The following is a 144,179-nucleotide window of genomic DNA, read 5'->3' as shown; positions in this document are numbered from 1 at the left end:
TTCATGGAAGTTTAACAAGTGCGCTGCCTCTCCAATCCAAGCGGCTATTCCTTACGCACCAAGAACCTAACGCTTCAACATAGCCTAATTATGTATCATTTACCTTTTAAAATGTATTACCTTTTATATGTGGCATAAGCACAACCAGTCACAATGTTTTTTCATCTGATTAGGCTACTTCAAAATTCTCCTGTAGGATTGCGCACATTCATCCAAAACATAATTCCAGTATCCTCAAAATGGTTTGACATTAACCAGGTTTCCATCCTTTTTATGCAGTAAAGTAGCCTACATGTCTGGTAAAAAAAAATGTCATAACATCATGGGAAAGCATGCAGTTTATTAAACTACAGATGAAATAAATGATGATGAACTTCACAGGGTGATGAAAGTGCACAGTGATGAGGTTGGTGTGCCTTTCAATAAATATGGAAGGTCTTATTCTTGTTACATGATGATCGATGCTTGGCTGCCATTTGACAAATCAAAATAATCTGTCATTTTTGTCCATAATAATCTCATCATGCAGCTATACCTGCACTGTATCTGCAAGCTGATGACTAGAGCGCATGTGCCATAACCAACTTTTAAAAAAATGATTTGATACATGGAAATGTTACCTCAAAAGTTATTTTTATTTTCACTGTGGATTTACCCACATACTTTCATCTGCAACAAGTCAATTTGATGGCAACTACTCTGATGTGAAATGCGACAGTGTTTCTTTTAGCCTGTAATTGCAGTTTTTGAAAAGCCAATATATAAAATTGTAGTGGGACAAATTGTCCTGGAGAGCCTGTCTATCATAGCCTAGTCCCTGAAATTTGGCTTCAGCACCATTCTCTCACACCTTGCGCGCATGTGAGCTGAGGAGAGAGGACCTTAGAGAGGAGCCTTGGTCTAAGCTACTGAGCTAAAAGGAAAAAGAGCATGCCTATAGTGAAACGCCTACAAGGAGAACTTCATTTAAGTTTTAATATTGTATTGGACTAAGACGAGAAAAAAGTAGGCACGACCAAATGCAGGCTACCGTGTAACTCCCTAATCAGGTAGGATGCAATTTTGAAACTTACAGATCTTTATAATAATTTGTTTTGTCATTATTAATGTATAATATTGTTATTAGTGTAAGCCTATTTATTATACAAAAACATTTTTTTATACAAAACCTGTTTTGTTTAATTCAGTTGAGACATTTTTATTTTCTAAATTAAAATTTGTGTCATGTTCGTGTGTAGAGACGGACCAAGGCGCAGCGTGATATAAGTGAAACTATCAAACAAAAACAAGAAACAAACAACGAACCGTGACTACAGAGGTGCTACATGTACTAACTCAAAATACAATATCCCACAAAACACAGGTGGAAAAAAAGGCTACCTAAATATGATCCCCAATTAGAGACAACGATTACCAGCTGCCTCTAATTGGGAATCATAGTAATATCATAGTAACCCCACATAGTAATAATAAACTAGACTACCCCCAGTCACGCCCTTACCTACTACACCATAGAGAAACAATGGCTCTCTATGGTCAGGGCGTGACAGTACCCCCACCCCCCAAAGGTGCGGACTCCGCCGCAAAAACCTGAAAAAAATGGGGAGGGTAGGGTAGGTGATTAGTGTCGGTGGCGGCTCCAGGTGCGGGGCGAAGTACCCACTCAGCTCGCAGATCGCCATCACCGGTGGCGGCTCTGGTGCGGGCCGAAGAACCCGCTCATTCCAGCCATGGACCCGGGCTGAACACTGTGCCTGGACTGGACACCGGCGCAGAGGAAGGCTCCTGCCATGGAACGGAACTGGACGACGTGTCTAGAAGCTCCGAACCATCACTGGAGGTTCCGGATCGTGACCGTCGCTGGAGGTTCCGGAATGCAAACCGTCGCTGGAGGTTCCGGACTGCAAACCGTCGCTGGAGGTTCCGGAATGAAGACCGTCTCTGGAAGCTCTAGACTGAAGACCGTAGCTGGAGGCTCTGGACTGGGAACCGTTGCTGGAGGTTCCGGGCTGCAGACCGTCGCTGAAGGCTCTGGACTGTGAACCCTCGCTGGAGGCTCTGGACTGTGAACCCTCGCTGGAGGCTCTGGACTGTGAACCCTCGCTGGAGGCTCTGGACTGTGAACCCTCGCTGGAGGCTCTGGACTGGGAACCGTCGCTGGAGGCTCTGGACTGTGAACCATCGCTGGAGGCTCTGGACTGTGGACCGTCGCAGGAGGTTCCGGACTGTGAATACGCACTGGAGGCCTTGTGCGTGGAGCCGGTACAGGTGGTACCGGATTGGTGACACGCACTTCAGGGTGAGTGCGTGGAGCTAGCACAGGACGTACCGGACTGGAGAGGTGCACTGGAGGCCTGATGCGTGGAGCCGGCACAGGTGGTATCGGACAGGTGAGGCGCACTGGAGGCCTGATGCGTGGGGCCGGTACAGGTGGCACCAGACTGGTGACACACACCTCAGGGCGGGTGCGAGGAGCTGGCACAGGACGTACCTGACTGGGAAGGCGCACTGGAGGCCTAGTGCATGAAGCTAGCACAGGGTGTACTGGGCTGTGGAGGCATACTGGAGACCTGGTGCGTATAGCCGGCATCAATTGTACTGGTTCGATGACCCACTTCGCACGGCAAGTACGAGGAGCTGGCACAGGACGTACAGGGCACAAATGGTACCGGACAAATGAAACGCTCAAGGTGAGTTTGGAGAGCTGGCACAGGACGTACAGGGCTGGGAAGGCGTACTGGAGACCTGATGTGTGGAGCCGGCACAGATTTTACCAGACTGATAGCACGCTCCTCAGGACGAGTACGGAGAGCTGACTCAGGTGGCATTATAACACGCTCCTTAGGGCAAACCCCGGCGTCATCGCTGTCCTCCCTTCTCTCCTCACATCTGCCACCACGGAAGGCGATCCTGTCCTGCCAGGATTTCCTCCCAAGTCCAGGATCCCTTCCCATCCAATATCTCCTCCCAAGTCCAGGATACACTCTCTTCCTGGGCACGCTACTTGGTCCTTTGTTGGTGGGATATTCTATCACGTTTGTGTGTAGAGACGGACCAAGGCCCAGCGTGATTAAAGTTCCACATAATTTAATCAAGTGAAACTATCATACAAAAACAAGAAACAAACCACGAACCGTGACTACAGAGGTGCTACATGCACTAACTCAAAACACAATATCCCACAAAACACAGGTGGAAAAAATATCTACTTAAATATGATCCCCAATTAGAGACAACGAATACCAGCTGCCTCTAATTGGGAATCAAACAAAACATCAACATAGAAAACATAAAACTAGTTCCCCACATAGAAATAAAAAACTAGACTACCCCCCCAGTCACGCCCTCACCTACTACACCATAGAGAAACAATGGCTCTCTATGGTCAGGGCGTGACAATTTGATCTGACCTTTTAACTGTGTGCTCCATATTTATATTAAGATAGGTGAAAAGTAGGTCTGTTGTCAACAAATAATATTAGCCTATTTCTGTTATTTGTTGGGTATGGTAAGAACTTGCCTTTGTTGGTAATTGCTGCAAAAAAAGCCTGTTCAAAACTTTTTGGACGGTTTAAACTATATTTCATTCAGTTGAGCCACTTTCTTTGGCCAAATTAAGTTCCAACTGTAATCCTGTGTTGGCTGCAATATAAAGGCCTGCTCATATATTCCCTATAAACAATGGCTTGACTTACTTTTGATATTGCCATAATAAAGTTTAGAAACTTTTGTAAAGGTTTGGTGTGGTATGGTTATTATTAAGCTTTAGCTACTGCAAGCCTCTGATAGGAAGGCAGTGTACATCGGTGCAGCAACTGACTCCAACAGTTGAACTTGAGGTGCGGAAGAATGTTTCAGGCCTACCAGAGTTACTCGTATAACCTAACAAAGTAATCCTTACCTTTATACAAAATATTCCAGAATGCTGCCGGCATATCTCTATCCCTCTGGGGTTAGGCCTAAGCATCTCTTCCTTTATATATGCTATGTAATTTTAAAATATTAGTATCATATAGTGGACACCGAAGCCTAAAGGTCTATGCATGCAATGCCCTGATACATTTTGTGGTCAAATCTCCAACAGTGGAAACTTGAAGTGGATAACTATTGTTTTAGGAAAGTAGCCAAAAAATCGAAACAAAAATAGGCTATAAAGTTTTGCATATGCTACACATTGAAACACAAAGAATAGTGTTTTTGCAATTTGGTATATGCTGTCTTTAAGGACATGTGACTCATTTGGCCAGTAACCCTTGTTAATTGATGGCTAAATTTTCCTAAAGGAAACCCTGAAATGCTCATACTGTTTGTATTTAAATCTTTGCATGAAAATCTGGGATGGATGGAAAAATAGTTCTAGACACCTTAAAGAATGTGGCAAGTGCGCAAGTCCAGTGTCACTTTGATTATGCCAGCACGGAGAAAGGCTCATTAACAGGGATGTAACAAATTTGTGCTAAAACATTTTTTTGCATATTGAACACTTCTGGGATATTTTATTTCAGTTCACACTTGACATGTTGCATTTACATTTTTGTTCAGTGTATACTCTCTCTCTCTCTCTCTCTCTCTTTCTTCTCTATCACATTTTGTCTTCCAGCTCTCATGCAAATCTATTCTCAAGATCTCTTGTTCACTTGTGTGTGTGGTGTATCTTACTTCTTTGTTATATCTTATTTAATGCCTTATTGTATATAATATATTCATGCAGAAGTGAGATCAAGAGTGTGTTCAAACTCTTCCTTTCCCCTCCCAAATCGAATAAAATAAAATGTGTCACGTGCCAAATACAACAGGTATTTCACCTTACTGTGAAATTCTTACTTACAAACTTACTTTCTTACTTACAAACCCTTATTAACCAACAATGCAGTTCAAGATAGAGTTAATATAACATTATATATTTGCCTTTTTTGCCCGCAGTGCTGCGTTGTGCCCGTCTCCCTGAGTGTGCTGCCAATTTGAAGCGTCTCTCACTCACATGGCTCTACGTCACATGATCACGTCTTTCTCACAGGCGACAGTCGTGGCCAAACGTTTTGAGAATGACACAAACATTAATTTCCACAAAGTTTGCTAATTCAGTGTCTTTAGATATTATTATCAGATGTTACTATGGAATACTGAAGTATAATTACAAGCATTTCATAAGTGTCAAAGGCTTTTATTGACAATTACATGAAGTTGATGCAAAGAGTCAATATTTGCAGTGTTGACCCTTCTTTTTCAAGACCTCTGCAATCCGCCCTGGAATGCTGTCAATTAACTTATGGGCCACATCCTGAGTGATGGCAGCCCATTCTTGCATAATCAATGCTTGGAGTTTGTCAGAATTTGTGGGTTTTTGTTTGTCCACCCACCTCTTGAGGATTGACCACAAATTCTCAATGGGATTAAGGTCTGTGGACTTTCCTGGCCATGGACCCAAAATATCGATGTTTTGTTCCTCGAGCCACTTAGTTATCACTTTTGCCTTATGGCAAGGTGCTCCATCATGCTGGAAAAGGCATTTTTCGTCACCAAACTGTTCCTGGATGGTTGGGAGAAGTTGCTCTCGGAGGATGTGTTGGTACCATTCTTTATTCATGGCTGTGATCTTAGACAAAATTGTGAGTGAGCCCACTCCCTTGACTGAGAAGCAACCCCACACATGAATGGTCTCAGGATGCTTTACTGTTGGCATGACACAGGACTGATGGTAGGGCTCACCTTGTCTTCTCCGGACAAGCTTTTTATCCAGATGCCCCAAACTATCGGAAAGGGGATTCATCAGAGAAAATGACTTTACCCCAGTCCTCACCAGTCCAATCCCTGTACCTTTTGCAGAATATCAGTCTGTCCCTGATGTTTTTCCTGGAGAGAAGTGGCTTCTTTGCTGCCCTTCTTGACACCAGGCCATCCTCCAAAAGTATTCTCCTCACTGTGTGTGCAGATGCACTCACACCTGCCTGCTGACATTCCTGAGCAAGCTCTGTACTGGTGGTGCCCCGATCCCGCAGCTGAATCAACTTTAGGAGACGGTCCTGGCGCTTGCTGGACTTTCTTGGGTGCCCTGAAGCCTTCTTCACAAATATTGAACCGCTCTCCTTGAAGTTCTTGATGATGCGATAAATGGTTGAATTAAGTGTAATCTTACTGACAGCAATATCCTTGCCTGTGAAGCCCTTTTTGTGCAAAGCAATGATGACGGCACGTGTTTCCTTGCAGGTAACCATGTTTGACAGAGGAAGAACAATGATTCCAAGCACCACCCTCCTTTTGAAGCTTCCAGTCTGTTATTCGATCTCAATCAGCATGACAGAGTGATCTGCAGCCTTGTCCTCGTCAACACTCACACCTGTGTTAACGAGAGAATCACTGACATGATGCCAGCTGGTCCTTTTGTGGCAGGGCTGAAATGCAGTGGAAATGTTTTTGGGGATTCAGTTCATTTGCATGGCAAAGAGGGACTTTGCAATTAATTTAAATTCATCTGATCACTCTTCATAACATTCTGGAGTATATGCAAATTGTCATCATACAAACTGAGGCAGCTGAGGCAGTACAAGGGAAGACAGACACCAACTGCATGCGTCCTAATCCAATTCTGAGGTGCATATTGAGGATATTGGAAGAATTGTCCAAAATAACCTTTTTTCAGCCAGCAAGATGAGTAGGCCTAATGAAAAGCAAAACCACTAGCCTATATCAGTCTACTATCCCCCACAGTACAAAAGTCGACCTATTCTAATCTGTGCGAGAAATAAATATCCCAAACATAGTCTGGTACAGTTGTGGGATACTATCGATCTCAAATTAATGCAACCGCTCGCATAAAAATAAAGATTTATGTAATGTGGCTGCCGCAACAGATCAGAACGTTTATCTTAAAATGTTGATTACTATTAGGCTATTTCTTCACTTTATAAGCGCAGCAATGGTACTAGGCTATAAGCACAAATGTTCCATTAACAGAAAACACCATGATCAAAAGTGACCGCAATTGTAATTATGCATGTAATGCTTTTATTGTAAAGGTGCATTTGTATGGTGAAAATGATCTTCCCCAAACTTGAAAATCACACATGCATATATAAAATCACACATGCATATATAAAATCACACATGCATATATAAAATCACACATGCATATATAAAATCACACATGCATATATAAAATCACACATGCATATATATGCCAGTTAGGCTCAACACCCCTTGTAAAGTGGATTAATGCACTTTATTTCAAGATGTTATTTGGCAACTTTAGATGTGATAAAAAATCCTATTTAAGCATTTAGTCCTATGTTCTAGGCTACATGAGGTGTGCGACTATGTTTTGAAAACGTTGCAAAAAAAATCTATTGTTTCTCTGTCACTACTCCTACCGAAGGGAGCTCCCCTTCCTGTTCGGGTGGTGCTCGGCGGTCGTCGTCACTGGCCTACTAGCTGCCACTGATCCCTTTCCCCCCTTTCTGTTTATTGGTTTCACCTGTGTTCATTTTAGGCTGATTGGTTGGGCTTTATTATCCAGCAGGGCCACCTACTGGTTGTGCGGGATTGTTTGGTGTACGTGTGTACACGTCTGTGTGTCACGGTTTTCCCATTTTCTTGGGTTTTGCTGGACTGTTTAAGTCCCCTGTGTTTGGGGCATTTGTTTTGGTGTGCGCCCTGTGTTCCGTGGGGTTGGTGTATGTTCACCGGTTTTGTGCATTAAAAGTATAGCACTACCCTGAACTCTCTGACTTCTCACCCACTACAACCCGGTCGTTACATTCTCATAATGGGCATCATTCACAAGTGAAAATATTTAATTCACAAGTGACAGGCTAATATTGTCAACCATCAAACTTTACTTAATTTATTTATATATATAATTTTTTTCACATTTCATTTTTTTCATTATTATATAATTATTTTAGGGGGTGGATCAGCTTTTCTTGATTTAATATTGTCTTTACATATACTAAATAATATATGTGTGACATTTGTTTTGATTTAGACCATTATTATGCACCTGTATTGAAACAGTGGCAGCGGGAGAAATGCATGTCATCTCTGCACTTACATAGGGAATGGAGGACACCTATCCCCGTGGTTTATTTTCATGCCAACCAGGTAGGCGATACCCCTGTTGTAAATATAGGGAATGTGATTAATATTAGGAAAGTTAAGAAATAAATATAGGAGGCCTATAAAAAGCTGATGGGATCCTCATCTTTTTATTAACCGCCATCACTCTATTTTCACCCGCAATTGCATAGCCTATAAAAATGCTGCGGAACATGAGCTCATGGGCTCTCATGAAGTGTTTGATTAAATTTTTGAATTAGTTAGCAAGTTTGGTTGGCTACTAATGACCAGCAGCAGCATCAGAGATTGGAGAAGCCTAATTACCGTGACTAAACAGGTAATGTGGAATTTGACTGCCTTCATTACTCATGACCGCCAGTGTGGTGGTAATACAGTCACCGCAACAGCCCTAGGAGAGACCTGAAAATAGCTCTGCAGCGATGCTCCCCGTCCATCCTGACAGAGCTTGAGAGGATCTGCAGAGAAGAATGGGAGAAACTCCCCAAATACAGGTGTGCCAAGCGTGTAGCGTCCTGCTCAAGAAGACGAAGACTCGAGGCTGTAATCGCTGCCAAAGGTGCTTCCACAAAGTACTAAGTAAAGGGTCTGAATACTTACGTCAATGTAATATTTGTGTTTTTATTTTATATATAATTTGCACAAAATTAAAAAAAACTGTTTTTGCTTTGTCATGGGATATTGTGTGCAGATTGACGAGGGGGGAAAACGATTGAATAAATTTTAGAATAAGGCTGTAAGGCTGTAACGGAACAAAATGTGTAAAAAGTGAAGGGGTCTGAATACTTTCCGAATGCAATGTATTTTCATGAAATGTATATGAACAACTAAACTGTATACACTGGCCGTAGTGAGTCCTTCTGTTATTGATTGAACATGTTTTTTACCCTTTAATGTCTCAACATACAGCCATACTAACCATTTCCATCTGCAACATGGTATTGTGTCTAGCCAACAGCTGCAACCCAAAAGGAATCAGTTGTAGCCGGCCGAAGACACCAGAGAGTCACAAACCACTATTAGGGAAACATTGGACTTTGATTTGCTAAACCTCTCTGTTTCACTTCTTATTTCTCTCACCTCTCCTCCTCTCAAATACAGTGCCTTGCGAAAGTATTCGGCCCCCTTGAACTTTGCGACCTTTTGCCACATTTCAAGCTTCAAACATAAAGATATAAAACTGTATTTTTTTGTGAAGAATCAACAACAAGTGGGACACAATCATGAAGTGGAACGACATTTATTGGATATTTGAAACTTTTTTAACAAATCAAAAACTGAAAAATTGGGCTTGCAAAATTATTCAGCCCCTTTACTTTCAGTGCAGCAAACTCTCTCCAGAAGTTCAGTGAGGATCTCTGAATGATCCAATGTTGACCTAAATGACTAATGATGATAGGGTTACACCTGTGTGTAATCAAGTCTACGTATAAATGCACCTGCACTGTGATAGACTCAGAGGTCCGTTAAAAGCGCAGAGAGCATCATGAAGAACAAGGAACACACCAGGCAGGTCCGAGATACTGTTGTGAAGAAGTTTAAAGCCGGATTTGGATACAAAAAGATTTCCCAACCTTTAAACATCCCAAGGAGCACTGTGCAAGCGATAATATTGAAATGGAAGGAGTATCAGACCACTGCAAATCTACCAAGACCTGGCCGTCCCTCTAAACTTTCAGCTCATACAAGGAGAAGACTGATCAGAGATGCAGCCATGAGGCCCATGATCACTCTGGATGAACTGCAGAGATCTACAGCTGAGGTGGGAGACTCTGTCCATAGGACAACAATCAGTCGTATATTGCACAAATCTGGCCTTTATGGAAGAGTGGCAAGAAGAAAGACATTTCTTAAAGATATCCATAAAAAGTGTTGTTTAAAGTTTGCCACAAGCCACCTGGGAGACACACCAAACATGTGGAAGAAGGTGCTCTGGTCAGATGAAACCAAAATTGAACTTTTTGGCAACAATGCAAAACGTTATGTTTGGCGTAAAAGCAACACAGCTGAACACACCATCCCCACTGTCAAACATGGTGGTGGCAGCATCATGGTTTGGACCTGCTTTTCTTCAGCAGGGACAGGGAAGATGGTTAAAATTGATGGGAAGATGGATGGAGCCAAATACAGGACCATTCTGGAAGAAAACCTGATGGAGTCTGCAAAAGACTGGGACGGAGATTTGTCTTCCAACAAGACAATGATCCAAAACATAAAGCAAAATCTACAATGGAATGGTTCAAAAATAAACATATCCAGGTGTTAGAATGGCCAAGTCATAGTCCAGACCTGAATCCAATCGAGAATCTGTGGAAAGAACTGAAAACTGCTGTTCACAAATGCTCTCCATCCAACCTCACTGAGCTCGAGCTGTTTTGCAAGGAGGAATGGGAAAAAATGTCAGTCTCTCGATGTGCAAAACTGATAGAGACATACCCCAAGCGACTTAAATCAAATCAAATCAAATCAAATTTTATTTGTCACATACACATGGTTAGCAGATGTTAATGCGAGTGTAGCGAAATGCTTGTGCTTCTAGTTCCGACAATGCAGTAATAACAAGTAATCTAACTAACAATTCCAAAACTACTGTCTTGTACACAGTGTAAGGGGATAAAGAATATGTACATAAGGATATATGAATGAGTGATGGTACAGAGCAGCATAGGCAAGATACAGTAGATGGTATCGAGTACAGTATGTACAAATGAGATGAGTATGTAAACAAAGTGGCATAGTTTAAAGTGGCTAGTGATACATGTATTACATAAGGATACAGTCGATGATATAGAGTACAGTATATACGTATGCATATGAGATGAATAATGTAGGGTAAGTAACATTATATAAGGTAGCATTGTTTAAAGTGGCTAGTGATATATTTACATCATTTCCCATCAATTCCCATTATTAAAGTGGCTGGAGTTGAGTCAGTGTCAGTGTGTTGGCAGCAGCCACTCAGTGTTAGTGGTGGCTGTTTAACAGTCTGATGGCCTTGAGATAGAAGCTGTTTTTCAGTCTCTCGGTCCCAGCTTTGATGCACCTGTACTGACCTCGCCTTCTGGATGATAGCGGGGTGAACAGGCAGTGGCTCGGGTGGTTGATGTCCTTGACGATCTTTATGGCCTTCCTGTGACATCGGTGGTGTAGGTGTCCTGGAGGGCAGGTAGTTTGCCCCCGGTGATGCGTTGTGCAGACCTCACTACCCTCTGGAGAGCCTTACGGTTGAGGGCGGTGCAGTTGCCATACCAGGCGGTGATACAGCCCGCCAGGATGCTCTCGATTGTGCATCTGTAGAAGTTTGTGAGTGCTTTTGGTGACAAGCCGAATTTCTTCAGCCTCCTGAGGTTGAAGAGGCGCTGCTGCGCCTTCTTCACGATGCTGTCTGTGTGAGTGGACCAATTCAGTTTGTCTGTGATGTGCATGCCGAGGAACTTAAAACTTGCTACCCTCTCCACTACTGTTCCATCGATGTGGATAGGGGGGTGTTCCCTCTGCTGTTTCCTGAAGTCCACAATCATCTCCTTAGTTTTGTTGACGTTGAGTGTGAGGTTATTTTCCTGACACCACACTCCGAGGGCCCTCACCTCCTCCCTGTAGGCTGTCTCGTCGTTGTTGGTAATCAAGCCTACCACTGTTGTGTCGTCCGCAAACTTGATGATTGAGTTGGAGGCGTGCGTGGCCACGCAGTCGTGGGTGAACAGGGAGTTACTTACAGCTGTAATCGCAGCAAAAGGTGGCGTTACAAAGTATTAACTTAAGGAGGCTGAATAATTTTGCACGCCCAATTTTTCAGTTTTTGATTGGTTAAAAAAGTTTGAAATATCCAATAAATGTCGTTCCACTTCATGATTGTGCCCCACTTGTTGTTGATTATTCACAAAAAAATACAGTTTTATATCTTTATGTTTGAAGCCTGAAATGTGGCAAAAGGTCGCAAAGTTCAAGGGGGCCGAATACTTTCGCAAGGCACTGTACCTGTTTTTCTACCTCTCTCTCACTTGTTCATTTACTTTTTCTAATTATCACAACCTAAAATGAAGTGAAAGAGCCTACTTATTGTGAAGAAGAAAGTAGTGTTTTCATGTCAGTGTTGGACAGCAGGGTGTGAGAGCTGACCACTGCCCTGACACAACAGATGAGGTGTTATATTCTCAGGCACAAACATCTCTTCTTCACACTCAAAAGTAGCCTCACATACTGTGTTTGACATCTTTACTAACTCCATCACACATGACACATGAAGCCATCCTGGTGGTTTGTATAATGAATAAGTGAGACTTCGATTGGGCTCATCCTCTTTCCTCTGAGTCAGAACCTTTGAATACGGTCAAAGTTTCACTTCTTCTTTTGCTTGTCACAAACTGGTTGAGGTCTTCTGAGTGGCAGGAACAGATCTCTCATACTTTCCTTGCATTGGTTTTGTTTGTGCCGTAACACAAATTCAGCTCTGAATAGAAAATAGAGGACTTTGTTGAAGTACCGAAGTTAATTTGATAAACTGAGACCCTGCATTGTAAAGAGACATGGAGGCTGTTTTAGGACTGTTGGTGATCTCAGCAGGAGTGTCTCATGGTAAGAAACATCTTTATATGTGTTGCTTTCCTTCTTCTTTTATGCAGAACATAATATCAGGAGTCTTGTATATCATGTAGCAGAAATGACGGATGGTGATAGACAATATTCAGAACACGGTAGAAGACAATTGTCTCTTTACTCATTGTCCCATGATAATGATCACTGACTTAATGATCCCTATCACGTTGATGCTGTTGGTTTGGTTGTACTGTTAGTCGCTTGTATCATCATCTGAAAAATGATACATGAATTGACATGGGTTAGAACAGTGATAGTCACTACAGTGTCTGTTTTTCTTCTTGATCTTCAGGCTTGGTGACTTCCTGTGATGCTATACAGAATGGATCTCAGTGTTATGGAGCTCTGGGAGGAACTGTCTATCTCCAGCTGACTAATATCACGGAATATAATTACTACTCATTTCTGAAAGGCTCAACCGGTGCTAAAACAGAGATAATGAAAACGAAGAAGGGCAAATGGTTAATAAAAGACACCCCCATTAAAGACAGAGTACACTTCTTTATAAACAATGGGACATTTAGGTTAAATAACACAAGAAGGAATGATTCTGGTGAATACCTGCTCGAAAAATATGATTCAGAAGGGATATCATCAGGGACCAGAGGACTACAACTGTTCATCGAAGGTAAATAACTTACTTGCCATTTTTTTTTTTTTTTACAAATGATAACTTTCACAAGCTCTACATATTGCTCGGGCTAAACTACACATTGGTGACTGCTTAATAATCAAAATAATGAGAAATGCATTTTATGTGTAGTCATTCAACAGGAGTCATTTTTAATTTCATAGTCTACTGTAGTTGGTACATAGAGTCATAACCACATCCATCAACATTAAATCATCTGTTGGTTATTTGAAATACAGTCATTATGTGTCATGAATCTGCTGCTCCTGTCGACTACAGTAGTTTCTGTGGCTTTCAAGAAGAATGGCTGGTGTTGTGGTCTAATGTGTTTTTCCCTCTTACTACAGTTACATATCCTTCTTCCCCCACAGCTCCAGTGTCCAGTCCTCAGCTGTCCTCTGAGTGTCAGTCTCATGGAGAGATGAGGGTGTCCTGCTCCTCTGAGGGGGATGGTCCCCAGTACAGCTGGACTCTGAATGGACAGACGCTGAACGACACTGATGCCCCTCCTTATAATATGACAAACACCATCACTCTGAAAAAAGGCCTGTCAGGAGATCTCACCTTTACTGTCAGAAACAACATCAATAGTGATACTGTCAGCAGGAGAATCTCACACTGTCCAGGTAATCTACTGTTTAATTTACTTTGTTAAAAAAACATAATGATCAACAATATCAATGATTAATGATAATAATAATGATGATTATAATGATCAATGATCAATTCTTATCAATAAGAATTGACCTGTTTCAAAACAACACTATCCATTTGCCAGTATTTACATGTAATTCAGATAAGAATGTGATTACTGTTGTTTGGATTGCATACAGGGATGATATATGTTAACTGCACCTTATCCAACGGGACAAAGATATCAGAGTGGGTGAATACCCTATGTGTTGAGTCTACAACAGTGGCGACTGTGACTGAGGCCCCCACCAGTAAAACCTCCACTGGTAAGGGATAATGTTGATATTGATGATGATGATGATGATTATTATTACGATGGTCATCTTAATCATGACCTCTAGGGTCGTTCCACAAAATTAGTCCCTAATTGATATTTTCTTCAATCTAGACCACATGGAGAATAAAATATCTCAGATTTGTTATATTTATAAAGAGTTGCTAAAGTGCCAAAATGCAGCATTTTGACGTGTCCCTCTGTCACCCTCTGTGACCTCTAGGAACATTTTCACCCACTTAATCCCAAAATGTCTCCAAGTGTTCACCATTATTGTAAAGCCTTATTTTGTTGCTTTGCCAAAGTAATTTCTGGTGATTTGTCTTTATTTCATGTGATGGTAAAAAAAAATATGTTTTTTTAACATTTATTTAATTAGGCAAGTCAGTTAAGAACAAATTCTTATTTACAATGACGGCCTACCAAAAGGCAAAAAGGCCTCCTGCGGGGACGGGGGCCTGGGGTTAAAATTAATACAAATATACAATATAAATAAAGGACAAAACACATCACAACAAGAGAGACAACCCAACACTACATGAAGAGAGACCAACAATATTGCAAGTGTTGTGTCTTTGGTTATGCCGGATTAATTGCTATGACATGCTATTCTATAAAATAATTTCTCCGTAATTAATATCACCTGATTGAGCTAATCATGTAAATGTAATTAACTAGAGAGTTGGGCACAACAAAATAATGTTTCTAGAGCTGTTATCTTCCGAATAAACTCTTAAAGATTTAGTAATATTTTACATCAATAGCAGTCAACATTAATCGTCATCTTACTTCAGTCTCATAATCTGTAAATTCTTGGTTATCTTCAAGAACCCTGGCTAACAAATTGAATCAGCAATACAAAATTGGGTTTAATTATTTATTTACTAAATACCTAACTAATCACACAGAATTCACATACACAAAGAATGAATTATACCTGGATAATTCTTTATGTCATAGAAAAACATCCTTAGCGGGCGGAACAGATATGACAGCTTGTTACACCAAAGAAAATGGGCTGGGTTGAGTGAAGAGCGGGAGACTGGAACAAAGGCGAAGCTGTGCTATCGTAAATACAGTATCTTATGCATTCTAAATTACCGCCCATTTGGAAAAGGAAAATGCAATAAATATTTACTCAGAGCTGCGCTTCAGCAGGTTGGTGGTAGATGGAAGACTGTGTTGCCAAACCGAGTCCTCTGTCCTTTGAAGAATGTCTCTGGTGGTCACTTGGATAAGTTGTAGCAACGTCGTTGTGTGGTAGATGGGATACTCTGTCTGTTCCTTCCTAACCTGCGTTTGCAGCTGCGGTCGCTAACTCAACGGCTAGGAGGTATCACTTCTGTCCTGAATAAGAGTTCAAAGTTCATACCATTCGCAACCAAAGCTCATGCTGATGTTGGCTTCGTTCTGTAGTTTTATCTGAACCATTCTGACATAGGATCGTCATCCTACCTCATCGGAACAGATAGTTATGTTGTAGTCAAGAGCTTATATAGGACGGAAGAGGGGTGTGTGTGAAAAGTTTACAACCTCTGTCTCTTCACGTGGGCGGGCCACTGAGTGAGCAGCCCTAACTTATGAAAACCCTGATGTAGAGACTTTCCACTGTGGAGTTTATGTCATCTTATCATTGATGAGAATGTCTCAGATGACAACCGAGCTGACATCATATTCATTAAGTACCACTGCATATGTTCAATTGTTTGTTTTACCAGATTATAGTTCATTTCCCCCCACGTACTGATGTTCCCAGAATCTCTATGTTAACCAAGGGGTTTTTAAATGTAACCTCAGTATGTTTGAGAAGGGGAAAAGGGGGAAGAAGTATTTATGACAGTCATGAACCTATCCCCCAGGCCAACTTCATGACACATTACAACACAGCATGGTAGCAACACAACATAACAACAACATGGTAGCAACACAAGATGGTAGCAGCACAAAACATGGTACAAACATTGGGCACAGACAACAGCACAAGGGCAAAAAGGTAGAGACAACAATACATCACACAAAGCAGCCACAACTGTCAGTAAGAGTGTCCAAGATTAAGTCTTTGAATGAAGAGATTGAGATAAAACTGTCCAGTTTGAGTGTTTGTTGCAGATCGTTCCAGTCGCTAGCTGCAGTGAACTGAAAAGAGGAGCAACCCAGGGATGTGTGTGCTTTGAGGACTTTTTAAAGAATGTGACAGGCAGAACCGATGTTGTATCTGGAGGATGTGGGCTGCTGTAGATATCTCAGATAAACAGGAGTGAGGCCTAAGAGGGTTTTAAAAATAAGCATCAACCAGTGGGTCTTGAGAGATGACCAGTTTACAGAGGTGACCAGTTTACAGAGGAGTATAGAGTGCAGTGATGTGTCCTATAAGGAGCATTGGTGGCAAATCTGATGGCCAAATGGTAAAGAACATCTAGCCACTCGAGAGATTAGTGATTAATTTTCAGGTTACACTACCCAAAAGGGACTAATTTCACAGAACGACCCTCTTGAAGTAGCAGCATCATAGCATTTGGCACATCTCAACTCAGATATGTGATTCCTTTAAATGTTTTATTGCCACCAGGGTTTATATACTGTATGTTAACTGTATTAATTGTTATTTATTAGGGATCCCCATTAGCTGTTGCCAGGATAGCAGCTAGTTTTCTTGGAGTCCAAACACATTAAGGAACAAAAGATAAACAGCAAGTCATATAACATTATTACACCACTACATATCTACAATACAAAATGTAGAATAAGACCATACAACAATATTACAATGTACGTGTGTGTAGAGTGCATGTGCTAGCGTTTGTGTGCGTATGTGTTTGTCTGTACCTGTGTCTCTTACAGTAGCCACAGTTCCATAAGGTGTATTTTTTCTTTATCTGATTCAACTGCTTGCTTCAGTTACCTGATGATGTGGAATAGAGTTCCATGTAGTCATGGCTCTACTTAGTACTGTGCGCCTAACATAGTCTGTTCTGGACTTGGGAAGAGACCTCTGGAGGCATGTCTTGTGGGGTATGCATGGGTGTCCGAGCTGTGTGCTATTAGTTTAATAACCTGTCTAGGACTGAACCCCGTTCCGCTAGCGGAACCCCCCCGCAACAGCCAGGGAAAGTGCAGGGCGCCAAATTCAAATCAACAAAAATCTCATAATTAAAATTCCTCAAGCATACAAGTATTTTACACCATTTTAAAGATACAATTCTCGTTAATCTAGCCACAGTGTCTGATTTCAAAAAGGATTTACAGCGAAAGCACCACAAACGATTATATTAGGTCACCACCAAGTCACAGAAAAACAGCCATTTTTCCAACCAAAGAGAGGAGTCACAAAAAGCAGAAATAGAGATAAAATGAATCACTTACCTTTGATGATCTTCGTCAGATGACACTCATAGGACTTCATGTTGCACAATACATGTATGTGTTGTTTGACAAAGTTCATTTTATATAAAAAAATCTGAGTTTACATTGGCTCGTTACGTTCAGTAGTTCTAAAACATGCGGTGATTGTGCAGAGACCCACATATATTTACAGAAATACTCATAATAAACATTGATAAAGATACAACTATTATACATGGAACTTTAGATAAACTTCATCTTAACTTCTTGAGAATACTTGACACGCAGACGTCCCAAGTATGCCCCTGGAAATGCAAATGCGCTACGCTAAATGCTAAATGTACTCGTTACAACTCAATCTTTGATCAAAATTCACAAGCAGGGTATTGAATTAAAGCTACACTCGTTGTGAACCTAGCCAGCAAGTCAGATTTTTAAAATGCTTTTCGGCGAAAGCATGAGAAGCTATTATCTGATAGCATGCACCCCCCAAAATGCCAGCTCGACACGTAAACAACAGATTTTGCGGTAGCCGGCGCTACCCAAAACGCAGAAATAAAATATAAAACATTCATTACCTTTGACGAGCTTCTTTCTTGGCACTCCTATATGCCCCATAAACATCACTATTGGGTCTTTTTTTCGTTTAAATCGGTCCATATATACCCAAAATAGCTTTGTATGGGATCTGTGTCATTCAGAAAAAATCATCGTTTTTAAACGCTGCGTAATTTTTTTAAATTAAAAAAGTAGACGATAAACTTTCACAAAACACTTCGAAATCCTTTTGTAATCCAACTTTAGGTATTAGTAAACGTTTATAATCTATCAAAATGATTACAGGGCGATGTCTCTTCAATAGGTCTTCACTTCAAAAACAATGGCATCTGATATCTCCCTCAACTGCATCCGGGTGAAGACTGGGAAAATGGAGGTCAGATAGAAGGATTTTCCAACAATTAATTCAATTGAAAATTAGGACAATGGCGCCATCGTGCGGAATTTGTATGAATTGCAGGCAGATCGCCATTAAATTCTGTTATCTTTTAATAACTGGTGGAAGTGACTTATGGAAATTATTTTTAGCTTTCAGAGAGCAGTTTTTCTTGCGTTTTTCAATGAAACACACGATCTGTTATAGTCACAGCCGTGATTTAACCAGTTTTATAAACTTCAGAGTGTTTTCTATCCACACATACTAATCATATGCATATACTATATTCCTGGCATGAGTAGCAGGACGCTGAAAAGTTGCGCGATTTTTAACAGAATTTTCGAAAAAGGAAGGGGTAGAAGTAAGAGGTTTTAATGCAACCGCTGTGTCAGATTTCAAAAAAACTTTACGTAGAAAGCAAACCATGCAATAATCTGAGTACAGCCTTTAGACAACAAAGCAGCCAAAAAGATAACAGACATATTGGGTAGTCAATACTTCTCAGAAATAACATTTTAAATATTCACTTACCTTTGATTATCTTCATCAGAATACACTCCCAGGAATCCCAGTTCCACCATAAATGCTTGATTTGTTTGATAATGTCCATCAGTTAGGTGCAAATATTTTCTTTTGTTAGGGCGTTTCATAAACAAATCCAAAAGCGCGTTCAGGTCGCGCCGAACGTCGGACGAAAAGTTAAAAAAGTTCCGTTACAGCCCATAGAAACATGCCAAACCAAGTATGGAATCAATCTTTAGGATGATTTTAACATAAAACTTCATTAATTTTCCAACCGGACAATTCCTTTGTCTGTACAAATGAAGTGAAACGTAGCTACCTTTCACGTGAGCACGCCAGACCGAGGCTGTGGCACTCTGCCAGACCACTACCTCAAAGAGCCTTATGAGCCCCTCCTTTAGAGTATAATCCTCAAAACAGGTTCTAAATACTGTTGACATCTAGTGGAAGCCTTGGGAAGTGAAACATAACTAATATCACACGGTATCTTCAATAGGGGCTGAGGTGATAAACTACAAACCTCAGATTTCCCACTTCCTGCTTGGATTTTTTTCTCAGGTTTTTGCCTGCCGTATGAGTTCTGTTATACTCACAGACATCATTCAAACAGTTTTAGAAACTTCAGAGTGTTTTCTATCCAGATTTTCTAATGATATGCATATTCTAGCTTTTACGGCTGAGTAGCAGGCAGCTTAATTTGGGCACGTTTTTCATCCAAGCTACCCAATACTGCCCCCTACCCCAAAGAAATTAAACAGCTTGTCAACACTTCTTACAAAAACCGGTAGTGATGAAGTAAATCTCTCCTCCACTTTGAGCCATAAAAGATTGACATGCATATTATTAATGTTAGTTTTACATTTACATTTAAAGGCCAGGCAATCCAGTGTTACTTCAAGCAGTTTAGTCGCCTCAATTTACTCAATTTGCACACTATTCATTACAATATTTAGTTGGTTTAGTGAATTATTTGTCCCAAATACAATGCTTTTAGCTTTTGAAATATTTAGGACAAACTTATTCCTTGCCACCCATTCTGAAACTAACTGCAGCTTTTTGTTAAGTGTTGCAGTCATTTCAATCGATGTAGTAGCTGACGTGGATAGTGTTGAGTCATCCGCATACATAGGCACATTGGCTATTTGAGCAAGTAAAGGTTGCTCATTTTTTCACCTCTTCCACACTCACTTTACGAAATTCAAAATTACAATGCTTGTCTTTCATAATTTGTTCAGTTATGCTTGGATGTGTAGTGTTGGCATTTGTTGCTGGTATGTCATGCATAAGTTTTCTAATCTTGCCAATTAAGAAATCATTAAAGTAGTTGGCAGTATTAGTGGGTTTTGTGATGAATGAGCCATCTGATTCAATGAATGTTGGAGCTGAGTTCGCCTTTTTTTCCCAACATTTCATTTAAGGTGTTCCAAAGGTTATTACTATCCATGTTTATGTCATATATCTTTGTTTCATGGTATAGATTCTTCATATTTTTATTCAGTTTAGTCACATGATTTCTCAATTTGCAGTACGTTTGCCAACCGGTTGTGCTGCCAGACTTATTTGCCATTCCTTTTGCCGTCTCAGCCATACCATTTTTCAATTTCTCGCCAATCCAAGGGGATTTAACATTCTTCAGTCATTTTCTTAATGGGTGCATGCTTATTCGTAACTGGAATAAGCAATTTCATAAATGTGTCAAGTGCAGAGTCTGGTTGCTCCTCATTGCACCACAGACCAGCAAATCGTTTTTACATCATCAACATAAGAATCACTACAATACTTATCGTATGACCTCTTATACCCTATATTAGGCCCACCATTTGGAACTTTGGTTTTCCGATATGTGGCTACTATATTGTGATCACTACATCCAATGGATTTGGAAACTGCTTAGAAGCAAATTTATGCTAAATTAATAAAGATGTGATACATGATGATGATTGAATTCCTGTGCTGTTTATAGATATTCCTTAATGCAACCGCTGTGTCTGATTTCAAAAACGCTTTACGAAATAAGCAAACCATTTATTTTTTTATTTTTATTTTACCTTTATTTAACCAGGCAAGTCAGTTAAGAACAAATTTTTATTTTTAATCAACTTCAGCGTCATACCGTCATACCGATGATTTTCTTCATCTGATGAGGAAAGATCGGACCAAAACGCAGCGTAGTAAGTGTCCATTTTAATGAAAGATAATTGAATACTGAATACAAAATAACCAAAGTGAAACAATGAAAATCGAAACAGTCCTATCAGGTGACAAATCACAAAACAGGAAACAACTACTCACAAATACCAGGTGGGAACAGGTTACCTAAGTATGGTTCTCAATCAGAGACAACGAATGACAGCTGCCTCTGATTGGGAACCATACCAGGCTAAACACATAAATACAAAACATAGAACAAAACATAGAATGCCCACCCAAACTCACGCCCTGACCAAACCAACATAGAGACATAAAAAAGGAACTAAAGTCAGTACGTGACAGTATCCCCCCCCCCCACCCCCCCAAAGGTGCGGCCTACGGACGCAAAACCTGAACCTATAGGGGAGGGTCTGGTTGGGCATTTCACTGCGGTTGCGGCTCTGGTGCGGGAAGTAGACCCCACTCCACCTTAGTCTTGGCCCACTTATGTGGCACCTCTGGAACGGCGACCCTCCCCGGACTGGGGACCCTTACAGCAGGCGCCGGACAGGCGGGAGACTCTGGTTGCTCCGGACTGACGGGCGGCTCTGGCGGCTCCGGACAGGAGGGAGACTCTGGCGACACTGGACAGGCGGGAGACTCTGGCGACGCTGGACAGGCGGGAGACTCTGGCGGTGCCGGTCAGGCGGGCTAGTAGCTAAGCTACGGTAAACAACTTCAGGCTTTTTGGTCTGGCAGGATCCCGGGACAGATTGTAGCTGTCACAGCAGCTGAGGCTAACCGCGATGCAGGATCCAAAGTAAAAAAGTATGTAAATAAAACTTTGCAAGGAAACACTGTCGCAACTTTCAAAAACAATAAACTGAGGAGACAAAGTTTTCAGGGATTGAGGCTAATAATACCCTACAACAGTTGCCCCCACAACTGTGATAGAGGCAACCACTGGTAAGAGGCATGAAACCTTAGTAATTGCTGAACACAATAAATTATTTTACTGCAGTCTCCCTTCATCAGAACATTCAGCAGAAATCTCCTCATGGGCTAGTAGGTTTTATGTTGATTGCAGATCTTACTGGAGTAAATTTTTATGGATTTGATTAATTAGCTGATTAGTTAATTTAGGTCTTATATCGTCTCCCTTCTGTCCCCCAGGACCAGTGTTCAATGTGTTTGTTTATTTCCAACTTGCTGAAGTCTTCATTCTGCTGACAATCTGTCTGGGATCATATTGTTTCTACAAGAAGAAAACTTGTCCTCAAGAACAAGGTCAGTAATGCATCACTGTACCCTTGTTTAACGTATTTTGTCTGATAAGTAACATTGTATTATTTTTCTTAATTCGCTCTCTCCACCCTCTCTCTCTCTCTCGCTCACTCTCTTTTTCTCTCTCTCCAGATGATGGTGAGTTAGCAGTGTTTGCAGTCTCTCAGGTTGATCACGGTGGGACTCTAAGAGGGGTGTTGATGTAGTGAAAGTTGCCATGGAGACCACGACTAATGATGATGTTATACTGCTTATTGCTGTTTTACTCTTAATCAAGCTCAAACTCAAAGCACAGTCACGTATTTAGTTATTTTGACGTACGTCTTCATAGTTTCATAATGTTCCTTCAGACCTGCCCTTAACAAAGTTATAATGAATGATCTATGCGATGGTATTTATTTAATGGATTTTAACACTTGAATTGTAGTGTTTTAGCGGTTTTTCATTTGTACATACAGTTTTTTATAAACTAATGAAAATGCTATTGTGTTTTTGAAAAATACATTTTCTTTTGTATTCGAATGTGACCCAAGGCCTTCACAAACAGATTTTTATTTTGCGATAGCAAATATGTAGAGTTCAAAAGGTACCTGCACTCAAAACTATGAAAAGGAATGCAAAAATAATGCACTTAATGTAATCAATGCTCAAAAGAATACAAAAAGGTTCTAGGAAACAAAAACAGAGGATGCATTTTGACCACATGTTTTTATTAGTGCTGGGGAACTGTAACAGACACTTCTATTCTTACTGTAACTTCATCATGTTTTGATTTGATGTGGTATTTGTGCGATTTTGAATGCATTGAAATAAAACCAAGCTACTTTTGAAACATTCTGGACCTTCAGAATGGCACCAAAGGAGATGACTGTCGTTTTACGATCCCATAACCAATTGTGCTACTATGTATGTTTTTTCGCGTTATTTTGAACATAATGTCTCTGCCATTGTGTCTTATGACCGAAAAAAGCTTCTAGATGTCAGAACAGCGATTTCTCACCCCAAGCTGGAGGAATACTTTTTCTTCAACGAGAAGGACGGGATGGATTTATTTCAGACGCCTGACAAGACCCTCATCCCCGTCATTCACAGGAGAAAGAGACAGGGGTATTGGGGACGAAGGTCTGGGTGCCTTGTAAGGAGGGTAGGCTACCTTTACCATCGGTCCTGTTAGCCAACATACAATCAATCCATGATAAAATAGACAAACTACGATCATGTAAATCCACCAACCGGACTGTCATGATGTATAATGATAGGAGACAGGCGCAGGAATACGAAATAGGGTTTTTCTATTTCTCCAGACAAAATAGCGTACGTCATGAACATAAAGCCCAAAACAAACAAGTACGTATATAACACAGGGCTGTAACCCAAACAAAGAGTGAGGTGTAACCCTCTAATAAATACACTGGACGAGACCCGTAATAACAATACACTGGAAGAGACCTGTAATAACAATACACTGGACGAGACCTGTAATAACAATACACTGGAAGAGACCTGTAATAACAATACACTGGAAGAGACCTGTAATAACAATACAGGGGAAGAGACCTGTAATAACAATACACTGGACGAGACCCGTAATAACAATACACTGGACGAGACCTGTAATAACAATACACTGGAAGAGACCTGTAATAACAATACACTGGAAGAGACCTGTAATAACAATACACTGGAAGAGACCTGTAATAACAATACACGGGAAGAGACCTGTAATAACAATACAGGGGAAGAGACCTGTAATAACAATACACGGGAAGAGACCTGTAATAACAAGTGCACACTAACACGGTAACACGCAAGCCGATACAAGAGAGCACAGGTACTCACACGACCAACAGACATGGAACAATAATCAGAAAGGACAATGGGGAACAGAGGGCACATATATACACACATACTAATCAGGGAGAAGGGGAACCACGTGCGTAATGAGACAGGACAGTCCTGGGTTTCGGGTAATCATCCAGTTCAGTGACGCCTAGAAGGCGGGTGAAGTAGACCTCCGGAGCTAGTAAACGGAATGAGCAGCAGTACCGGGGGAATCCGTGACAGGGACATTAAAAAATGTAATATCTTATGTTTCATCCGAGTCGTGGGTGAACGACGACATGAATAACATACAGCTTTCAAGCTTTTTCGATAGGATAGAACAGCGACCTCTGGTAAGACAAGGGGTGGCGGTCTATGCATATTTGTAAACAACAGCTGGTGCACGTAATCTAAGGAAATCTGGAGGTCTTGCTCTCCTGAGGTAGAGTTTCTCATCATAAGCTGTAGACGACACTATTTACCGAGAGAGTTTTCATCTGTATTTTTCGTAGCTGTCTATATACCATCACAAACCGAAGCTGGCACTAAAACCGCACTCAATGAGCTGTATACGGCCATAAGCAAACAGGAAAATGCTCATCCAGAGGCGGTGCTCCTAGTGGCCGGGGACATTAATGCAGGGAAACTCAAATCCGTTTGGTCTCATTTCTACCAGCATGTTAAATGTGCAACCAGATGGAAAAAAAAAACTCTACACCACATTTACTCCAAACACAGGGACACGTACAAAGCTCTCCCTCGCCCTCCATTTGGCAAATCTGACCTTAATTCTATCCTCCTGATTCCTGCTTACAAGCAAAAACAAAAGCAGGAAGCATCAGTGACTCGGTCAATTAGAAAGTGTTCAGATTAAGCAGATTCTAAGCTACAGGACTGTTTTGTTAGCACAGACTGGAATATGTTCCGGGATTCTTCCGATGACATTGAGGAGTACACCACATCAGTCACTGGCTTCATCAATAAGTGCATCGATGACGTCGTCCCCACAGTGACTGTACGTACATACCCCAACCAGAAGCCATGGATTACAGGCAACATCCACACTGAGCTAAAGGGTAGAACTGCCGCTTTCAAGGAGCGGGACTCTAACCCGGAAGCTTTTAAAAAAATCTTGCTATGCCCTCCGACAAACCATCAAAATGGCAAAGCGTAAATACATAACTAAGATTGGATCGTACTGCACTGGCTCTGATGCTCGCAGGATGTGGCAGGGCTTGCAAACTAATACAGACTACAAAGGGAAGCACAGCCGTGAGCTGCCCAGTGACACGAGCCTACCAGACGATCTATAATATTTATATGCTTGCTTCGAGGAAAGTAACATTGAAGAATGCATGAGAGCATCAGCTGTTCCGTAGGACTGGCTGAAACGCATTAAGAAAGAAAGAAACTCCACAAATGAACTTTTAACAAGGCACATTTGTTAATTGGGAAAGGCGTACCGCTAGTGCCCGGCCTCGACAACATCCGGTAAAATTGCAGAGCGCGAAAGTCAAAATACAAAAGTAGTAATATTAAAAATGAATGAAAACACTGGAGTTTTAAACACCATTCTTTAGCTTCGAATCCCGGTAATCGAACCACTTTGTCCGATTTACAAAAGGCTTTACGGCAAAAGCATAGCATTTGATTGTCTGAGGACAGCGCCTCACTCAGTTCCTGCATTAACATAAATTCATAACCTGCACAGGTGTCACAAAACTCAAAAACAGCGATAAAATAAATCACTTACCTTTGAAGATATTCATCTTTTTGCAATCCAAAGGGTCCCATTTACACAATAATGGTCTCTTTGTTCAATAAAGTCCTTCTTTATTTCCATTTATTTGGCGCGTTTGATTCAGAAATACACCTGTTCCAACTCGCCCAACATGCCTACAAAGGAATCTAAAAAGTTACCGGTAAACTTTGTCCAAACAATTCAAACAATGTTTCTAATCCAACTTCAGGTACCCTAATATGTAAATAATCAATCGAAATTCACCCAATTTATTGTGGGACGCTTATGGAATGCTACCCAAAACGTTTGACCCAAGTTAAACCATTTAAAGGCAATGCTACCAAATACTAATTGAGTGTATGTAAACTTCTGACCCACTGAGAATGTGATGAAAGAAATAAAAGCTGAAATAAATCATTCTCTCTACTATTATTCTGACATTTCACATTCTTAAAATGAAGTCGTGATCCTAACTGACCTAAAACAGGGATTTTTTACTAGGATTAAATGTCAAGAATTGTGAAAAACTGAGTTTAAATGTATTTGGCTAAGGTATGGGTATCTACAAGGCCATGAATAGGCAGCGCTGTGGATTGGCATTTCCCTGATAACTGTATTGAAGACACATTTTAAATGAAGAAGTTAGACATAACATTTGTGTCATTGCTAATTATTTTCTCACAGGGAGTAGTTATTTTAGATTAGCTGAATGTTTACTGAGGTTTGTACTTAAATAGGACAACCCATATGTATGAGAGCTGTTTTGGTATCTTCCCTGTATAAAGACTGGCTCAACTCTTAGTTTCGCATGCATTGCTGGATCAATAGGTAAGAACAGTCTTCATCTGTATCAGGGTTCATTTGATACTGTCACACCCTGACCATAGAGAGCCCTCGTGGTTCTCCATAGTGTTTTAGGTCAGGTCGTGACTAGGGGGGTTTCTAGGCATTATACTTCTATGTTGGTGTACGTGTATGGTTCCCAATTGGAGGCAGCTGATAATCGTTACCTCTAATTGGGGATCATACTTAGTGTGTCCTTTTTCCCACCTGCTATGTGGGATATTGTTTTGTGTGAGTGCCTATGTGCCATACGTGTTTCACGATCATGCTATCTTTGTTTTTGTTTTTAAGTTTCACTATCATTAAAATGTGGAACTCTACTCACGCTGTGCCTTCGTCCAATTATTTATACGACGGTCATGACAGAATATCCCACCACTACAGGACCAAGCAGCGTGCCCTGGAGGTGAAGGAGAGTTGGACATTGGAAGAGTTACTTGTTGGATGCGAGACCCTTCCTTGGCGGGAGTCGCCGAGGAGTAAAGGAGGACGGCGACGACGCTGGGGTCCGCGGCCACAAACAGCCCAAGGGCAACCCCAAGATTATTTTTGGGGTGGGCACAAGGGGCGGTCGGCCGAGGAGAGAGCCAGAGACCGTCTGGGAGTCGATGGAGCAGTTTGAGGAGGGATATCGGAGGGAGATGTTGGTTAGGAGTATTCTGCAGAGCAGGGTTCCTGCAGAGCGTGTCATCAGTCCGGTGAAACCTGTGCCGGCTCCGCGCACCAGGCTTTCAGTGCGCGTTCCCAGCTTGGTACATCCTGTGTCGGCTCCCTGCACTCGCCCTGAGAAATGTGTCATCAGTCCGGTGAAACCTGTGCCGGCACCACACGCCAGGCCTCCAGTTCGCCTTCCCAGCACGGTACGTCCTGTGCCGGCTCCCCGCACTCGCCCCGAAGAGCGTGTCACCACTCCATTGCAACCTGTGCCGGCTCCCCACACCAGGCCTCCAGTGCGCCTCCACAGCCCGGTACGTCCAGTGCCGGCTCCCCGCACTCGTACAGTCCGGAGTCTCCAGCGACGGTCTACGGTCCGGAGCCTCCAGAGACGGTCCACGGTCCGGAGACTCCAGTGACGGTCTACAGCCCGGAACCTCCAGCAACGGTTCACAGTCCAGAGCTTCCAGCGACTGTTCACAGTCCAGAGCATCCAGCGACGGTTCACGGTCCACAGCTTCCAGTGACGGTCCACGGTCCACTGCTTCCAGTGACGGTCCACGGCACAGAGCTTCCTGCGTCGGTGCCATGGCCGGAGTCTTCCACTGCGCCGGTGCCCAGTCCGGCCACAGCGTCCAGTTCCACTCCATGGCCGGAGCCTTCCTCTGCACCGTTGTCCAGTCCGGGCACGGCGTCCAGTCCCGCTCCATGGCCGGAGCCTTCCTCTGCGCCGGTGCTCAGTTCGGGGACAGCGTCCAGTCCCGCTCCATGGCCGGAGCCTTCCTCTGCGCCGGTGCTCAGTTCGGGCACGGCGTCCAGTCCCGCTCCATGGCCGGAGCCTTCCTCTGAGCCGGTGCTCAGTTCGGGCACGGATACTGAAGTATCAAAAGTATGAATAATTTCCTATTCCTTATATTAAGCAAACCAGACAGCACCATTTTCTTTGTGTCCAACAATCAGACATCATTTCCAAATGAAGGATTTGTGTTTAGTGAGTCTGCCAGATCAGAGGCAGTAGGGATGACTAGGGATGTTATCTTGTTAAACCTTGTTAAGGCGAGGGGTTCCCCTACAGGAACTCCACCCCCCCCCCCCCGTTCAGCTGAAAAGGTGGCGCAGGGAATGCAAAAATATTATTTAGAAATATTTAGCCTCCACACATTAACAAGTCCAATACTTCCAATGAAAGATAAACAGCTTGTTCATCTACACAGCATCTCAGATTTCTTAAATGTTTTACGGCGAAAACACAACATATATTTATGTTAGACCACCACCAAACCAAAGAAAAAACGTAGCCATTTTTTCCAGCAAAAGATAAAAATCACAAAAGCAGGATAAAAAAAATAAAAAATCACTAACCTCTTGAAAATCTTCATCAGATGACAGTCACATGACATGTTACACAGTACATTTATGTTTTGTTCGATAATATGCATTTTATATCCATAAATCTCGGTTTACATTGACGCCATGTTCAGAAAATCCTCCAAAATATCCGGAGGATTTATAGAAAGCTACCCCAGATAACAGAAATACTCATCATAAACTTTGACTAAAGATACATGTTCTACATATAATTAAAGATACACTGCTTCTTAATGCAACCACTGTGTCACATTTTTTTTTAACGTTACGGAAAAAGCCTAACATTGCAATAATCTGAGATGTGCTCAGACGTAACAATATTTCTCCGCCATGTTGGAGTCAACAGAAATACAAAATGACAACATAAATATTCCCTTACCTTTGATGATCTTTCATCAGAATGTAGTGCAAGGAGTCCTAGTTCAACAATCAATCGTTTTGTTTCATAATGTTCAATTCTAGTGTCCAAGTAGCAGCATTTGCTATCACTTTCAGCTCACATGGCCAAAAAATTACTTCTGGTCCAGAATAACTTTGCATGAAAACTTCCAAAACTTCCAAAAGACATGTTACAGGTTGAAGAAACTGGTCAAACTAAGTGCAGAATCAATCTTCAGGATGATATAATCATATATATCCAATAGCATTCCAACCGGATCATTCATTTTCATCTGGGGCTGATTGGAACAGCCGTAGCAATCTAAGACAAACGCGCCACAACAAAACACAACATTATTTTGCGACACCGACTACTTTCCTTCCCATTAGGTCAAAGTTCACAGCAAATGCTCCATTACACTTTCAACTGAATGAGGACATCTAGTGGAAGACGTCTCACCCAACGTAGCTTTTTTCCTAAAGTATTTATATTTACTTCGGATCTGGAACCCCTCAACTGAAGCTAGCCAACTAGCCAACTAACTACCAGCTTCAGCAAAACATTGCTAGCGGTCTTCAGCTAACCGGTCAGCTAACCGGTCATCAGCTAACCTTTAGCTCGGAAAGCTCTCGCCAGTTCGAACAACGCGACTCTAACCAGAGCATAACGGACCTATCTATTATTTTATTTTATTTTATTTTTCACCCCCGGATTCCCATCGCAAACGGAACATTTTGAGCTCCTGGGCTACAATATCCAGACCCACGACCGGTCCATTGATGTCACCGCATGAAGAGGAATAAACAGACTCCCCCCATCGCGACGTCCCCAAAGGCTAACTCTCTAGCCCTTGCTATCTCCTTGCTTGCAAATTCGGCCTGCTAACTGCTAGCTTGTTTAGCCCGGTCCGCTAACTGCTACCGTGTTTAGCACCGTCTACTAACTGTTAGCTTGTTAGCACAGGCCTGCTAACCATCTGAATCGCCGTGTCCCAAACACTCACTGAACCCATATTTACTTTCTATCCCTTTTCGATTTTTAATTTGTTTATACCTTCCGGTAACCTGCCTCACCCAATGTGATACGGAACCGCTATTATCTTTACATTTTTAGAACACACTCAAGAACCTTCAGAAGCTAACCAGCTAACTGGCTACAAGCTATTTAGTCATTGTTAGTTTTCTAACCTGGATAACACTCGCCAGTCCAGCTTCCCTGCCCCATCCACCGCTGCCCCTTGGACACTGATCACTTGGCTACATAGCTGATGCAGGCTGGACTGTCCATTAATTCACGGTAATCCATTCTGCTTGTTTATGTTTTATCTGTCGGCCCCAGCCGCACTTAGGCTCTGTGTGTAGTTAATCCGACCCTCTCTGCCTAATCTATCGCCATTCTACCTGCTGTTGTTGTGCTAGCTGATTAGCTGTTGTTGTCTCACCTACTGTTTTAGCTAGCTCTCCCAATTCAACACCTGTGATTACTGTATGCCTTGCTGTATGTCTCTCTCAAATGTCAATATGCCTTGTATACTGTTGTGCAGGTTAGTTATCATTGTTTTAGTTTACAATGGAGCCCCTAGTTCCACTCTTTATACCCCTGATACCTCCTTTGTCCCACCCCCCACACATGCGGTGACCTCACCCATTACAACCAGCATGTCCAGAGATACAACCTCTCTCATCATCACCCAGTGCCTGGGCTTACCTCCGCTGTACCCGCACCCCACCATACCCCTGTTTGCGCATTATGCCCTGAATATATTCTACCATGCCCAGAAACCTGCTCCTCTTATTCTCTGTCCCCAACGCCCTAGGCGACCAGTTTTGATAGCCTTCAGCCGCACCCTCATACTACTCCTTCTCTGTTCCGCGGGTGATGTGGAGGTAAACCCAGGCCCTGCATGTCCCCAGGCACCCTCATTTGTTGACTTCTGTGATCGAAAAAGCCTTGGTTTCATGCACGTCAACATCAGAAGCCTCCTCCCTAAGTGTGTCTTACTCACTGCTCTAGCACACTCTGCTAACCCTGATGTCCTTGCCGTGTCTGAATCCTGGCTCAGGAAGGCCACCAAAAATTCTGAGATTTCCATACCCAACTATAACATCTTCCGTCAAGATAGAACTGCCAAAGGGGGAGGAGTTGCAGTCTACTGCAGAGATAGCCTGCAAAGTAATGTCATACTCTCCAGGTCCATACCCAAACAGTTCGAACTACTAATTTTGAAAATTACTCTCTCCAGAAATAAGTCTCTCACTGTTGCCGCCTGCTACCGACCCCCCTCAGCTCCCAGCTGTGCCCTGGACACCATTTGTGAATTGATCGCCCCCCATCTAGCTTCAGAGTTTGTTCTGTTAGGTGACCTAAACTGGGATATGCTTAACACCCCGGCAGTCCTACAATCTAAGCTAGATGCCCTCAATCTCACTCAAATCATCAAGGAACCCACCAGGTACAACCCTAACTCTGTAAACAAGGGCACCCTCATTGACGTCATCCTGACCAACTGGCCCTCCAAATACACCTCCGCTGTCTACAACCAGGATCTCAGCGATCACTGCCTCATTGCCTGTATCCGCTACGGAGCCGCAGTCAAACGACCACCCCTCATCACTGTCAAACGCTCCCTAAAACACTTCTGTGAGCAGGCCTTTCTAATCGACCTGGCCCGGGTATCCTGGAAGGACATTGACCTCATCCCGTCAGTTGAGGATGCCTGGTCTTTCTTTAAAAGTAACTTCCTCACCATTTTAGATAAGCATGCTCCGTTCAAAAAATGCAGAACTAAGAACAGATATAGCCCCTGGTTCACTCCAGACCTGACTGCCCTCGACCAGCACAAAAACATCCTGTGGCGGACTGCGCTAACATCGAATAGTCCCCGCGATATGCAACTGTTCAGGGAAGTCAGGAACCAATACACACAGTCAGTCAGGAAAGCTAAAGCCAACTTCTTCAGGCAGAAGTTTGCATCCTGTAGCTCCAACTCCAAAAAGTTCTGGGACACTGTGAAGTCCATGGAGAACAAGAGCACCTCCTCCCAGCTGCCCACTGCACTGAGACTAGGTAACATGGTCACCACCGATAAATCCATGATTATCGAAAACTTCAACAAGCATTTCTCAACGGCTGGCCATGCCTTCCGCCTGGCTACTCCAACCTCGGACAACAGCCCCCCCCCCCCCCCGCAGCTACTCGCCCAAGCCTCTCCAGGTTCTCCTTTACCCAAATCCAGATAGCAGATGTCCTGAAAGAGCTGCAAAACCTGGACCCGTACAAATCAGCTGGGCTGGACAATCTGGACCCTCTATTCCTGAAACTATCCGCCGCCATTGTCGCAACCCCTATTACCAGCCTGTTCAACCTCTCTTTCATATCGTCTGAGATCCCCAAGGATTGGAAAGCTGCCGCAGTCATCCCCCTCTTCAAAGGGGGCGACACCCTGGACCCAAACTGTTACAGACCTATATCCATCCTGCCCTGCCTATCTAAGGTCTTCGAAAGCCAAGTCAACAAACAGGTCACTGACCATCTTGAATCCCACCGTACCTTCTCCGCTGTGCAATCTGGTTTCCGAGCCGGTCACGGGTGTACCTCAGCCACGCTCAAGGTACTAAACGATATCATAACCGCCATCGATAAAAGACAGTACTGTGCAGCCGTCTTCATAGACCTTGCCAAGGCTTTCGACTCTGTCAATCACCGTATTCTTATCGGCAGACTCAGTAGCCTCGGTTTTTCGGATGACTGCCTTGCCTGGTTCACCAATTACTTTGCAGACAGAGTTCAGTGTGTCAAATCGGAGGGCATGCTGTCCGGTCCTCTGGCAGTCTCTATGGGGGTGCCACAGGGTTCAATTCTCGGGCCGACTCTTTTCTCTGTATATATCAATGATGTTTCTCATGCTGCGGGCGATTCCCTGATCCACCTCTACGCAGACGACACCATTCTATATACTTCCGGCCCGTCCTTGGACACTGTGCTATCTAACCTCCAAACGAGCTTCAATGCCATACAGCACTCCTTCCGTGGCCTCCAACTGCTCTTAAACGCTAGTAAAACCAAATGCATGCTTTTCAACCGTTCGCTGCCTGCACCCGCACGCCTGACCAGCATCACCACCCTGGATGGTTCCGACCTTGAATATGTGGACATCTATAAGTACCTAGGTGTCTGGCTAGACTCTAAACTCTCCTTCCAGACCCATATCAAACATCTCCAATCGAAAATCAAATCAAGAGTCGGCTTTCTATTCCGCAACAAAGCCTCCTTCACTCACGCCGCCAAACTTACCCTAGTAAAACTGACTATCCTACCGATCCTCGACTTCGGCGACGTCATCTACAAAATTGCTTCCAACACTCTACTCAGCAAACTGGATGCAGTTTATCACAGTGCCATCCGTTTTGTCACTAAAGCACCTTATACCACCCACCACTGCGACTTGTATGCTCTAGTCGGCTGGCCCTCGCTACATATTCGTCGCCAGACCCACTGGCTCCAGGTCATCTACAAGTCCATGCTAGGTAAAGCTCCGCCTTATCTCAGTTCACTGGTTACGATGGCAACACCCATCCGTAGCACGCACTCCAGCAGGTGTATCTCACTGATCATCCCTAAAGCCAACACCTCATTTGGCCGCCTTTCGTTCCAGTTCTCTGCTGCCTGTGACTGGAACGAATTGCAAAAATCGCTGAAGTTGGAGACTTTTATCTCCCTCACCAACTTCAAACATCTGCTATCCGAGCAGCTAACCGATCGCTGCAGCTGTACATAGTCTATTGGTAAATAGCCCACCCATTTTCACCTACCTCATCCCCATACTGTTTTTATTTATTTATTTTTATTTTTCTGCTCTTTTGCACACCAATCTCTACCTGTACATAACCATCTGATCATTTATCACTCCAGTGTTAATCTGCATAATTGTAATTATTTGCCTACCTTCTCATGCCTTTTGCACACAATGTATATATAGACTCCCCTTTTTTCTACTGTGTTATTGACTTGTTAATTGTTTACTCCATGTGTAACTCTGTGTTGTCTGTTCACACTGCTATGCCTTATCTTGGCCAGGTCGCAGTTGCAAATGAGAACTTGTTCTCAACTAGCCTACCTGGTTAAATAAAGGTGAAATAAAAAAAAAAATAAAAAAATTTCCTTGTTGTCAAAAATATAAATAGTAAAGTACAGATACCCCAAAACATTACACCACTGTGTTGACTGTGAGCATTCTAATTTTATATAACTAGGCAAGTCAGTTAAGAACAAATTCTTATTTACAATGACATAGGAACAGTGGGTTAACTGCCTTGTTCAGGGGCAGAATGATTCGAGGAATCAATCTAGCAACCTTTCGGTTACTGACCCAATGCTCTAACCACCAGTAGCCATCTGCAGCCCTGATGTGGAAATACATTTATTCCATTAAAAATCAAGTTGTGTTTTAATAGACCTTTTGTTTGTGAACGGAATTAACGTTGAGGGCCACAGAAAATGTTACGGCAGGTCAGATATGTTCCCCTGGATGCTATTGTTAATGAAGGGATGATGCCTCTATATGCTAGCCTGGTTCCATTCTGTATATGCTCTGTAGCCACCTCTTCTGTCATTGTACTGCTATCATTGTGGGGCCACCGCCCTTTCAGTTACTGGGCCAACGCTCTGACCTCAAGGCTACCTGGTGTCAGAGAAGGCTACTTTGTTGTTTTTTTGTTTATGCAACATATGATGTAATGCATAATAACTGATTCCAATAATGTATAGATGTCATGAATTATAGATGACGCCAATAGAAAATGTGTTTGACTGTGATTTTTGTTTTTGATTGGTTCACTGTGGAGTGATACTTTAATAACTGTTTCTAACTAACTTTAACTCTAAATTAGATATTTGGAATGGCAAAGGACAAACACAGAGAGGAGTTGACTACACACCACAAACAGACTGGACCATCTTTATGCCACTACAGGGCAATACCATAATGACTATCATAAATACTATGTCATAAAGAGAATGTATACCACCAGAAAAACAAGATAGTACTGTCAGCTGCATTTGTGTTCTGAACATGTATTAATTTAGGTGAAAAAGCAAATATTTTTTATAAAAAGCTATTAAAACCTGTTAAGACTAGGCATAATACTGCCCCCTTTGGATGAATTGCGTGCCCATAGTAAACTGAAAAGAATTCTGTCCAAAATTGCTAATATATGCATATAATAATTATTATTGGATAGAAAACACTCTAAAGCTTCTAAAACCGTTTGAATTATGTCTGTAAGTATAGCAGAACTCACAGGGCAGGCAATCTCCCAAACTAGTTTTGGAATACTGAAAGTTGGGGCAACTTTGACGTCATCGCCCCCACCCTTCCCAACCAGCTATGGATCTGGAGACACTTTCTATGTCTTCCACTTGATGTCCTCATTCAGTAGAGCGTAATTGTGCAAATCCCGCGAGCTTTGACCCTTTGGGAGGCGAAAGAGTGGGTGTCGCGAGAAAATACATCTGCGTTAGGGCGCGCTTTGGGCACAGAGCTTCCTTTGTTCCAGCTCGCCTGAGAAGAAGTATGGTTGTCCGGTTGAATTGAGAATTGTTTTGTACGTTTATAACATCCTAAAGCTTGATTTTGCACTTAGTTTGACCTGTTTAGTCGACATATAATATGTAATTTTGAAGTTTTGATGCGCAACTTTTCGGGACCAGAAGTCATTTTGGATGCATTTCAGCTGAAAGTGGTAGCATATGCTAATACAAAGACACACGACTTGAAACCAAACAATGTATTGGGTAAGTATGACTCCTTCCACTACATTCTGATCGAAGACCATCAAAAGTAAGGGAATATTTATGTTGTAATTTTGTATTTCTGTTGACTCCAACATAGCGGAGAAATATTGTTACGTCTGAGCGCTGCCTCAGATTATTGCCTAGTGAGCGATTTCTGTAACGTAAAAAAAAAAAAATGTAACACAGCGGTTGCATTAAGAAGCAGTGTATCTTTCTAACTATATGTAGAACATGTATATTTAGTCAAAGTTTAATATGTGCAGCGGCCCACTGAAAGACATGTTATAACACTGTATATTGGGAAGGCTTTTTAAATGGGGAACTGTGGCACATTGTTTCTTTCTGTAGCTTCGTGTTTTAATTGGATGTATTTGTGTGATTTTGAATGCATAGAAATAAAAGCAAGCTGCTTTTAGAAAACATGTTGAACCTCATTATCTACTACTTTTGAAACATTTTGGACATCCTTCCTCATTAACTTCTGTATACTTCTGGCCCTTCCTTGGACACTGTGCTATCTAACCTCCAAACGAGCTTCAATGCCATACAACACTCCTTCCGTGGCCTCCAACTGCTCTTAAACGCTAGTAAAACCAAATGCATGCTTTTCAACCGTTCGCTGCCTGCACCCGCACGCCCGACTAGCATCACCACCCTTGATGTTTCTAACCTAGAATATGTGGACATCCATAAGTACCTAGGTGTCTGGCTAGACTGTTAACTCTCCTTCCAGACTCATATCAAACATCTCCAATCTAAATTCAAATCTAGAGTCGGCTTTCTATTCCGCAACAAAGCCTCCTTCACTCACGCCGCCAAACTTACCCTAGTAAAACTGACTATCCTACCGATCCTCGACTTCGGCGATGTCATCTACAAAATTGCTTCCAATACTCTACTCAGCAAACTGGATGCAGTTTATCACAGTGCCATCCATTTTGTTACTAAAGCACCTTATACCACCCACCACTGCGACCTGTAGGCTCTAGTCGGCTGGTCCTCGCTACATATTTGCCGCCAGACCCACTGGCTCCAGGTCATCTACAAGTCCATGCTAGGTAAAGCTCCGCCTTATCTCAGTTCACTGGTCACGATGGCAACACCCACCCGTAGCACGCGCTCCAGCAGGTGAATCTCACTGATCATCCCTAAAGCCAACACCTCATTTGGCTGCCTTTCCTTCCAGTTCTCTGCTGCCTGTGACTGGAACGAATTGCAAAAATCGCGGAAGTTGGAGACTTTTATCTCCCTCACTAACTTTAAACATCTGCTATCTGAGCAGCTAACCGATTGCTGCAGCTGTACATAGTCTATCGGTAAATAGCCCACCCAATTTACCTACCTCATCCCCATACTGTTTTTATTTATTTACTTTTCTGCTCATTTGCACACCAGTATATCTTCCTGCACATGACCATCTGACCATTTATCACTCCAGTGTTAATCTGCTAAATTGTAATTATTCACCTACCTCCTCATGCCTTTTGCACACAATGTATATAGACTCTTTTTTTTCTTCTTTTTTTTCTACTGTGTTATTGACTTGTTTATTGTTTACTTCATGTGTAACTCTGTGTTGTCTGTTCACACTGCTATGCTTTATCTTGGCCAGGTCACAGTTGTAAATGAGAACTTGTTCTCAACTAGCCTACCTGGTTAAATAAAGGTGAAATAAAAATAAAACATAAAAAAAAACTACTACTATTGAAACATGTTTTACCTTATTTCTCATTAACTACTACTTTTTTGAAACATTCTGGACCTAATTTCTCGTGATCTACAACTGTTTGTTTAAAGCACAATAAACTAAGGGAATATGTGCAGGGATTCTGACTTTTCTATGGGTCCACTGAAAGAAATGTTATCACACAGACTGTAGCACTTCCCTTCATGAAGAGCCAATGCTGAGGTGTCGTCAGTCAAACATCACAATGCCATAGACCACATCTCAAGTCATCAATTCTGAGGTCTCCTACTTCCTACAATGATGGGCTAAAGTGATCTTGAGACGTGTAGACAACCCGGGTTTAATATGTTATATATAATATATTTCAGTACACCCTGTCTCTATTGTATCTTTCTGAATGTTCTATAGGGACACGTTACAGACGCTACAATACAAAGCAGCATTAGTGACAGTTTGACTAATATTCTGAGTCCATTTTTTTTGTCATTCAAAGTGAGGACCCCCATTGTGAGTCAATGGTTGCAGGAAATACTAAGACATAGGCCTTTGTTGTGACAGATTAATCAACATGCATGCTGTGTACGGTCTTCTAATGATGGTAGTGGGATTGTCTTGTTGTAAGCAAAATCATTCATACAGTATCTTACAGATATTAGAATTGTATCTCCATTTTATGACTAAAATCAGTGATAAGCAATCATTCATTCCAAAACATGTTTGTTAATGATTTTACTTGTAAAATGATCATATTGGTCACAAGGTCCATAAGTGAAATTATGAAAAAGGTTCAGTTGAGAACGTTATAATTTTCACTCTATCCTCAATGGCAGAATGGTTCAAAATGTTTTTTAAAGTACATATTTTTTGCATCCAATAACAAATGCAATTCATCAAGGTTTGAGCCCCCACAAAGTGATATATGAACCCAGTCCATTATAAAGTCATGTTATTACCCAAAATGAATCAGTTGCAGCCTGTCAAAAACACCAGTCACTAACCACGTTTAGGGAAACACTGCTGGTCCTCTCTGTTTCACTTCTTATTTCTCTCACATCTCCTCCTCTCAAATTCCTGTCTTTCTATCTCTCTCTCTTACTTGTTAATTTCTTTTTCAAATGATCACATTCTAAAATGGAGTGAAAGAGCCCACTAATTGCGTAGAAGGTAGTGTCTTCATGTCAGTGTTGGACAGCAGTGTGTGAGAGCTGACCACTGCCCTGACACAACAAATGAGGTGTTATATTCTCAGGTGCCAACATATCTTCATCACACTTAAAAGTAGCCTCACTTAACACGTTTTGCTTCTTCACTGATATAATCACACAAAAGACATGTAGCCAGCCTGGCTGTTTAAAATACGAAGTGAAACTCTGAGGCTCTTCCTCTTTCCTCTGAGTCATAACCTATGAATAGGTTTATGTCAAAATTACACTCGTAGAAAATAGAGGACTGATAAAAAATGTAGGATTCTGTATAAGTACAGTAGGTTCATTTTCTAAGTTGCGCGCTGCGTTGTGAAGATATGTGAGGCTGTGTTTGGTCAATTTTTGTGACGTTAGCAGAAGTGTCTCATGGTCATTTTATTCTTTGTTTTGGGTTCCTATGTAGTTGTCATTTTATTGCATTGAAAAGGCTAAGTCAATGTTTAATGTTTTGTGTCCCCCAATCATGGCAGATATATTATTGGTGTACGGAAGACATATTTATGACAAAAGAGATTCATACTAATACCATACCAGAGAAGATCATGTTAATGTCCATTTCTCGTTTCTACTTGATGTATCTCTTTATACATTTAGAGCATTATAATGTTTTACTTTTATATTATTAGCAAGTTCACTCATTATTAGCCACAGAATGCGATAATTAGATTATAAAGAATTATACCAGTTGTGTCAGAATTGTGTCACTCTATCCTCAGGTATGGAGACCCACTGTGATCTTGGTAGAGAGTATGGATCTCAGTGTTATGAAGCTCTGGGAGGAATTGTCTCTCACCAGATGATGACTGATGCCATGGGATCTGAACTCGTATTAAGAAAGACCCCACTGGCATATCTACAGAGATACTCAAAATGAAAAACCCTATAGTGATAATCTATGATTCCATTAAAGCCAGAGCATCCTTCCTAATCAACTATGGGAATCTTATGATTACTAACACACCAATGAATGATTCTCCTGAATACCTTTTAGAAATATTTGTTTAATTGGATATGGGAGCCAAAACAGTACAACTGTTTATTAAGTGTGACTGTTCATTCATAATGTGTTTTATATCAAAAATATTTCCATTTCATCTAAAGTCATTATTAACCTAATCAATTACATTTACAACAATTTAAGTACTTAATTTTGTACTGTAACTACTCTCATTCCTCCACAGCGCCAGTCCTGTCCTCAGCTGTCCTCTGAGTGTCTGTCCCACGTAGAGATGAGGGTGTCCTGCTCCTCTGAGGGTGACAGTCCCCAGTACAGCTGGACTCTGGACAGACAGACACTGAATGGAACGATGGCTTTTCTCAGGGAGAAGACAGACACCGTCATACTGAAGTAGGAAATCATGGGGACTCTCGACTGTCGACTGTAGAAAAACCAGGTTGGCTCACCCTACTTGTAAAGAAACTTCAACTATGTTTTTAGCTTTTGTTGTCCTAGGCTACATGGATAAAATGCTTGCTCACTAGCCTAACTTCCTTTCATGAGCAATAATGTGCCAGGCCATTAGCCTTCTACATCTAGCTACATATTGAACTTCCATCCACTCAGGCCATAGGCAAAATGTATGAATTAATGGTTGGATCAGAATTACATTTATAATCAATGGCCAGAGCAGAGAATTAAGTCAAATGTCAAGTCTAAATCCCTATCTCCATCCATGGCTAATTTATGAATGGGATGACTTTAGCTAGCTAGCCAGCCAACGGAGGACAACGCAAAACGAGATGCAACATTTCAAATATCTTCAGTAAATTATGTTCTGCTTTTAATGCGATGGTATTGTGTGAAGCCAATTTTTTTTTTTTTGTGGGCCAGGTTTCACGACTTCCGCCGAAGTTGGTGCCTCTCCTTGTTTGGGCGACGTTCGGCGGCCGACGTCACCGGCTTTCTAGCCTCCACCGAACTACATTTATTTTTCCATTTGTTTTGTCTTGATTGTACACACCTGGTTCCCATTACGTTTGAATTATTTCCCTATTTAACCTTCTGGAGCTATCAAGGTTTTGTGCGTGATTGTTGTTGTCAGTTGTCTTGTTTATGTGATTCTGGATTTTCGTTCTCCTTGTTGGAAGATTATTTTTGAGTCAAGTTACTATTATTACTCATCTCTGTGTCCTACGCCTGACTCCGCCTTACCCACATCACCTAGACTCTGACACCAGGACCATTCAGAGTTGAGCTCAGTTAGTTTAGCTCAACGCTGATTGGCTATTATTTCATAATTTGTTTTATCAAGGGAGGCCAGACGCTTGCTGGCTTCTCTTGTATTCAATGCTACGATGTCATACAAAAACAATTCTGCCAGCATCAGATAGATGGGCTACACATACTGAGAAAGAGGGCCGCTGTTTCAGTGGGCCAGATGCTTTCTCCGAAGAGATACATTCAGCCTCTTGTGAATTGAAGGAAAATTATGAAACATAGAGAGACGAAAGATACATAATATTATATGTTGTCTTTTTTTTCTTGGTAAATTTTTGGAGAAGCCTGGCTTCCCTTGGCATCCATGAATAAACACCACTGGACGTGAATCCAGCATATCAATTCTTAATTTGTCGACAAATGATTGTTAAATTAAAAGCCAGACTAAGTCAGTAGCACAGATGGAACTTTCCAAGCAGAGGATACATATCCTTCAAAAGTTGATATTTGCTTGCGTTGACAACCAAACACAATTATCCTCTACGGGATCGGTGTCCCCGCCGTGGGACGGTTGAGCTAACGTAGGCTAATGTGATTAGCATGAGGTTGTAAGTAACAAGAACATTTCCCAGGACATAGACTTATCTGATATGGGCAGAAAGTTAAATTTGTGTTATTCTAACTGCACTTTCCAATTTACAGTAACTATAACAGTGAAATAATGCCATGCCATTGTTTGAGGAGAGTGCATAGATTTGAACTTGAAAATGTATTAAATATCACTAAATATATTTACATTTGAAATCATCCAGAGCTATTGTATTGTCTATTTTTTGTTGAATTCTGTGTTGAATTGAAATGATAGCTGTTGGTGATTTGTAAATGTTACATAGACATAAATAGCCTCGTTGATGATATATGATTGATAAAGTATGGTGACATTTCATTTTCTCTGTTGAACCTACCCTTTGGAATGACTTCAACAGTTAATATATTTCATTTTTAAGTGTAGATTGCTCAACAATAATTCTGACGATAGCACATTGGTGATAGTCAGTGACAAATACCATAGCCAAGCAGGGCTAGGCTTGGATAAAACCCTGGATCGGAGACCAAAGAATAGCTGTAGATAGATCAATTATTTTCTGATAGTAGATATAACATAAAAAACCTGCCGTTATTTGTCCTCTAGAACAGTGGTTCCCAAACTTTTTATAGTCCCATTCCCCTTCAAACATGCAAAACTCCAGCTGCATGCCCCCTCTAGCACCAGGGTCAGCACACTCTCAAATGTTGTTTTTTGCCATCATTGTAAGCCTGCCACACTAACACTATATGATACATTTAATAAACATAAGAATGAGTGGGAGTTTTTGTCACATCCCGGCTTGTGGGAAGTGACAAAGAGCTCTTATAGGACCAGGGCACAAATAATAATAATCAATAATTTTGCTCTTCATTTCACTACCTCGCATATAAAACCTTATTTGTTCATCAACAATTGCGAATAACTCACCACAGGTTAATGAGAATGGTGTGCTTGAAAGGATGCACATAACTCTGCAATGTTGGGTTGTATTGGAGAGAGTCTCAGTCTTAAATAATTTTACACACACAGACTGCTTAGTGAGGGCCTAGAATCCACTCTCAAATAGGTACGTGATTGGAAAGGGCTCTGAGCGCAGCCCATCCAGAAATCTGGCAGTGGCTTCTGATTAATTTCAATTTTCACAGAACCGCTTGTTCCAATTTCTATGAGGCTCTCTTGTTCTGATATTGGTAAGTGGACTGGAGGCAGGGCATGAAAGGGATAGCGAATCCAATTGTTTGTGTCATCCATTTCGAGAAACTACCTGCGTAATTGCGCACCCAACTCACTCAGGTGCTTCAATATATCACATTTGACATTGTCCGTAATCTTGTGTTCATTTGCACACAAAAAATCATACAATGATGGAAAGACCTGTGTGTTGTCCCTGTTAATGCCGACAGAGAAGTGCAACTTCTTAATAATAGCCTCGATTTTGTCCCGCACATTGAATATAGTTGCGGAGAGTCCCTGCAATCCTAGATTCAGATCATTCAGGTGAGAAAAAACATCACCCAGATGGGTCAGATGTGTGAGAAACTCACATCATGCAAGCGGTCAGACAAGTGAAAAGTATGGTGAGTAAAGAAAACTTTAAGAAAGTCTCTCAATTAAAGAAAAACGTGTCAACACTTTGCCCCTTGATAACCAGCGCACTTCTGTATGTTGTGAAAGCGTTACCCATATCATTGCATAGTGCAGAAAATTCAAGATTTCAGGGGCCTTGCTTTAACTAAGTTAACCATTTTCATTGTAGTGTCCAAAACGTCTTTCAAGGTGTCAGGCATTCCCTTGGCAGCAAGAGCCTCTCGGTGGATGTTGCAGTGTACCCAAGTGGTGTTGGGAGCAACTGCTTGCATGTGCATTAACCACTACACTATGTCTCCCTGTCATGGCTTTTGTGCCATCAGTACAGATACCAACACATCTTGACCACCAAAGTCCATTTGATGTCACAACGCTGTCCAGTACTTTAAAAATATCCTTTCCTGTTGACCTGGTTTCCCATGGTTTGCAGAAGAGGATGTCTTCCTTAATTGAACCCCCATAAACGTAGCGGACATATACTCATCCAGCTGTAACACATATAATTCACTGACTTGTATGCGAATCAGTAATTGTTTCAAAACATCTCCTGTCATGTCACTGATGCGTCGTGAAACAGTGTTGCTTGAAGAAGGCATTATCTGTATAGTTTTTTTGGCCTTTTCCCCCAGCGTTGTCCCAGCCATATCCGCGGCAGCAGGAAGAATTAAGTCCTCCACAATAGTATGGGGCTTGCCTGTCCTAGCCACTCGGTAGCTCACCATATAAGACGCTTCTAGACCCTTCTTATTAATGGTATCTGTTGCTTTTAAACATGTCTTACTTCTCGAAAGTCATCTTAATTCTCGCTCAATAAACTCCTGTGGCTTATTTTCCAAATTGGCATATTTTGTTTCTAAATGTCTGCACAAGAGTGAAGGTTTCATTGTGAGGTAGTACTTTTGCATATATAACATGCAACTGTGGCTGAGAAAAGGCACTACTCCTAATATAAGGGAACCCCAAGTTCTCCTCATATTTGCGCCTCTTCAATGGTCCAATGTCCCTGTCTGTTGTTCGGTGCCCTCCCGGGTAAGGGGGCAGTATCTCGTCGGCTGCATCAGATTCACAACTGTCAGTGGCCATGCTAGCTGGGCTAACAACAAATGTAGAATTACTAATGCTAGCATTGTATTTGTATTAATTAAGGATCCCCATCAGCTGCTGCCTCTTCCTGGGGTCCAGCAAAATTAAGGCAGTTTAAACAATTTTAAAATCATTACAATACATTCACAGACTGTGTGCCCTCAGGCCCCATGTATCCATTGGATGTGCTCGTGGAAGCAGAACAACTTGTGTCGTCGACAGGTGCAGGTGTAGTACTGCTGGTAGTAGCAGAACTACCAGTAGAGCTGGTATGTGTCTCTATGGACGCGGGCCTTACTTTCTTAACCATTTATCCATTTTCGAGCAAACGGAATGAGCAGCACCTACGTTTCGCTACATGCAGACTGTTTGTGGAATTCCCGCGAGAGTGTAACAGTTAATGTGATTGGATGTTAATTATTTGACTCGGCTACCTGTATTTGACATTGTGTTGTTATTTCGCTGAACACTAAATGGTTTAATTACATTTTTTTGCAGTGAAACGTGGCTACTCAGGCGAGAGAAAAACCTCACCCAAAGGTTGGAAAATAGAAATGGACTGTTTGAAAATGTAAAACAAAAACATTATATGTTATATTTAAATGTAAATCACGTTTTTATTTGGCCCACCCCCGACGGCATTACCCCAGTTTGGGAATACCTGCTCTAAAACAAGGTCAGTAATGCACCATTGTTCCAATATAGTCTCTCTCTCTCTCTCGCTCTAGCTTTTGAGATGCTTGGCTCCCCAGGTCCAGTGGACTCAGAGGAGGCCAAGCTGTGAAATAATACAGATAGCTTAATGTTTGTAATTCTTACTAAATACCACTTATCTTTATAGTTGTTAAAGTGTGTACTACAGAAGGCATATTCTGTTTTTTAATGCTAAAATAGAAAGATTTCTGATGGGAATCCACTTTAACTAATTGTAATAAAATTTAATAAATCTTTGTGTGAATTCTTTCAATCCAGAACAGTTTGAAAACAAACAAGCAATTCCTTTTTAATTGCTTTTTATAATAATAATTGCTTTATCACCGAAATAAATACATTTTCAGATCACAAATGCAACTGACTGTATTATCTTGTTTCTGGTGGTATACATACTCTTTATGACACAGTATTTATGATAGTCATTATGGTATTGCTCTGAAGTGGCAAACAGATGGTCCAGTCTGTTTGTGGTGTGTTGTCAACACCTCTCTGTGTTTGTCCATGGCCATGCCACATTAATGTAAAGTAAGAGTTAGACAAATGTATTAAAGTGTCACTCCACAATGATACAATAATTTGCAATACAAAAAAAATAACACATTGTGGACCAAATATAGTTTTTAGATACTGCAAAACAATCCTAATCAAACATGGTACAATATTTTCATTGGCGTCATCTATGATTCATGACATCATCGATGCATGATTGGAATCAGTTATAAAACATTACATCATATGTATGCATTAAAACAAAGTAGCCTTCTCTGACACCAGGTAGCCTTGAGGTCAGAGCATTGGCCCGGTAACTGAAAGGTCGCTGGCCCCACAATGATAGCAGTGCAATGACAGAAGAGGTGTCTACATGGCATATAAAGAATGGAACCAGGCAAACATTTGGGGCATCATCCCTTCATTAACAATAGCATCCAGGGGAACATATCTGACCTGCAGTAACATTTTCTGTGGCCCTCAACGTTAATTCACTTCACAAACAAAAGGTCTATTAATACACACTCTCACCTTGATTTTCTATGGTAAAAAAATCTCCCACACAAGGCCACCATTAGGAGGTTCACATTGAACACATGACCTGTGTGGTGTAACATTGTTTCTCAACCTTTCTTGCAACAGTTAAACTAGCACTTGAGATCGAGTTAGTGTCAGAGAAACACTAACAGACACAGCTGTATAAAGGGCATAGTGTTTAAATAAATAACTTACAGTATAGAGTTCACATGGACCTACCACAAGGCTCGGTCTATGGTACAGAAATACAAAGTTCTCACAGACTAAATTTAGTGTGGAAATGTCTTCTGTATCACATTTCCTCTTTTAGCCCTCATGGAAATCTAGTCATAAGATCTCTTGTTCACTTGTGTGTGTGGTGTATCTTACTTCTTGTTGTATCTTATTTAATGCCTTATTGTATATAACATTTTCATGCATTTGTCTGTGAAATAAAGAAGTGAGATCAAGACTGTGTTCAAACACTTCCTTTTTCATTCCTGAAATACACAATCAATCTATAGCGCGTTTTTCTTAAACATCCGAGTCACACGATGTGGCAGGTCGATTTAGTTTGGAATCTGAGTTTTGGAATTGTACTGTATAGTGAATCTACAGTTGCCAACACATATCAGTGGTTGGCCATTTTGAAGACAACATGCTTGAAGTGTTTGGGCTCCTGGTGATGTTAACTGGACTCTCTAATGGTAAGAGGCTACAGTTGTTTGTCTATGGAGGTCATGCATGTTCTAATAATAAGGCAGTGTTAAAAAGGGTAAATTAATAATTACAGCAGAGTACAATACCACGTTATAATGAGGAGAAAAGAAACAGACACAAAGCAAGGTTAAATTATTTACTTGCCAAATTATATATTTTTTTACCCCTTATTTTACCAGGTAAATTGACTGAGAACACATGCTCATTTACAGCAATAGCCTGGGGAATAGTTACAGGGAAGAGGAGGGGGGATAAATTGGCCAATTGGAAGCTGTGGATGATTAGGTGGCCATGATGGTATAAGGGCCAGATTGGGAATTTACTCAGGATACCGGGGTTAACACCCCTACTCTTACGATAAGGGCCATGGGATCTTCAGTGATCACAAAGAGTCAGGACACTCGTTTAATGTCCCATCCGAAAGACAGCACCCTACACAGGGCAATGTCCCCAATCACTGCCCTGGTGCACATAAAGAATTAGACCAGAGGAAAAGATGCCTCCTACTCGCCCTCCAACACCATTTCCAGCAGCATCTAGACTCCCATCCAAGACCAACCCTGCTTAGCTTCAGAGACAAGCCAGCAGTGGGTTGCAGGGTGATATGCTGCTGGGACATTCATAATGTCACAAAATGAAAATATATTAGAGTTTCAGATGAAGAATAACAGTAATCACTATCAACAAAAGTGTGATGCTAGACAGAACATAGCATGTCCCGGAGCTCTGGGAGAAACTGTCTATCTTCAGCTGATGAATAATGCCACAGCGTCTGAACTCAAATTCAAAAAAGATCCCACTGGTGCAAGTTAGGACATATTAAAAATGAAAAACAACACAGTGAGATTCCATGACTCAATTAAAGCTAGATCAGTGTTCTTTATCAACAACGGGACATTTAGGACATCTAACACAGAAAAGAGTGATTCTGGTGAATATCTCTTAGAAATCTATGACTCAGACGGAACACTTTTGAGCACCGGAGGAGTACAACTGATAATTGGAGCTGAAGAGCTAAAAAGTTAATATCTCTTTGCCAAGTAAGAATCTTCCAAAGAAGCTAAAGGCATCTTGAATGTTGACATGCACTTGTGATCAAATGTTTTTTGGGGTGCAAAATGCTCCTTTGACTGCTTACATACATTAAACTTAGGTATAGGCATCCCACTGGCGGGACATATTCCGGTGAAACTGGAGGGCGCGCAATTAAAATAAATAATCATTAATATTATGGATATTAAACATGTAGGTACATATAAGTGTCTTAAATGGGCTGAATGCTTAAATTCTTGTTCATCTAACCGCACTGTCCGATTTACAGTAGCTATTACAGCGAAAACTTTCCATGCAATTGTTTGAGGACATCAAAATATTTTTCCACCGGCACAGGTTTCATACATTCACAAATAAAGATTTGTGTTCACTTACTTTTTGAAAATCTTACTCTGATTTGTCATCCAAAGGGTCCCAGCTATAACATGTAGTGTTGTTTTTGTTAGATAAAATCCTTCTTTATATCCCAAAAAGTCAGAGCCCTCGGAGCCCTCGATTTGAGTAATCCACTCGTTCAACATGCTGAGAAAGAATCTGAAAATCTACCCCTAAACTTTGTTTCAACAAGTCAAAATAAGTTTCTATATACTCCTCAGATACCCTAAAATGTAATCAAACTATAACATTTCTTACGGAAAGAAGTATGTTCAATAGGAATCCGATTTTAGCAGGTGCGTCCTGTCTTCATGGCGCGCGCAAACATGAATTTTCAAGACTGTGTCCCTGTACTAAAACTGAAATTTCTTATTCGTTTTTGACGTTACAAGCTTGAAACCTTGTACATAGACTGCTGCCACCGTGTGGAAGCCATAGGAATTGCATCCAGGGAGCTAATTTTCAATATGACCTTACTATTGCATTTCTAAGAGGATGGTCTCTCTCAAAAAAATAAAGTTCTGGTTGTTTTTTCTTTGGATTTTCTCCTACTATATTTATTGTGTTATTCTCCTACATTATTTTAACATTTCAACAAACATCAAAGTAGTAACAGTTGTCATTCACTGCAGAAGTCTGTGATGGAGAAGATGTCCCTGTGGTGTACAATTCTGTGAAACACAATCCTTACTGTAATAGTCAATGGCAGAATGGGTCAAACAGTTTTATAAAGCAAATATTTTTGTTGCATCCAATAACAAACCCAATTCAGCAAGGTTTGAGCCCACAGAAAGTGGTATATTAACCCAGTCCATTATGAAGTCATGTTATTGTGTCGAGCCAACAGCTTTAACCCAAAGGAATCAGTTGCAGCCGGTTGAAGACACCAGAGAGTCACAAACCACTATTAGGGAAACATTGGACTTTGATCTGCTGGTCTTCTCTGTTTCACTTCTTATTTCTCTCACCTCTGTCTATGCCCACACATTTTGTAAAAAAAGTAAAATAAACAGCAGAAAGAGGGGATTGAGCTGCAGCCTCTACAAGAAACGGTAAGTCTCTAGCACAAACATGGGGTCTATTCAAGATTCAAAATGGCACATTTGACTCTGTACAGTAGTGTCAATGAACTTTAGTTTCGGGTCATTTGGACCCCACACAAAAATATCTACTTCTACCTACAGTAAATTGATACATTTTTATTATGTCTCCAGAGAAACCTACATACAAGTTATCCATACCACCAGAGGGTGGAGGGGGACCTGCATCAGTTATCTTGACCAGATAGAGAGATCACCTGCAGCGAACAGTCCCGTAAGCTCCCCATGTACTCTCCTATGATTGTACTTTTCTGTACCACATATCGTATAACTGTACAATACTAAAACTGCCACCGCCATTCTTCATTTTAGGGATGGTGTCATGTGTCCTCCAGATGTGACGCCTGGCCTTCTGGCCAAATGGTTAATTCCTGGTTTCATCAGACCAGAGAAATGTCTGAGAGTCTTTAGATGGCTTTTGGCAAACTCCAAGCGGGCTGTCATGTGCCTTTTACTGAAGAGTGGCTTCCGTCTGGACACTCTATCATAAAGGTCTCCACAGAGGAACTCTAGAGCTGTCACAGTGACCATCGGGTTTCTTGGTCACCTCTCTGACCAGGCCCTTCTCCCCCGATTGCTCAGTTTGGCCGGGTGGCCAGCTCTAGGAAGAGTCTTGGTTCCAAGCTTCTTCCATTTAAGAATGATGGAGGCCACTGTGTTCTTGGGGACCTTAAATGCTAAATTATTTTTCTGGTACCCTTCCCCAGATCTGTGCCTCGACATAATCCTGTCTCGGAGTTCTATGGACAGTTCCTTCAACCTCATGGCTTGGTTTTTTCTCTGACATGCACTGTCAACTGTGGGACCTTATATAGAGAGGTGTGTGCCTTTCCAAATCATGTCCAATTAATTGAATTTAACACAGGAAGACTCCAATCAGGTATACAAACATCTCAAGGATGATATATGGAAACAGGATGCACCTGAGCTCAATTTGGAGTCTCATAGCAAAGGGTCTGAATACTTATGTAAATAAGGTATTTCAGTTTTTCATGTTTAATAAATCTTTAAACAATTCTAACAATCTGTTTTCGCTTTCTCATTATGGGAATTGTTTGTAGATTAGTGAGCCGTTTTTGTTATTTAATCCATTTTAGAATAAGGCTGCAACAAAATGTGGAAGAAGTAAAGTGTTCTGAATACTTTCCGAAGGCACTGTATATGTTAGTTGCAGTCAAAACAGCTCATAAAAGTCTGTGCATTTTTTTGAAGACCTTGTAGATCTGTAATCCAGAAACCAGCTACCCTCTGATTGTACAGATTGCTGTGTTGGTATATTTTCTGATTCTTTGAAATTATACCATGGGAAGTGTTCTATGAGTGAAACTTTTAAGGGTTGCTATAACATTTGGTTTGAAGTGCCTTTGAGGGTTTGTTCATGCTTTATGAAGGGTTGCGCTTCTCAGGCTCTGCAAACTCCTGGATTGCATCCTACCTGGCAGGTTGCTCCTACCAGGTGATGTGGAGAGGATCTGTGTCTGCACCACATGCTCTCACTGCTGGTGTTCCCCAGAGCTCGGTTCTAGGCCCACTCCTCTTTTCTATATACACCAAGTCACTCAGATCTGTCATCACTGCTATGCGGATAACCCTCAACTACTCTTCTCCACCTCCCCTTCTGACACCGAGGTGGCGACACTTATCTCTGCGTGCCTGGAAGACATCTCAGCTTGTATGTCGGCCCACCATCTTAAGCTCAACCTCGTCAAAACAGAGCTGCTCTTCCCACTCCAAGACCTCTCCATCACGGTTGACAACTCCACGGTGTCCCCCTCCCAGAGTGCAATGAACCTTTCAGGATCAATGGATGAAGTCAAGGGGTGTGAATACTTTCTGAATGCACTGTATGTTAACTGCACCTTATCCAACAGGACATAGATATCAGAGTGGGTGAATGAGGCTATTCACACCCTGTGTGTTCAGTAGCGGTGCATGGGTAAAATCACTGAGGAAGCCAAGCCAGTACAACAGCCATATTACAACCTACAGTATGTTGTGATAATTGCGTTGTTTGCTCTATAACCCATTCGCACATACTCCACTGTCATACATAAAAAGGCTGTGACTGTCACGTTCTGACCTTAGTTCCTTTGTTATGTCTTTGTTTTAGTTTGGTCAGGGCGTGAGTTGTCTATGTTCCTTTTTCTATGTTGTGTTTGGCCTGGTATGGTTCTCAATCAGAGGCAGGTGTCGTTCGTTGTCTCTGACTGAGAATCATACTTAGGTAGCCTTCTCCCACCTGTGTTTCATGGGTGATTATTTCCTGTTTAGTGTTTTTTCATTTCACCTTACGGGACTGTTCGTTTGTCGTTTGTTGTTTTGTTCAGTGTTCAGTTATTTTATAAAAAATATAAACACTTACCACGCTGCGCTTTGGTCCTCACCTTATTCCACAACAGACGATCGTTACAGTGACAACTAAAAGACAACAGCCACAGAAATTCAACTACACATACATTTGCTTCATCACAAAACCGGAGAGCAACATCTGTCCACAAAGCAAATATTGCATTTCCCAAACAGTTATATGACCTGCAACATGGTCTAGCAAGGACATTTTTTTAACAGTTTACTAAACAACCACAGATTTAGAACCACAGAGTTACCGCAAATCAGCACAAAGATAACAGGAGCACTGCCTCCGTTATTCTAGCACCATTTCAATTTAAACATTTAAACATTGTCACTATGTGCCGTTTTAGGGTGAGGATCATAGCCCTCTCTCTCTCTCTCTCTCTCTCTCTCTCTCTCTCTCTCTCTCTCTATCCCACCACAGGTTTGTGACGGTCATAAATACCTAAAACTCTTTACCCCACTCTGAGAAAATGAAGGTTAAGAATCCCTTTATAACGCCAAAAGGTTGAATAATGTAGCAATATTTCTCTATTCCAACCAGTTGGAGTGGTCCATGGACACTTAAGGAACAGTCATATCGAGATTGCTTCATTTGGTCATCTCATGAAGGACAGGAAACACACATTACTGTGTCTTTGGTTGCATAACTTCTCAATTATGGGGTTTGCATCTGAATGTTGTATAAAATATATGGCTAAATAGGAAACTATTTGTGTGAAGATGTAATGTAATGTTAGCCTTCTAAACGAGATAATTGATAATTGTTTTCATATGAAGTCTGAACCAAGTCAGTGGCTATTCCCCCGTGAGCACAGAAATTACACAGCGTCATGGAACGCCCCCTTTTCTACTTCAGTATAAAACCCACTTTCGACAAAATGTACATTAGACCAAAACGTGCCGGGTGATGTTGGTGTGTGAAGTGGTTCAAACTACAACTCTACCAAAGGACAAGACCAGGAAACGTAGAAGCTGTCGCTACATGTTGAAATGGTTGGCAACTCTACCAAAGGACAAGCCCAGAGAATGTGGAGATCATTCCCATGTTGAAATGGCTAAGAAATCTACAAACTAAAGAACAATTATTCAGGCTGCAGCTGTTTAAGTACTTTGTCTAGTAAACGCATCTCATCTAAGAACATTTCCGAATGGTACTCTGAGGTATCCATTATAACAACCTGATCTCTGGTGGACGCAACCTGAGACTTTCTGTCGACAATCTATCCAACAGATTGAACGGTGGTCGCAGACAGGGACAACAAAGGCATACACTCGTAAATGTGTAAATTGCAATTTTTTTTCGAATGAGCAGTTGTTCATTTTCAAAGTATAAGCATTTCCATGAGTGTAGTGTATGTACAGGCGATTCACTCTGAGATTCCCGCTCTTGAGCTGGCCCCACCCTATTCCTTTGTCGTCATATTGGCTTAGCCCACTAGAGACTTTTCAGTGTATCCTGTTGGTAACCAATGTGAAACTTTTGTGTGTTTGTTTATGGAATTCTGTGATTGATTAGTTAGTTATTAAATAAATAATTAAGACAATTTGTATATGACTGATTCATGATTTATGATGCTAGGGTTCGTGCAGATATTCAAGGGTTTGCGACATTCAGGACTGAGATTGATGAGTTAATAATACATTAATAGAAGACTGTAATCGATAGATTATGAAAATATCTTAAAAGTTAATTTGGGAAATAGAGACTCTATAAACATTTTCCCGTGGTGCCCCGACTTCCTGGTTATTTAAAGTTACATGATTAGTTGAATCAACTAAGGAATAATTACGAATAGAGAATTGATATGATAATATAACAGTCTTCACATTTAATGATAGTCAATGCTACATCAAATCAACAACGCTATATATGCTTAGTGTAATACACTGTAAACAAACTTGAAGATACCAAAAACCATTTAGTCAAATCAATGTTGCAAAATATCAAATCAAATTGTATTTGTCACATGCGCCAAATACAGCAGGTGTAGACCTTACAGTGAAATGCTTACTTACAAGTCCTTAACCAACAATACTTTAAGAAGTTAAGAAAACAAATTAAGTGTGAAGTAAAAAATAAATAAGTAAAAAATAGAAAATAGAAAATAAAAGTACCAAATAATTAAACAGCAACAGTAAAATAATATACAGGCGGTAGCGGGACAGAGTCAATGTGCGGGGACACCGGTTTGTTGAGGTAATTAAGGTAATATGTACAAGTAGGTTGATGCTACCCATCCCGGTAGCGGGATAATTGTCATCAGCAACCGCTGAATAGCATAGAACCACAGTCAAATAATATTACAAAAAAATATTTATATTCATGAAATCAAGTGCAGTATTGCAAAACACAATTTAGCCTTTTGTTAATCCACCTGTCGTCTCAGATTTTGAAATTATGCTTTACAGCGAAAGCAATCCAAGCGTTTGTGTAAGTTTATCGATAGCATAACATAACATTATGTACACTAAGCATTAAGTAGCTAGGTCAGGAAAATCAGCAAAGCAATCAAAAAAATAGTTTACCTTTGATGATCTTCGGATGTTTTTACTCACGAGACTCCCAGTTACACAACAAATGTTCCTTTTTTTCCCATAAAGATTATTTTTATATCCAAAATACCTCAGTTTGTTTGTCGCATTATGTTCAGAAGTCCACAGGAAAGAGCGGTCATGACAACGCAGACGTATATTCCAAATAATATCCATAATGTCCACAGAAACATGTCAAACGTTTTTTATAATCAGTCCTCAGGTTGTTTTTAAAATATAAATTTGATAATATATCAACCGGGTCAGTAGCTTTTTCAATTGGACCGGGAGGAACAATGGCCGCTTTACTTTGTAATGTAAAACTCACTCTGAGAGCCCCCACCTATCCACTTACGCAATGTGATCTTTCACGCTCATTTTTCAAAATAAAAGCCTGAAAATATGTCTAAATACTGTTGACACCTTAGGGAAGCCATAGAAAAAGGAATCTGGTTGATATCCCTTTAAATGGAGGAAAGGCATGCATAGGAACAGAGAGGTTTTAAAGTAAGCACTTCCTGATTGGATTTTCCTCAGGCTTTCGCCTGCAATACCAGTTCTGTTATACTCACAGACAATAGTTTTCTATCCTAATCTAATTATATGCATATTCTAGTTTCTGGGGCTGAGAAATAGGTAGTTTCAAATGGGTACGTTTTTTTGCCAAAACGAAAATACTGCCCCCTAGACGCAAAAGTTTAAAGTGACAATGCATAGATAATTAACAGAGAGTAGCAGCAACGTAAAAGAGGGGTCTGGGTAGCCTTTTGATTAGATGTTCAGGAGTCTTATGGTTTGGGGTAGAAGCTGTTGAGAAGCCTTTTGGATCTCAACTTGGCGCTCCGGTGCCTCTTGCCCTGCGGTAGCAGAGAGATATGTCCACGACTAGGGTGGCTGGAGTCTTTGACAATTTTCAGGGCCTTCCTCTGACACCGCCTGGTATAGAGGCCCTGGAGGGCAGGAAGCTTGGCCCCAGTGATATACTGGGCCATACGTATTACCCTCTGTAGTGCCTTGTGGTAGGAGGCTGATCAGTTGCCATACCAGGCAGTGATGCAACCTGCCAGGATGCTCTTGATGGCGCAGATGTAGAACCTTTTGAGGATCCGAGGACCCATGCCAAATCTTTTCAGTCTCCTGAGGGGGAATAGGTTTTGTCGTGCCCTCTTCACGACTGTCTTGGTGTGTTTGGACCATGACAGTTTGTTGGTGATGTGGACACCAAGGAACTTGAACCTCTCAACCTGTTCCACTACAGCCCCGTCGATGAGATGGTCCTCCTTCTCCTGTAGTCCACAATCATCTCCTTTGTCTTGATCACGTTGAGGGAGAGATTGTTGTCCTGGCATCACCCGACCAGGTCTCTGACTTCCTCCCTATAGGTTGTCTTGTCGTTGTCGGGGATTAGGCCTCCCACTGTTTTGTCAAACTTAATGATGGTGTTATAGTCATGAGTGAACACAAAATAAAGGAGGGGGTGGCTGTCTTGACTGACTTTAGTGTGTGTGTGTGTGTGTGTGTGTGTGTGTGTGTGTGTGTGTGTGTGTGTGCGCGCAAATAAAAATATTTTTTTTATTCACTACTTGTAGACTAGTTGAATGCCAATGCCAACTTCCTCTCTTTCATGTTGGCAAAACCGTTTATGGCTCTGTCATACAGTACAACTTTAGTTTTTTTCGTCATAGGCTACCTAGCTAAAATGCTTGTTAGCCTAACTTCCTCACATGGGAAACAATGAACCAGATAAGTTAGCTAGCTAGTTAACGTGCGCCTACTAGACTCAAAGTAGAGTCGAAATTCAACGGCTCAGATATGAGACGTGTGTGGCAGAGTCTACAGTCAATCACGGATTTCAAAAAGAAAACCAGCCCCATCGTGGACTCCCATGTCTTGCTCCCAGACAAACTTAACAACTTCTTTGCTCGCTTTGAGGACTATACAGTGACACTGACACTACCAAAACCTGTGGGCTCTCCATCACCGCAGCCAACGTGAGTAAAACATTTAAACGTGTTAACCTTCTCAAGGCTGCCGGCCCAGACGGCATCCCTAGCTGCGTCCTCAGAGCATGCGCAGACCAGCTGGCTGGTGTGTTAACGGACATCCCTATCCCAGTCTGCTGTTCCCACATGCTTCAAGAGGGACACCATTGTTCCTGTTCCCAAGAACGCTAAGTTAACTGAGCTAAACGACTATCATCCCTTAGCACTCACTTCAGTCATCATGAAGTGCTTTGAGAGACTAGTCAAGGATCATATCACCTCCACCCTACCTGACACCATAGATCCACTCCAATTTGCTTACCGCCCCAATAGGTCCACAGACGACGCAATCGCAATCACACTGCAAACGGCCCTAACCCATCCGGACAAGAGGAATACCTATGTAAGAATGCTGTTCATAGATTTCAGCTCAGCATTTAACACCATAGTACCCTCCAAACTTGTCATTAAGCTCGAGACCCTGGGTCACGAACCCGCCCTGTGCAACTGGGTACTGGACTTTTTGACGGGCTGCCCCCAGGTGGGGAGGGTAGGAAACAACATCTCCACCCCGCTGATACTCAACACTGGGGCCCCACAAGGATGTGTTCTCAGCCCTCTCCTGTACTCCCTGTTCACCAATGGCTGCGTGGCCATGCACGCCTCCAACTCAATCATCAAGTTTGAAGACGACACTACAGTGGTAGACTTGATTACCAACAACAACGAGACGGCCTTCAGGGAGGAGGTGAGGACCCTTGGAGTGTGGTGTCAGGAAAATAACTTCACACTCAACATCAGCAAAACAAAGGAGATAATCATGGACTTCAGGAAACAGAAGAGGGAGCACTTCCCTATCCACATCAATGGGACAGCAGTGGAGAAGATGGAAAGTTTTAAGTTCCTCTGCGTACACATCAACGACAAACTGAAATCCACCCTACAGACAGCGTGGTGAAGAAGACGCAACAGAAATTTGGGTTGTCACCAAAATCACTTTTACAGATGCACAATCGAGAGCATCCTGTCAGGCTGTATCAATGCCTGGTATGGCAACTGCTACACCCACAACCGTAAGGCTCTCCAGAGGGTAGTGAGTTCTGCACAACGCATCCCCGGTGGAAAACTACATGCCCTCCAGGATACCTACACCACCCGATGTCACAGGAAGGCCAAAAATATCATCAAGGACAACAACCACCCGAACCACTGCCTGTTCACCCCGCTATCATCCAGAAAGCGAGGTCAGTACAGGTGCATCAAAGCTGGGACCGAGAGACTGAAAAGCAGTTTCTATCTCAAGGCAATCAGACTGCCACTATACTGACTCAAATCTCTAGCCACTTTAATAATAAAAAAATGTATATAATAAATGTATCACTAGTCACTTTAAACAATGCCACTTTATATCATGTTTACATACCCTACATTACTCATCTCATATGTCCAGTATATACTGTACTCTATACCATCTACTGCATCTTGACTATGCCGTTCGGCAATCGATCATCCATCCATCCATCGATCATCGATCATACATATTCTTGTTCATTCCTTTACACTTGTGTGTATGAGGTAGTTGTTTTGAAATTGTTCGATTACATGTTAGATATTACTGCACGGTTGGAACTAGAAGCTCAAGCATTTCGTTACACTTGCAGTAACGTCTGCTAACCAAGTGCATGTGACCAATAAGATATGATTTTATTTGATCTAGGCTACATATTAAACTTAATCATCTCAGGCCAGTGGCATAACATATTAATTCATGGTTAGATCAGAACCGCTGTCAAAATCATTGGTCTGTACAGAGAATTAAGTCCAAACCACAAGTCCAAATCCCCCTCTCCGTCCAAGTCTTAGGAAAGGGCTGAACAGACACATTTTTATGAAAATTATGTTTTGTATAGAAAGATATTTGATTGGTCTGAAGCCAAATCCAAACTGGCCTCCCTTGGGGGACGTTTTGCTGGACTTGGACAACCCACAGCTCAGCTCAACGCTGATTGGCTAATTATTTTATAATTGTTTTTATCAAGGGAGGCCAAATGCTTGCTGGCATCAATCTATCAAATGCAACGTCAAAATGTCATAATCTTTTGTTCCAGACAGCATCAGGTACATGGACTAGACATACGGAGACAGAGGGGTGCTATTTCCCTCGCTCGCACTGTGTATGTTGCGTCTACTACAGTCATGGCCAAAAGTTTTGAGAATGACACAAATATTAGTTTTCACAAAGTCTGCTGTCTCAGTTTGTATGATGACAATTTGCATATACTCCAGAATGTTATGAAGAGTGATCAGATGAATTGCAATGAATTCCAAAGTTCCTCTTTGCCATGCAAATGAACTGAATCCCCCCAAAACATTTCCACTGCATTTAATCCCTGCCACAAAAGGACCAGCTGACATCATGTCAGTGATTCTCTCATTAACACAGGTGTGAGTGTTGACGAGGACAAGGCTGGAGATCACTCTGTCATGCTGATTGAGTTTGAATAACAGACTGGAAGCTTCAAAAAGAGGACTCTCCCCAGACCTTAATCCCATTGAGAACTTGTGGTCAATCCTCAAGAAGCGGGTGGACAAACAAAACCCCACAAATTCTGAAAAACTCCAAGCATTGATTATGCAAGAATAGGCTGCCATCAGTCAGGATGTGGCCCAGACGTTAATTGACAGCATTCCAGAGCGGATTGCAGAGGTCTTGAAAGAGAAGCAAATATTGACTCTTTGCATCAACTTCATGTAATTGTCAATAAAAGCCTTTGACACTTATGAAATGCTTGTAATTATACTTCAGTATTCCATGGTAACATCTGACAAAAATATCTAAAGACACTGAAGCAGCAAACTTTGTGGAAATTAATATTTGTGTAATATTTGTGTCATTCTTTTGGCCACGACTGTACAGTGGTCCCCACGACTTTGACAGAGGCCCCAATCAGTAAGAACTTGACTGGCCTGCACGGAGCCCTGACATTAACTCCATCGAACACCTTTGGAAAGAATTGGAACGCTGACTGCGAGTCAGGTCTAATCGCTGAACACCAGTGCCCAACCTCACTAATGGTCTTGTGGCTGAAGAGAAGCAAGTCCCCGCAGCAATGTTCCAACATCTAGTGGAAAGCCTTCCTAGAAGAGTGGAGGCTGTTATAGCACCAAAAGGGGGAACAACTCCATTAAAATGCCCATGATTTCTGAATGAGATTTTGGACGTGCAGGTGTCCACATACTTTTAATCATGTAGTGTAGATGTAATATTTTAGTGGGGGTGATTTGGAACTTCCTGCTCTTACTAAGCAGAGTTTTTTTTCAAACAATATAATGAGAACATTGCAGTAGCTTTTGGGGAACTTAGCATCTCTCTCTCTCTCTTTCGGTCTCGCTCATTTTTAGGCATCAAGTTCTCACAGACTAAATTTAGTGTGACTTTCTTCTGTATCACATTTGATCTTACAGTCCTCATGCAAATCTATTCTCCAGATCTCTTGTTCACTTGTGTGTGTGGTGTATCTTACTCCTGTGTTGTATCTTATTTAATGCTTTATCGTATACATTACAACATTTTCATGTATTGGTCTGTGAAATGAAGACGTGAGATCAAGAGAGTATTCAAACACTTCCTTTCCCCTCCCTGAAATGACACAATCTATTGTGTGTTTTGGTCAAACATTCTAGTCACACGATGTGGCAGGTTGATATAGTTTGTAATCCGAGTTTGGAACTTCAATAATGAATCCACTGATTGTGGTGTTTGGACTTTTGATGTCAGAAGAACTGTCTAATGGTAATATCCAATGTGTGCACTTGTTTGCAAAATTTTTTTAAATACCAGAACCGCTGGGCCTCGGTGATCCCCTTCAAGCCAATGAGCAGTCACTTTGACTGCAACGTTCTCAGTGTAATTAATACATTTAACATACAGTTCATTCGGAAGTATTCAGACATTTTGTTATGTTACAGCCTTATTCTTAAATGGATTCAATCTGTTTAATCCTCATCAATCTACACACAATACCCCATAATGACAAAGTGAAAACAACAGGTTTTTAGAAATGTTAAGACATTTTATAAAATAAATAAATACCTTATTTACAAATGAGACTCGAAATTGAGCTCAAGTGCATCCTGTTTCCATTGATCATCCTTGAGATGTTTCTACAACTTTATTGTAGTCCACCTGGGGTAAATTCATTTGATTGGACATGATTTGGAAAGGCACACAACTGTCTATATAAGGTCCCACAGTTGACAGTGCATGTCAGATAAAAAAACAAAGCCATGAGGTCAAAATAATTGTCTGTAGAGCTCTTACAAAGGATTGTGTCAAGGCACAGATCTGGGGAAGGGTGCAAAAAAATCATTCTTAAATAGAAAAAGTTTGGAAACACCAAGACTCTTCCTAGAGCTGGCCGCCCGGCCAAACTGAGCAATTGGGGGAGAAGGGCCTTGGTCAAGGAGGTGACCAAGAACCCGATGATCACTCTGACAGAGCTCCAGAGTTCCTCTGCGGAGATGGTAGAACCTTCCAGAAGGACTAACATCTCTGCAGCACTCCACCAATCGGGCCTTTATGGTAGAGTGGCCAGAAGGAAGTCACTCCTGAGAAAAAGGCACATGATAGACAGCTTGGAGTTGCCAAAAGGCACCTAAAGGACTCTCACCTAAAGGACTCCTAAAGGACTCTGGGGCCATGAGAAACAAGATTGAACTCTTCGACAAGTCTGGAGGAAACCTGGCACCATCTTACGGTGAAGCATGGTGGTGGCAGAATCACGCTGTGGGGATGTTTTTCAACAACATGGACTGGGAGACTAGTCACGATCGAGGGAAAGATGAATGGAGCAAAGTCTCAGAATGTCTTTGAGTGGCCCAGCCAGAGCCCGGACTTCAACCCTATCGAACATCGCTGGAGAGACTTGAAAATAGCTGTGCAGCAACGCTCCACCTCCAACCTGACAGAGCTTGAGAGGATCTGCAGAGAAGAATGGGAGAAACTACCCAAATACAGGTGTGCAAAGCTTGTAGCATCATACCCAAGAAGACTCGAGGCTGTAATCACTGCCAAAGGTGCTTCAACAAAATACTGAGTAAAGGGCCTGAATAGTACCTATGTAAATGTGATATTTCAGTTTCTTATTTTAAATACATTTGCTAAAATTAAAAAACTGTTTTTGCTTTGTCATTATGGAATTGTGTGTATATATTTTTTAGATTAAGGCTGTAACATAACAAAATGTGGAAAAAGTCAAGGGATCTGAATACTGTAAAAATTTATTTCCTTTTGATGTGGCATGAACACAACCAGTCTTGATGTATTCACCTGATTGCCAAATAACCCAGTTTTGAAGTGATTTATCTTTGCATGTTCGTCCAAAATATTTCCAGCATCTGAACAGTGTACTGTGCAACCGCCAACTTTCCTTCAATTCGCAAGTGGCTGAAACTACTATCGCCCCTGAGATTAATCTGAGATTGATGTGTCTTTCTGTCGGCGGCCGTCTCAGTCAAATAAATATAAAAAATAATTTATTTGGACAGGCAAGGAGATACCGTAGTCAGGGCCAGGCCCCCTAAGGCCCACCAATAACGGCCCCAGTGGCCCTGAGTGAGAGGCTACAGTTTTTTCCATTCTATGAAAAATATATGTTTGTCTGTGTCACACCTTGATCTGTTTCACTTGTCTTTGTGTTTGTCTCCACCACCTCCAGGAGTAGCCCATCTTCACCATTATCCCCAGTGCATTTATACCTGTGTTCTCTGTTTATCTGTTGCCAGTTCGTCTTGTCTTGTCAAGCCTACCAGCGTGTTTTTCATGCTACTGTTTTTCCTAGTCTCTGTTTTCCAGCATTCCCGGTTCCGACATTTTCTGCCTGCCTGCCATGACACTGAGCCCGTCTGCCTGACCATTCAGTCAGCCCTGACCTCGAGCCTGCCTGCCACGTCTGGAGGAAACCAGGCACCGCTCATCATCTGGCCAATACCATCCCTACGGTGAAGTATATGAACAACACAACATCTAAATTCTATACACTGGCCGTAGTGAGTCCTTTGTTTATTAAAGATTTAACATGTTTTTTACCATTTACAGTCTCAACATACAGCCATACTAACCGTTTCCATCTACAACAGGTTATTGTGTCGAGCCAACAGCTGGAACCCAAAAGGAATCAGATGCAGTCAGTCGAAGACACCAGTGTCACAAACCACTATTAGGGAAACATTGAACTTTGATCTGCTGGTCCTCTCTGTTTCACTTCTTATTTCTCACACCTCTCCTCCTCTCAAATTCCTGTCTTTATATATCTCTCTCTCACTTCTTAATTTGTTTTTTTAATCTTTCACTCCTAAAATGGAGTGAAAGAGCCTACTAATTGTGAAGAAGAAGGTAGTATATTCATGTCAGTGTTGGACAGCAGTGTGTGAGAGCTGACCACTGCCCTGACACAACGGATGAGGTGTTATATTCTCAGGCTCCAACATCTCTTCTTCACACTTAAAAGTAGCCTCACTTATCACATACTATATTTGACATCCTGTCTAAATCCATCACACAGGAGACATGTAGCCAGCCTGGCTATTTAAATAATGAAGAAGTGAGACTTTGATGACGTGGCCCTTCCTCTTTCCTCTGAGTCAGAACCTATGATTAGGGTGAAAATTATACTTATTCTGTTACGCTTCACAAACTGGGTGAATTCTTCTGAGCGGCAGGAACAGCTATCTCTCATACTATCCTTGCATTGGTTTTGTTTGTGCCGTAAAACATTACCAGGTTAAGGAAATTCAGCTTTGAATAGAAAATAGAGGACTTTGTTGAAGTACCAAAGTTAATTTGATAAACTGAGACCCTGCATTGTAAAGAGACATGGAGGCTGTTTTAGGACTGTTGGTGATCTCAGCAGGAGTGTCTCATGGTAAGAAACATCTTTATATGTGTTGGTTTCCCTCTTCTTTTATGCAGAATATAATATCAGTAGTCTTCTATACATGTAGCAGAAATGACGGATGGTGATAGACAATATTCAGAACACGGTAGAAGACAGTTGTCCCATGATAATGATCACTGACTTAATGATCCCTATCACGTTGATGCTGTTGGTTTGGTTGTACTGTTAGTCGCTTGTATCATCATCAGTAAAATGATACATGTCTTGACATGGGTTAGAACAGTGATAGTCACTACAGTGTCTTTTCTTCTTGATCTTCAGGCTTGGAAACTTCCTGTGATGCTAGAGAAGATGGATGTCAGTGTTATGCAGCTCTGGGAGGAACTGTCTATCTCCAGCTGACTGAAACCACTGCATATAATCAATACTCATTTTATAAAGGCTCAACTGGTGCTAAAACAGAAATACTGAAAACGAAGAATGACAAATGGTCAATAATATACACCCCAATTAAAGACAGAGTACACTTATTTATAAACAATGGGACATTTAGGTTAAATAACACAAGAAGGAATGATTCTGGTGAATACCTGCTCAAAAAATATAATTCAGAAGGGAGATTATCAGGTATCAGAGGACTACAACTGTTCATCGAAGGTAAATAACTTACTTGCCAGATAATAACTTGCAAAATAATTATTACATATGATAACTTAACTACAAATATGTGACTACCTATGAATACAAATAATGAGAAATGCATTTTGTGTATAACCATGGAGTCATTTTTATTTTCATATGTCACGACCTCCGCCGAAGTTGGTGCCTCTCCTTGTTCGGGCAGTGTTCGGCGCTCGTCGTCACCGGCTTTCTAGCTGCCACCGATCCATGTTTCTGTTTTCGATTTGTTATGTCTTGAGTGTAGACACCTGGTTCCCATTAAGTTATTATTAGGTCCCGATTTATCCCTCTGGTTCCCATTATGTATTGTGCGTGATTGTTCCTGTTATGTGTTAGTTTTGCGTGTTAGGATTTGTTACTCGTACATGGATTTATTGTACTGTTATTTTTCCCGAGTAAAGTACGTTATTTTTACTCAGTTCTGTTTCCTGCGCTTGACTCCTTCCTCACCTATACACCACTGTCGCTGACATCATAGTCTACTGAAAATACATAGTCATAACCACATCCATCAACATTAAATCATCTGTATTTCAAATAATCTACAGTCATTATGTGTTAATGAATCTGCTGCTCCTGTTGACTACAGTAGTTTCTGTGGTTTTAAAGAAGAATGGCTGGTGTTGTGTTGTAATGTGTTTTTCCCTCTTACTACAGTTACATATCCTTCTTCCCCCACAGCTCCAGTGTCCAGTCCTCAGCTGTCCTCTGAGTGTCTGTCTCATGGAGATATGAAGGTGTCCTGCTCCTCTGAGGGGGATGGTCCCCAGTACAGCTGGACTCTGGATGGACAGACGGTGAGAGACACTGATGCCCCTCCTGATAATAAGACAAACACCATCACTCTGAAGAAAGGCCTGTCAGGAAATCTCACCTGTACCATCAGAAACAACATCAACCGTAATACTGTCAGCAGGAGAATCTCACACTGTCCAGGTAATCTACTGTTTAATATACTTTGTTAAAAAAACATTATGATCAACAATATCAATGATTAATGATAATAATAATGATGATTATAATGAGCAATGATCAATTCTTATCAATAAGAATTGACCTGTTTGGAAACAGCACTATCCATTTGCCAGTATTTACATGTAATTCAGATACGAATGTGATTACTGTTGTTTGGATTGCCTATAGGGCTGATATATGTTAACTGCACCTTATCCAACGGGACAAAGATATCAGAGTGGGTGAATGCCACTGGTGCCCTGTGTGTTGAGTCTACAACAGTGGTGACTGTGACTGAGGCCCCCACCAGTAAAACCTCCACAGGTAAGGGATAATGTTGATATTGATGATGATGATGATTATTATGATTGACGTCATCTTAATCATGACCTCTTGGGTCGTTCCACAAATGAGTCCCTAATTGATCTTTTCTTCAATCTAGACCACATGGAGAATTAAATATCTCAGATTTGTAATATTTATAAAGAGTTGCTAAAGTGCCAAAACGCAGCATTTTGACGTGTCCCTCTGTCACCCTCTGTGACCTCTAGGAACATTTTAACCCACTTAATCCCAAAATGTCTCCCAAGTGTTCACCATTATTGTAAAGCCTTATTTTGTTGCTTTGCCAAAGTAATTGCTGGTGATTTGTCTTTATTTCATGTGATTCTTAGAACATTTTTTTTTGTACCTTTATTTAATTAGGCAAGTCAGTTAAGAACAAATTCTTATTTACAATGACGGCCTACCAAAAGGCAAAAAGGCCTCCTGCGGGGACGGGGGCCAGGGGTTAAAATGAATACAAATATACAATATAAATAAAGTACAAAACACATCACAACAAGAGAGACAACACAACACTACATGAAGAGAGACCTAAGTAAACAATTTAGCGAGGCAGCAACACATTACAACACAGCATGGTAGCAACACAACATAACAACAACATGGTAGCAACATAACATGGTAGCAGCACAAATCATGGTACAAACATTATTGGGCACAGACAACAGCACAAAGGGCAAAAAGGTAGAGACAACAATACATCACACAAAGCAGCCACAACTGTCAGTAAGAGTGTCCAAGATTAAGTCTTTGAATGAAGAGATTGAGATAAAACTGTCCAGTTTGAGTGTTTGTTGCAGCTCGTTCCAGTTGCTAGCTGCAGTGAACTGAAAAGAGGAGCAACCCAGGGATGTGTGTGCTTTGGGGACTTTTGAAAGAATGTGACTGGCAGAGCCGGTGTTGTATCTGGAGGATGTGGGCTGCAGTAGATATCTCAGATAAACAGGAGTGAGGCCTAAGAGGGTTTTATAAATTAGCATCAACCAGTGGGTCTTGAGAGATGCCCAGTTTACAGAGGTGACCAGTTTACAGAGGAGTATGGAGTGCAGTGATGTGTCCTATACGGAGCATTGGTGGCAAATCTGATGGCCAAATGGTAAAGAACATCTAGCCACTCGAGAGATTAGTGATTAATTTTCAGGTTACACTACCCAAAAGGGACTAATTTCACAGAACGACCCTCTTGAAGGAGCAGCATCATAGCATTTGGCACATCTCAACTCAGATATGTGATTCCTTTAAATGTTTTATTGCCACCAGGGTTTATATATGTTAACTGTATTAATTGTTATTTATTAGGGATCCCCGTTAGCTGTTGCCAAGGCAGCAGCTAGTTTTCCTGGAGTCCAAACACATTAAGGAACGAAAGATAAACAGCAAGTCATATAACATTATTACACCACTACATATCTGCAATACAACATGTAGAATAAGACCATACAACAATATTACAATGTACGTGTGTGAATAGTGCATGTGCTAGCGTTTGTGTGCGTTTGTCTGTACCTGTGTGTGTGTCTCTTACAGTAGCCACAGTTCCATAACCGCTAGCGGAACCCCCCCGCAACAGCCAGGGAAAGTGCAGGGCGCCAAATTCAAAACAAAACAACAAAAATCTCATAATTAAAATTTCTCAAGCATACAAGCATTTTACACAATTTTAAAGATAAAATTCTCGTTAATCCAGCCTCAGTGTCTGAATATACAAAGGATTTACAGCGAAAGCACCACAAACGATTATGTTAGGTCACCACCAAGTCACAGAAAAACACAGCCATTTTTCCAACCAAAGAGAGGAGTCACAAAAAGCAGAAATAGAGATAAAATGTATCACTTACCTTTGATGATCTACATCAGATGACCCTCATAGGACTTCATGTTATACAATACGTGTATGTGTTGTTTGATAAAGTTCATATATATATCAAAAAATCTGAGTTTACATTGGCGCTTTACTTTCAGTAGTTCTAAAACACGCGGTGATTGTGCAGAGAGCCACATCAATTTTCAGAAATACTCATAATAAACATTGATATAGACTATTATACATGGAACTTTAGATAAACTTCTCCTTAATGCAACCGCTGTTTCAGATTTCAAAAAAACTTTACGGAGAAAGCAAACCATGCAATAATCTGAGTACAGCCTTTAGACAACAAAAAAGCCAAAAAGATACCCGACATATTGGATAGTCAACATTACTCAGAAATAGCATTTGAAATATTCACTTACCTTTGATTATCTTCATCAGAATGCACTCCCAGGAATCCCAGTTCCACCATAAATGCTTGATTTCGATAATGTCCATCAGTTATGTCCAAATATCTTCTTTTGTTAGGGCGTTTGATAAACAAATCCAAAAGCGCGTTCAGGTCACGCCGAACGTCGGACGAAAAGTTCAAAAAGTTCAGTTACAGCCCGTAGAAACATGCCAAACCAAGTATGGAATCAATCTTTAGGATGTTTTTAACATAAAATTTCATTCATTTTCCAACCGGACAATTCCTTTGTCTGTACAAATGAAGTGGAACGTAGCTACCTTTCACGTGAGCGCGCCAGACCGAGGCTGTGGCACTCTGCCAGACCACTACCTCAAAGAGCCCTTATGGGCCACTCCTTTAGAGTATAATCCTCAAAACAGGTTCTAAATACTGTTGACATCTAGTGGAAGCCTTGGGAAGTGAAACATAACTAATATCACACGGTATCTTCAATAGGGGCTAAGGTGATAAACTACAAACCTCAGATTTCCCACTTCCTGCTTGGATTTTTTTCTCAGATTTTTGCCTGCCGTATGAGTTCTGTTATGCTCACCGACATCATTCAAACAGTTTTAGAAACTTCAGAGTGTTTTCTATACAGATTTTCTAATTATATGCATGTTCTAGGTTTTACGGCTGAGTAGCAGGCAGCTTAATTTGGGCACGTTTTTCATCCAAGCTACCCAATACTGCCCCCTACCCCAAAGAAGTTAAACAGCTTGTCAACACTTCTTACAAAAACAGGTAGTGATGAAGTAAATCTCTCCTCCACTTTGAGCCATGAGAGATTGACATGCATATTATTAATGTTAGCTTTACATTTACATTTAAGGGCCAGACAATCCAGTTTTGCCTCAAGCAGTTTAGTCGCCTCAATTTACTCAATTTGCACACTATTCATTACAATATTTAGTTGAAGTTTAGTGAATGATTTGTCCCAAATACAATGCTTTTAGTTTTTGAAATATTTAGGACAAACATATTCCTTGTCACCCATTCTGAAACCAACTGCAGCTTTTTGTTAAGTGTTGCAGTCATTTCAATCGATGTAGTAGCTGACGTGGATAGTGTTGAGTCATCCGCATACATAGGCACATTGGCTATTTGAGCAAGTAAAGTTTTTTTTTACTGGCTCAAATGTATTTATTTATTTTTACTATGGGTAGCGGAATAACTTTTGCTTCGCTCCAGGCCTGAGGGCACACACTTTCTAGTAGGCTTAGATTAACAATATGTCAAAAAGGAGAGGCAATATTGTTCGCTATTATCCTCAGTCATTTTCCATCCAAGTTGTCAGACCCCGGGGTCTTGTCATTGTTGATAGACAACAATAATTTGTTCACCTCTTCCACACTCACTTTACGGAATTCAAAATTACAATGCTTGTCTTTAATAATTTGTTCAGTTATGCTTGGATGTGTAGTGTTGGCATTTGTTGCTGGCATTTAAAGAAATCATTAAAGTAGTTGGCAAAATGAGTGGGTTTTGTGATGAATGAGCCATCTGATTCAATGAATGTTGGAGCTGAGTTCGCCTTTTTTGCCCAACATTTCATTTAAGGTGTTCCAAAGGTAATTACTATCCATGTTTATGTCATATATCTTTGTTTCATGGTATAGATTCTTCATATTTTTATTCAGTTTAGTCACATGATTTCTCAATTTGCAGTACGTTTGCCAACCGGTTGTGCTGCCAGACTTATTTGCCATTCCTTTTGCAACATCCGTCTCAGCTATACCATTTTTCAATTTCTCACCAATCCAAGGAGATTTAACATTTCTTCAGTCATTTTCTTAATGGGTGCATGCTTATTCGTAACTGGAATAAGCAATTTCATAAACATGTCAAGTGCAGCATCTGGTTGCTCCTCATTGCACCACAGACCAGCAAATCTTTTTTACATCATCAACATAAGAATCACTACAATACTTATCGCATGACCTCTTATGCCCTATGTTAGGCCCACCATTTGGAACTTTGGTTTTCCGATATGTGGCTACTATATTGTGATCACTACATCCAATGGATTTGGAAACTGCTTTAAAGCGAATTTCTTCTAATTTAGTAAAGATGTGATACATGATGATGATTTAATTCCTGTGCTGTTTATAGATATTCCTTAATGCAACCGCTGTGTCTGATTTCGAAAAAACTTTACGGAATAAGCAAACCATGCAATAATCTGAGACGGCACTCAGAAAAATAGTCAAAATAGCCGCCATGTTGGTGTCAACATAAACAAGAATTTACATGATAAATATTCCCTTACCTTTGATGATCTTCATCAAAAAGCCTCCCAGGAATCCCAGGTCCACATGAAATGTTTGTTTTGTTCGAGAATGTCCATTATTGATGTCCAAATACCTCCTTTTTTTAGCGTGTTTGGTATACATATCCAAACGCTCATTCTGGTCAGCATTACGTCGGACAAAAACTTCAAAAAGTTATATTACAGGTCGAAGAAATATTTCAAACTAAGTACAGAATCAATCATTAGGATGTTTTTAACATATAGCTTCAATAAAGTTCCAACCGGAGTATTCCTTTGTGTCTTGATGAGCAATGGAACGCAAGTGGATACCATGAGGAATGCGCATGATCAGAAAATAGCTGACTGCCAGTCACCTGATACATTCTGCTCTCATTCAGTCCCACAACACAGTAGAAGTCTCATTCAAATTTCTATAGACGGTTGACATCTAGTGGAAGCCCTCGGAAGTGCAACATCATTCATATCTCAAGGGGATTTCAATGGGAACTGTGGTGAATTCATACCAAGCTCAGATTTCTCACTTCCTGTTTTGATTTCTCCTCAGGATTTTGCCTGCAATATGAGACATCATTCAAACAGTTTTAGAAACTTTAGAGTGTTTTCTATCCAATAATAATAATAATGATATGCATATATTTGCAACTGAGACTGAGCAGCAGGCCGATTACTTTGGGCACCTTATTCATCCAAGCTACTCAATACTGCCCCCCAGCCATAAGAAGTTAACTACCCTGGTAACCTGAACCAGGTTGCAGGCGCTTGTTACAGTTTGAAGATTTTGTGGGGAACTTGTTGAAAGCCAGCCAATATTGAAATCACCCAGAAAATATACCTCTCTGTTGATATCACATACATTATCAAGCCAGATTGCAAGATTGCGCCGACAGACATGGCAGCTCTGCTTCTAGCTCCTAAGCAACTCTGCAGTATTTAGTTTTTTTGTGTACTATTTCTTATTTTATTAGCCTAGAACTTTTTTGTGTCATTTCTTACAGCCGGAAAAAACTTTTGCATATCAGAGAGGCGGTAAATCACCAGCATTACGATCAGGATCCTAAATTGGATCCTTTATTTGTAACCCAGGGTAATTGAACTTATCCCAGAGGCTGCAACAAGAATATGCCGAGGGTGAAGAGGTATTCGGAGTGGACTTCTAGTTCGACTCAGGAGGCTTGCAAACAATTCCCTGCTTCCGAGTATTTTACCTGCTAATGTTCAGTCTCTGAACAATAAAGTAGACGAGCTCAGGGCGAGGATCTCCTTTCAGAGAGACATCAGGGACCATAACATACTCTGTTTCACAGAATCATTGCTCTCTCTGGATATACTGTCCCCGTCCATACAGCCAGCTGGGTTCTCAGTACATTGTGCATACAGGGTAAAATAACTCTCCGGGAAGAAGAAATGCAGTTGTGTATGTTTCATGATTTACTACTCATGGTGTGATTCTGATAATGTAGAAAAAGTCATTTTGTTCACTCGACCTAGTATACCTCACAATAAAATGCAGACCGTATTACCTCCCAAGATAATTATCTTCGGTTATAGTCACAGCCGTGAATATTCCCATTCAAGCCGATACCATGACGGCCCTAAAGGAACTACACAATACTTTTTGCAAACTGGAAACCACATGTCCCGAGGCCGCATTTATTGTAGCTGGGGATTTTACGAATGCAAATTTGAGGAAAACGCAACCGAAGTTCTTTCAACACACTGACTGTAGTACTTTCGCTGCTAAAACGCTCAACCACTGTTATTCTCCCTTATGGGATGCCTACAAGGCCCTCCCCCACCCTCCCTTAACCTCTCTGGGATATGTGGGACGCTAGCGTCCCACCTGGCCAAAAGCCAGTGAAAATGCAGAGCGCCAAATTCAAATCTAACTTTCATGAAATCACACATGCAAGATTAAAGCAAATTAAAGTTTCACTTGATGTGAATCCAGCCAACAACGGCGAAAGCAAACAATGCTATTATCTGAGGATAGCACCCCAGTAAACAAAGAGAGGGAAGCATATTTCAACCCTGCAGGCGCGACACAAAACGCAGAAATAAAAATATAATTCATGCCTACCTTTGACGAGCTTCTTTTGTTGGCACTCCAATATGTCCCATAAACATCACAAATGGTCCTTTTGTTCAATTAATTCCGTCGATATATATCCAAAATGTCAATTTATTTGGCGCGTTTGATCCAGAAAAACACAGGTTCCAACTTGCGCAATGTGACTACAAAATATCTCAAAAGTTACCTGTAAACTTTGCCAAAACCTTTCAAACTACTTTTGTAATACAACTTTAGGTATTATTTTACGTAAATAATCAATAGAATTGAAGACGGGATGATCTGTGTTCAATACAGGAGGAATACAAACTGTAGCTAGCTTTCTGATCACGCGCCTCTAACAGTACACTTCAAGTGACCCTCATTCTGAACAGTGCTACTTCTTCATTACACAAAGGAAAAACCTCAACCAATTTCTAAAGACTGTTGACATCCAGCGGAAGCAATAAGAACTGCAAGAAGGTCCATTGAAAAGAGAGTGACCTCAAAAGAAAAAATTTGAATGATTTGTCCTCATGGGTTTTGCCTGCTAAATAAGTTATGTTATACTCACAGACACGATTCAAACAGTTTTAGAAACTTCAGAGTGTTTTCTAATAATATGCATATCTTATCTTCTGGGGATGAGTAGCAGGCAGTTGAACTTGGGCATGCTTTTCATTCAAAATTTCGAATGCTGCCCCCTATCCTAGAGAAGTTAACAAACTATAGTTTTGGCAAGTTTGTTAGGACATCTACTTTGTGCATGACAAGTCATTTTTCCAACAATAGTTTACATACAGATTATTTCACTCTTTTACAATTCCAATGGGTCAGAAGTTTACATACACTAAGTTGACTGTGCCTTTAAACAGCTTGGAAAATTCCAATGTCATGGCTTTAGAAGCTCCTGATAGGCTAACTGACATCACTTGAGTCAATTGGAGGTGTACCTGTGGATGTATTTCAAGGCCTACCTTCAAACTAAGTGCTTCTTTGCTTCATGAGAAAATCAAAATAAATCAGCCAAGACCTCAGAAAAAGTTTTAGATCTCCACAAGTGTGGTTCATTTTTGGGAGCAATTTCCAAATGCCTGAAGGTACCACGTTGATCTGGTCAGGATGTGACAACCGCTCAGGAAGGAGACGCATTCTGTCTTATAGAGATTAACATACTTTGGTGCGAAAAGTGCAAATCAATCCCAGAACAACAGCAAGGGACCTTGTGAAGATGCTGGAGGAAACTGGTACAAAAGTATCTATATCCAGAGTAAAACGAGTCCTATATCAACATAGCATGAAAGGCCTCTCAGCAAGGAAGAAGCCACTGCTCCAAAACCGCCATAAAAAAGCCGGACTACGGTTTGCAACTGCACATGGGACAAAGATCGTTATTTTTGTTGAAATGCCTTCTGGTCTGAGGAAACAAAAATAGAACTGTTTGGCCATAATGACCATCTTTATGTTTGGAGGCTTGCAAGCTGAAGAACACCATCCCAACCGTGAAGCACGGGGGTGGCAGCATCATGTTGTGGGAGTGCTTTGCTGCAGGAGTGACTGGTGCACTTCACAAAATAGATGGCATCATGAGGGAGTAAAATTATGTGGATATATTGAAGCAACATCTCAAGACATCAGTCTGGAATTTAAAGCTTGGTTGTAAATGGGTATTCAAAATGCACAATAGCCCCAAGCATACTTCCAAAGTTTTGGCAAAATGGCTTAAGAACAACAAAGTCAAGGTATTGGAGTGGCCAACACAAAGCCCTGACCTCAATCCTAAAGAACATTTGTGGGCAGAACTGAAAAAGCGTGTGCGAGCATGGAGGCCGACAAACCTGACTCAGTTACACCAGCTCTGTCAGGAGGAATGGGCCAAAATTCACCCAACAGTTTGTGGGAATCTTGTGGAAGGCTCCCTGAAAGGTTTGACCCAAGAAAAACGATTTAAAAGCAATGCTACCAAATACTAATTGAGTGTATGTCAACTTCTGACCCCCTGGGAATGTGATGAAAGAAAGAAATGCTGAAATAAATAATTCTCTCTACTATTATTCTGACATTTCACATTCTTAAAATAAAGTGGTGATCCTAACTGACCTAAAACAGGGAATTTTTACTGGGATTAAATGTTGGGAATTGTGAAAACCCGAGTTTAATGTATTTGGCTAAGGTGTATGTAAACTTCCGAATTCAACTGTAGACGCGGACACGGTGACTGACCTAATCAAGAAGTGTATAGGTGATTTTGTTCGAACTGTGACTATTAAAACCTACCCAAACCAGAAACCTTGGATAGATGGCAGCATCCGTTCAAAACTGAAAGCGCGAACCACTGCATTTAACCATTTCAAGGTGACTGGGAATATGGTTGGATACCAGCAGTGTAGTTATTCCCTCTGTAAAACAATCAAATTGGCAAAACGTCAGTACAGTGGATGCCGGCCCAGACGGCATCCCTAGCAGGTTCCTCAGAGCATGCGCAGACCAGCTGGCTTGAGTATTTACAGACATATTCAATCTCTCCCTATCCCAGTCTGCTGTCCCCACTTGCTTCAAGATGTCCACCATTGCTCCTGTACACAAGAAAGTAAAGGTAACAGAACTAAATGACCACCACCCCTTAGCACTCACTTCTGTCATCATGAAGTGCTTGGAGAGGCTAGTTAAGGATCAAATGATCTCTACCTTACAGCCTAGACCCACTTCAATTTGCATAGATCGACAGACGATGCAATTGCCATCGCACTGCACACTGCCCTATCCCGTGGACTTCAGGAAACAGCAGTGGGTTGCATTTCTTATTTCCATTATTTTACATTTAGATATGTGTGTATTGTTAGATACTACTGCACTGTTGGCACTAGGAACACAAGCATTTCACTAAACCCGCAATAACATCTGCTAAATATGTGTATGTGACTAATAAAATTTGATTTGATTTCACACATATTATCTAGATAGTGACTGTTAGGACTTGGTGGTCAGTAGCAGCTTCCCACAAGAATGGAATTTAGGTAAGGCAGATTAACTTGTAGCCATATTATTTCCACAGTATTTAATATGAGATTTTTTACAAGCTTTAAAGGTATGTGGTTCTGAATATAGACTGCAACACCACCCCATTGATATTTCTGTCCATTCTGTAGATGTTATAACCATGTATTGCTTCCACTGTATTATCAAAAAATTGTCTAAGTGAGTTTCAGAATATGTATGTATTTTGATTTCATGAACCTTGTTTCTTAGGCTACATATAGTGCATTTGGAAAGTGCTCCAACCCCATTACTTTTTCCACATTATGTTACGTTACAGCCTTATTCTAAAATGGATACGATCGTTTTTTCCCCCCTCATCAATCTACACACAGTACCCCATAATGACAAAGTAACAACAGGTATTTATTATATTGACATTCAGACCCTTTACTCATGACTTTGTTGAAGCACCCTTGGCAGCGATTACAGCCTCAAGTATTCTTGGGTATGACGCTACAAGCTTGGCACACCTGTATTTGGGGAGTTCCTCCCATTCAACTCTGCAGATCCTCTCAAGCTCTGTCAGGTTGTATGGGGAGCATCGCTGCAGAGCTATTTTGAGGTCTCTCCAGAGACATTTGTATGGGTTCAAGTGCGGGCTCTGCCTGAGCCACTCAAAGATTTTTGGAGACTGTCCTGAAGCCACTCCTGCGTTGTCTTGGCTGTGTGCTTAGGGTTGTTGTCCTGTTAGAAGGTGAACCTTCGCCCGAGTCTGAGGACCTGAGCGCTCTGGAGCAGGTTTTCACCAAGGATCGCTCTGTTCTTTGTGTATTCTAGACATGATGCTTGGCATTCAGGCCAAAGAGTAGAATCTTTGTTTCATCAGACCAGAAAATCTTGTTTCTCATGGTCTGAAAGTCTTTAGGTGCCTTTTGGCAAACTCCAAGCAGGCTGTCATGTGCCTTTTACTGAGAGTGGCTGTCATGTGCCTTTTACTGAGGATTGGCTTCCGTCTGGCCACTCTACCATAAAGGCCTTATTGGTGGAGTGGTGCAGAGATGGTTGTCCTTCTGGAAAGTTCTTCCATCTCCACAGAGGAACTTTGGAGCTCTTTCAGTGACTCAGTGACAGTTTGATTTTTGGTCACCTCCATGACCAAGGCTCTACTGCCCCCGATTGATCTGTTTGGCCATGTTGCCAGCTCTAGGAAGACCTTAAATGCTGCAGAAATGTTTTAGTACCCTTCCCCAGATCTGTGCTTCAACACAATCCTGTCTCAGAGCTCTACGGACAATTCCTTCGACCTCATGGTTTGGTTTTTGCTCTGACATTCACTGTCAACTGTGGGACCTTAAATAGAATGGAATGTGCATTTCCAAATCATGCCCAATCAATGTAATTGACCATAGATGGACTCTAATCAAGTTGTGGAAACATCTCAAGGACGATCAATGGAAACAGGATACACACTTCTCATAGGGGTCTGAATACTTATGTATTTTTGGTCTGCAGTCCTCTGAATGCGAACAGTTGCTACATTGAAAGTCTGGGCAGTCAACATTGTCTCAGAATAAAGCTAAATAAACACAGCTCCTGCACCATTGAAAATGTTCAATAATGACCTCCATCTGAGAAATACGGCCAGCTAGGCTTCTGTGTCTCTCTCCTTGCATGATGAACAAATGAACAAAAAGAGTTCACAATAATGGCAAAATCCAAAAATCAGAAATATGTTTCCTCCTTTAAATCCACACGAAAGCAGTGTCTTTGCACATACTGTTGGTCACAGCATCAGTTAATGTTGGTAGCCATACAATGCAGTTCCAGCCAGGTCATGTTGCAGGGAAAAGGCAACAGGCAGCAGGGAATCCAGCCACAATTAGTGTGGGAAACCTCTGAGGTCCCAGACACAAGGGTTGGGAAACCTTGCTAGCTTGATACTGATAGCTACCAGCTAGGCTAGTAGCTAAGCTACGGTAAACAACTTCAGGCTTTTTGGTCTGGCAGGATCCCGGGACAGATTGTAGATGTCACAGCAGCTGAGGCTAACCGCGATGCAGGATCCAAAGTAAAAAAGTATGTAAATAAAACTTTGCAAGGAGACACTGTCGCAAGTGAGGAGACAAAGATTTCAGGGTGGGTTATTGAGGGTAATAATACCCTACAACAGTGGCCTCCACAACTGTGATAGAGGCAACCACTGGTAAGAGGCATGAAACCTTACTCAACACAATAAATTATTTTACTGCAGTCTCCCTTTATCAGAACATTCAGCAGAAATCTCCTCATGGGCTAGTAGGTTTTATGTTGATAGCAGATCTTACTGCAGTTAATTTTTATGGATTTGATTAATTAGCTGATTAGTTAATTTAGGTGTTATGCCTTCTCCCTTCTGTCCCCCAGGATCAGTGTTCAATGTGTTTGTTTATTTCCAACTTGCTGAAGTCTTCATTCTGCTGACAATCTGTCTGGGATCATACTGTTTCTACAAGAAGAAAAGGTGTCCTCAAGAACAAGGTCAGTAATGCATCACTGTACCCTTGTTTAATGTATTTTGTTTGATAAGTAAAATGTTATTATTATTCTTAATTCGCTCTCTCTCTCTAGCTCACTCTCTCTCGCTCACTCTCTTTTTCTCTCTCTCCAGATGATGGTGAGTAAGCAGTGTTTGCAGTCTCTCAGGTGGATCACGGTGGGACTCTAAGAGGGGTGTTGTTGTCATGAAAGTTGCCATGGGGACCATGACTGATGACTAATGATGATGTTATACTGCTTACTGCTGTTTTAATTTTAATCAAGCTCAAACTCAAAGCACAGTAATGTATTTAGATCTTTTGACATATTTTCATAGTTTCATAATGTTCCTTCAGAACTGCCCTTAAAAGTTATTTAGAAAGTTCCTTAGAAGTTCTTTAAAGGTAAATGATTTTATTTGAATGCTTTTCTTGTTTTTGTGAAAATGTTGCCTGCTGAATGCTGGGCTTAATGCTATGCTAGCTATCAATACTCTTTGAAAATCTGAGATGACAGTGTTGTTAACAAAAGGCTAAGCTTGTGAGCTAATATATTTATTTCATTTCATTTGCGATTTTCATGAATTGTTTAACGTTGCGTTATGGTAATGAGCTTGAGGCTATAATTACGCTCCCGGATACGTTTTTTTTTCTTAGCCAAACGTGATGAACAAAACGGAGCGATTTCTCCTACACAAATAATATTTTGGGAAAAAATGAACATTTGCTATCTAACTGAGAGTCTCCTCATTGAAAACATCCGAAGTTCTTCAAAGGTAAATTATTTATTTGAATGCTTTTCTTGTTTTTGTGAAAATGTTGCCTTCTGAATGCTAGGCTTAATGCTATGCTAGCTATCAATACTCTTACACAAACGCTTGTGTAGCTATGGTTGAAAAGCATTTTTTGAAAATCTGAGATGACAGTGTTGTTAACAAAAGGCTAAGTTTGTGAGCCAATATATTTATTTCATTTCATTTGCGATTTTCATGAATCGTTAACGTTGCGTTATGGTAATGAGCTTGAGGCTATAATTACGCTCCCGGATACGGGATTGCTCGTCGCAACAGGTTAATGCAGGGAAACTCAAATTCGTGTCACCTCATTTCTACCAGTATGTTAAATGTGCAACCAGAGGGAAAAAAAAATTCTAGACCACCTTTACTCCACACACAGAGACGCGTGCATAGCTCTCCCTCGCCCTCCATTTGGCAAATCTAATCTTAACTCTATCCTCCTGATTCCTGCTTACAAGCAAAAACTAAAGTAGGAAGCATCAGTGACTCGGTCAATAAAAAAGTGGTCAGATGAAGCAGATTCTAAGGTACAGGACTGTTTTGCTAGCACAGACTGGAATATCTTCCGGAATTCTTCCGATGGCATTGTGTAGTACATCACATCAGTCACTGGCTTCATCAATAAGTGCATCGATGACCTTGTCCCACAGTGACCGTACGCACATACCCCAACCAAAGGCCATGGATTACAGGCAACATCCGCACTGATCTAAAGGGTAGAGGTGCCACTTTCAAGGAGCGGGACTCCAACCCGGAAGGTTATAAAAAATCCTGCTATGCCCTCCGACGAACCATCAAACAGTGTGTCAATACAGGACTAAGATTGGATCGTACTGCACTGGCTCTGATGCTCTCCGGATGTGGCAGGGCTTGCAAACTAATACAGACTACAAAAGGAAGCACAGCGGTGAGCTGCCCATTGACACAAGCCTACCAGACTAGCTAAAATACTTATATGCTTGCTTCGAGGAAAGTAACATTGAAGAATGCATAAGAGTATCAGCTGTTCCGGACGACTGGCTCAAACACATTAAGAAAGAAATAAATATATATATAGAGAGTGTTTCTCTGACACCAACTCAGTCAGTTCTCAAGTACTAGTTTAACTTAATGCACTTCTCAAAGGAGGAACAACCATCCCTGGTGCAAGAAAGGTTGAGAAACACTGTTACACAACACAGGTCATGTGTTCACTCCATGGTGGTAGCAAATTGTCACACTTGAGTAAATGTAAAATACCTTAATAGAGCATGATTCAAATAAAAGTGAATGTCACCCATTAAAATACTACTCGAGTAAAAGTCAAATGATTTGGCTTTAAATGTAGTTACGTGTCAAAGTAAATGTGATTGCTAAAATATACTGAAATATCAAAAGTATACATAATTTCCAAGTCCTTATATCAAGCAAACCAGGCAGCACCATTTTTTAAAGATAGCCAGGTGCACACTCCAACACTCAGATATCATTTCCAAATGAAGCATGTGTGTTTAGTGAGTCTGCCAGATCAGAGGCAGTAGGGATGACCAGGGATGTTATCTTGAACAGGGATGTTAGTGTGAATTGGACCATTTTTCTGTCCAGTTAAGCATTCAAAATGTAAAGAGTACATTTGGGGAAAAGTATGGAGTAAGAAGTATATTATTTTCTTGTCAAAAATATAAGTAATAATGTTACGGGCATTAAAAGAAGAGGGAGTGGACTAAAGCGCAGCGTGGTAAGTGTTCATGATTTACTTACAAAAAAACACTTGAACAAAATAACAAAGAGCAAAACGACAATGAACAGTTCTGTCAGGTGTAGAAAAACAAAACAGAAAATAACTACCCACAAACCCAGGTGGGGAAAAGGCTACCTAAGTATGATTCTCAATCAGAGACAACGATAGACAGCTGCCTCTGATTGAGAACCACACCCGACCAAACACAAAGAAATAGAAAACATAGACATAATGAAACTAGAATGCCCTAGTCACACCCTGGCCTAACCAAAATAGAGAATAAAATAATCTCTATGGCCAGGGCGTGACAAATAAAGTACTGTCGTGATGTTTTATTAGTTAATGTGATGACTGTTGCTCATCGAATTATTAACTGAATCAAGCAATTATTAACTCATTAACCTGGGGCACCATGGGAAAACTAGTTTTTATTGAGTTTCTATTTCCCAAATTAACTCAAAGAATATCAGAATATCCATTTTACAACAGCCGCTAATTAACCAGTTACCTCTACAATCTCGTTCCGAACGTCGTATAGTCTGTGAATCTGCACGGACCCGGGTCTCACCAATGAGTTCATACCACACAAATCTTAGTTGAATATTTATTTACGAGAAAGCTAAAATGATGATAAAAGATACACGTAGATAAAACACATTATAGACTATTGATTAGAACTTAGTATAACGGGCCAACACACTATGGCGCGTGTTACCCAGAATGGGGATTTCAAAGAGAGAGAGGAAAAAGAAAGTACACGAGAGAAATATACATTTGGGTGAATTTGTCAGCTGTGCTTATTCTAACCCTAGCCTTGCCCCAAACTGCCGCTCTTATGGGTCAGAATATAATTATGTAATTACGTGAGGAAGATCTCCGAGGATTCTCTGCGCAGACCGTTCAGGCTGTTCGATGACGCACTACTCCAGCGCACCTCTCTGATCGTCCTCCCGATGTCAGTGTCCCTTTGGCTTAGGAGTCTGTTTCCTCACCCTTGCTCTGTAAGGGGTCTTCTGAGGACAGACAACTCTGTAGCTCAGAGCTCACAGCGTTGGAATGAAACAGTGTAGATGCCACGATTCGATGGGAGATGGAGGCATTTTCCACACAACGTACAATGTATAAACATCAAACATATACTAGGAAAACGCTTCACGTTACAATGTTTTCGTAATAACGTCATCTATTAACCTTTAATAACAAAACAAAAATGACATACAATTTCATATTCCATCTATCGTCATGACCACCATTGTGGCTGACGGAAACCATTGTTTTTTTTATTTTATTTATTTTATTTCACCTTTATTTAACCAGGTAGGCAAGTTGAGAACAAGTTCTCATTTACAATTGCGACCTGTCCAAGATAAAGCAAAGCAGTTCGACACATACAACGACACAGAGTTACACATGGAGTAAAACAAACATACAGTCAATAATACAGTATAAACAAGTCTATATACGATGTGAGCAAATGAGGTGAGATAAGGGAGGTAAAGGCAAAAAAAGGCAAAAAAAGGCAATGGTGGCAAAGTAAATACAATATAGCAAGTAAAACACTGGAATGGTAGATTTGCAATGGAAGAATGTGCAAAGTAGAAATAAAAATAATGGGGTGCAAAGGAGCAAAATAAATAAATTAATTAAATACAGTAGGGAAAGAGGTAGTTGTTTGGGCTAAATTATAGGTGGGCTATGTACAGGTGCAGTAATCTGTGAGCTGCTCTGACAGTTGGTGCTAGTGAGGGAGATAAGTGTTTCCAGTTTCAGAGATTTTTGTAGTTCGTTCCAGTCATTGGCAGCAGAGAACTGGAAGGAGAGGCGGCCAAAGAAATAATTGGTTTTGGGGGTGACTAGAGAGATATACCTGCTGGAGCGTGTGCTACAGGTGGGAGATGCAATGGTGACCAGCGAGCTGAGATAAGGGGGGACTTTACCTAGCAGGGTCTTGTAGATGACATGGAGCCAGTGGGTTTGGCGACGAGTATGAAGCGAGGGCCAGCCAACGAGAGCGTACAGGTCGCAATGGTGGGTAGTATATGGGGCTTTGGTGACAAAACGGATTGCACTGTGATAGACTGCATCCAATTTGTTGAGTAGGGTATTGGAGGCTATTTTGTAAATGACATCGCCAAAGTCGAGGATTGGTAGGATGGTCAGTTTTACAAGGGTATGTTTGGCAGCATGAGTGAAGGATGCTTTGTTGCGAAATAGGAAGCCAATTCTAGATTTAACTTTGGATTGGAGATTTTTGATATGGGTCTGGAAGGAGAGTTTACAGTCTAACCAGACACCTAAGTATTTGTAGTTGTCCACGTATTCTAAGTCAGAGCCGTCCAAAGTAGTAATGTTGGACAGGCGGGTAGGTACAGGTAGCGATCGGTTGAAGAGCATGCATTTAGTTTTACTTGTATTTAAGAGCAATTGGAGGCCACGGAAGGAGAGTTGTATGGCATTGAAGCTTGCCTGGAGGGTTGTTAACACAGTGTCCAAAGAAGGGCCAGAAGTATACAGAATGGTGTCGTCTGCGTAGAGGTGGATCAGAGACTCACCAGCAGCAAAAGCGACCTCATTGATGTATACAGAGAAGAGAGTCGGTCCAAGAATTGAACCCTGTGGCACCCCCATAGAGACTGCCAGAGGTCCGGACAGCAGACCCTCCGATTTGACACACTGAACTCTATCAGAGAAGTAGTTGGTGAACCAGGCGAGGCAATCATTTGAGAAACCAAGGCTGTCGAGTCTGCCGATGAGGATGTGGTGATTGACAGAGTCGAAAGCCTTGGCCAGATCAATGAATACGGCTGCACAGTAATGTTTCTTATCGATGGCGGTTAAGATATCATTTAGGACCTTGAGCGTGGCCGAGATGCACCCATGACCAGCTCTGAAACCAGATTGCATAGCAGAGAAGGTATGGTGAGATTCGAAATGGTCGGTAATCTGTTTGTTGACTTGGCTTTCGAAGACCTTAGAAAGGCATGGTAGGATAGATATAGGTCTGTAGCAGTTTGGGTCAAGAGTGTCACCCCCTTTGAAGAGGGGGATGACCGCAGCTGCTTTCCAATCTTTGGGAATCTCAGACGACACGAAAGAGAGGTTGAACAGGCTAGTAATAGGGGTGGCAACAATTTTGGCAGATAATTTTAGAAAGAAAGGGTCCAGATTGTCTAGCCCGGCTGATTTGTAGGGGTCCAGATTTTGCAGCTCATTCAGAACATCAGCTGAGCAGATTTGGGAGAAGGAGAAATGGGGAAGGCTTGGGCGAGTTGTTGTGGGGGGTGCAGTGCTGTTGACCGGGGTAGGAGTAGCCAGGTGGAAAGCATGGCCAGCCGTAGAAAAATGCTTATTGAAATTCTCAATTATGGTGGATTTATCAGTGGTGACAGTGTTTCCTATCTTCAGTGCAGTGGGCAGCTGGGAGGAGGTGTTCTTATTCTCCATGGACTTTACAGTGTCCCAGAACTTTTTTGAGTTAGTGTTGCAGGAAGCAAATTTCTGCTTGAAAAAGCTAGCCTTGGCTTTTCTAACTGCCTGTGTATAATGATTTCTAGCTTCCCTGAACAGCTGCATATCACAGGGGCTGTTCGATGCTAATGCAGAACGCCATAGGATGTTTTTGTGTTGGTTAAGGGCAGTCAGGTCTGGGGAGAACCAAGGGCTATATCTGTTCCTGGTTCTAAATTTCTTGAATGGGGCATGTTTATTTAAGATGGTTAGGAAGGCATTTAAAAAAAATATCCAGGCATCCTCTACTGACGGGATGAGATCAATATCCTTCCAGGATACCCCGGCCAGGTCGATTAGAAAGGCCTGCTCGCTGAAGTGTTTCAGGGAGCGTTTTACAGTGATGAGTGGAGGTCGTTTGACCGCTGACCCATTACGGATGCAGGCAATGAGGCAGTGATCGCTGAGATCTTGGTTGAAAACAGCAGAGGTGTATTTAGAGGGCAAGTTGGTTAGGATGATATCTATGAGGGTGCCCGTGTTTAAGGCTTTGGGGAGGTACCTGGTAGGTTCATTGATAATTTGTGTGAGGTTGAGGGCATCAAGTTTAGATTGTAGGATGGCTGGGGTGTTAAGCATGTTCCAGTTTAGGTCGACTAGCAGCACAAGCTCTGAAGATAGATGGGGGGCAATCAGTTCACATATGGTGTCCAGAGCACAGCTGGGGGCAGAGGGTGGTCTATAGCAGGCGGCAACGGTGAGAGACTTGTTTTTAGAGAGGTGGATTTTTAAAAGTAGAAGTTCAAATTGTTTGGGTACAGACCTGGATAGTAGGACAGAACTCTGCAGGCTATCTTTGCAGTAGATTGCAACACCGCCCCCTTTGGCAGTTCTATCTTGTCTGAAAATGTTGTAGTTTGGAATTAAAATGTCTGAATTTTTGGTGGTCTTCCTAAGCCAGGATTCAGACACAGCTAGAACATCCGGGTTGGCAGAGTGTGCTAAAGCAGTGAATAGAACAAACTTAGGGAGGAGGCTTCTAATGTTAACATGCATGAAACCAAGGCTATTACGGTTACAGACGTCGTCAAAAGAGAGCGCCTGGGGAATAGGAGTGGAGCTAGGCACTGCAGGGCCTGGATTCACCTCTACATCGCCAGAGGAACAGAGTAGGAGTAGAATAAGGGTGCGGCTAAAAGCAATAAGAATTGGTCGTTTAGAACGTCTGGAACAGAGAGTAAAAGGAGGTTTCTGGGGGCGATAAAATAGCATCAAGGTATAATGTACAGACAAAAGTAAGGTAGGATGTGAATACAGTGGAGGTAAACCTAGGTATTGAGTGATGAAGAGAGAGATATTGTCTCTAGAAACATCATTGAAACCAGGAGATGTCATTGCATGTGTGGGTGGTGGAACTAATAGGTTGGATAAGGTATAGTGAGCAGGACTAGAGGCTCTACAGTGAAATAAGCCAATAAACACTAACCAGAACAGCAATGGACAAGGCATATTGACATTAAGGAGAGGCATGCTCAGTCGAGTGAACAAAAGGGTCCAGTGAGTGGAGAGGTTGGTTGGGGGTCACGGCGATTTAGACAGCTAAATCGGTAGCAAGCTAGCATAGGAGCAAGCTAGCATAGAATGGAGGTCTGTTATTAGCCAACTCTTGCGTTCCGTCAGTAGATTAGTGGGTTTCCGTGTGGTAGAGGGGATTAATCCAAATCACACAACAACAACAAAAATAAAAACAATAGATATAGTTATAGAGGCCCAAGAAGAAAAATAAATAAATAAAAATGAAACAAAATAAAAATTGTCCGATTGTCTATTCAGATAGCAGCCGATAAGATAGCCAACGGCTAGCAGGCCGCAGATGGGCGCCCAGGCAACGTTGCGCCGGAGGAGCCAGCCGGACAATTCCCTCGGGTAGACAACGTCGGCAGTCCAACTGTGAAGGCCCGGTGGGGCTCCGCGTAGGCAGCAAAACGGGTCCGGATAGGTGACTGCAGCCCAGGAGTGATTGATGGAACTCTTCAGCTGGCTAGCTCCGGAACAATTGATGTTAGCTCCGGAATCGACGAAAGCCGATAGTCACACGGATAGCAGCTAGCTAGCTGTGAGATCCACGTATGGATGTCCAGAGCCAGAGGCCGAAATCCGGTATGTTCCGTTCCGAGCCGCGCTGCGCTGCACCGCGCCGTACAAAACTGGCGATAGATTCTCGAGCCAAAGGACAGCCGATGACCACAAACCGTGGTTAGCTGAGTACTAACGATTAGCCAGTAAATAAGCTAACTAGCTTCTGAACCAGCTTCAGAGTAGCTTCTGGACCAGCTTCTGGCTAGCTCCCGGCTATCTTCTGGCTATTTTCTGGCTAGCCTCTCGGAGGATTACAGATCTGAGGTAAATAATACTTTTTTATATAAATATAAATTGGTGAAGCGGATTGCAGGAGAGTGTTCTGAAGATGAGTTTTTGGAAAATTAAAAATGTATGTGAAAGAAAAGTTGTAAATATATCTATATATTTATATACACGACAGGACAAGGACAAAAATACGTCTGAACTGCTATGCCATCTTGGGATCAAGACCAAGTCCAAGTTCCAAGTCCCCTTATTTCATGTTTAATGTTCTGAGGCTGGTTCTCCATAGTAACAGGACAAAGGAATGTGTCTGTGGCCTGAAATTTACCAGGGGCGTGAGGGGTCATAAAACCCCCACATCTTCAGACCCCTAGATCTCTCCTCCTCTGTTGGGGTTGAGAGATAATCTGTAGGGTTGTGGTCTCCTGTAACTTGACCTGATCAGAACAGTCATGACATTACAGATACCCCAAAACATTACACCACTGTGTTGACTCTGAGCATTCTAGTTTTATATAACTAGGCAAGTCATTTAAGAACAAATTCTTATTTACAATGACATAGGAACAGTGGGTTAACTGCCTTGTTCAGGGGCAGAATGATTTGGGGAATCAATCTAGCAACCTTTCGGTTACTGACCCAATGCTCTAACCACCAGTAGCCATCTGCAGCCCTGATGTGGAAATACATTTATTCCATAAAAAATCAAGTTGTGTTTTTATAGACCTTTAGTTTGTGAACTGAATTAACGTTGAGGGCCACAGAAAATGTTACGGCAGGTCAGATATGTTCCCCTGGATGCTATTGTTAATAATGAAGGGATGATGCCTCTATATGTTTGTCTGGTTCCATTCTTTATATGCCATGTAGCCACCTCTTCTGTCATTGTACTGCTATCATTGTGGGGCCAGCGACCTGTTGTGACAGATTAATCAACATGCATGCTGTGTATGGACCTCTAATGATGGTAGTGGGACTGTCTTGTTGTAAGCAAAATCATTTATACAGTATCTTACAGATATTAGAATTGTATCTTCATCTTATGACTAAAATCAGTGATAAACAATCATTCATTCCAAAATAAGTTTGTTAATGATTTTACTTGTAAAATTATCATATTGGTCACAAGGTCCATAAGTGAAATTATGAAAAAGGTTCAGTTGAGAACGTTATAATTTTCACTCTATCCTCAATGGCAGAATGGTTCAAACTGTTTTCTAAAGCACATCTTTTTCTGCATCCAATAAGAAACCCAATTCAACAAGGTTTGAGCCCCCACAAAGTGCTATATCCATTATAGTATATAACATATACTATAGTCCATTATAAAGTCATGTTATTGTGTCTAGCCAACAGCTGTAACCCAAAAGGAATCAGTTGCAGCCTGTCAAAAACACTAGTCACTAACCACGTTTAGGGAAACACTGCTGGTCCTCTCTTTTTCACTTCTTATTTCTCTCACATCTCCTCCTCTCAAATTCCTGTCTTTCTATCTCTCTCTCTTACTTGTTCGTTACTTTTTCAAACGATAACAATCTAAAATGAAATGAAAGAGCCTACTAATTGTGTAGAAGAAGGTAGTGTCTTCATGTCAGTGTTGGACAGCAGTGTGTGAGAGCTGACCACTGCCCTGACACAACAAATGAGGTGTTATATTCTCAGGTGCCAACATATCTTCATCACACTTAAAAGTAGCCTCACTTAACACGTTTTGCTTCTTCACTGATATAATCACACAAAAGACATGTAGCCAGCCTGGCTGTTTGAATTAAGAAGTGAAACTCTGATGAGGCTCTTCCTCTTTCCTCTGAGTCATAACATATGAATAGGTTTATGACAAAATTACACTCGTAGAAATGGAGGACTGATAAAAAAATGTAAGATTTTGTATAAGTACAGTAGGTTCCTTTGCTAAGTTGCTGCTTTGTGAAGAGACATGAGGCTGTGTTTTGACTTTTTGTGATGTTAGCTGGAGTCTCAGGGTCATTCTATTCTTTATTTGGGTTCCTATGTAGTTGTCCTTTTACTGCATTGAAAAGGCTAAGTCAATGTTTAATGTTTTGTGTCCCCCAATCATGGCAGATATATTATTGGTGTATGGAAGACAAATATATGACAAAAGCCTTTCATACTAATGCCATACCAGATAAGATCATGTTAATGTCCATTTCTTGTTTCTACTTTATTTCTCTCTTTATACATTTAGAGCATTATAATGTTATACTTTTATATTATTAGCAAGTTCACTCATTATTAGCCACAGAATGCGATAATTAGATTATAAAGAATTATACGAGTTGTGTCAGAATTGTGATAACATTGTCACTCTATCCTCAGGCATGGAGACCCTGTGATCTTGGTAGAGAGTATGGATCCCAGTGTTATGAAGCTCTTGGAAGGAACTGTCTCTCTCCAGATGATGACTGATGCCATGGGATCTGAACTCATATTAAGAAAAAAAAACACTGGTGTAACACATACTCTGTTTTATATTGCTAAAATATTAACATTTCCGAAAGGGAAACACTTTAACTAATTGTAATTTTATATAGTCTTTATTCATAAAATATTTGTTTTTATAACCAGAATAGGCTACTTTATTGAAAATAGGTTGAAAACAAACAAGTAATTCCTATTTAATTGGTTTTTATAATAATAACTGCTTTTTCACCTAAATTAATACATGTTCAGAACACAAATGCAGCTGACAGTACTATCTTGTTTCTGGTGGTATACATTCTCTACATATGACACAGTATTTATGATAGTCATTATGGTATTGCCCTGTAGTGGCATAAAGATGGTCCAGTCTGTTTGTGGTGTGTAGTCAACTCCTCTCTGTGTTTCTCCTTTGCCATTCCAAATATCTCATTTAGAGTTAAAGTTAGTTAGAAACAGTTATTAAATTGTCACTCCACAGTGAACCAATCAAAAACAAAAATCCTAGTCAAACACATTTTCTATTGTAGTCATCTATAATTCTTGACATCTATACATTATTGGAATCAGTTATTATGCATTACATCATATGTTGCATAAACAAAAAAACAACAAAGTAGCCTTCTCTGACACCAGGTAGCCTTGAGGTCAGAGCGTTGGCCCAGTAACTGAAAGGTCGCTGGCCCCACAATGATAGCAGTACAATGACAGAAGAGGTGGCTACAGAGCATATAAAGAATGGAACCAGGCTAACATATAGAGGCATCAACCCATTTCTTCGACAAAAGCATTTACGGGAACATATCTGACCTGTCCACAACATTTTCTGTGGAACTCAGAGTTAATTCAGTTCACAAACTAAAGGTCTATAAAAACACACTCTCACCTTGATTTTCTATGTTTAAAATGTTTCCCCACACAAGGCCACCATTAGGAGGTTCACATTGAACACATGACCTGTGTGGTGTAACATTGTTTCTCAACCTTTCTTGCGACAGTTAAACTAGCACTTGAGACTAGCAACAGACACAGCTGTATAAAGGGCATAGTATTTACTAAATAACTTACAGTATAGAGTTCACATGGACCTACCACAGGGCTCGGTCTGTGGTGCAGAAATACAAAGTCCTCAAAGACTGTGTGACAATTTCTTCTGTATCACATTTCCTCTTTTAGCCCTCATGCAAATCTTGTCTCAAGATCTCTTGTTCACTTGTGTGTGTGGTGTATCTTACTTCTTGTTGTATCTTATTTAATGCCTTATTGTTTACAACATATGCATGCATTTGTCTGTGAAATAAAGAAGTGAGATCAAGACTGTGTTCAAACACTTCCTTTTTCATCCCTGAAGTGACACAATCTATCGTGTGTTTTGCTCAAACATCCCAGTCACTTGATGTATCAGGTTGATTGAGTTTGGCATCTGAGTTTGGGATTTGTGTCTTGAATCTATAGTTGCCAACATATATAACACATATCAGTGGTTGGCCATTGTGAAGACAACATGCTTGTGGTGTTTGGACTCCTGGTGATGTTAACTGGACTCTCTAATGGTAAGAGGCTACAGTTGTTTGTCTATGGAGGTCATGTATGTTCTAATAATAAGGCAGTGTTATAAAGGGTAACTGAATAATTACAGCAGAGTACAATGCCGTGTTATAATGAGGAGAAAAGAAACAGACATAAATCAGTGTAATAGGCCTATCACAGTGCACATCATGTTTGATGGCTTTAATACCTCGCAAGCAAACTGAAATTATTTACTTGTCAAATTAGATATTTTTTTTACCCCTTATTTTACCAGGTAAGTTGACTGAGAACACATTCTTATTTACAGCAGCAACCTGGGGAACAGTTACAGGGAAGAGCAGGAGGGATGAATGAGCCAATTGGAAGCTGGGGATGATTAGGTGGCCATGATGGTAAGGGCCAGATTGGGAATTTAGTCAGGACACTGAGATTAGCACTGCTACTCTTACGATAAGTGCCATGGGATCTTTAGCGACCACAAAAAGTCAGGACACTTGTTTCGTGTCCCATTCGAAAGACAGCTTCCTACACAGGGCAATGTCCCCAATCACTGCCCTGGTGCACTGGGATATGTATATAAAAAATAGACTAGAGGACAAGGTGCATCCTACTGGCCCTCTAACACCATTTCCAGCAGCATCTGGTCTCCCATCCAGGCACCAACTGTAATGTGGTCTGTGTGTAGCTTGTGTAGAGGAGTCATACATATCAAACATATCAAAATACTTAAACGTACATGCAGAATACCTGCTGTTAACTTTTAAATGATTGGAATGAATTATCCAAAGAGAGTATAAAGATTTTCCTCTGCAGGACAGCAGATAAACGTAATTTACTCAAAATAGACAAATATAATACAAAAAAGTGAGCCCACATAACAGACCGTCTTACATACAAACAATTACTCACAAACAAACATTGGGGAACGGAGGGTTAAATAATGAACAAGTAATTGGGGGATTGAAACCAGGTGTGTAAGACAAAGACAAAACAAATGGAAAATGAAAAGTGAATCGGCGATGGCTAGAAGGCCGGTGACGTCGACCACCAAATGCCGCCCAAACAAGGAGAGGGACCGACTTTGGCGAAAGTCGTGACACCACCCTGCTTAGCTTTCTAGGCAAGCCAGCAGTGAGATGCTGGCAATTCATGTCACAAAATAACATTTTATTAGAGTTTCAGATGAAGAATAACAGTAATCATTATCAACAAAAGTGTCCTTTTCCCCTTCTTTCCTCAGGCACGGAGGAGAAATCCTGTGATGCTAGACAGAACATGTCATGTCACAGAGCTCTTGGAGAAACTGTCTATCTTCAGCTGATGAATAATGCCACAGGGTCTGAACTAATATTCAAAAAAGACCCCACTGGTGCAAGTATACAGATATTCATAATGAAAAACAACACAGTGAGAATCCATGACTCCATTAAAGCTAGATCAGAGTTCTTTATCAACATCGGAACATTTAGGATATCTAACACAGAAAAGAGTGATTCTGGTGAATATCTCTTAGAAATCTATGGTTCAAATGGAACACATTTGAGCACCGGAGGAGTACAACTGATCATTGGAGGTGAGGAGCTAAAAAGCTCATGTCTCTTAGCCAAATAAGAATCTTCCAAAGAAGCTAAAGGCTTCTTGAATGTAGACATGCATTTGTGAGGGTCTGTGTCAAACATGGACTAATTATAAATATATGAACAAATGTTTTTTGGGGTGTAAAATGCTCCTTTGACAGCTTACATACATTAACCCTCATGCTTCTCCCCCATTTCTCTCCACCTTATCATGCAGGAGAATCTTATGGGACTGTCATAGGCTCACTAGTAGCTGTGATCCTGGTCCTAACCGTGGTGGTGGGACCATACTGTATTCACAAGAGGAGGACACCTTCACAGACGCCAGGTCAGTAGTGTGACAGATCTAACAAACAAAGAGTACTATGTACAGTACACCGATTGATAGCACATTCAGTCAGCTCATGTGACTGTTGTTTCAGTGTTATTGCTCACTTTAGAACTTTTTATGTGGGCTTTTCTACTTCACGCAGTGTCGGCCTAGATACGTTTCAATAGGGCTATTTCCAGATCTACAGATAGGCCAAGTGCACTTGGCCTATGTGAATCTATGTAAATCAACATTAATGCTTAATGCCCCAATGCAGCTGTTTTATATCAATATCAAATCATTTCTGGGTAACAATTAAGTACCTTACTCTAATAGATTGCCATTCAAATGGGCAAAAATAGCGTTTTAGCAAAAGTTTTGCTAGGTCTGTCTGGGACTGGTCTAAGTGGGAAGTGGACAACTGAAAAATAGCTGTTATTGGCAGAGAGGATTGGAAGTCTTTTGTTATTGGTCTATTAACTAATTTACCACATGGTGAGGTCACCATGGAAAGCCGAAACTCCTTCCCAAGCAAACCTGCAGAATAGAAGGTCATGTGCAGATTGTATTGTCAACCAACAACTATCAGGAAATTATGTTTTCATACTTTTACAGTGTTATATTCGTCAGCTGTTGTACAATATGATATAAAACACAGCAAAAACATGATTTGGACTGCACTGGGCCATTAAGTAGGCTTTTGACCCTCAAAGTGTAATTGTCTACAAATGATCTGTGCAGTAGTCAACCCCCCCTCCAAACACTCATGTCACATCTCCCCAGTCCCCACAGATGCTGATGAGAGTCCAGAACTGGAATATGCTGACATCAATATTCTAAAGAAGATGGAGAAACACAGGGAGGTTCCAGAGGATGTGGGGTATGGACAGGTTGTAGTATTGAAGGGTTCCAGACCAACCACAGAGAGAGACAGACCTGAGGGGCGGGAGGAGACTGTGTATGCTGGAATACAGCTTGACCATTGAGAGAGATTCTTGTGAAGGGTTGATATTTAGACATAGTATTAAAGCTCTGTTGCTTCTTTTGTTACTGTAACTATTAGTATCTAACGTTCCCATATTTCTGTACATATTTTCATAAAATGTAAATGAACAACTAAACTGTATACACTTGCCGTAGTGTGTCCTTCTGTTATTGATTTAATATGTTTTTACCCTTTAAAGTCTCAACATACACCCATACTAACCATTTCCATCTACAACATGCTATTACACAGTAGTAACAACAGTAACAGTGGTACAAGTAGTAAGAGTAGTAACAGTAGTATCAGTGGTAGCAGTAGTAGCAGTAGTATCAGTGGTAACAGTGGTAACAGTAGTAACAGTAGTATCAGTAGTAATAGTGGTAACAGTAGTAACAGTAGTAACAGTAGTAACAGTGGTAACAGTAGTAACAGTAGTAACAGTAGTAACAGTGGTAACAGTAGTAACAGTAGTAACAGTAGTAACAGTGGTAACAGTAGTAACAGTAGTAACAGTAGTAACAGTAGTAGCAGAGGTAACAGTGGTAACAGTGGCAACAGTGGTTACAGTAGTAGCAGTAGTATCAGTAGTAACAGTGGTAACAGTAGCAACAGTAGTAACAGTAGTAGCAGTGGTAACAGTGGTAACAGTGGTAACAGTTTTAACAGTAGTAAGAGTAGTAACAGTAGTATCAGTGGTAACAGTAGTATCAGTGGTAACAGTAGTATCAGTGGTAACAGTAGTATCAGTGGTAACAGTGGTAACAGTAGTATCAGTGGTAACAGTGGTAACAGTGGTAACAGTGGGAACAGTGGTAACATCGGTAACAGTTGTAACAGTGGTAACGGTAGTAAAAGTGGTAACAGTGGTAACAATGGAAACAGTGGTAATGGTAGTAACAGTAGTATCAGTGGTAACAGTGGTAACAGTGGTAACAGTTGTTACAGTGGTAACGGTAGTAAAAGTGTTAACAGTGTTAACAATGGAAACAGTACTAACAGTAGAAACAGTAGTATCAGTGGTAACAGTGGTATCAGTAGTAACAGTAGTATCGGTGGTAACAGTAGTATCAGTGGTAACAGTAGTATCAGTGCTAACAGTGGTAACAGTGGTAACAGTGGGAACAGTGGTAACAGTGGTAACAGTTGTAACAGTGGTAACGGTAGTAAAAGTGGTAACAGTGGTAACAATTTAAACAGTGGTAATGGTAGTAACAGTAGTATCAGTGGTAACAGTGGTAACAGTGGTAACAGTTGTAACAGTGGTAATGGTAGTAAAAGTGGTAACAGTGTTAACAATGGAAACAGTGGTAACGGTAGTAAAAGTGGTAACAGTGGTAACAATGGAAACAGTAGTAACAGTGTTATTGGTGGTCACAGTGGTAACAGTAGTAACAGTTGTAATTTACTGCAGAAGTTTGTGACGGAGACAAATGTAAATGACATCATAATTTCTTAATGTTTTTAACGACAGATGTAGCCTATTGAATATCATTATAGAATACACATAACTTGCATCCTCCAATTGAAATTTCTGCCAATGCCCACACATATTGTAAAAAAAATATATATATATAAATGTATATTTATATATAAAAACATTTTTTTCAATGTGTGGGCATTGGCATGGTGTTTGAGGGTATAATATATATATATATATTTATCAATAGTATCAGTATATATATATATATATATATATATATATATATTATACCCTCAAACACCAAGTTAGGCATACGTAATTTCAAAATAGACCATGTCATCATCGTATATGACAATTATTTGTTTTACCAGCGGAATGTCCAAACTACGTCTGCATGACAGTCATTTGATACCAGTCAGTTTCATGGGAATACTGTTTGGGGGAGCTAATTAGAGCAATATATGTTAACAAACCATAGACACTATACTGAACACTGGGGAGCCAGGCCCAGCCAATCAGAATGGCTTCTACCCACAAAATGGCTTTATTACAGACAGAAATACTCCTCAGTTTCATCAGATGTCTGGGTGGCTGGTCTCAAATGGTCCCGGCAGGTGTAGAAGCTGTATGTGGAGGTCCTGGGCTGGAATGGTTACACGTGGTCTGCGGTTGTGAGGCCAGTTGGACGTACTGCCAAATCCTCTAAAACGATGTTGAAGGCAGCTAATGTTAGAGAAAACAACTTTCAGTTCTCTGGCAACAGTTCTGGTGGACATTCCTGTTGTCAACATGCCAATTGCACACTCCCTCAAAACTTAATACATCTGTGGCATTGTTGTATGACAAAGCTGCACATTTTGGAGTGTCCTTTTATGGTCCCCAGCACAAGGTGCACCTGTGTAATGATCATGCCATTTAATCAGCTTATTTATATGCCACACCTGTTATGTGGATTGATTATCTTGACAAAGGAGAAATGCTCACTAAGAGGGATGAATACACAGTTATGCACAACATTTGAGAGAAAATAAGCTATTTGTGCATGTGGAACATTTCTGGGATATTTTATTTCAGCTCTTGAAACATGTGACCAACACTTTACATGTTACGTTGATAGTTTTGTTCAGTGTATGTAGCTTCCTGTATTTCTTTCAATCAAATCACATTGCCTAGTGACACACGCTGTTGAGTTCTGGCCACATGAGGGGACACATCGCTAAGGGACGTATCGCTAAGGGTCAGATTGCAATGTACTGCGGTGGAGGGGTGATCCAATATAGGGGAAGGTTGTCACTTGTCAAACCTTTTTTGGGGGGTTGGGGCTTCGAGGAGGGTTGTGTGTTTTTATTGGGCACAGGAGAGGGTTGTTTGTTTTTATTGGGCACAGGGGAGGGTTGTGTGTTTTTATTGGGCACATTCACTATTTTTCAGGTTTTACTATATAATTTCCTCCATCCTAGCCACATTTCTTCATCTACTTGCATGAGCCTCTCCAAATCAAGGTGTTTTCGTACTTCCCTGCACTATTGCTATAACACAGGTCAGGATAGTCTACCAGTCTAATGGTCTATCTTGCCCTCCATACACCATTCATAGTGACAATAGTGGTAAGTGGATCGTTTGTCCAGATCTCCAATAGGCTAACTAACAATCATAACACACATAAAAACATTCACAGCTGCATTAAGCTTCAATATGAATCCACAACAAATATAAATAGCTGATAGGAAGTGGACAGCCCAGGTGCATCATTGGCATGAAAGAACAGTGAAGACATGAAACTCACAGCTCAGGGTCAAAAGCCTAATTAAAGGCTCAGTGCAGTCAAAATATGCTTTTCCTTGTTTAGGGACATTGCAATTATCCTACATAGACTATAGAAGCCTACAACACCACGATGCAATGAATAATAGTGTTACTACAACAGTATACTCCAGGCTACAGTGAATGTGTCATTAGAACAACTGCGCAAAAGCCCTGTGATTTGAATGTTTCATTTGGATCAGTTGTGGGTCTACTCTCAACAGTTCATAAGGTCAAGAAAGGCACAGTAGCAGCCCAGTCTGGCTGTAATTCTATTTCTAATTCTGAACATACTGTCTGTTGCGGATCATCATTCTCCCAAGCCTTCCTATAATAATGTGGCCTGTCAGGCCCAGTTATTCATGGAAGTTTAACAAGTGCGCTGCCTCTCCAATCCAAGCGGCTATTCCTTACGCACCAAGAACCTAACGCTTCAACATAGCCTAATTATGTATCATTTACCTTTTAAAATGTATTACCTTTTATATGTGGCATAAGCACAACCAGTCACAATGTTTTTTCATCTGATTAGGCTACTTCAAAATTCTCCTGTAAGATTGCGCACATTCATCCAAAACATAATTCCAGCATCCTCAAAATGGTTTGACATTAACCAGGTTTCCATCCTTTTTATGCAGTAAAGTAGCCTACATGTCTGGTAAAAAAAAATGTCATGACATCATGGGAAAGCATGCAGTTTATTAAACTACAGATGAAATAAATGATGATGAACTTCACAGGGTGATGAAAGTGCACAGTGATGAGGTTGGTGTGCCTTTCAATAAATATGGAAGGTCTTATTCTTGTTACATGATGATCGATGCTTGGCTGCCATTTGACAAATAAAAATAATCTGTCATTTTTGTCCATAATAATCTCATCATGCAGCTATACCTGCACTGTATCTGCAAGCTGATGACTAGAGCGCATGTGCCATAACCAACTTTTAAAAAAATTATTTGATACATGGAAATGTTACCTCAAAAGTTATTTTCATTTTCACTGTGGATTTACCCACATACTTTCATCTGCAACAAGTCAATTTGATGGCAACTACTCTGATGTGAAATGCGACAGTGTTTCTTTTAGCCTGTAATTGCAGTTTTTGAAAAGCCAATATATAAAATTGTAGTGGGACAAATTGTCCTGGAGAGCCTGTTTATCATAGCCTAGTCCCTGAAATTTGGCTTCAGCACCATTCTCTCACACCTTGCGCGCATGTGAGCTGAGGAGAGAGGACCTTAGAGAGGAGCCTTGGTCTAAGCTACTGAGCTAAAAGGAAAAAGAGCATGCCTATAGTGAAAAGCCTACAAGGAGAACTTAATTTAAGTTTTAATATTGTATTGGACTAAGACGAGAAAAAAGTAGGCACGACCAAATGCAGACCAAATGCAGGCTACCGTGTAACTCCCTAATCAGGTAGGATGCAATTTTGAAACTTACAGATCTTTATAATAATTTGTTTTATCATTATTAATGTATAATATTGTTATTAGTGTAAGCCTATTTATTATACAAAAACATTTTTTTATACAAAACCTGTTTTGTTTAATTCAGTTGAGACATTTTTATTTTCTAAATTAAAATTTGTGTCATGTTCGTGTGTAGAGACGGACCAAGGCGCAGCGTGATATAAGTGAAACTATCAAACAAAAACAAGAAACAAACAACGAACCATGACTACAGAGGTGCTACATGTACTAACTCAAAATACAATATCCCACAAAACACAGGTGGAAAAAAAGGCTACCTAAATATGATCCCCAATTAGAGACAACGATTACCAGCTGCCTCTAATTGGGAATCATAGTAATATCATAGTAACCCCACATAGTAATAATAAACTAGACTACCCCCAGTCACGCCCTTACCTACTACACCATAGAGAAACAATGGCTCTCTATGGTCAGGGCGTGACAGTACCCCCCCCCCCCCCCCCCCCCCCCCAAAGGTGCGGACTCCGCCGCAAAAACCTGAAAAAAAATGGGGAGGGTAGGGTAGGTGATTAGTGTCGGTGGCGGCTCCAGGTGCGGGGCGAAGTACCCACTCAGCTCGCAGATCGCCAGCACCGGTGGCGGCTCTGGTGCGGGCCGAAGAACCCGCTCATTCCAGCCATGGACCTGGGCTGAACACTGTGCCTGGACTGGACTTCGGTGTCAAGGAAGGCTCCTGCCATGGAGCGGGACTGGACGCCGTATCTGGACTGGACACCGGCGCAGAGGAAGGCTCCTGCCATGGAACGGAACTGGACGACGTGTCTAGAAGCTCCGAACCATCACTGGAGGTTCCGGATCGTGACCGTCGCTGGAGGTTCCGGAATGCAAACCGTCGCTGGGGGTTCCGGACTGCAAACCGTCGCTGGAGGTTCCGGAATGAAGACCGTCTCTGGAAGCTCTGGACTGAAGACCGTAGCTGGAGGCTCTGGACTGGGAACCGTTGCTGGAGGTTCCGGGCTGCAGACCGTCGCTGAAGGCTCTGGACTGTGAACCCTCCCTGGAGGCTCTGGACTGTGAACCCTCGCTAGAGGCTCTGGACTGTGAACCCTCGCTGGCATACCTCTATCCCTCTGGGGTTAGGCCTAAGCATCTCTTCCTTTATATATGCTATGTAATTTTAAAATATTAGTATCATATAGTGGACACCGAAGCCTAAAGGTCTATGCATGCAATGCCCTGATACATTTTGTGGTCAAATCTCCAACAGTGGAAACTTGAAGTGGATAACTATTGTTTTAGGAAAGTAGCCAAAAAATCGAAACAAAAATAGGCTATAAAGTTTTGCATATGCTACACATTGAAACACAAAGAATAGTGTTTTTGCAATTTGGTATATGCTGTTTTTAAGGACATGTGGCTCATTTGGCCAGTAACCCTTGTTAATTGATGGCAAAATTTTCCTAAAGGAAACCCTGAAATGCTCATACTGTTTGTATTTAAATCTTTGCATGAAAATCTGTCGGATGGATGGAAAAATAGTTATAGACACCTTAAAGAATGTGGCAAGTGCGCAAGTCCAGTGTCACTTTGATTATGCCAGCGCGGAGAAAGGCTCACTAACAGGGATGTAACAAATTTGTGCTAAAACATTTTTTTGCATATTGAACACTTCTGGGATATTTTATTTCAGTTCACACTTTACATGTTGCATTTACATTTTTGTTCAGTGTATACTCTCTCTCTCTCTCTCTCTCTCTCTCTCTCTCTCTCTCTCTCTCTCTCTCTCTCTCAGATGAAATTTAGAGTGACAGTTTCTTCTCTATCACATTTTGTCTTCCAGCTCTCATGCAAATCTATTCTCAAGATCTCTTGTTCACTTGTGTGTGTGGTGTATCTTACTTCTTTGTTATATCTTATTTAATGCCTTATTGTTTATAACATATTCATGCAGAAGTGAGATCAAGAGTGTGTTCAAACTCTTTCTTTCCCCTACCCAAATCGAAAAAAATAAAATGTGTCACGTGCCAAATACAACAAGTATTTCACCTTACTGTGAAATTCTTACTTACAAACCCTTATTAACCAACAATGCAGTTCTAGATAGAGTTAATATAATATGACATATTTGGCTTTTTTTGCCCGCAGTGCTGCGTTGTGCCCGTCTCCCTGAGTGTATTGCCAATTTGAAGCGTCTCTCACTCACATGGCTCTACGTCACATGATCAGGTCTTTCTCACAGGCGACAGTCGTGGCCAAACGTTTTGAGAATGACACAAATATTAATTTCCACAAAGTTTGCTAATTCAGTGTCTTTAGATATTATTATCAGATGTTACTATGGAATACTGAAGTATAATTACAAGCATTTCAAGTGTCAAAGGCATTTATTGACAATTACATGAAGTTGATGCAAAGAGTCAATATTTGCAGTGTTGACCCTTCTTTTTCAAGACCTCTGCAATCCGCCCTGGAATGCTGTCAATTAACTTATGGGCCACATCCTGAGTGATGGCAGCCCATTCTTGCATAATCAATGCTTGGAGTTTGTCAGAATTTGTGGGCTTTTGTTTGTCCACCCACCTCTTGAGGATTGACCACAAATTCTCAATGGGATTAAGGTCTGTGGACTTTCCTGGCCATGGACCCAAAATATCGATGTTTTGTTCCTCGAGCCACTTAGTTATCACTTTTGCCTTATGGCAAGGTGCTCCATCATGCTGGAAAATGCTTTTTTTTGTCACCAAACTGTTCCTGGATGGTTGGGAGAAGTTGCTCTCGGAGGATGTGTTGGTACCATTCTTTATTCATGGCTGTGATCTTAGACAAAATTGTGAGTGAGCCCACTCTCTTGGTTGAGAAGTAACCCCACACATGAATGGTCTCAGGATGCTTTACTGTTGGCATGACACAGGACTGATGGTAGCGCTCACCTTGTCTTCTCCGGACAAGCTTTTTTTCCGGATGCCCCAACCAATCGGAAAGGGGATTCATCAGAGAAAATGACTTTACCCCAGTCCTCAGCAGTCCAATCCCTTTTTTCCTGGAGAGAAGTGGCTTCTTTGCTGCACTTCTTGACACCAGGCCATCCTCCAAAAGTCTTCTCCTCACTGTGTGTGCAGATGCACTCACACATGCCTGCTGACATACCTGAGCAAGCTCTGTACTGGTGGTGCCCCGATCCCACAGCTGAATCAACTTTAGGAGACGGTTGAATTAAGTGCAATCTTACTGACAGCAATATCCTTGCCTGTGAAGCGCTTTTTGTGCAAAGCAATGATGACGGCACGTGTTTCCTTGCAGGTAACCATGTTTGACAGAGGAAGAACATTGATTCTAAGCACCACCCTCCTTTTGAAGCTTCCAGTCTGTTATTTGATCTCAATCAGCATGACAGAGTGATCTGCAGCCTTGTCCTCGTCAACACTCACACCTGTGTTAACGAGAGAATCACTGACATGATGCCAGCTGGTCCTTTTGTGGCAGGGCTGAAATGCAGTGTAAATGTTTTTGGGGGATTCAGTTCATTTGCATGGCAAAGAGGAACTTTGCAATGAATTTAAATTAATCTGATCACTCTTCATAACATTCTGGAGTGTATGCAAATTAACATCATACAAACTGAGGCAGCAGATTTTGTGAAAATAAAATTTGTGTCATTCTCAAAACTTTTGGACAAGACTGTACAAGGGAAGACAGACACCAACTGCGTGTGTCCTTATCCAATTCCGAGGTGCATATTGAGGATATTGGAAGAACTGTCCAAAATAACTTTTGTTCAGCCAGCAAGATGAGTAGGCCTAACGAAAAGCAAAACCACTAGCCTATATCAGTCTACTATCCCCCACAGTACAAAAGTCGACCTATTCTAATCTGTGCAATAAATAAATATTCCAAACATAGTCTGGTACAGTTGTGGGATACTATCAATCTAAAATTAATACAACCGCTTGCATAAAAATAAAGATTTATGTAATGTGGCTGCCACAACAGATCAGAACGTTTATCTTAAAATGTTGATTACTATTAGGCTATTTCTTCACTTTATAAGCGCAGCAATGGTACTAGGCTATAAGCACAAATGTTCCATTAACAGAAAACACCATGATCAAAAGTGACCGCAATTGTAATTATGCATGTAATGCTTTTATTGTAAAGGTGCATTTTTATGGTGAAAATGATCTTCCCCAAACATGAAACTCACACACTGCCAGTTAGGCTCAACACCCCTTGTAAAGTGGATTAATGCACTTCATTTTAAGATGTTATTTGGCAACTTTAGATGTGATAAAAAAATCAAATTTAAGCATTTAGTCCTATGGGCTAGGCTACATGAGGTGTGCGAAAATTTTGAAAATAAATCAATTGTTTCTCTGTCACGACTCCTACCGAAGGAGCTCCCCTTCCTGTTTGGGTGGCGCTCGGCGATCGTCGTCACCGGCCTACTATCTGCCACTGATCCCTTTTCCCCCTTTCTGTTTATTGGTTTCACCTGTGTTCATTTTAGGCTGATTGGTTGGGCTTTATTATCCAGCAGGCCCACCTACTGGTTGTGCGGGATTGTTTGGTGTACGTGTGTACACGTCTGTGTGTCACGGTTTTCCCATTTTCTTGGGTTTTGCTGGACTGTTTAAGTCCCCCGTGTTTGGGGCATTTATTTTGGAGTGCGTCCTGTGTTCCATGGGGTTGGTGTATGTTCACCGGTTTTGTGCATTAAAAGTATAGCACTACCCTGAACTCTCTGCTTCTTGCGCCTGACTTCTCACCCACTACACCCCGGTCGTTACATTCTCATAATGGGCATCATTCACAAGTGAAAATATTTAATTCACAAGTGACAGGCTAATATTGTCAACCATCAAACTTTACTTAATTTATTTATAGATATATATATATTTTTTTTTCACATTTCATTTTTTTCATTATAATATAAATATTTTAGGGGGTGGATCAGCTTTTCTTGATTTAATATTGTCTTTTCATATACTAAATAATATATGTGTGACATTTGTTTTGATTTAGACCATTATTATGCACCTGTATTGAAACAGTGGCAGCGGGAGAAATGCATGTCATCTCTGCACTTACATAGGGAATGGAGGACACTTATCCCCGTGGTTTATTTTCATGCCAGCCAGGTAGGCGATACCCCTGTTGTAAAAATAGGGAATGTGATTAATATTAGGAAAGTTGAGAAATAAATATAGGAGGCATATAAAAAGCTGATGGGATCCTCATCTTTTTATTAACGGCCATCACTCTGTTTTCACCCGCAATTGCATAGCCTATAAAAATGTTGCGGAACATGAGCTCATGGGCTCTCATGAAGTGTTTGATTCAATTTTTGAATACATTTGCATTGATGTCACAGCGATTAGAGGGAAAATAGAATGCTGAGTACAAGGCAGTTAGCAAGTTTGGTTGGCTACTAATGACCAGCAGCAGCATCAGAGATTGGAGAAGCCTAATTACCGTGACTAAACAGGTCATGTGGAATTTGACTGCCTTCATTACTCATGACCGCCAGTGTGGCGGTAATACAGTCACCGCAACAGCCCTAGGAGAGACCTGAAAATAGCTCTGCAGCGATGCTCCCCGTCCATCCTGACAGAGCTTGAGAGGATCTGCAGAGAAGAATGGGAGAAACTCCCCAAATACAGGTGTGCCAAGCGTGTAGCGTCCTACTCAAGAAGACGAAGACTCGAGGCTGTAATTGCTGCCAAATGTGCTTCCACAAAGTACTAAGTAAAGGGTCTGAATACTTACGTCAATGTAATATTTGTGTTTTTATTTTTTATATAATTTGCACAAAATTTAAAAAAAACTGTTTTTGCTTTGTCATGGGATATTGTGTGCAGATTGATGAGGGGGAAACAACGATAGAATCCATTTTAGAATAAGGCTGTAACGGAACAAAATGTGTAAAAAGTGAAGGGGTCTGAATACTTTCCGAATGCAATGTGTTTCCATGAAATGTACATGAACAACTAAACTGTATACACTGTCCGTAGTGAGTCCTTCTGTTATTGACTGAACATGTTTTTTACCCTTTAAAGTCTCAACATACAGCCATACTAACCATTTCCATCTACAACATGGTATTGTGTCTAGCCAACAGCTGCAACCCAAAAGGAATCAGTTGTAGCCGGTCGAAGACACCAGAGGGTCACAAACCACTATTAGGGAAACATTGAACTTTAATTTGCTGATCCTCTCTGTTTCACTTCTTATTTCTCTCACCTCTCCTCCTCTCAAATACCTGTTGTTCTACCTCTCTCTCACTTGTTCATTTACTTTTTCTAATTATCACAACCTAAAATGAAGTGAAAGAGCCTACTTATTGTAAAGAAAAAAGTAGTGTCTTCATGTCAGTGTTGGACAGCAGTGTGTGAGAGCTGACCACTGCCCTGACACAACAGATGAGGTGTTATATTCTCAGGCGCAAACATCTCTTCTTCACACTCAAAAGTAGCCTCACTTATCACATCCTGTGTTTGACATCTTAAGTAAATCCATCACACATGAGAAATGAAGCTATCCTGTTTTTTGTATAATGAATAAGTGAGACTTCGATGGGGCTCATCCTCTTTCCTCTGAGTCAGAACCTTTGAATACGGTCAAAGTTTCACTTCTTCTTTTGCTTGTCACAAACTGGTTGAGGTCTTCTGAGTGGCAGGAACAGATCTCTCATACTTTCCTTGCATTGGTTTTGTTTGTGCCGTAAAACAAATTCAGCTCTGAATAGAAAATAGAGGACTTTGTTGAAGTACCAAAGTTAATTTGATAAACTGAGACCCTGCGTTGTAAAGAGACATGGAGGCTGTTTTAGGACTGTTGGTGATCTCAGCAGGAGTGTCTCATGGTAAGAAACATCTTTATATGTGTTGGTTTCCCTCTTCTTTTATGCAGAATATAATATCAGGAGTCTTGTATATCATGTAACAGAAATTACGGATGGTGATAGACAATATTAAGAACACGGTAGAAGACAGTTGTCCCATGATAATGATCACTGACTTAATGATCCCTATCATGTTGATGCTGTTGGTTTGGTTGTACTGTTAGTCGCTTGTATCATCATCAGTAAAATGATACATGTCTTGACATGGGTTAGAACAGTGATAGTCACTACAGTGTCTTTTCTTCTTGATCTTCAGGCTTGGAAACTTCCTGTGATGCTAGAGAAGATGGATGTCAGTGTTATGCAGCTCTGGGAGGAACTGTCTATCTCCAGCTGACTGAAACCACTGCATATAATCAATACTCATTTTATAAAGGCTCAACTGGTGCTAGAACAGAGATACTGAAAACGAAGAATGACAAATGGGTAATGAGAGACACCCCCATTAAAGACAGAGTACACTTCTTTATAAACAATGGAACATTTAGGTTAAATAACACAATTAGGAATGATTCTGGTGAATACCTGCTCGAAAAACTTGAATCAGATGGGAGATTATCAGGGATCATAGGACTACAACTGTTCATCGAAGGTAAATAACTTACTTGCCAAATAATTTAACTTTCACAAGCTCTACATATTGCTCTGGCTAAACTACACATATGTGACTGCTTAATAATCAAAATAATGAGAAATGCATTTTATGTGTAGTCATTCAACAGGAGTCATTTTTAATTTCATAGTCTACTGTAGTTGGTACATAGATTTATAACCAAATCCATCAACAATAAATCATCTGTTGGTTATTTGAAATACAGTCATTATGTGTCATGAATCTGCTGCTCCTGTCGACTACAGTAGTTTCTGTGGCTTTCAAGAAGAATGGCTGGTGTTGTGTTGTAATGTGTTTTTCCCTCTTACTACAGTTACATATCCTTCTTCCCCCACAGCTCCAGTGTCCAGTCCTCAGCTGTCCTCTGAGTGTCTGTCCCATGGAGAGATGAAGGTGTCCTGCTCCTCTGAGGGGGATGGTCCCCAGTACAGCTGGACTCTGGATGGACAGACGGTGAGAGACACTGAGACCTCTCCTGGTGAAGAGACAAACACCACCATCACTCTGAAGAAAGGCCTGTCAGGAGATCTCACCTGTACTGTCAGAAACACCATCAATAGTGATACTGTCAGCAGGAGAATCTCACACTGTCCAGGTAATCTACTGTTTAATTTACTTTGTTAAAAAAACATTCTGATCAACAATATCAATGATTAATTATATAATTATCATGATTATAATGATCAATGATCAATTCTTATCAATAAGAATTGACCTGTTTCGAAACAGCACTATCCATTTGCCAGTACTAACATGTAATTCAGATACGAATGTGATTACTGTTGTTTGGATTGCATACAGGGCTGATATATGTTAACTGCATCTTATCCAACGGGACAAAGAAATCAGAGTGGGTGAATGCCACTGGTAATACCCTGTGTGTTGAGTCTACAACAGTGGCGACTGTGACTGAGGCCCCCACCAGTAAAACCTCCACTGGTAAGGGATAATGTTGATATTGATGATGATGATGATTATTATTATTATGATTGACGTCATCTTAATCATGACCTCTAGGGTCGTTCCAGAAAATGAGTCCCTAATTGATCTTTTCTTCAATCTAGACCACATGTAGAATGAAATATCTCAGATTTTTTACATTTATAAAGAGTTGCTAAAGTGCTTAAATGCAGCATTTTGACGTGTCCCTCTGTCACCCTCTGTGACCTCTAAGAACATTTTAACCCGCTTAATCCCAAAATGTCTCCAAGTGTTCACCATTATTGTAAAGCCTTATTTTGTTGCTTTGCCAAAGTCATTTCTGGTGATTTGTCTTTATTTCATGTGATTCTTAGAACATTTTTTTTGTACCTTTATTTAATTAGGCAAGTCAGTTAAGAACAAATTCTTATTTACAATGACGGCCTACCAAAAGGCAAAAAGGCCTCCTGTGGGGACGGGGGCCTGAGGTTAAAATGAATACAAATATACAATATAAATAAAGTACAAAACACATCACAACAAGAGAGACAACACAACACTACATGAAGAGAGACCTAAGACAACAATATAGCAAGTGTTGTGTCTTTGGTTATGCCGGATTAATTGCTATGACATGCTATTCTATAAAATAATTTCTCCGTAATTAATATCACCTGATTGAGCTAATCATGTACATGTAATTAACTAGAGAGTCGGGCACAACAAAATAATATTTCTAGAGCTGTTATCTTCCGAATAAACTCTTAAAGATTTAGTAATATTTTACATCAATAGCAGTCAACATTAATCATCATCTTACTTCAGTCTCATAATCTGAAAGTTGCAAATTCTTGTTGTAAAATCTTCAAGAACCCTGGCTAACAATTTGAATCAGCAATACAAAATTGGGTTTAATTATTTATTTACTAAATACCTAACTAATCACACAGAATTCACTTACACAAAGAATTAATTATACCTAGATAATTCTTTACGTCATAGGAAAACATCCCTAGCGGGCGGAACAGCTTGTTACACAAAAGAAAAGGGTCTGGTTTGAGTGAAAGAGCGGGAGACTGGAAAAAAGGCGAAGCTGTGCTATCGTAAATACAGTATGCATTCTAAATTACCGCCCATTTGGAAAAGGAAAATGCAATGAATATTTACTCTGAGCTGCGCTTCAGTAGGTTGGTGGTAGATGGAAGACCGTGTTGCCAAACCGAGTCCTTTGTCCTTTGAAGAATGTCTCTGGTGGTCACTTGGATAAGTTGTAGTAACGTCGTTGTGTGGTAGATGGGATACTCTGTCTGTTCCTTCCTAACCTGCGTTTGCAGATGCGGTCGCTAACTCAACGGCAAGGAGGTATCACTTCTGTCCTGAATAAGAGTTCAAAGTTCATACCATTCGCAACCAAAGCTCATGCTGATGTTGGCTTAGTTCTGTAGTTTTATCTGAACCATTCTGACATAGGATCGTCATCCTACCTCATCGGAACAGATAGTTATGTTGTAGTCAAGAGCTTATATAGGACGGAAGAGGGGTGTGTGTGAAAAGTGTACAACCTCTGTCTCTTCACGTGGGCGGGCCACTGAGTGAGCAGCCCTAATTTATGAAAACCCACATCTCACATTTTAGAAGCTAAAATCACATTTCATCCCATCACGAATAATTTCATATTCAAACATTTAAATTGAACAATAATTCCATGTGAATCTGATAACTCTGATGTGTAGACTTTCCACTGTGGAGTTTATGTCATGTTATCATTGATGAGAATGTCTCAGATGACAACCGAGCTGACATCATATTCATTAAGTACCACTGCATATGTTCAATTGTTAGTTTTACCAGATTATAGTTCCTTTCCCCACAAATACTGAAGTTCCCAGAATCTCTATGTTAACCAAGGGGTTTTTAAATGTAACCTCAGTATGCTTGAGAAGGGAAAAGGGGGAAGAAGTATTTATGACGGTCATGAACCTATCCCCCAGGCCAACTTCATGACACATTACAACACAGCATGGTAGCAACACAACATAACAACAACATGGTAGCAACACAAGATGGTAGCAGCACAAAACATGGTACAAACATTATTGGGCACAGACAACAGGACAAGGGCAAAAAGGTAGAGACAACAATACATCACACAAAGCAGCCACAACTGTCAGTAAGAGTGTCCAAGATTAAGTCTTTGAATGAAGAGATTGAGATAAAACTGTCCAGTTTGAGTGTTTGTTGCAGCTCGTTCCAGTCGCTAGCTGCAGTGAACTGAAAAGAGGAGCAACCCAGGGACGTGTGTGCTTTGGGGACTTTTTAAAGAATGTGACAGGCAGAACCGATATTGTATCTGGAGGATGTGGGCTGCAGTAGATATCTCAGATAAACAGGAGTGAGGCCTAAGAGGGTTTTATAAATAAGCATCAACCAGTGGGTCCTGAGAGATGACCAGTTTACAGAGGTGACCAGTTTACAGAGGAGTATAGAGTGCAGTGATGTGTCCTATAAGGAGCATTGGTGGCAAATCTGATGGCCAAATGGTAAAGAACATCTAGCCACTCGAGAGATTAGTGATTAATTTTCAGGTTACACTACCCAAAAGGGACTAATTTCACAGAACAACCCTCTTGAAGTAGCAGCATCATAGCATTTGGCACATCTCAACTCAGATATGTGATTCCTTTAAATGTTTTATTGCCACCAGGGTTTATAAACTGTATGTTAACTGTATTAATTGTTATTTAATAGGGATCCCCATTAGCTGTTGCCAGGATAGCAGCTAGTTTTCTTGGAGTCCAAACACATTAAGGAACAAAAGATAAACAGCAAGTCACATAACATTATTACACCACTACATATCTACAATACAAAATGTAGAATAAGACCATACAACAATATTACAATGTACGTGTGTGTAGAGTGCATGTGCTAGCGTTTGTGTGCGTATGTGTTTGTCTGTACCTGTGTCTCTTACAGTAGCCACAGTTCCATAAGGTGTATTTTTTCTTTATCTGATTCCACTGCTTGCTTCAGTTACCTGATGATGTGGAATAGAGTTCCATGTAGTCATGGCTCTACGTAGTACTGTGCACCTAACATAGTCTGTTCTGGACTTGGGAAGAGACCTCTGGAGGCATGTCTTGTGGGGTATGCATGGGTGTCCGAGCTGTGTGCTATTAGTTTAATAACCTGTCTTGGACTGAACCTCGTTCCGCTAGCGGAACCACCCCGCAACAGCCAGGGAAAGTGCAGGGCGCCAAAATCAAATCAACAAAAATCTCATGATTAAAATTCCTCAAGCATACAAGTATTTTACACCATTTTAAAGATACAATTCTCGTTAATCCAGCCACAGTGTCTGATTTCAAAAATGGATTTACAGCGAAAGCACCACATTGATTATATTAGGTCACCACCAAGTCACAGAAAAACACAGCCATTTTTCCAAACAAAGAGAGGAGTCACAAAAGGCAGAAATAGAGATAAAATGAATCACTTACCTTTGATGATCTTCATCAGATGACACTCATAGGACTTCATGTTACACAATACATGTATGTGTTGTTTGATAAAGTTCATTTTATATAAAAAAAATCTGAGTTTACATTGGCTCGTTACGTTCAGTAGTTCTAAAACATGCGGTGATTGTGAAGAGAGCCACATATATTTACAGAAATACTCATAATAAACATTGATAAAGATACGACTATTATAAATGGAACTTTAGATAAACTTCTCCTTAATGCAACCGCTGTGTCAGATTTCAAAAAAACTTTATGGAGAAAGCAAACCAAGCAATAATCTGAGTACAGCCTTTAGAAAACAAAGCAGCCAAAAAGATAACAGACATATTGGGTAGTCAATACTACTCAGAAATAGCATTTTAAATATTCACTTACCTTTGATTATCTTCATCAGAATGCACTCCCAGGAATCCCAGTTCCACCATAAATGCTTGATTTGTTCGATAATGTCCATCAGTTATGTCCAAATATCTTCTTTTGTTAGGGCGTTTGATAAACAAATCCAAAAGCGCGATCAGGTTGCGCCGAACGTCGGACGAAAAGTTCAAAAAGTTCAGTTACAGCCCGTAGAAACATGCCAAACCAAGTATGGAATCAATCTTTAGGATGCTTTAACCTGTTGCGACGACCAAACCCGGATCCGGGATTCTATTTATAGACCTAAGCTCATTACCATAACGCAACGTTAACTATTCATGAAAATCGCAAATTAAATAAAATAAATATGCTAGCTCTCAAGCTTAGCCTTTTGTTAACAACACTGTCATCTCAGATTTTCAAAATATGCTTTTCAACCATAGGAAAACAATCATTTGTGTAACAGTAGCTAGCTAGCGTAGCATTTAGCGTTAGCATTAGCGTTAGCATTAGCGTTAGCATTTAGCAGGCAACTATCACAAAAACAAGTAAAGCCTTCAAATAAAATAACTTACCTTTGAAGAACTTCTGATGTTTTCAATGAGGAGACTCTCAGTTAGATAGCAGATGCTCCGTTTTTCCAAAAAGATTCTTTGTGTATTAGAAATACCTCCGTTTTGTACATCACATTTGGCTACCAAAAAAAAAAAAAAAAAAAAAAAAAACGAAAATTCAGCCCTCAAAACGCGAACTTTTTTCCAAATTAACTCCATAATATCGACTGAAACATGGCAAACGTGGTTTAGAATCAATCCTCAAGGTGTTTTTCCACATATCTCTTCAATGATATATCCTTCGTGGAAGCCTGGTTTCTCCTTGCTCTCAAATGGAAAAATAATTGCACCTGGCTTTACGCTCCAATTTCGACGCAGGGACACCAGGCGGACACTTGGAAAATGTAGTCTCTTATGGTCAATCTTCCAATGATATGCCTACAAATACGTCACAATGCTGCTAACACTTTGGGGGAACGACAGAAAGTGTAGGCTCATTCCTTGCGCAATCACAGCCATATAAGGAGACAATGGAAAACAGAGCTTCAGAAATTCTGCTCATTTCCTGGTTGACGCATCATCTTGGTTTCGCCTGTAGAATGAGTTCTGGGGCACTTACAGACAATATCTTTGCAGATTCTGAAACTTCAGAGTGTTTTCTTTCAAAAACTGTCAAGAATATGCATAGTCGAGTATCTTTTCGTGACAGAATATCGCGCTTAAAACGGGAACGTTTTTTATCCAAAAATGAAATAGCGCCCCTAGAGATCAAAGAGGTTAACATAAAACGTTTTTCCAACCGGACAATTCCTTTGTCTGTACAAATGAAGTGGAATGTAGCTACCTTTCATGTGAGCATGCCAGACCGAGGCTGCGGCACTCTTCCAGACCACTACCTCAAAGAGCCCTTATGAGACCCTCCTTTAGAGTATAATCCTCAAAACAGGTTCTAAATACTGTTGACATCTAGTGGAAGCCTTGGGAAGTGAAACATAACTAATATCACACGGTATCTTCAATGGGGGCTGAGGTGATAAACTACAAACCTCAGATTTCCCTCTTCCTGCTTGGATTTTTTTCTCAGGTTTTTGCCTGCCGTATGAGTTCTGTTATGCTCACAGACATCATTCAAACAGTTTTAGAAACTTCAGAGTGTTTTCTATCCACATTTTCTAATTATATGCATATTCTAGGTTTTACGGCTGAGTAGCAGGCAGCTTAATTTGGGCACGTTTTTCATCCAAGCTACCCAATACTGCCCCCTACCCCAAAGAAGTTAAACAGCTTGTCAACACTTCTTACAAAAACAGGTAGTGATGAAGTAAATCTCTCCTCCACTTTGAGCCATGAGAGATTGACATGCATATTATTAATGTTAGTTTTACATTTACATTTAAGGGCCAGACAATCCAGTGTTACTTCAAGCATTTTAGTCGCCTCAATTTACTCAATTTGCAAACTATTCATTACAAGATTTAGTTGAGGTTTAGTGAATGATTTGTCCCAAATACAATGCTTTTAGTTTTTGAAATATTTAGGACAAACTTATTCCTTGCCAACCATTCTGAAACTAACTGCAGCTTTTTGTTCATTGTTGCAGTCATTTCAATCGATGTAGTAGCTGACGTGGATATAGTGTTGAGTCATCCACATGCATAGACACATTTGCTATTTGAGCCAGTAAAGGTTTTTTTTCACACATTTTTTATTTGTTTTACTATGGGTAGCGGAATAACTTTTGCTTCTCTCCAGGCCTGAATGCACACACTTTCTAGTAGGCTTAGATTAACAATATGTCAAATAGGAGTGGCAATATTGTCCGCTTTTATCCTTAGTCATTTTCCATCCAAGTTGTCAGACCCCGTTGGCTTGTCATTGTTGATTTCATAAATTTCATAAATGTGACAAGGGCAGTATCTGGTTGCTCCTCATTGCACCACAGACCAGCAAATCGTTTTTACATCATCAACATAAGAATCACTACAATACTTATCGTATGACCTCTTATACCCGATATTAGGCCCACCATTTGGAACTTTGGTTTTCCGATATGTAGCTACTATATTGTGATCACTACATCCAATGGATTTGGAAACTGCTTAAAAGCGAATTTCTGCTAATTTAGTAAAGATGTGATACATGATGATGATTTAATTCCTGTGCTGTTTATAGATATACCTTAATGCAACCGCTGTGTCTGATTTCAAAAAAACTTTACGGAATAAGCAAACCATGCAATAATCTGAGACGGCGCTCAGAAAAATAGTCAAAATAGCGGCCATGTTGGTGTCAACATAAACAAGAATTTACATGATAAATAGTCCCTTACCTTTGATGATCTTCATCAGAAAGCCTCCCAGGAATCACAGGTCCACAATAAATGTTTGTTTTGTTCGAGAATGTCCGTTATTGATGTCCAAATACCTCCTTTTTTTGTGTGTTTGGTATACATATCCAAACGCTCATTCTGGTCAGCGTTACGTCGGACAAAAACTTTAAAAAGTAATATTACAGGTCGAAGAAATATTTCAAACTAAGTACAGAATCAATCATTAGGATGTTTTTAACATATAGCTTCAATAAAGTTCCAACTTGAGTATTCCTTTGTGTCTTGATGAGCAATGGAACGCAAGTGGATACCATGAGGAATGCGCGTGATCAGAAAATAGCTGACTGCCAGTCACCAGATACATTCTGCTCTCATTCAGTCCCACAACACAGTAGAAGTCTCATTCAAATGTCTATAGAAGGTTGACATCTAGTGGAAGCTCTCGGAAGTGCAACATCATTAATATCTCAAGGGGATTTCAATGGGAACTGTGGTGAATTCATACCAAGCTCAGATTTCTCACTTCCTATTTTGATCTCTCCTCAGGATTTTGCCTGCCATATGAGTTCTGTTATACTCACAGATATCATTCAAACAATTTTTGAAACTTTAGAGTGTTTTCTATCCAATAATAATAATAATGATATGCATATATTTGCAACTGAGACTGAGCAGCAGGCCGTTTACTTTGGGCACCTTATTCATCCAAGCTACTCAATACTGCCCCCCAGCCATAAGAAGTTAACTACCCTGGTAACCTGAACCAGGTTGCAGGCGCTAGTTACAGTTTGAAGATTTTGTGGGGAACTTGTTGAAAGCCAGCCAATATTGAAATCACCCAGAAAATATACCTCTCTGTTGATATCACACACACATCAAGCAAGATTGCAAGATGGCGCCGACAGACATGGCAGCTCTGCTTCTAGCTCCTAAGCAACTCTGCAGTATTTCATTTTTTTGTGTGCTATTTCTTATTTTATTAGCCTAGAACTTTTTTTGTGTCATTTCATACTGCCGAAAAAAACCTTTGCATATCAGAGAGGCGGTAAATCATCAGCATTACGATCAGGAATTTCCCAAATTTGATCCTTTATTTGTAAACCATTCCCTTCTTCCGAGTATTTTACCTCCTAATGTTCAGTCTCTGAACAATAAAGTAGACGAGCTCAGGGCGAGGATCTCCTTTCAGAGTGACATCAGGGACCATAACATACTCTGTTTCACAGAATCATTGCTCTCTCTGGATATACTGTCCCCGTCCATACAGCCAGCTGGGTTCTCAGTACATTGCGCATACAGGGTAAAATAACTCTCCGGGAAGAAGAAATGCAGTGGTGTATGTTTCATGATTTACTACTCATGGTGTAATTCTGATAATGTAGAAAAAGTAATTTTGTTGACCCGACCTAGTATACCTCACAATAAAATGCAGACCGTATTACCTCCCAAGATAATTATCTTCGGTTATAGTCACAGCCGTGAATATTCCCATTCAAGCCGATACCATGAAAGCCCTAAAGAAACTACACAATACTTTTTTCAAACTGGAAACCACATGTCCTGAGGCCGCATTTATTGTAGCTGGGGATTTTACGAATGCAAATTTGAGGAAAACGCAACCGAAGTTCTTTCAACACACTGACTGTAGTACTTTCGCTGCTAAAACGCTCAACCACTGTTATTCTCCCTTATGGGATGCCTACAAGGCCCTCCGCCAACCTCCCTTAAAATGGACACTTACTACGCTGCATTTTGGTCCGATCTTTCCTCATCGGATGAAGAAAATCGTCACAGCGGTATGACGGCTGTGTGGTCCCATGGTGTTTATACTTGCGTACTATTGTTTGTACAGATGAACGTGGTACCTTCAGCATTTGGAAATTGCTCCCAAAAATGAACCACACTTGTGGAGGTCTAAAACTTTTTCTGAGGTCTTGGCTGATTTATTTAGATTTTCTCATGAAGCAAAGAAGCACTGAGTTTGAAGGTAGGCCTTGAAATACATCCACAGGTACACCTCCAATTGACTCAAATTATGTCAGTTAGCCTATCAGCTTCTAAAGCCATGACATTGGAATTTTCCAAGCTGTTTAAAGGCACAGTCAACTTAGTGTATGTAAACTTCTGACCCATTGGAATTGTAAAAGAGTGAAATTATCTGTATGTAAACTATTGTTGGAAATATGACTTGTCATGCACAAAGTAGATGTCCTAACCGACTAGCCAAAACTATAGTTTGTTAACTTCTCTAGGATAGGGGGCAGCATTCGGAATTTTGAATGAAAAGCATGCCCAAGTTCAACTGCCTGCTACTCATCCCCAGAAGATAAGATATGCATATTATTAGAAAACACTCTGAAGTTTCTAAACTGTTTGAATCATGTCTGTGAGTATAACAGAACTTATTTAGCAGGCGAAACCCATGAGGACAAACCATTCAGATTTTTTATTTTGAGGTCACTCTCTTTTCAATGGGATTTCATTGGGAATCCAGATTTCTAGGGGAGCTTTTTGCAGTTCCTATCGCTTCTGCTGGATGTCAACAGTCTTTAGAAATTGGTTGAGGTTTTTCCTTTGTGTAATGAAGAAGTAGCACTGTTCAGATCGAGGGTCACTTGAAGTGTACTGTTAGAGGCGCGTGATCAGAAAGCTAGCTACAGTTTGTTTTCCTCCTGTATTGAACACAGATCATCCCGTCTTCAATTCTATCAATTATTTGCGTAAAATAATACCTAAAGTTGTATTACAAAAGTAGTTTGAAATGTTTTGGAAAAGTTTACAGGTAACTTTTGAGATATTTTGTAGTCAAGTTGGAACCTGTGTTTTTCTGGATCAAACGCGCCAAATAAATTGACATGTTGGATATATATCGACGGAATTAATTGAACAAAAGGACCATTTGTGATGTTTATGGAACATATTGGAGTGGCAACGAAAGAAGCTCGTCAAAGGTAAGGCATGAATTATATTTTTATTTCTGCGTTTTGTGTCGTGCCTGCAGGGTTGAAATATGCTTCTCTCTCTTTGTTTACTGGGGTGCTATCCTCAGATAATAGCATCGTTTGCTTTCGCCGAGAAGCCTTTTTGAAATTTGACATGTTGGCTGGATTCACATCAAGTGAAGCTTTAATTTGCTATCTTGCATGTGTGATTTCATGAAAGTTAGATTTGAATTTGGCGCTCTGCTTTTTCACTGGCTTTTGGCCAGGTGGGACGCTAGCGTCCCACATATCCCAGAGAGGTTAATGAAAGATAACTGAACACCGAATACAAAATAACCAAAGTGAAACAACGAAAATCGAAACAGTCCTATCAGGTGACAAATCACAAAACAGGAAACAACTACCCACAAATACCAGGTGGGAACAGGTTACCTAAGTATGGTTCTCAATCAGAGACAACGAATGACAGCTGCCTCTGATTGGGAACCATACCACACCAAACACAGAAATACAAAACATAACATAGAACAACCCCAACTCACGCCCTGACCAAATCAACATAGAGACACAAAAAAGGAACTAAAGTCAGGACGTGACAGTACCCCCCAAAGGTGCGGACTCCGGACGCAAAACCTGAACCTATAGGGAGGGTCTGGGTGGGCATTTCACCGCGGTTGTGGCTCTGGTGCGGGAAGTAGACCCCACTCCACCTTAGTCTTGGCCCACTTATGTGGCACCTCTGGAGTGGCGACCCTCGCCGCCGACCCCGGACTGGGGACCCTTACAGCGGGCGCCGGACAGGCGGGAGACTCTGGCTGCGCCGGACAGGCAGGAGACTCTGGCGGCGCCGGACAGGCGGGAGACTCTGGCGGCACCGGACAGGCGGGCGGCTCTGGTTGCTCCAGATTGACGGGCGGCTATGGCGGCTCCGGACAGGAGGGAGACTCTGGCGATGCCGGACAGGCGGGAGACTCTGGCGGCGCCGGACAGGCAGGAGGTTTTTGCGGCTCCGGACTGATGGAAGACTCTGGCGGCACCGGACAGGCAGGAGACTCTGGCGACGCCGGACAGGCGGGAGACTCTGGCGGCTCCTGACTGACGGGCGGCTCTGGCGGCTCCGGACAGGAGGGAGACTCTGGCGATGCCGGACAGGCGGGAGACTCTGGCGGCGCCGTACAGGCAGGAGGCTTTGGCGGCTCCGGACTGACGGGCGGCTCTGGCGGCTCCTGACTGACGGGCGGCTCTGGCGGCTCCGGACAGGAGGGAGACTCTGGCGACGCCTGACAGGCGGGAGACTCTGGCGACGCCGGACAGGCGGGAGACTCTGGCGACGCCGGACAGGCGGGAGACTCTGGCGACGCCGGACAGGCGGGAGACTCTGGCGACGCCAGACAGGCGGGAGACTCTGGCGACGCCGGACAGGCGGGAGACTCTGGCGGTGCCGGACAGGCGGGCGGTTATGGCGGCTCCGGACTGACGGGCGGCTCTGGCGGCTCCTGACTGACGGGCGGCTCTGGCGGCTCCGGACAGGAGGGAGACTCTGGCGACGCCGGACAGGCGGGAGACTCTGGCGACGCCGGACTGACGGGCGGCTTTGGCGGCTCCTGACTGACGGGCGGCTTTGGCGGCTCCTGACTGACGGGCGGCTCTGGCGGCTCCGGTTAGGAGGGAGACTCTGGCGGCTCCGGACAGGAGGGAGACTCTAGAGGTGCTGGACAGGCGGGAGAAACTGGAGGGAGGAGACGGAGAGACAGCCTACAGTGGAGACCTACAGGAGGCCTGGTGCGTGGAGGAGGCACCGGATGGTCCGGGCTGTTGGGGGGCACTGGAGCTCTGGTGCATATCACTCGCACCTCTCCCTTTGGCTCAGTGCCCACATTCACCCGTCACGGGCGGAGCGCAGGCATAGGGCAAACTGCACTCTCCCAGCGCTCCGGAGACACAGCACGCAAAGCCGGCGCAGGATACCCTGGGCCGAAATGGCGTAACGGAGACGAAATACGCTGAGCTGGCATAACACGCCCTGGCTGGATGCCCCCTCTTGCATGGCACTTGTGGGGTGCTGGCCTATAGCGCTCCGGGCTATGAGCTTGCACTGGCGACACCGTGCGCTTCACTGCATAACACGGTGCTTGACCAGAACCGGTAAGCACGGGGAGTTGGCTCAGGTCTATCGCCTGACTCCGCCAATCTCCCCGTGTGCCTCTCGTGCTTGTTGCGCTGCCTTTCCTCATATCGCCGCCGCTCAGGTTTAGCTGCCTCCAGTTCTTCTTTGAGGCGGCGACATTCCCCAGCCTGACTCCAGGGTCCCTTACCGTTTAGTATCTCCTCCCAAGTCCAGGAGTCCAGAACCCTCCGACCTTTGTTACCACGCTGCTTGGTCCGTTGGTGGTGGGTAGTTCTATAACGATCTTATTCATCTGATGAGGAGTAGGAAAGATCGGACCAAAACGCAACGTGGTAAGTGTCCATTTTAATGAAAGATGACTGAACACAAAGTGAAACAACGAAAATCAAAACAGTCCTATCAGGTGACAAAACACAAAACAGGAAACAACTACCCACTAACACCAGGTGGGAACAGGCAACCCAAGTATGGTTCTCAATCAGAGACAACGAATGACAGCTGCCTCTGATTGAGAACCATACCAGACCAAACACAGAAATACAAAACATAAAACAAAACATAGAATGCCCACCCCAACTCACGCCCTGACCAAACCAGAGACATAAAATGGAACTAAGGTCAGGATGTGACAACCGCTCAGGAAGGACATACTTTGGTGCGACTGTTAGGACTTGGTGGTCAGTAGCAGCTTCCCACAATAATGGAATTTAGGTTAGGCAGATTAACCTGTAGCCATATTATTTCCACAGTATTTAATGTGAGATTTTTTATAAGCTTTAAAGGAATGTGGTTCTGAATATAGACTGCAACACCACCCCATTGATATTTCTGTCCATTCTGTAGATGTTATAACCATGTATTGCTTCCACTGTATTATCAAAAAATTATCTAAGTGAGTTTCAGAATATGTATGTCATCTGTTACTAGCAAGTTTTTGATTTCATGAACCTTGTTTCTTAGGCTACATATAGTGCATTCGGAAAGTGCTCCAACCCCATTACTTTTTCCACAAAAGGTTACATTACAGCCTTATTCTAAAATGGATACGATCGTTTTTTCCCCCCTCATCAATCTACACACAGTACCCCATAATGACAAAGTAACAACAGGTATTTATTATATTTACATTCAGACCCTTTACTCATAACTTTGGCAGCGATTACAGCCTCAAGTATTCTTGGGTATGACGCTACAAGCTTGGCACACCTGTATTTGGGGAGTTTCTCCCATTCAACTCTGCAGATCCTCTCAAGCTCTGTCAGGTTGTATGGGGAGCATCGCTGCAGAGCTATTTTGAGGTCTCTCCAGAGACATTTGATCAGGGTTCAAGTCCGGGCTCTGCCTGAGCCACTCAAAGATTTTTGGAGACTGTCCTGAAGCCACTCCTGCGTTGTCTTGGCTGTGTGCTTAGGGTTGTTGTCCTGTTAGAAGGTGAACCTTCGCCCGAGTCTGAGGACCTGAGCGCTCTGGAGCAGGTTTTCACCAAGGATCGCTCTGTACTTTGTGTATTCTAGACATGATGCTTGGCATTCAGGCCAAAGAGTAGAATCTTTGTATCATCAGACCAGAGAATCTTGTTTCTCATGGTCTGAAAGTCTTTAGGTGCCTTTTGGCAAACTCCAAGCAGGCTGTGATGTGCCTTTTACTGAGAGTGGCTATCATGTGCATTTTACTGAGGATTGGCTTCCGTCTGGCCACTCTACCATAAAGGCCTTATTGGTGGAGTGCTGCAAAGATGGTTGTCCTTCTGGAAAGTTCTTCCAACTCCACAGAGGAACTATGGAGCTCTTTCAGTGACAGTTTGGTTCTTGGTCACCTCCCTGACCAAGGCTCTACTCCCCCCGATTGATCTGTTTGGCCAGGTTGCCAGCTCTAGGAAGTCCTTAAATGCTGCAGAAATGTTTTAGTACCCTTCCCCAGATCTGTGCTTCAACACAATCCTGTCTCAGAGCTCTACGGACAATTCCTTGGACCTCATGGTTTGGTTTTTGCTCTGACATTCACTGTCAACTCTGGGACCTTAAATAGAATGGAATGTGCATTTCCAAATCATGCCCAATCAATGTAATTGACCATAGATGGACTCTAATCAAGTTGTGGAAACATCTCAAGGACGATCAATGGAAACAGGATACACACATCTCATAGGGGTCTGAATACTTATGTATTTTTGGTATGCAGTCCTCTGCATGCAAACAGTTGCTACATTGAAAGTCTGGGCAGTCAACATTGTCTCAGAATAAAGCTAAATAAACACAGCTCCTGCACCATTGAAAATGTTCAATAATGACCTCCATCTGAGAAATACGGCCAGCTAGCTTCTGTGTCTCTCTCCTTACAGGATGAACAAATGAACAAAAAGAGTTCACAATAATGGCAAAATCCAAAAAGCAGAAATATGTTTCCTCCTTTAAATCCACACGAAAGCAGTGTCTTTGCACATACTGTTGGTCACAGCATCAGTTAATGTTGGTAGCCATACAATGCAGTTCCAGCCAGGTCATGCTGCAGGGAAAAGGCAACAGGCAGCAGGGAATCCAGCCATAATTAGTGTGGGAAACCTCTGAGGTCCCAGACACAAGGGTTGGGAAACCTTGCTAGCTTGATGCTGATAGCTACCAGCTAGGCTAGTAGCTAAGCTACGGTAAACAACTTCAGGCTTTTTGGTCTGGCAGGATCCCGGGACAGGTTGTAGCTGTCACAGCAGCTGAGGCTAACCGCGATGCAGGATCCAAAGTAAAAAAGTATGTAAATAAAACTTTGCAAGGAGACACTGTCGCAACTTTCAAAAACAGTAAAGTGAGGAGACAAAGTTTTAATACCCTACAACAGTGGCCCCCACATCTGTGATAGAGGCAACCACTGGTAAGAGGCATGAAACCTTAGTAATTGCTCAACACAATAAATTATTTTACTGCAGTCTCACTTCATCAGAACATTCAGCAGAAATCTCCTCATGGGCTAGTGGGTTTTATGTTGATAGCAGATCTTACTGCAGTTCATTTTTATGGATTTGATTAATTAGCTGATTAGTTAATTTAGGTCTTATATCGTCTCCCTTCTGTCCCCCAGGATCAGGGTTCAATGTGTTTGTTTATTTCCAACTTGCTGAAGTCTTCATTCTGCTGACAATCTGTCTGGGATCATACTGTTTCTACAAGAAGAAAACTTGTCCTCAAGAACAAGGTCAGTAATGCATCACTGTACCTTTGTTTAACCTATTTTGTCTGATAAGTAACATGTATTATTATTCTTAATTCGCTCTCTCCCCCCTCTCTCTCTCCCTCTCGCTCTCTCTAACTCTCGCTCACTCTCTTTTTCTCTCTCTCCAGATGATGGTGAGTAAGCAGAGTGTTTGCAGTCTCTCAGGTTGATCACGGTGGGACTCTAAGAGGGGTGTTGATGTAGTGAAAGTTGCCATGGAGACCACGACTAATGATGATGTTATACTGCTTATTGCTGTTTTACTCTTACTCAAGCTCAAACTCAAAGCACAGTCACGTATTTAGTTATTTTGACGTACGTCTTCATAGTTTCATAATGTTCCTTCAGACCTGCCCTTAACAAAGTTATAATGAATGATCTATGCGATGGTATTTATTTAATGGATTTTAACTCTTGAATTGTAGTGTTTTAGCAGTTTTTCATTTGTACATACAGTTTTTTATAAACTAATGAAAATGCTATTGTGTTTTTGAAAAATACATTTTCTTTTGTATTCGAATGTGACCTAAGGCCTTCACAAACAGATTTTTATTTTGCGATAGCAAATATGTAGAGTTCAAAAGGTACCTGCACTCAAAACTATGAAAAGGAATGCAAAAATAATGCACTTAATGTAATCAATGCTCAAAAGAATACAAAAAGGTTCTAGGAAACAAAAACAGAGTATGCATTTTGACCACATGTTTTTATTAGTGCTGGGGAACTGTAACAGACACTTCTATTCTTACTGTAACTTCATCAGGTTTTGATTTGATGTGGTATTTGTGCGATTTTGAATGCATTGAAATAAAACCAAGCTACTTTTGAAACATTCTGGACCTTCAGAATGGCACCAAAGGAGATGACTGTCGTTTTACGATCCCATAACCAATTGTGCTATTATGTATGTTTTTTCGCGTTATTTTGAACCTAATGTTTCTAATGTTTCTGCCATTGTGTCTTATGACCAAAAAAAGCGTCTAGATGTCAGAACAGCGATTTCTCACCCCATCCTGGAGGAATACTTTTTCTTCAACGAGAAGGACGGGGAGGATTTATTTCAGACGCCTGACAAGACCCTCATCCCCGTCATTCACAGGAGAAAGAGACAGGGGTATTGGGGACGAAGGTCTGGGTGCCTTGTAAGGAGGGTAGGCTACCTTTACCATCTGTCCTATTAGCCAACATACAATCAATCCATAATAAAATAGACCAACTACGATCATGTAAATCCACCAACCGGACTGTCATGATGTATAATGATAGGAGACAGGCGCAGGAATACGAAATAGGGTTTTTCTATTTCTCCAGACAAAATAGCGTACGTCATGAACATAAAGCCCAAAACAAACAAGTACATATATAACACAGGGCTGTAACCCAAGCAAAGAGTGAGGTGTAACCCTCTAATAAATACACTGGAAGAGACCTGTAATAACAATACACTGGAAGAGACCTGTAATAACAATACACTAGACGAGACCTGTAATAACAATACACTGGACGAGACCTGTAATAACAATACACGGGAAGAGACCTGTAATAACAATACACAGGAAGAGACCTGTAATAACAATACACGGGAAGAGACCTGTAATAACAATACACGGGAAGAGACCTGTAATAACAATACACAGGAAGAGACCTGTAATAACACTACACGGGAAGAGACCTGTAATAACAATGCAGGGGAAGAGACCTGTGATAACAATACACGGGAAGAGACCTGTAATAACAATACACAGGAAGAGACCTGTAATAACAATACACGGGAAGAGACCCGTAATGACAATACACGGGAAGAGACCTGTAATAACAAGTGCACACTAACACGGTAACACGCAAGCCGATACAAGAGAGCACAGGTACTCACAAGACCAACGGACATGCAACAATAATCAGCAAGGACAATGGGGAACAGAGGGCACATATATACACATACTAATCAGGGAGAATGTGCGTAATGAGACAAGACAGTCCGGGGTTTCGGGTAATCATCCAGTTCAGTGATGCCTAGAAGGCGGGTGACGTAGACCTCCGGAGCTGGTAAACGGAATGAGCAGCAGTACCGGGGGAATCCGTGACAGGGACATGTAATATCTTATGTTTCATCCGAGTCGTGGGTGAACGACGACATGAATAACACACAGCTTTCAAGCTTTTTCGATAGGATAGAACAGCGACCTCTGGTAAGACAAGGGGTGGCGGTCTATGCATATTTGTAAACAACAGCTGGTGCACGAAATCTAAGGACATCTGGAGGTCTTGCTCTCCTGAGGTAGAGTATCTCATCATAAGCTGTAGACCACACTATTTACCAAGAGAGTTTTCATCTGTATATTTCGTAGCTGTCTTTATACCATCACAAACCGAAGCTGGCACTAAAACCGCACTCAATGAGCTGTATACGGCCATAAGCAAACAGGAAAATGCTCATCCAGAGGCGGTGCTCCTAGTGGCCGGGGACATTAATGCAGGGAAACTCAAATCCGTTTGGTCTCATTTCTACCAGTATGTTAAATGTGCAACCAGATGGAAAAAAACTCTACACCACATTTACTCCAAACACAGGGACACATACAAAGCTCTCCCTCGCCCTCCATTTGGCAAATCTGACCTTAATTATATCCTCCTGATTCCTGCTTACAAGCAAAAACAAAAGCAGGAAGCATCAGTGACTCGGTCAATTAGAAAGTGTTCAGATGACGCAGATTCTAAGCTACAGGACTGTTTTGCTAGCACAGACTGGAATATGTTCCGGGATTCTTCCGATGACATTGAGGAGTACACCACATCAGTCACTGGCTTCATCAATAAGTGCATCGATGACGTCATCCCCACAGTGACTGTACGTACATACCCCAACCAGAAGCCATGGATTACAGGCAACATCCACACTGAGCTAAAGGGTAGAACTGGCGCTTTCAAGGAGCGGGACTCTAACCCGGAAGCTTTTAAAAAATCTTGCTATGCCCTCTGACAAACCATCAAAATGGCAAAGCATCAATACAGGACTAAGATTGGATTGTTCTGCACTGGCTCTGATGCTCGCAGCATGTGGCAGGGCTTGCAAACTAATACAGACTACAAAGGGAAGCACAGCCGTGAGCTGCCCAGTGACACGAGCCTACCAGACGATCTATAATATTTATATGCTTGCTTCGAGGAAAGTAACATTGAAGAATGCATGAGAGCATCAGCTGTTCCGTAGGACTGGCTCAAACGCATTAAGAAAGAAAGAAACTCCACAAATGAACTTTTAACAAGGCACATTTGTTAATTGGGAAAGGGGTACCGCTAGTGCCCGGCCTCGACAACATCCGGTAAAATTGCAGAGCGCGAAAGTCAAAATACAAAAGTAGTAATATTAAAAATTAATGAAAACACTGGAGTTTTAAACACCATTCTTTAGCTTCGAATCTCGGTAATCAAACCACTTTGTCCGATTTACAAAAGGCTTTACGGCAAAAGCATAGCATTTGATCGTCTGAGGACAGCGCCTCACTCAGTTCCTGCATTAACATAAATTCATAACCTGCACAGGTGTCACAAAACTCAAAAACAGCGATAAAATAAATCACTTACCTTTGAAGATTTTCATCTTTTTGCAATCCAAAGGGTCCCAGTTACACAATAATGGTCTCTTTGTTCAATAAAGTCCTTCTTTATTTCCATTTATTTGGCGCGTTTGATTCAGAAATACACCTGTTCCAACTCGCCCAACATGCCTACAAAGGAATCTAAAAAGTTACCGGTAAACTTTGTCCAAACAATTCAAACAATGTTTCTAATCCAACTTCAGGTACCCTAATATGTAAATAATCAATCGAAATTCACCCAATTTATTGTGGGAAGCTTCTGGGTGGTAAACTTCTGACCCACTGAGAATGTGATGAAAGAAATAAAAGCTGAAATAAATCATTCTCTCTACTATTATTCTGACATTTCACATTCTTAAAATGAAGTGGTGATCCTAACTGACCTAAAACAGGGATTTTTTACTATGATTAAATGTCAAGAATTGTGAAAAACTGAGTTTAAATGTATTTGGCTAAGGTGTGTGTAAACTGGGTATCTACAAGGCCATGAATAGGCAGCGCTGTGGATTGGCATTTCCCTGATAACTGTATTGAAGACACATTTTAAATGAAGAAGTTAGACATAACATTTGTGTCATTGCTAATTATTTTCTCACAGGGAGTAGTTATTTTAGATTAGCTGAATGTTTACTGAGGTTTGTACTTAAATAGGACAACCCACATGTATGAGAGCTGTTTTGGTATCTTCCCTGTATAAAGACTGGCTCAACTCTTAGTTTCGCATGCATTGCTGGATCAATAGGTAAGAACATTCTTCATCTGTATCAGGGTTCATTTGATACTGTCACACCCTGACCATAGAGAGCCCTCGGGGTTCTCCATAGTGTTTTAGGTCAGGTCGTGACTAGGGGGTTTCTAGGCATTATACTTCTATGTTGGTGTACGTGTATGGTTCCCAATTGGAGGCAGCTGATAATCGTTACCTCTAATTGGGGAACATACTTAGTGTGTCCTTTTTTCCCACCTGCTATGTGGGATATTGTTTTGTGTGAGTGCCTATGTGCGCTACGTGTTTCACGATCATGCTATCTTTGTTGTTTTTTTTAAGTTTCACTATCATTAAAATGTGGAACTCTACTCACACTGTGCCTTCGTCCAATTATTTATACGACGGTCATGACAGAATATCCCACCACTACAGGACCAAGCAGCGTGCCCTGGAGGTGAAGGAGAGTTGGACATGGGAAGAGTTACTCGTTGGATGCGAGACGCTTCCTTGGCGGGAGTCGCCGAGGAGTAAAGGAGGACAGCGACGACGCTGGGGTCCGCAGCCACAAACAGCCCAAGGGCAACCCCAAGATTATTTTTGGGGGTGGGCACAAGGGGCGGGCGGCCGAGGAGAGAGCCAGAGACCGTCTGGGAGTCGATGGAGCAGTTTGAGGAGGGATATCGGAGGGAGATGTTGGTTAGGCGTATTCTGCAGTGCAGGCGTCCTGAAGAGCGTGTCATCAGTCCGGTGAAACCTGTGCCGGCTCCACGCACCAGGCCTCCAGTGCACGTTCCCTCCAGTGCACGTTCCCAGCTTGGTACATCCTGTGTCGGCTCCCTGCACTCGCCCTGAGAAATGTGTCATCAGTCCGGTGAAACCTGTGCCGGCACCACACGCCAGGCCTCCAGTTCGCCTTCCCAGCCCGGTACGTCCTGTGCCGGCTCCCCGCACTCGCCCTGAAGAGCGTGTCACCACTCCATTGCAACCTGTGCCGGCTCCACGCACCAGGCCTACAGTGCGCCTTCCCAGCCTGGTACGTCCTGTGCCATCTCCCCGCACCAGGCCTCCAGTGCGCTTCCCCAGCCCGGTATGTCTGGTGCCGGCTCCCCACACCAGGCCTCCAGTGCGCCTCCACAGCCGGGTACGTCCAGTGCCGGCTCCCCGCACTCGTCCACCAGTGTGTGTGTACAGTCCGGAGTCTCCAGCGACGGTCTACGGTCCGGAGCCTCCAGAGACGGTCCACGGTCCGGAGACTCCAGTGACGGTCTACAGCCCGGAACCTCCAGCAACGGTTCACAGTCCAGAGATTCCAGCGACGGTTCACAGTCCAGAGCTTCCAGCGACGGTTCACAGTCTAGAGCTTCCAGCGACTGTTCACAGTCCAGAGCTTCCAGCGACGGTTCACAGTCCAGAGCATCCAGCGACGGTTCACAGTCCAGAGCTTCCAGCGACTGTTCACAGTCCAGAGCTTCCAGCAACGGTTCACAGTCCAGAGCATCCAGCGACGGTTCACAGTCCAGAGCTTCCAGCAACGGTTCACAGTCCAGAGCATCCAGCGACGGTTCACGGTCCACAGCTTCCAGTGACGGCCCACGGTCCACTGCTTCCAGTTCCGCTCCATGGCCAGAGCCTTCCTCTGCACCGTTGTCCAGTCCGGGCACAGCGTCCAGTCCCGCTCCATGGCCGGAGCATTCCACTGCGCCGGTGCTCAGTTCGGGCACGGCATCCAGTCCCGCTCCATGGCCGGAGCATTCCTCTGCGCCGGTGCTCAGTTCGGGCACGGCGTCCAGTTCCGCTCCATGGCCGGAGCCTTCCTCTGCACCGTTGTCCTCTGCGCTGGTGCGCAGTGTTTCCCTGACACCAACTCAGTCAGTGCTCAAGTGCTAGATGAACTTAATGCACTCCTCCAAGGAGGAACAACCATCCCTGGTGCAAGAAAGGTTGAGAAACACTGTTACACCACACAGGTCATGTGATCACTCCGTGGTGGAAAAAGTACCAAATTGTCACACTTGAGTAAATGTAAAATACCTTCATAGAAAATGACTCAATAAAAGTGAAAGTCACCCAGCAAAATACTACTTGAGTAAAAGTCTAAGTATTAGGCTTTAAATATCCTGTAAATGTAATTGCAAAAATATACTGAAGTATCAAAAGTATGAATAATTTCCTATTCCTTATATTAAGCAAACCAGACAGCACCATTTTCTTTTCTTTCATTTTTAAAAGATTGTGTCCAACAATCAGACATCATTTCCAAATGAAGCATTTGTGTTTAGTGAGTCTGCCAGATCAGAGGCAGTAGGGATGACTAGGGATGTTATCTTTTTAAGTGTGTGAATTGGACCATTTTCCTGTCCAGCTAAGCATTCAAAATTTACATTTGGGGAAATGTATGGAGTAAAAAGTATTTTCTTGTTGTCAAAAATATAAATAGTAAAGTACAGATACCCCAAAACATTACACCACTGTGTTGACTCTGAGCATTCTAGTTTTATATAACTAGGCAAGTCAGTTAAGAACAAATTCCTATTTACAATGACCTAGGAACAGTGGGTTAACTGCCTTGTTCAGGGGCAGAATGATTTGGGGAATCAATCTAGCAACCTTTCGGTTACTGACCCAATGCTCTAACCACCAGTAGCCATCTGCAGCCCTGATGTGGAAATACATTTATTCCATAAAAAATCAAGTTGTGTTTTTATAGACCTTTAGTTTGTGAACTGAATTAACGTTGAGGACCACAGAAAATGTTACGGCAGGTCAGATATGTTTCCCTGGATGCTATTGTTAATGAAGGGATGATGCCTCTTATATGTTAGCCTGGTTCCATTCTTTATATGCTCTGTAGCCACCTCTTCTGTCATTGTACTGCTATCATTGTGGGGCCAGCGACCTTTCAGTTACTGGGCCAACGCTCTGACCTCAAGGCTACCTGGTGTCAGAGAAGGCTACTTTGTTGTTTTTTTGTTTATGCAACATATGATGTAATGCATAATAACTGATTCCAATAATGTATAGATGTCATGAATTATAGATGACTCCAATAGAAAATGTGTTTGACTAGGATTGTTTTTTGTTTGTTGATTGGTTCACTGTGGAGTGACAATTTAATAACTGTTTCTAACTAACTTTAACTCTAAATTAGATATTTGGAATGGCAAAGGACAAACACAGAGAGGAGTTGACTACACACCACAAACAGACTGGACCATCTGTATTCCACTACAGGGCAATACTATAATGACTATCATAAATACTGTGTCATATGTAGAGAATGTATACCCCCAGAAACAAGATAGTACTGTCAGCTGCATTTGTGTTCTGAACATGTATTAATTTAGGTGAAAAAGCAATTATTTTTTATAAAAAAGCAATTAAAAGGAATTGCTTGTTTGTTTTCAACCAATTTTCAATAAAGTAACATATTCTATATAGAAATAATTCACATAGAGATAATACTTTTTTTAAATCCAATGAAAACAAACATTTTAGAGAGAGAGAGAGAGAGATAAAGAGAGGTGTACATGACCTCATTCTGGACCTCCTTTCTCATGATCTAATACTTTTTAAACATTCTGGACCTCATTTCATATTATCTACCTCTTTTTGTTTAAAGCACAACAAACTAAGTGAATATGTGCAGCGGCCCACTGAAAGACATGTTATAACACTGTATATTGGGAAGGCTTTTAAAATGGGGAACTGTGGCACATTGTTTCTTTCTGTAGCTTCGTGTTTTAATTAGATGTATTTGTGTGATTTTGAATGCATAGAAATAAAAGCAAGCTGCTTTTAGAAAACATGTTGAACCTCATTAACTTCTGTATACTTCTGGCCCTTCCTTGGACACTGTGCTATCTAACCTCCAAACGAGCTTCAATGCCATACAACACTCCTTCCGTGGCCTCCAACTGCTCTTAAACGCTAGTAAAACCAAATGCATGCTTTTCAACCGTTCGCTGCCTGCACCGGCACGCCCGACTAGCATCACCACCCTTGATGTTTCTAACCTAGAATATGTGGACATCCATAAGTACCTAGGTGTCTGGCTAGACTGTTAACTCTCCTTCCAGACTCATATCAAACATCTCCAATCTAAAATCAAATCTAGAGTTGGCTTTCTATTCCGCAACAAAGCCTCCTTCACTCACGCCGCCAAACTTACCTGAGTAAAACTGACTATCCTACCGATCCTCGACTTCGGCGATGTCATCTACAAAATATCTTCCAATACTCTACTCAGCAAATTGGATGCAGTTTATCACAGTGCCATCCGTTTTGTTACTAAAGCACTTTATACCACCCACCACTGCGACCTGTATGCTCTAGTCGGCTGGTCCTCGCTACATATTTGCCGCCAGACCCACTGGCTCCAGGTCATCTACAAGTCCATGCTAGGTAAAGCTCCGCCTTATCTCAGTTCACTGGTCACGATGGCAACACCCACCCGTAGCACGCGCTCCAGCAGGTGTATCTCACTGATCATCCCTAAATCCAACACCTCATTTGGCCGCCTTTCCTTCCAGTTCTCTGCTGCTTGTGACTGGAACGAATTGCAAAAATCGCGGAAGTTGGAGACTTTTATCTCCCTCACTAACTTTAAACATCTGCTATCTGAGCAGCTAAACGATCGCTGCAGCTGTACTTTGTCTATCGGTAAATAGCCCACCCAATTTACCTACCTCGCCCCCATACTGTTTTTATTTATTTACTTTTCTGCTCTTTTGCACACATGTATATCTTCCTGCACATGACCATCTGATCATTTCACTCCAGTGTTAATCTGCTAAATTGTAATTATTCACCTACCTCCTCATGCCTTTTGCACACAATGTATATAGACTCTTTTTTTCTTCTTTTTTTCTACTGTGTTATTGACTTGTTTATTGTTTACTTCATGTGTAACTCTGTGTTGTCTGTTCACACTGCTATGCTTTATCTTGGCCAGGTCACAGTTGTAAATGAGAACTTGTTCTCAACTAGACTACCTGGTTAAATAAAGGTGAAATAAAAATAAAACATTTTTTAAAAAAAACTACTACTATTGAAACATATTTCTCATTAACTACTACTTTTTTGAAACATTCTGGACCTAATTTCTCGTGATCTACCACTGTTTGTTTAAAGCACAATAAACTAAGGGAATATGTGCAGGGATTCTGACTTTTCTATGGGTCCACTGAAAGAAATGTTATCACACAGACTGTAGCACTTCCCTTCATGAAGAGCAAATGCTGAGGTGTCGTCAGTCAAACATCACAATGTCATAGACCACATCTCAAGTCATCAGTTCTGAGGTCTCCTACTTCCTACAATGATGGGCTAAAGTGATCTTGAGACGTGTAGACAACCCGGGTTTAATATGTTATATATAATATCTTTCAGTACACCCTGTCTCTATTGTATCTTTCTGAATGTTCTATAGGGACACGTTACAGACGCTCAATGAAAAGAAAGCAGAACACAGCTAAACAATACAAAGCAGCTTTAGTGACAGTTTGACTAATATTCAGAGTCCATTTTTTTTGTCATTCAAAGTGAGGACCCCCATTGTGAGTCAATGGTTGCAGGAAATACTAAGACATAGGCCTTTGTTGTGACAGATTAATCAACATGCATGCTGTGTACGGGCTTCTAATGATGGTAGTGGGATTGTCTTGTTGTAAGCAAAATCATTCATACAGTATCTTACAGATATTAGAATTGTATCTCCATTTTATGACTAAAATCAGTGATAAACAATCATTCATTCCTAAACATGTTTGTTAATGATTTTACTTGTAAAATGATCATATTGGTCACAAGGTCCATAAGTGAAATGATGAAAAAGGTTCAGTTGAGAACGTTATAATTTTCACTCTATCCTCAATGGCAGAATGGTTCAAAATGTTTTTTAAAGCACATATTTTTTGCATCCAATAACAAATGCAATTCATCAAGGTTTGAGCCCCCACAAAGTGATATATGAACCCAGTCCATTATAAAGTCATGTTATTACCCAAAAGGAATCAGTTGCAGCCTGTCAAAAACACCAGTCACTAACCACGTTTAGGGAAACACTGCTGGTCCTCTCTTTTTCACTTCTTATTTCTCTCACATCTCCTCCTCTCAAATTCCTGTCTTTCTATCTCTCTCTCTTACTTGTTCGTTACTTTTTCAAACGATAACAATCTAAAATGAAATGAAAGAGCCTACTAATTGTGTAGAAGAAGGTAGTGTCTTCATGTCAGTGTTGGACAGCAGTGTGTGAGAGCTGACCACTGCCCTGACACAACAAATGAGATGTTATATTCTCAGGTGCCAACATATCTTCTTCACACTTAAAAGTAGCCTCACTTAACACGTTTTGCTTCTTCACTGATATAATCACACAAAAGACATGTAGCCAGCCTGGCTGTTTAAAATACGAAGTGAAACTCTGAGGCTCTTCCTCTTTCCTCTGAGTCATAACCTATGAATAGGTTTATGTCAAAATTACACTCGTAGAAAATAGAGGACTGATAAAAAATGTAGGATTCTGTATAAGTACAGTAGGTTCATTTTCTAAGTTGCGCGCTGCGTTGTGAAGATATGTGAGGCTCAATTGGTCAATTTTTGTGACGTTAGCAGAAGTGTCTCATGGTCATTTTTTTCTTTGTTTTGGGTTCCTATGTAGTTGTCATTTTATTGCATTGAAAAGGCTAGGCTAAGTCAATGTTTAATGTTTTGTGTCCCCCAATCATGGCAGATATATTATTGGTGTACGGAAGACATATTTATGACAAAAGAGATTCATACTAATGCATACCAGAGAAGATCATGTTAATGTTCATTTCTCGTTTCTACTTTATTTCTCTCTTTATACATTTAGAGCATTATAATTTTTTCCTTTAATATTATTAGCATGTTCACTCATTATTAGCCACAGAATCAGATAATTAGATCATAAAGAATTATACCAGTTGTGTCAGAATTGTGTCACTCTATCCTCAGGTATGGAGACCCACTGTGATCTTGGTAGAGAGTATGGATCTCAGTGTTATGAAGCTCTGGGAGGAATTGTCTCTCTCCAGATGATGACTGATGCCATGGGATCTGAACTCATATTAAGAAAGACCCCACTGGCATATCTACAGAGATACTCAAAATGAAAAACCCTATAGTGATAATCTATGATTCCATTAAAGCCAGAGCATCCTTCCTAATCAACTATGGGAATCTTATGATTACTAACACACCAATGAATGATTCTCCTGAATACCTTTTAGAAATATTTGTTTAATTGGATATGGGAGCCAAAACAGTACAACTGTTTATTAAGTGTGACTGTTCATTCATAATGTGTTTTATATCAAAAATATTTCCATTTCATCTAAAGTCATTATTAATCTAATCAATTACATTTACAACAATTTAAGTACTTCATTTTGTACTGTAACTACTCTCATTCCTCCACAGCACCAGTCCTGTCCTCAGCTGTCCTCTGAGTGTCTGTCCCACGTAGAGATGAGGGTGTCCTGCTCCTCTGAGGGTGACAGTCCCCAGTACAGCTGGACTCTGGACAGACAGACACTGAATGGAACGATGGCTTTTCTCAGGGAGAAGACAGACACCGTCATACTGAAGTAGGAAATCATGGGGACTCTCGACTGTAGCATGCCAAACCATATCAGCAATGTTACCAACACTTAAGAGATCTCTGCATGTAGTATGTCTATTGGTAAGTAGCTGTTAAATAAAATGTTCACTACCCGCTGGGCAAACCACATCATTTTAACGTGGATAATTGGGTAATATTTGGTAGAGACGTTGATCAATAAGATTACAACCTATAAACCGGAGAGCAACATCTGTCCGGTGGAGACCACAAAGCATGTAACAAACAGTTACATGACATACAGGATGGTCAAGCAAGTTAATGTTTCCGACTATTGATTTAGAACCTTGGACAGTTACCGCATGTCGAAAAGAAAACATTAGCAGCCTCCACTGTTGCAGTACCATTTCATCATCATCAACATTTCAACATCATCAAATCACCTATGCTTAGTTAGACAACCAAAATATACAAAAACAATTTAGTCCAATCAATGTAAGCTAAATATGATGTGGCTATCCATGGTGATTGTTGTGCGTGTGTGAATGAAAGTAGAAAAACCAGGTTGGCTCACCCTACTTGTAGCGAAACTTCAACTATGTTTTTAGTTTTTGTTGTCCTAGGCTACATGGATAAAATGCTTGCTCACTAGCCTAACTTCCTTTCATGAGCAATAATGTGCCAGGCCATTAGCCTTCTACATCTAGCTACATATTGAACTTCCATCCACTCAGGCCATAGGCAAAATGTATGAATTAATGGTTGGATCAGAATTACATTTATAATCAATGGCCAGAGCAGAGAATTAAGTCAAATGTCAAGTCTAAATCCCTATCTCCATCCATGGCTAATTTATGAATGGGATGACTTTAGCTAGCTAGCCAGCCAACGGAGGACAACGCAAAACGAGATGCAACATTTCAAATATCTTCTGTAAATTATGTTCTGCTTTTAATGCGATGGTATTGTGTGAAGCCAATTTATTTTTTTTTGTGGGCCAGGTTTCACGACTTCCGCCGAAGTTGGTGCCTCTCCTTGTTCGGGCGGCGTTCGGCGGCCGACGTCACCGGCTTTCTAGCCTCCACCGAACTACATTTCTTTTTCCATTTGTTTTGTCTTGATTGTACACACCTGGTTCCCATTACGTTTGAATTATTTCCCTATTTAACCTTCTGGAGCTATCAAGGTTTTGTGCGTGATTATTGTTGTCAGTTGTCTTGTTTATGTGATTCTGGATTTTCGTTCTCCTTGTTGGAAGATTATTTTTGAGTAAAGTTATTATTATTACTCATCTCTGTGTCCTACGCCTGACCGCCTTACCCACATCACCTAGACTCTGACACCAGGACCATTCAGAGTTGAGCTCAGTTAGTTTAGCTCAACGCTGATTGGCTATTATTTCATAATTTGTTTTATCAAGGGAGGCCAGACGCTTGCTGGCTTCTCTTGTATTCAATGCTACGATGTCATACAAAAACAATTCTGCCAGCATCAGATAGATGGGCTACACATACTGAGAAAGAGGGCCGCTGTTTCAGTGGGCCAGATGCTTTCTCCGAAGAGATACATTCAGCCTCTTGTGAATTGAAGGAAAATTATGAAACATAGAGAGATGAAAGATACATAATATTATATGTTGTCTTTTTTTTCTTGGTCAATTTTTGGAGAAGCCTGGCTTCCCTTGGCATCCATGAATAAACACCACTGGACGTGAATCCAGCATATCAATTCTTAATTTGTCGACAAATGATTGTTAAATTAAAAGCCAGACTAAGTCAGTAGCACAGATGGAACTTTCCAAGCAGAGGATACATATCCTTCAAAAGATGATATTTGCTTGCGTTGACAACCAAACACAATTATCCTCTACGGAATCGGTGTCCCCGCCGTGGGACGGTTGAGCTAACGTAGGCTAATGTGATTAGCATGAGGTTGTAAGTAACAAGAACATTTCCCAGGACATAGACTTATCTGATATGGGCAGAAAGTTAAATTTGTGTTATTCTAACTGCACTTTCCAATTTACAGTAACTATAACAGTGAAATAATGCCATGCCATTGTTTGAGGAGAGTGCATAGATTTGAACTTGAAAATGTATTAAATATCACTAAATATATTTACATTTGAAATCATCCAGAGCTATTGTATTGTCTATTTTTTTGTTGAATTCTGTGTTGAATTGAAATGATAGCTGTTGGTGATTTGTAAATGTTACATAGACATAAATAGCCTCGTTGATGATATATGATTGATAAAGTATGGTGACATTTCATTTGCTCTGTTGAACCTACCCTTTGGAATGACTTCGACAGTTAATATATTTCATTTTTAAGTGTAGATTGCTCAACAATAATTCTGACGATAGCACATTGGTGATAGTCAGTGACAAATACCATAGCCAAGCAGGACTAGGCTTGGATAAAACCTTGGATCGGAGACCAAAGAATAGCTGTAGATAGATCAATTATTTTCTGATAGTGGATATAACATAAAAAACCTGCCGTTATTTGTCCTCTAGAACAGTGGTTCCCAAACTTTTTATAGTCCCATTCCAAATCAAATAAATCAAATCAAATCAAATTTTATTTGTCACATACACATTGTTAGCAGATGTTAATGCGAGTGTAGCGAAATGCTTGTGCTTCTAGTTCCGACAATGCAGTAATAACAAGTAATCTAACTAACAATTCCAAAACTACTGTCTTGTACACAGTGTAAGGGGATAAAGAATATGTACATAAGGATATATGAATGAGTGATGGTACAGAGCAGCATAGGCAAGATACAGTTGCATGCCCCCTCTAGCACCAGGGTCAGCACACTCTCAAATGTTGTTTTTTGCCATCATTGTAAGCCTGCCACACTAACACTATATGATACATTTAATAAACATAAGAATGAGTGGGAGTTTTTGTCACATCCCGGCTTGTGGGAAGTGACAAAGAGCTCTTATAGGACCAGGGCACAAATAATAATAATCAATAATTTTGCTCTTCATTTCACTACCTCGCATATAAAACCTTATTTGTTCATCAACAATTGCGAATAACTCACCACAGGTTAATGAGAATATTGTGCTTGAAAGGATGCACATAACTCTGCAATGTTGGGTTGTATTGGAGAGAGTCTCAGTCTTAAATCATTTTACACACACAGACTGCTTAGTGAGGGCCTAGAATCCACTCTCAAATAGGTACGTGATTGGAAAGGGCTCTGAGCGCAGCCCATCCAGAAATCTGGCAGTGGCTTCTGATCAATTTCAATTTTCACAGAACCGCTTGTTCCAATTTCTATGAGGCTCTCTTGTTCTGATATTGGTAAGTGGACTGGAGGCAGGGCATGAAAGGGATAGCGAATCCAGTTGTTTGTGTCATCCATTTCGAGAAACTACCTGCGTAATTGCGCACCCAACTCACTCAGGTGCTTCAATATATCACATTTGACATTGTCCGTAATCTTGTGTTCATTTGCACACAAAAAATCATACAATGATGGAAAGACCTGTGTGTTGTCCCTGTTAATGCCGACAGAGAAGAGCAACTTCTTAATCATAGCCTCGATTTTGTCCCGCACATTGAATATAGTTGCGGAGAGTCCCTGCAATCCTAGATTCAGATCATTCAGGTGAGAAAAAACATCACCCAGATGGGTCAGATGTGTGAGAAACTCACATCATGCAAGCGGTCAGACAAGTGAAAAGTATGGTGAGTAAAGAAAACTTTAAGAAAGTCTCTCAATTAAAGAAAAACGTGTCAACACTTTGCCCCTTGATAACCAGCGCACTTCTGTATGTTGTGAAAGCGTTACCCATATCATTGCATAGTGCAGAAAATTCAAGAATTCAGGGGCCTTGCTTTAACTAAGTTAACCATTTTCATTGTAGTGTCCAAAACGTCTTTCAAGGTGTCAGGCATTCCCTTGGCAGCAAGAGCCTCTCGGTGGATGTTGCAGTGTACCCAAGTGGTGTTGGGAGCAACTGCTTGCATGTGCATTACCACTACACTATGTCTCCCTGTCATGGCTTTTGTGCCATCAGTACAGATACCAACACATCTTGACCACCAAAGTCCATTTGATGTCACAAAGCTGTCCAGTACTTTAAAAATATCCTTTCCTGTTGACCTGGTTTCCCATGGTTTGCAGAAGAGGATGTCTTCATTAATTGAAACCCCATAAACGTAGCGGACATATACTCATCCAGCTGTAACACATATAATTCACTGGCTTGTATGCGAATCAGTAATTGTTTCAAAACATCTCCTGTCATGTCACTGATGCGTCGTGAAACAGTGTTGCTTGAAGAAGGCATTATCTGTATAGTTTTTTTGGCCTTTTCTTATTAATGGTATCTGTTGCTTTTAAACATGTCTTACTTCTCGAAAGTCATCTTAATTCTCGCTCAATAAACTCCTGTGGCTTATTTTTCAAATTGGCATATTTTGTTTCTAAATGTCTGCACAAGAGTGAAGGTTTCATTGAGTTGTGAGGTAGTACTTTTGCATATATAACACACTGTGGCTGAGAAAAGGCACTACTCCTAATATAAGGGAACCCCAAGTTCTCCTCATATTTGCGCCTCTTCAATGGTCCAATGTCCCTGTCTGTTGTTCGGTGCCCTCCCGGGTAAGGGGGCAGTATCTCGTCGGCTGCATCAGATTCACAACTGTCAGTGTCCATGCTAGCTGGGCTAACAACAAATGTAGAATTACTAATGCTAGCATTGTATTTGTATTAATTAAGGATCCCCATCAGCTGCTGCCTCTTCCTGGGGTCCAGCAAAATTAAGGCAGTTTATACAATTTTAAAATCATTACAATACATTCACAGACTGTGTGCCCTCAGGCCCCATGCATGCATTGGATGTGCTCGTGGAAGCAGAACAACTTGTGTCGTCGACAGGTGCAGGTGTAGTACTGCTGGTAGTAGCAGAACTACCAGTAGAGCTGGTATGTGTCTCTATGGACGCGGGCCTTACTTTCTTAAACATTTATCAATTTTCGAGCAAACGGAATGAGCAGCACCTACGTTTGGCTACATGCAGACTGTTTGTGGAATTCCCGCGAGAGTGTAACGGTTAATGTGATTGGATGTTAATTATTTGACTCGGCTACCTGTATTTGACATTGTGTTGTTATTTCGCTGAACACTAAATGGTTTAATTACATTTTTTTGCAGTGAAACGAGGCTACTCAGGCGAGAGAAAAACCTAACCCAAAGGTTGGAAAATAGAAATGGACTGTTTGAAAATGTAAAACAAAAACATTATATGTTATATTTAAATGTAAATCACGTTTTTATTTGGCCCACCCCCGACGGCATTACCCCAGTTTGGGAATACCTGCTCTAAAACAAGGTCAGTAATGCACCATTGTTCCAATATAGTCTCTCTCTCTCTCTCTCTCTCTAGCTTTTGAGATGCTTGGCTCCCCAGGTCCAGTGGACTCACTGGAGGCCAAGCTGTGAAATAATACAGATAGCTTAATGTTTGTCATTCTTACTAAATACCACCTATCTTTATAGTTGTTAAAGTGTGTACTACAGAAGGCATATTCTGTTTTTTAATGCTAAAATAGAAAGATTTCTGATGGGGATCCACTTTAACTAATTGTAATAAAATTAAATAAATCTTTGTGTGAATTCTTTCAATCGAGAACAGTTTGAAAACAAACAAGCAATTCCTTTTTAATTGCTTTTTATAATAATAATTGCTTTTTCACCTAAATGAATACATGTTCATATCACAAATGCAGCTGACAGTACTATCCTGTTTCTGGTGGTATACATTCTCTTTATGACATAGTATTTATGATAGTCATTATGGTATTGCTCTGAAGTGGTAAACAGATGGTCCAGTCTGTTTGTGGTGTGTTGTCAACACCTCTCTGTGTTTGTCCATGGCCATGCCACATTAATGTAAAGTAAGAGTTAGACAAATGTATTAAAGTGTCACTCCACAATGATACAATAATTTGCAATACAAAAAAAATAACACATTGTGGACCAAATATAGTTTTTAGATACTGCAAAACAATCCTAATCAAACATGGTACAATATTTTCATTGGCGTCATCTATGATTCATGACATCATCTATGCATGATTGGAATCAGTTATAAAACATTACATCATATGTATGCATTAAAACAAAGTAGCCTTCTCTGACACCAGGTAGCCTTGAGGTCAGAGCATTGGCCCAGTAACTGAAAGGTCGCTGGCCCCACAATGATAGCAGTGCAATGACAGAAGAGGTGTCTACATGGCATATAAAGAATGGAACCAGGCAAACATTTGGGGCATCATCCCTTCATTAACAATAGCATCCAGGGGAACATATCTGACCTGCAGTAACATTTTCTGTGGCCCTCAACGTTAATTCACTTCACAAACAAAAGGTCTATTAATACACACTCTCACCTTGATTTTCTATGGTAAAAAAATCTCCCACACAAGGCCACCATTAGGAGGTTCACATTGAACACATGACCTGTGTGGTGTAACATTGTTTCTCAACCTTTCTTGCAACAGTTAAACTAGCACTTGAGATCGAGTTAGTGTCAGAGAAACACTAACAGACACAGCTGTATAAAGGGCATAGTGTTTAAATAAATAACTTACAGTATAGAGTTCACATGGACCTACCACAAGGCTCGGTCTATGGTACAGAAATACAAAGTTCTCACAGACTAAATTTAGTGTGGAAATGTCTTCTGTATCACATTTCCTCTTTTAGCCCTCATGGAAATCTAGTCATAAGATCTCTTGTTCACTTGTGTGTGTGGTGTATCTTACTTCTTGTTGTATCTTATTTAATGCCTTATTGTATATAACATTTTCATGCATTTGTCTGTGAAATAAAGAAGTGAGATCAAGACTGTGTTCAAACACTTCCTTTTTCATTCCTGAAATACACAATCAATCTATAGCGCGTTTTTCTTAAACATCCGAGTCACACGATGTGGCAGGTCGATTTAGTTTGGAATCTGAGTTTTGGAATTGTACTGTATAGTGAATCTACAGTTGCCAACACATATCAGTGGTTGGCCATTTTGAAGACAACATGCTTGAAGTGTTTGGGCTCCTGGTGATGTTAACTGGACTCTCTAATGGTAAGAGGCTACAGTTGTTTGTCTATGGAGGTCATGCATGTTCTAATAATAAGGCAGTGTTAAAAAGGGTAAATTAATAATTACAGCAGAGTACAATACCACGTTATAATGAGGAGAAAAGAAACAGACACAAAGCAAGGTTAAATTATTTACTTGCCAAATTATATATTTTTTTACCCCTTATTTTACCAGGTAAATTGACTGAGAACACATGCTCATTTACAGCAATAGCCTGGGGAATAGTTACAGGGAAGAGGAGGGGGGATAAATTGGCCAATTGGAAGCTGTGGATGATTAGGTGGCCATGATGGTATAAGGGCCAGATTGGGAATTTACTCAGGATACCGGGGTTAACACCCCTACTCTTACGATAAGGGCCATGGGATCTTCAGTGATCACAAAGAGTCAGGACACTCGTTTAATGTCCCATCCGAAAGACAGCACCCTACACAGGGCAATGTCCCCAATCACTGCCCTGGTGCACATAAAGAATTAGACCAGAGGAAAAGATGCCTCCTACTCGCCCTCCAACACCATTTCCAGCAGCATCTAGACTCCCATCCAAGACCAACCCTGCTTAGCTTCAGAGACAAGCCAGCAGTGGGTTGCAGGGTGATATGCTGCTGGGACATTCATAATGTCACAAAATGAAAATATATTAGAGTTTCAGATGAAGAATAACAGTAATCACTATCAACAAAAGTGTGATGCTAGACAGAACATAGCATGTCCCGGAGCTCTGGGAGAAACTGTCTATCTTCAGCTGATGAATAATGCCACAGCGTCTGAACTCAAATTCAAAAAAGATCCCACTGGTGCAAGTTAGGACATATTAAAAATGAAAAACAACACAGTGAGATTCCATGACTCAATTAAAGCTAGATCAGTGTTCTTTATCAACAACGGGACATTTAGGACATCTAACACAGAAAAGAGTGATTCTGGTGAATATCTCTTAGAAATCTATGACTCAGACGGAACACTTTTGAGCACCGGAGGAGTACAACTGATAATTGGAGCTGAAGAGCTAAAAAGTTAATATCTCTTTGCCAAGTAAGAATCTTCCAAAGAAGCTAAAGGCATCTTGAATGTTGACATGCACTTGTGATCAAATGTTTTTTGGGGTGCAAAATGCTCCTTTGACTGCTTACATACATTAAACTTAGGTATAGGCATCCCACTGGCGGGACATATTCCGGTGAAACTGGAGGGCGCGCAATTAAAATAAATAATCATTAATATTATGGATATTAAACATGTAGGTACATATAAGTGTCTTAAATGGGCTGAATGCTTAAATTCTTGTTCGTCTAACCGCACTGTCCGATTTACAGTAGCTATTACAGCGAAAACTTTCCATGCAATTGTTTGAGGACATCAAAATATTTTTCCACCGGCACAGGTTTCATACATTCACAAATAAAGATTTGTGTTCACTTACTTTTTGAAAATCTTACTCTGATTTGTCATCCAAAGGGTCCCAGCTATAACATGTAGTGTTGTTTTTGTTAGATAAAATCCTTCTTTATATCCCAAAAAGTCAGAGCCCTCGGAGCCCTCGATTTGAGTAATCCACTCGTTCAACATGCTGAGAAAGAATCTGAAAATCTACCCCTAAACTTTGTTTCAACAAGTCAAAATAAGTTTCTATATACTCCTCAGATACCCTAAAATGTAATCAAACTATAACATTTCTTACGGAAAGAAGTATGTTCAATAGGAATCCGATTTTAGCAGGTGCGTCCTGTCTTCATGGCGCGCGCAAACATGAATTTTCAAGACTGTGTCCCTGTACTAAAACTGAAATTTCTTATTCGTTTTTGACGTTACAAGCTTGAAACCTTGTACATAGACTGCTGCCACCGTGTGGAAGCCATAGGAATTGCATCCAGGGAGCTAATTTTCAATATGACCTTACTATTGCATTTCTAAGAGGATGGTCTCTCTCAAAAAAAGAAAGTTCTGGTTGTTTTTTCTTTGGATTTTCTCCTACTATATTTATTGTGTTATTCTCCTACATTATTTTAACATTTCAACAAACATCAAAGTAGTAACAGTTGTCATTCACTGCAGAAGTCTGTGATGGAGAAGATGTCCCTGTGGTGTACAATTCTGTGAAACACAATCCTTACTGTAATAGTCAATGGCAGAATGGGTCAAACAGTTTTATAAAGCAAATATTTTTTTGCATCCAATAACAAACCCAATTCAGCAAGGTTTGAGCCCCCAGAAAGTGGTATATTAACCCAGTCCATTATGAAGTCATGTTATTGTGTCGAGCCAACAGCTTCAACCCAAAGGAATCAGTTGCAGCCGGTTGAAGACACCAGAGAGTCACAAACCACTATTAGGGAAACATTGGACTTTGATCTGCTGGTCTTCTCTGTTTCACTTCTTATTTCTCTCACCTCTGTCTATGCCCACACATTTTGTAAAAAAAGTAAAATAAACAGCAGAAAGAGGGGATTGAGCTGCAGCCTCTACAAGAAACGGTAAGTCTCTAGCACAAACATGGGGTCTATTCAAGATTCAAAATGGCACATTTGACTCTGTACAGTAGTGTCAATGAACTTTAGTTTCGGGTCATTTGGACCCCACACAAAAATATCTACTTCTACCTACAGTAAATTGATACATTTTTATTATGTCTCCAGAGAAACCTACATACAAGTTATCCATACCACCAGAGGGTGGAGGGGGACCTGCATCAGTTATCTTGACCAGATAGAGAGATCACCTGCAGCGAACAGTCCCGTAAGCTCCCCATGTACTCTCCTATGATTGTACTTTTCTGTACCACATATCGTATAACTGTACAATACTAAAACTGCCACCGCCATTCTTCATTTTAGGGATGGTGTCATGTGTCCTCCAGATGTGACGCCTGGCCTTCTGGCCAAATGGTTAATTCCTGGTTTCATCAGACCAGAGAAATGTCTGAGAGTCTTTAGATGGCTTTTGGCAAACTCCAAGCGGGCTGTCATGTGCCTTTTACTGAAGAGTGGCTTCCGTCTGGACACTCTATCATAAAGGTCTCCACAGAGGAACTCTAGAGCTGTCACAGTGACCATCGGGTTTCTTGGTCACCTCTCTGACCAGGCCCTTCTCCCCCGATTGCTCAGTTTGGCCGGGTGGCCAGCTCTAGGAAGAGTCTTGGTTCCAAGCTTCTTCCATTTAAGAATGATGGAGGCCACTGTGTTCTTGGGGACCTTAAATGCTAAATTATTTTTCTGGTACCCTTCCCCAGATCTGTGCCTCGACATAATCCTGTCTCGGAGTTCTATGGACAGTTCCTTCAACCTCATGGCTTGGTTTTTTCTCTGACATGCACTGTCAACTGTGGGACCTTATATAGAGAGGTGTGTGCCTTTCCAAATCATGTCCAATTAATTGAATTTAACACAGGAAGACTCCAATCAGGTATACAAACATCTCAAGGATGATATATGGAAACAGGATGCACCTGAGCTCAATTTGGAGTCTCATAGCAAAGGGTCTGAATACTTATGTAAATAAGGTATTTCAGTTTTTCATGTTTAATAAATCTTTAAACAATTCTAACAATCTGTTTTCGCTTTCTCATTATGGGAATTGTTTGTAGATTAGTGAGCCGTTTTTGTTATTTAATCCATTTTAGAATAAGGCTGCAACAAAATGTGGAAGAAGTGAAAGTGTTCTGAATACTTTCCGAAGGCACTGTATATGTTAGTTGCAGTCAAAACAGCTCATAAAAGTCTGTGCATTTTTTTGAAGACCTTGTAGATCTGTAATCCAGAAACCAGCTACCCTCTGATTGTACAGATTGCTGTGTTGGTATATTTTCTGATTCTTTGAAATTATACCATGGGAAGTGTTCTATGAGTGAAACTTTTAAGGGTTGCTATAACATTTGGTTTGAAGTGCCTTTGAGGGTTTGTTCATGCTTTATGAAGGGTTGCGCTTCTCAGGCTCTGCAAACTCCTGGATTGCATCCTACCTGGCAGGTTGCTCCTACCAGGTGATGTGGAGAGGATCTGTGTCTGCACCACATGCTCTCACTGCTGGTGTCCCCCAGAGCTCGGTTCTAGGCCCACTCCTCTTTTCTATATACACCAAGTCACTCAGATCTGTCATCACTGCTATGCGGATAACCCTCAACTACTCTTCTCCACCTCCCCTTCTGACACCGAGGTGGCGACACTTATCTCTGCGTGCCTGGAAGACATCTCAGCTTGTATGTCGGCCCACCATCTTAAGCTCAACCTCGTCAAAACAGAGCTGCTCTTCCCACTCCAAGACCTCTCCATCACGGTTGACAACTCCACGGTGTCCCCCTCCCAGAGTGCAATGAACCTTTCAGGATCAATGGATGAAGTCAAGGGGTGTGAATACTTTCTGAATGCACTGTATGTTAACTGCACCTTATCCAACAGGACATAGATATCAGAGTGGGTGAATGAGGCTATTCACACCCTGTGTGTTCAGTAGCGATGCATGGGTAAAATCACTGAGGAAGCCAAGCCAGTACAACAGCCATATTACAACCTACAGTATGTTGTGATAATTGCGTTGTTTGCTCTATAACCCATTCGCACATACTCCACTGTCATACATAAAAAGGCTGTGACTGTCACGTTCTGACCTTAGTTCCTTTGTTATGTCTTTGTTTTAGTTTGGTCAGGGCGTGAGTTGTCTATGTTCCTTTTTCTATGTTGTGTTTGGCCTGGTATGGTTCTCAATCA

At 41.3% G+C, this 144,179-nt stretch overlaps 3 protein-coding genes across 4 annotated transcripts; all 3 read left to right on the top strand.

The window, feature by feature from the left end:
• Window positions 1–12,410: 12,410 nt before the first annotated feature.
• Window positions 12,411–23,310, top strand: LOC139391099 (uncharacterized). The gene is made up of 6 exons (XM_071138618.1): window positions 12,411–12,645; window positions 12,959–13,294; window positions 13,669–13,923; window positions 14,131–14,256; window positions 22,366–22,479; window positions 22,609–23,310. Exons 1-6 carry the CDS (start codon window positions 12,597–12,599, stop codon window positions 22,680–22,682), a joined length of 954 nt encoding a protein of 317 aa, XP_070994719.1. The 5' UTR covers window positions 12,411–12,596; the 3' UTR covers window positions 22,683–23,310.
• A 39,636-nt stretch (window positions 23,311–62,946) lies between these two features.
• On the top strand, window positions 62,947–98,029 carry LOC139390833 (uncharacterized). The gene is made up of 7 exons (XM_071138230.1): window positions 62,947–63,142; window positions 63,437–63,772; window positions 64,478–64,732; window positions 64,940–65,074; window positions 77,058–77,171; window positions 77,302–77,307; window positions 97,587–98,029. The coding sequence occupies exons 1-7, from the start codon at window positions 63,094–63,096 to the stop codon at window positions 98,027–98,029; spliced, it is 1,338 nt and encodes a 445-aa protein (XP_070994331.1). The 5' UTR covers window positions 62,947–63,093.
• Window positions 98,030–103,717: 5,688 nt separating this feature from the next.
• On the top strand, window positions 103,718–121,332 carry LOC139391100 (pregnancy-specific beta-1-glycoprotein 2-like). 2 transcript variants are annotated; one of them, XM_071138619.1, is made up of 6 exons: window positions 103,718–103,854; window positions 104,150–104,485; window positions 104,844–105,101; window positions 120,196–120,225; window positions 120,334–120,447; window positions 120,594–121,332. In XM_071138619.1, the coding sequence occupies exons 1-6, from the start codon at window positions 103,806–103,808 to the stop codon at window positions 120,605–120,607; spliced, it is 801 nt and encodes a 266-aa protein (XP_070994720.1). In that variant the 5' UTR covers window positions 103,718–103,805; the 3' UTR covers window positions 120,608–121,332. The 2 variants fall into 2 exon arrangements, 1 of the variants encoding a protein (XP_070994720.1); XR_011629563.1 differs by lacking the exons at window positions 103,718–103,854; window positions 104,150–104,485; window positions 104,844–105,101; window positions 120,196–120,225 and having other exon boundaries at window positions 120,250–120,447; window positions 120,631–120,662.
• The last annotated feature ends 22,847 nt before the right edge of the window (window positions 121,333–144,179 follow it).

Source organism: Oncorhynchus clarkii, chromosome 31, assembly GCF_045791955.1.
Source record: "Oncorhynchus clarkii lewisi isolate Uvic-CL-2024 chromosome 31, UVic_Ocla_1.0, whole genome shotgun sequence".
Classification (NCBI taxonomy): domain Eukaryota; kingdom Metazoa; phylum Chordata; class Actinopteri; order Salmoniformes; family Salmonidae; genus Oncorhynchus; species Oncorhynchus clarkii.
This window is presented reverse-complemented; position numbering and strand designations above follow the sequence as displayed.

What these genes read in the sequence shown, in the direction of transcription:
- LOC139391100 (XM_071138619.1), top strand. Translation starts at nt 103,806, where the DNA reads ATGGAGGCTGTTTTAGGACTGTTGGTGATCTCAGCAGGAGTGTCTCAT. An exon ending in CTCAGCAGGAGTGTCTCATG is followed by an intron (nt 103,855 to 104,149) that starts GTAAGAAACATC and finishes CTTGATCTTCAG; the next exon opens with GCTTGGAAACTTCCTGTGAT. An exon ending in GAGAATCTCACACTGTCCAG is followed by an intron (nt 105,102 to 120,195) that starts GTAATCTACTGT and finishes TCACTTCATCAG; the next exon opens with AACATTCAGCAGAAATCTCC.
- LOC139391099 (XM_071138618.1), top strand. Translation starts at nt 12,597, where the DNA reads ATGGAGGCTGTTTTAGGACTGTTGGTGATCTCAGCAGGAGTGTCTCAT. An exon ending in CTCAGCAGGAGTGTCTCATG is followed by an intron (nt 12,646 to 12,958) that starts GTAAGAAACATC and finishes CTTGATCTTCAG; the next exon opens with GCTTGGTGACTTCCTGTGAT. An exon ending in ACTACAACTGTTCATCGAAG is followed by an intron (nt 13,295 to 13,668) that starts GTAAATAACTTA and finishes CTTCCCCCACAG; the next exon opens with CTCCAGTGTCCAGTCCTCAG.
- LOC139390833 (XM_071138230.1), top strand. Translation starts at nt 63,094, where the DNA reads ATGGAGGCTGTTTTAGGACTGTTGGTGATCTCAGCAGGAGTGTCTCAT. An exon ending in ACTACAACTGTTCATCGAAG is followed by an intron (nt 63,773 to 64,477) that starts GTAAATAACTTA and finishes CTTCCCCCACAG; the next exon opens with CTCCAGTGTCCAGTCCTCAG. An exon ending in CACCAGTAAAACCTCCACAG is followed by an intron (nt 65,075 to 77,057) that starts GTAAGGGATAAT and finishes TCTGTCCCCCAG; the next exon opens with GATCAGTGTTCAATGTGTTT.